The sequence below is a fragment of the Prionailurus bengalensis genome, chromosome B2 (assembly GCF_016509475.1).
Source record: "Prionailurus bengalensis isolate Pbe53 chromosome B2, Fcat_Pben_1.1_paternal_pri, whole genome shotgun sequence".
In the NCBI taxonomy this organism is placed as follows: Eukaryota; Metazoa; Chordata; class Mammalia; order Carnivora; family Felidae; genus Prionailurus; species Prionailurus bengalensis.
In genome coordinates, this window is record NC_057349.1 from 131,542,719 (window position 1) to 131,682,323 (window position 139,605).

General features: G+C 37.6%; 1 protein-coding gene across 3 annotated transcripts; it reads right to left on the reverse strand.

Moving 5' to 3' along the window:
* Positions 1-27,300: 27,300 nt before the first annotated feature.
* SHPRH (SNF2 histone linker PHD RING helicase) lies at positions 27,301-121,536 on the reverse strand. Of its 3 annotated transcripts, XM_043592544.1 has the most exons (31): positions 121,326-121,536; positions 114,305-114,975; positions 111,444-111,573; positions 109,093-109,311; positions 106,522-106,600; positions 105,692-105,842; positions 104,056-104,164; positions 103,167-103,423; positions 100,434-101,093; positions 96,650-96,901; positions 95,746-95,824; positions 92,033-92,196; positions 91,667-91,923; positions 90,410-90,531; positions 78,024-78,112; positions 75,858-75,950; positions 73,418-73,525; positions 71,966-72,108; positions 68,324-68,497; positions 67,787-67,849; positions 66,589-66,814; positions 64,671-64,814; positions 62,985-63,086; positions 55,502-55,573; positions 52,267-52,455; positions 36,050-36,142; positions 35,164-35,250; positions 34,234-34,412; positions 29,864-29,944; positions 28,541-28,668; positions 27,301-27,562 (listed from the first exon to the last, which is right to left on the reverse strand). In XM_043592544.1, exons 2-30 carry the CDS (start codon positions 114,941-114,943, stop codon positions 28,572-28,574), a joined length of 5,058 nt encoding a protein of 1,685 aa, XP_043448479.1. In that variant the 5' UTR covers positions 114,944-114,975; positions 121,326-121,536; the 3' UTR covers positions 27,301-27,562; positions 28,541-28,571. The 3 variants fall into 3 exon arrangements, with proteins under 3 accessions (XP_043448479.1, XP_043448478.1, XP_043448480.1); XM_043592543.1 differs by having other exon boundaries at positions 27,301-28,668; XM_043592545.1 differs by lacking the exon at positions 121,326-121,536 and adding an exon at positions 121,116-121,262 and having other exon boundaries at positions 27,301-28,668.
* Between the last annotated feature and the right edge of the window lie 18,069 nt (positions 121,537-139,605).

Sequence of the window (139,605 nt, forward strand, 5' to 3'; positions counted from 1 at the left end):
GGGCTCGAACTCACAGACTGTGAGATCATGACCTGAGCTGAAGTCGGACGCTTAACCGACTGAGCCACCCAGGTGCCCCATGGAAAGCATATATTCTAAGAGACAGTCTAAAGACTCAAAACACTAGTGCTGGATGATAGTGTGTGACCTGGCCTATCTCCAACCATCACAGAGACCTGTGGTGCTGTGTCAGTTTCCATCTCCTGGTCCTTCGTGAGGGGCTGACAGAAATGGACTTACTTGTGTTGGCCCTGACTTTGCTCTCCTCATTTGCCTGTATTTCTACACAGTTCATAGCATAACAACAAGCAAATCTGATACTAACCAAGGTACTTGTGATTATCATGGACCATGTGTTCTTGGTAGCATGAGAAATATAATGTGAGCACCTTCAGAAGCATGAAAAGCAACACAGAACTTTTGCTTAGGTGGTTTTTGTGTGTGTATGTACTTGTAGAATATCTGACATCACCAAAGTACAGGTCCAACCATTTTTGAAGAAAAGAATCCCAACTTTGAGTTCAGCAAAAGACTAACAATCTGACCTCATCTAATTAGCCTGTCATATTAAATACGATTTTCTTTTGATGGTTAATTATTGCATTTTCTTAATTGATCTATGTATAAGTTAGAAAGTATTACACTGTTCAAATGATATATATACGACTTTTTTTGTTTAATATGGTGTGTTGTATCATTTATAGATTTGGGGCACGGGCCTTGGTTAGGGACTCTGATAGAATTGTGTCTATGGGAAAATCAGAATAAATTTTCAACATTTCAAAGTAATATGTTTTTTTTCTGGAATATTCTTTGCTATGAGTGTAGAGTCTACTTATATTTTAAAGTGCATATCATTATTATGTTCAGAATAACAGATCCGTCTAGTCAAATCAGTGACTGGAAATAGTTAACACCAATCGAGAAACAAAATTATCCCCGTTACAAAAGGCAACGTTGGAGGAGTGCCATTGGTTTCACTAAATGAAAGGCATTTGCAATACAAAAGAAGAAACAAAGAAACTAATGGTCAACCATGGTAAAGGTCACAGACTAGGAAGCAGCAGGATTCTAGCCAAAATGAGAATATGATAATGTACATTTACAGAATTTGCTTCCAACTGATGCTTCTGCTTCCAAACCAGTACAAAACGTGGAAGTTTTGGTGACGATGGCCAAGCAGCTTTTCTAGCTGTGAATACCATGCTGGGAGAGAACAGCAGCAGGTATTGGAATGACCAGAGAGGGAGAAACTGGTTTTGAATCTTAAGTTGAATTCTCTGTTCTTTCCCAGGGGCAGAAACAAGTATACTTTGCAGTCATGTTAATGGTCTCGAAGGTAGATTTTTGTGTAATGATTGTTAATCTTTAACATTTAGACTTTTTATAACTGAAATTTATATTGTATATTAATGTCACCCCCTGACTATTAACATTATTTCTGGAACAGGTATTTGTTGTTGATGAATGAAAAGTGCACTTGAGGACAGGTATCTGTATTCCTGGCACATAGCACAGACCTTACCAGTCACATAGAGGGCGTGGAACAATTCCTTTTGTGTTTCAGGGCTCAAACTCTTTGTTTGGAATGCATGAGGCATGGCATTTCTGTCTGAAACAGTATTTTAATGCCCGAGTAAGAGTAATGAAGAAGCAAAGAACATTTTGCCTTTAGTTTCCTGTTCTTTTCCCCATCAAACCATTTCTGTGAATGTCTTGGGAAACCCCCTCTTTTATGCAACAAAAGTGTAGGATTATTCTTTTTTTTCTGGAGGATAATCCAAGGCAGAAAACATGTTTTATTAATCTCTGCATTCCCAGTGTCTGTCACATAGTAAGTGTTCAGTTAATTTTGGTTGGATGAATGAATAAGTGAATAAGCCCTAGCTCCGTGTCGTGTTAAATCTCACTAAACTGGCCTTTGGCCCTTTGTTGCGTGACAAGTATGTGCCTGACTCTGTATTAGCGCCAAGGATACAGAGGTGCATACAGCAGGCACACCCCGCCTGAAGTAGGCAGATGTGTGTATGTATACAGTCAAGGCACCATAACTAAAGTGTGAAAGATCTATGGAAGCCCAGGGAAAGGGGGGAGGTTTTCTCAGATGAAGTGCTACTTGTGTTGGGACTTGAAAATAAGGGGGAAAAGGCAGTTTTGATTAAAGTTAACCAGGAATTCTTCAGAATATGTTCAACATCACCAAGACTAGCCATAAAAAGCGGACATAGGTAAGACCAAGCTCCCAAAGAAATGCACAGGTAAATGCAAATATATTGCAACGTATCTCCCCAGGTTAGGTCATATAACTCCTTTCCTAAGAAATTAATAGTTTAAGAAACAAAATATTTTGGGGCGCCTGGGTGGCTCAGTCGGTTGAGCTTCCGACTTCGTCTCAGGTCCATGATCTCACGGTTCGTGAGTGCGAGCCCCCCACATCGGGCTCTGTGCTGACAGCTCGGGGCCTGGAGCCTGCTTTGGATTCTGTGTCTCCCTCTCTCTATGCTCTTCCCCTGCTCACATCCTGTCTCTCTGTCAAGAATAAATAACGAAAAAAAAATTTAAAAAGAAAAGAAACAAAATATTTTGAGGATGAAGCGGACAGTAGCCGGCTGTTGTTTCGCAACAGCTCCCGTTGTTAATAACACAAGGAAGAGGAAGGAGAGCGTTGTGGGTAAAGAAACGGTAAATGCAAAGGCACTCAGATGTTGAGGGGACGGGAGTTTAGTGTGGCTAGAAGTTTGTTGGAAAAAGTGGCTATTTTAGTCTGCTTCAGCTACCTTGACAAAGTACCATAGACTGGAGGTTTAAATAATTTAAATAACAGAAATTTATTTCTCACAGTTCTGGAGGCTGGGACGTCCAAGATCAAGATGCCGCTGGTTCATTTTCTGGTGGAAGGCTCTGTTTCTCGCTTATAGACAGCAGCCTTGTCACTGTCCTCACATGGCCTTTCCTAGGTGCATGCTTAGGGCTGCAGGGAGAGCAAGGTCTCTGGTGTCTTGTCTTATAAGGGTATTGATCCTATCACGAGGGCCCCAACATCATGACCTCATGTAATTCTAATTACGTCTCAAAGGCTCCATCTCCGAATACCATTACTCTAGGGAATAGGGCCCATGTATGACTCTGGGGGGGGACACAATTCAGTTCATAGAAGTGGCTGAGATGGTGCTGGGCATGCAAAGCTGGGCCAGCTAAGAGAGTACAAACTGTGTCTTGTTCCAGAGTTTGGGCCATTTCCAATGTCAACAAGGAGCCAGTAACAGCTTTGAAGAAGGAAAGGGACATGATCTAAGTATTTTTCGAAAGGGAGTATCTTCTGATTACTGCATCTTGCTGCCTTCCCTGACTCCTTAAATGGGTGGTTGTCAGGAAAAAGGACCTTTACTCAGTAGGATACGAGGCATGGAAGAATTACAATTATTCACGATGTATCATGGGGAAATTATTGCTAAAGAGGTTGTGCTAATATCTTTTGTGATAATCTTTTTTACTCATGTAATTTGAATTGTAAGAATATCTGGCAGTGATTCCACGAACCTTCAGAGCATTTCTTCATATTAAGTGGGTTATTTTCTCATCGTGTTGACAGATTAGATCACCTCTTCTCTCCTCGTTGTGTGACTCTAATTTCAGACAAATTCCCTGGGGCTACCAGTGATAGTCTCATCTCCTTGTTTTATTATTCTCTTCATTTTTCACCTTTCCTTGCTTTGGACTTGAACTTGGGGGTCGTTACATTATTCCCTTCAGGATATTTATTACTGAATAACCCCTACTGTGTTGCTCATCTTTAAGCTGGAAAAGATCCTTGAAAAAAATAATTTAAAAATATTTTAAGTGAAAACAACAATAACAGGAAGAGTAAAACCAAAACAGAACAAATGACAATGCCTCTTGTAAAGAAGCAGTGTTTTGCTATCTCGTGTTAAGGTGTGTTTTTGTTTTTGTTTTTGTTTTTTTCCTAAGTCATTTAGCTTATGAATAAGATTTTAAAAGGTTTTGAGCATAAAGGCAAGAAAAAAAAAGGTGTAGCATTCTTTCCAAGTTAAAAGCCCAAAGGGACCACAAGGTTTGTGGTGTCCTAGATTTCTGGGTCAGTCTACACTGAAATGATTATTTGTTTCTTTTTGAGTTGCCACATTTTTTAGGTCATTGGTGGTAGGCAAAATTGTTAATGCTACTAGCTTTTTTTTTTTTTTTTTTTTTTTTTTTTAGCTCAGTAAGTCTAAAGCCTGAAATAAAATTTAAAATACAAACACATAATTTGAGACTGTGGCACTTTTCTACTTATTTCTAGTATGAAACGTTCGGAACCATAAGCTGTCACATTTTCATACCCTGTCTGGTAGAGTTTTATTATTCTCGGCTGAAGATTTTCTTCCCTACAGTTATGACCAAGTCAGGTCCCTGACTTAAGCCTCTGTTTGAGTTCACATATTGGCACTTTTGACCACTCTGAGACAGTTCCCACCTGGATTTGGAAGCGAGCAGTTACTTTTCATTCCAATTCAGGCTGCTACTTCAACTGCACTGAGAAATAGAATGCACTTGAGCACATTACAACGTTGGCCCCGGTTCAGGAGTCGTGCCCGAAAATGAAAAGACATCTGGGTGGTCCCCCCAGAGCTGGGTTCATCTGCATCTTGGTCTATTGGCTGCTTCAGTGAGCGTCTGGAGTCAAAGCAGGGCTGACTGTGGACAGCAGGAAGCTCTTTCCCAGTTTACCTTTGATTCTCTCATTTGCAAATTTTGGAGGTATCTTTCTTTCACCTAATGGAGGAGACAATTCAGAAGCTGGGACCATTCAATGGGGTGGAGCAAACTCTACATTTGGTTCTAGAGATCCACATCCAGGTCCTAACTGGGAAACCCTATGTATTGTCTATACCTCCTTCCTCATGTCACCTGATTTTGAGTCTATGGGAATTATTTTATTACTCTGTACATGGTAAGTCACAGGCATGTAAATTCCATCCGGTCTGGTATGAGTTTTATTGACCTCTGTCTCCCTCTGCCTCCAGTGGAGTGGACAGCGGTTTTGCTTCCATTCACAATTCACTTCAAGCTTCCTTTATTCCATACAAATATGTGCTTCTTGACTTCTTTTTGAACCGGCTATAGCATATGCCTGATTTTCTCATCCGATGGAGTTTAACAAAATCTTTCATACATGTCCATTTTTAAAATCCGTATTAAAGTCAGGATTTTTCTTTTTTCTTTTTTTCTTTTTTTTTAAATTAACACTCAAGCTCCTTCTAACACTCAAGCTCCTTATGTGGAGAAGGAGCATAGTAATACCTTCTTCACTTTCTTCCCTGAATTTTAGGGATTCAGTGAATTATAATAACCTGGGTTGAAATGATACCTAAGAGCTGAACATGTATCTTATCTCCTTTTGCGTTCCTAGTATCTGGGAAAGAGAATCGGTACCAAAGTGCTCTTTATTGTAAAATACTAGACTAATCAGAGGCATTGTTGCTATTAATAATCAGACATTATTGACAGTCAGGAGCCAGCAACCTCTGACCTCATTTTGAAAGTGGCCAGAGGGTTTATCTCAGGTGACACTCAAAGAGTCAAAGGTACAGAGCTCACGTGCTGGGCAAATGGGGACATAGTGGTTTCCGATTCCAGGGAAGAGGTGTTAAAGGCGACTCTAAGAGTCAGCTCTTCCTTTCTGGGCCTTTTGCCACTAGGGGTTCAGAGGTCAGAAGTGCTTTCTCCGCAGAAACACCAGCTGGTCTAACACACGATTACTTGCCACTGCTCCTGGCCTTTGCCTGAGCTGGCTGAAGGGGGGACAGACAGGAGGCGGATGGAGAGCAGGGTTTCCCAAATACAAAATCTCACAGTGAATGTAAAGATTTGTCCAAAAGCTTAAACATTGGCAACACATATTGGCTAGCTGTGTGTCCTACTTTTTACATTCAAATTACTTATTTCAGTTCCAAAATACAAAATCTAAAACTTTAGAATAGGATGCTAAACTCAAAATGGAGGTCAGTATAGAAATATTCTGTGCTGTTTATTTTTTTCTTTCTTTAATGTTTATTTTTGGAAGACAGAGAGAGAGGCAGAGTAAGAGAGAGAGAAAGAGAGAGAGAGAGACAGAGCAAGAGGGAGACATAGAATCCGAAGCAGGCTCCAGGCTCTGAGTTGTCAGTACAGAACCCAATGTGGGGCTCGATCATGACCTGAGCCGAAGTCGGACGCTTAACTGACTGAGGTACCCTGTGCTGGTTATTAACATTCTTTTTTTTTTTTTTTAATGTTATTATTTATTTTTGAGAGAGAGAGAGAGAACACGCTAGAAGGGGAGGGGCAGAGAGAGAAGGAGAGAGAATCTGTGCTGTCAGCACAGAGCCTGACGTGGCCTTGAACCCACAAACCATGAGATCACGACCTCAGCTGAGATCAAGAGTTGGGTACTTCACCAACTGAACCCCCCAGGCGCCCCAACAGTCTCCGCATTCTTAGCTTCGGTGTTCCACTCTTTCTCCCTGATCTCAAAAACTAAACATCTTGTTCATTAAACATACTAACTCGATGTGTTGCAGGAAGGCAACTTGGGTTCACCCAAAGAGACTCTGAAGGCTTCCCTCTTCCGCACACAGTAGTAGGCTGCAGGAAGCCTCCCAAGATGGCAGGTCCTAACCCTGGGATTTGTAACTGTTACCTTATAGAGGAATAGGTCTTTATAAAAGTGGTTGAGTGAAAGACCATGAGAAAGGGAGATTGTCTGGATTAAGCTGGTGGACCCTGGATACAATCACAAATATCATTATGGAAGAGAGGCAGAGGGAGAAAAGGAAAGGATGTCAGGACCACGGAGGCAGAGATTGGAGTGATGCTACCATAAACCAAGGAATGCCTACAGCCCCTACAGACGGAAGGGACAGGAAGGGATTTTCCCCTAGAGCTTCCAGAGGGAGGGATAGCCCCGCCAACATCTTGATTTTACCCCAGTGAAACTGATTTCAAACTTCTATCTTCCAGCCTGGGAGAAAACCAGTTTCTATGGTTTTAAGCCACTGAGTTTGTGGTAATTTGTTACAGGAGTCCCAGGAAACTGTACTTGCACAGACACTGTCTTGTAGAACCTAAAAGACAAAACTAAACAAAAAGCAAGAAAACTTTGCCAAGTGTACCTGTTTGCTCAGGCTGCCATAACAAAATACCACAGACTGGGTGACTGAAACAGCACACATTTATTTTTCCCACAGTATTGTAGGCTAGGAGCTCAAGATTGAGACGTCAGCAGGATTGTCTCTCTCCCCCTCCCCCGCTTGCTCTCTCTCTCTCTCTCAGAATAAATAAAAATATATATTTTTTAAAAGAGCAATAATAAACTATTGAGGGTAGAATTAACTTTTGTTAAACATTATTTCTTATTAGAAAGTTTTGATAAGGTCACCAGTTTTCAGTCAGGCTGACATAAGGTTACCAAAGTTAAGTCAGGACACAAAAGGACAGTCAGTGGAAATGAGAGAACCCCCTAGAGTACATTATGAAATTAAAGCAGAATGACATATATGAACTTCCAGTATTTGTACTTTCAGAATATAAAGAGTCAATAGGAAGTTAAGAATCAAAGAGAGATAATGTAGTTGCCTTAGAAGAGTCTTGTTTTTTGTACCTTGCCCCTCTGGTTTCTTGTTCAATAAGTTCAATCTGAAACTGAAGAGAGAAGCACAGCCTAGGCAGTCAGGATTGTTACAATATAAAAAAAAAAAAAGTTTAGGGGCACCTGGGTGGCTCTGTTGGTTGAGCTCCTGATTCTTGGTTTTGGCTCAGGTCGTGATTTCATGGTTTGGTGAGTTTGAGCCCCGAATAGGGCTCTGCACTGACAGCACAGAGCCTGTTTGGGATTCTCTGTCTCCCTCTCTCTCCGCCCTCCCCTTCTTCTATCATCTCTGTCTCTCTCAAAATAAAAATAAATAAATAAACTTTTAACAACCATTTAAAAAATCTACTATAAAACAATCTTATAGCTGATTTATTTTTAAATTTATTTACTTATTTTGAGAGAGACAGAGACAACACGAGTGGGGGAGGGGCAGAGAGGGAGAGGGAGGGAGAATCTCCGTCCAGGTGCCGGCCAATGCAGGGCTTGAACCCAAGAAGCAGCAAGATCATGACCGGAGTTGAAACCAAGAGTTGGATGCGTAACCCACTGAGCCACCCATGCGCCCCCTAGCTGATTTCTTGAAATATCATTTTTGGGACAAACCTCTATGATGAATTAGACTTACTTTTAGGAGAAAGTTAGAAATCTTACATAAGAGTTTATTTTTATTCTTCTTAAATATAATGCTTCTCATACATATTTCATAGTCCTTCATAGTAAAAAGTTTGATCAAATTCTAAAATGGTTTTTTTTTCTTTTTCAAACTTTTATTTAAATTCTTGGGGCGCCTGGGTGGCGCAGTCGATTAAGCGTCCGACTTCAGCCAGGTCACGATCTCGCGGTCCGGGAGTTCGAGCCCCGCGTCGGGCTCTGGGCTGACGGCTCAGAGCCTGGAGCCTGTTTCCGATTCTGTGTCTCCCTCTCTCTCTGCCCCTCCCCCATTCATGCTCTGTCTCTCTCTGTCCCAAAAATAAATAAACGTTGAAAAAAAATTTTTTTTAATTCTAGTTAGCTAACATACAGTGCAATATTGGTTTCAGGAGTAGAATTCAGTGAGTCATCACTTACATACAACACCCAGTGCTCATCATAAGTGCCCTCCTTAATACCCATCACCCATCTAGCCCTCCTAAAATTTTTATTTTTATTTATTTTGAGACAGAGAGAGAGAGAGAGAAAGAGAGGGGCGGGGGGGGGGGGGGGGAGATATTGGGAATCCCAAGCAGGCTCCACACTCTCAGTACAGAGCCTTGTGCGTGGCTCAAACACATGAATGGTGAGATCATGACCTGGGCTGAAATCAAGAGTCAGATGCATAACCAATTGAGCCACCAGGCACCCCTTTCTTAAAATGATTTTTAATGGGGGAGGGGATTTCCAAACATAACATCATTCATTGCACACATATTTTTTAAAGACTTTTAAAGACTATATGCCAGATATTATTCTAAATATTGGGAATAAAGAACAAAAACCCTGCAGAAAAATCCTGAATGAAGCCTACATTTTAGGGGATAAGGCAGATGGTAAACAATTACACGTCAAAAATTAAATCCAAAGTGCATACCAGTCATACCTTAAAGTGCCTGCACCCACGGTTAACAGAAGACCACAACCTCATGAGAGTAGTTTCCAAATTCCTGGTCTGCACAAATCATGAGAGACATAAATAATTATTGTTTTTTAAAGTCATTAAATCTTGAAGTGATTTGTTATTCAGCACTAGATAACCAATATGTTGTTTATAACTTGAATATGTTCTTACTACCTATATTGCAATAGCTTTGTGTTTTCAACCGGTCACATGATTGTTTTATGTTAAATGTTATGGATCTTTTCCTCCAACAAACAGTGTTTCAAAAGCAATTGTTGGCATATGGTGCCATTCTAAGACCAGTGTGATATTTCCAAAGAGCTACAGAGGCGATTATATGATCAGTCTCTTTCAACAGAATGTAAACTCCTAGCCAAAGAACTGAATTTTCTATGTTGCCTAATTATTTGAAAAGAGGGCTTATAGGTAATTATAATACCTGAAAGGTGCTTGTTACAGTAGATACTCAAAAAGAAGATAAACCTATTCCTCTCGATTTCATTTTCTATAGGTTAGTTCTAACTTCCAAACAATAAGACTAATGATTACTTTAATAGATTTACGTATAGACAATAAATTATCTGCTTTCCAAGCCATTAACTGCTTTGAAAGGAGTTATAAAAGATGCCTGGTGTGTATAATTGGTTGACTAGAGATTGCTTTGTTTCCACCTATTAAAATAGTAGCCTCAGGGTGCCTGGGTGGCTCAGTTGGTTGAGTGACCAAACCGACTTAGGCTCAGGTCATGATCTCACTGTGAGTTTGAGCCCCGCCTCGGGCTCTGTGCTGACAGTTCAGATCCTGGAGCCTGCTTCCGATTCTGTGTCTTCCTCTCTCTGCCCCTCCCTCACTCATGCTCTGTCTCTCCCTCTCAAAGGATGAATAAACATTAAAAAAAAAATAAAATAAAATAAGTGGTAGCCTCTACCACCTGAGGAGAGAATGGAGCACAGTGCCCTTTCAGTCCAGAATATCTATCCAAGGAGGCACGTCCACATTTAGGTATTTGAAATAAACCCACATTAGTAAGGCCGAGAATTCTCTGTAAAAACAACAACAACAACAACAACAACAACAACAGCCTCTTGGTATTTCCACATAATTCAAATCTTTGGAACAAATGCTGATCTCACTGATACCTGCGTAAGATTCAGTGTTGCAGATCGAAGCAGGACCCGCTGTAGTGCGCGCTATTTACGTGCTAATCTTAAAAGAAATGTTTATACAAAATTATTAGGGCACAGCTTTTTTCTTAACTTTCCACCAGGTCTAGAGATTCAATGTCATCCATCTCTTTCCTGGGCTGTGAAGGAATTTATGGGAGGGCTCTGTGATATGAGGAAACTAACACACTTTCATACTCAGTGTTTCTCCGGGGATGCCCCCACTTTGATTGCAAATGTATTTGCCCCGAAGGTTTATGACAGTTGTCTTACTCTTCTTTTTATGCCCTGTTTAAAGTTGGTTCTTTGGATCCATTAAGTTGTGCTTATTTCATTTGGTGGAGATCAAAGAGCAATGATCCTTTTAAGTGGGTGGTCGACAAATGCAGCTTGTCTATTTCAATATCATATAACATCATGGAGTACTAGAACATTGACACTTCACATTTCTGATCAACCAATGCTTCTCACAGTTAAAAAGGAGATACACCATTAGGGAGTGTCTTAGGGTTCTCATAGTGTGGTCTCTGGACCAGCATGATCAGCATCATCTGGGAACTTGTTAGAAATAGTCCCCACCCAGACCGCCTGCATGAGAAACTCTGAGGGCAGGACCCAGCAATCTGTGTTTAAACAAGCTCTCCAAAGGATTCTGAAGCAGGTTATCTTGATGTAGTTTGGGGAACCAGTGACACAGTACATTCCTGTCCAAAGGATAAGAGTCATCGGAATATGAAACTTCCACTGAGCCAGATGTAAATATGGGTTAAAAAAAAAAAAAAAAAGATATGCCTGACATTCACACTCTTCTTGATTACCTTCTTGATTTCCTTTTAGAGTCAGAATCTGTGATAAAATTAAGTTGATTTATAGCTGAAACAAATTTAAATAAAGAACTTGAAATGAGAAGATTGTCTGGTAGGGGGAGTATTTTTAGAGAACTTCTTTAACAGGGATCTGGGAAAGATGTACTACAGAAAGTCTTCCAGAATCTCCAGATTTTGCCACTGGGAGAAACTGAGAGACCATAGCACCTGCCTTTGAGAACAGATGTCAGTTAAGGGACATAACCAAACATCTGAAGGTTAAAAAATCCTGGAATTAAATTAGTAAATAGTTAAGTGCTGCAGTAAGGCCCATAATAAGTATTTATTGAATTGTGCTAAGTTGTTTACTATGTAAAAAGTCGGTGCCTTTGCCTAGAGGATTAAAAATAATGATCTCTTGGGAGAAGCTATGTAGCTAAAGAGTTTTAACATATAGTACCATATAAAATGTTAAAGGTAAAACCAAAGTACATGTAAAAACACAAAGGGTAGCTATAATCTTTGCCTGGGTTGGGGAAGGAGTGGTTTGGGGAGGGGTATAAAAAATGGGAAGGCATTTGAGCTGGGCTCTGAAATATGTAGGAATATCTATCATCTATCTATCTATCTATCTATCTATCTATCTATCATCCATCTATTATCTATATGTTTAGTTTATTTTTAATATTTAAAAAGTGTATTTATTTATCTTGAGAGAGAGGGGCGGGTAGGGGCAGAGAGAGAGGTAGAGAGAATCCCATGCAGGCTCCATGCTGTCAGTAGAGAGCTCAACTCCGGGCTCAATCTCATGAACTGTGAGATCATGACCTGAGCTGAAATCAAGAGTCGGATGTTTAACTGACTGAGCCACCCAGGTGCCCCATCTATATTTCTATTTCTACATATATTTAATATTTTTATTTATTTTCTAATATGCTTTATTTTTAGTTCAATTTAGGACACAGCACAATTGAGTGGAAGGTCCAGAGATTTCCCATATACACCCTGCCCCCACACATGTATAGCCTTCCCCATATCCACACCCGCCATTAGAGTGATACACTTGTTACAACCCATGAACCTGCACTGACACATCATTGTCATCCAGAGTCCATCCTTTACGTGGTACTACACATTCTGTGGGTTTGGACAAACTTGTAATGATATGGATCCACCATTGTGGCATCATAGAGAATAGTTTCACTGCCATAAAATTCCCCTGTGCTCCATTGAGTCATCCCTTCTTCCCCCGATCCTGGTAACCACTGATCTTCTTGCTGTCTCTATAATTTTACCTTTTTCAAAATACCATATATTGGAGTCATACAGTCTGCAGCGTTTCAGACTCATTTCTTCCACTTACTAAGTTTGAAAAGTTCTATATAGCTCATTCGTTTTAGCCTGGAAGAGTACTTTCCTGTCTGGATATACCCCAGTTTTATTTACCCATTCACATGCTGAAGAACATCTTTGGTTGCTTCCAAGTTCTGCCAGTTATGAATAAAGCTGCTATAAATATCATATGAGGGTTTTTGTGGGGACATAAGCTTTGACCTCCTTCAGGTAAATGCCATCAGAGCATGACCGCTAGATGAGATGATAAGAGCATGTTTAGTTTTGTAAGAAATCGACAAACTCTTCCAAAGTGGATGTGCTAATCTGCATTCCCTCCAGCAATGAATCAGAGTTCCTTTTCCTCCACATCCTCAACAGTATTTCATGTCAGTGTTCTGGATTTTGGCCATTCTAATGGTCATACCTGATAGGTATGTAGTGGGCATCTCGTTGTGGTTTTTCATTTGCATTTCCCTGATGACACAGGTTGTGGAGCATCTTTTCATATGCTTATTTACCATCTGGAGATCTTCAGTGAGGTGTCTCTTAAGGTCTTTGGCCTATTTTTTTAACTAGTTGTTTAGTTACTGTTGAGTTTTACGAGTTCTTTGCATATTTTGGATATCAGATGTTTCTTTTACAAATATTTCCACCTGGTCTGTGGCTTGTCTTTTCATTCTCTGGACAGTGTCTTTCACCAGGCAAAAATTTTTAATTTTAATGAAGTACATCTATTCTTGCTTTTGTGGATTGTGCCTTTGGTGTGTGTCAAAAAACTCATCAACACGTGTACCCAAGTTCATCTGTATTTCTCCTATGTTATATTCTGGGAGTTGTAGAATTCTGAGTTTTACATTTATGCCTGATCCATTTTGAGCAACTTTTTGTTAAGTATATGAGATCTAGGACCAGATTCTTTCCTTTTCTTTTCTTTTTTTTCTTTTTTTTTTTTTTTTTTTGCATGGGGATGTCCAATTGTTCCAACACTACTTGTGGGATTTCCGACTATCAGAGTATGGAAAATAAAGGTTTCATTTAGGCATAATTCTCATCTCATCCCAATTGTCTCTAGTGATTGAAATTCATTATGTTGTTGACAGCAGCTGAGCTAACCCCTCTCTATTTTACACATGAGGAAGCTGTTTTGTTCAAAGAGACCTTGCTTGTTAGTGATAATGTCAGATCAAGTCAAGAGCTCAAATAGCTTTACTCCAAACTGATGTGCTGCTGGATATACTCGAAGGCAAGTTAGAAACAAGGGTTTGGGGCTAGAAGGAGAGTTAAAGAGTGGAAATAAAAATTAGGGCATCACTGATAAATGTTTTGGCTGAAGCTGAAGCTGAAGCCATGATTATAAGGCAAAACCTTGATTAGCAGGAACTAGTCCAAAAAACTAGAATCTATAATACTAAAATGTATCCCATATTCTACTTATGGGATAAGTTTTTTTTTTTTAAACCCACCCATTTCTGTCGGAAGCCTTTAGAAGAGTACTAACTCCATCTATAATATGGTAAGATGAGACCTTATTTATTCATTTTTTCAACAAGTCTCTATTGAGCTCCTGCTGTTTACCAGGTGCTGGGCTATAGCAATGAACAAAATAAAATTTCAGCTCTTAGGGAGTTTATTTTCTATTGAGGAAGACAGAAGAAATATATAAAATGAATATGTCAGATGGTGATAAGAGCTTGGGGAAAACAAATAAGGGGATAGAATGACAGTGGTGGACAGGAAGGGGGGAAATATGTGCAAAATGCTCAAGGCCTCACTGACGAGCTGGCACTGGAAGCAGAGGCTGAAAAGAAGTGAGGCAGTGGGCCATAGGAACATCTGGAGCAAGATTCTTATAGGCAGATGGAACAGCCATTGCAAAGGTCCTGAGGGAGCAGCCTTGACATGTTCTAAATACAAGAAGCTTCCTGAGGATGGAATGGAGGGATAGGGGGTGGTGGTGTGAGGGATGAAGACAGAGGTCACAGAGGCTCAGATGAGCAGGGGCCTCCAGCCTTTATGAAGATTTAGGTTTCTCTCTGAGTGAGTTGAAAAACCATGGGAAGATTTTAAACAGAGCTGGGACATTATCTGCCATATGTCTTAAAAAGATTGCACTGGTGGCTGTGTTGGGAAAAGACTCTAGGAGGCCCTCACAATAACCCAGTTAAGATGATCATGGCATGGATGAAGTGGTAGCAATGGAAGTGATGGAAGTGGTTGGAGTCCAGGTGCATTTTGAGGGTGAACTGATGAATTAGAGGTGAGGGGTGAGGATGACTGCAAGGTCTTTGGCCTGAGCAAGGGAAAGATGGAGTGCCATTAGTTGAGATACAGAAAACAGCCAGTAGGTTTATTCCTACACTATTAGTTAACAAAACTCCCAATTAAGAAGTATATTTTAGGGGCATCTGGGTGGCTCAGTTGGTTAGCATCTGACTCTTGATTTTGGCTCAGGTCATGATCTTGTGGTTTGTGAGCTCGAGTCCCACACTGGTCTCTGTGCTGACAGTGTGGAGCCTGCTTGGGGTCCTCTCTCTCCCTCTCTCTCTCTTTCTGTCTCTTGCCTGCTCGCACGTGCGTGCTCTCTCTTTCTCAAAATAAATAAACATTAAAAATTTTTTAAAAAAGAAGTGTATTCTGTTTTTTTGAAAGTTCTGGGAGAGGACTTTATTGCTTGTGATGTTAACATTCCTTCAGTGGGCATCTGTAACCAACACCATGGACGTGAATTCTGGGGTGCATTCTTGGTAACGCCTCCCATCCTATTAGGAGATGCTAGTACATCCATACTTGCCTGCAGTGTGATTACAAAGGGTGGGTAGGATCTTAGCTTTAGTGTCTCAGTGACATTTGTTGAAGGAGGAAGGAGGGAAGGAAGGAGAGGGAGAGGTGGGGAGGGAGAAAGGAAGGGAGGGAAGGGGAAAGGAGGGGAAGTTAGGAACCATTTCACCCCATCTTCTAAAAGACTATCAGTTCTGTTTATGGTCCTCTTGAAGCAGGTGAAGGCTTTTCAGTGGGAAAATTTATGTCACAAAATGGTATTATATTAATGTTATGACATAGCAAAATGTGTGAGCAGATATCCATCCATACCATAGTTTCAGAATGCAGTAAGTTCGCCTTTAAAACCCTTGAAGAACCATGTATCATGACTTGAATGACAATATCCTTCATTGTTAGGTGATTTAATTGATAGGCTAAAAGGACAATGAAAGTGAGTTCTGCCATGCTGAGTTGGTGTCCTTAGTGATAAAGATTTCCAGTATATTTGCAAACCCTGTCAATAGATAGCAAATCTTTTACTGTGTGGTAAAACTGATTAAAAAATTACATTTGTTTTTTTTTTTTAAATGTTTCCATTTATAAGTATCCAAGGACAGTCTTTTACTACAAGACAAATGTTCCTTCTGTGGCTCCAAGCTGGCATTTCAGCATTGGATTCAAATTTTAGATCAAAATATGATAATCTTCCAAATAAAATTGGCAAAGAATATGGTCACCTAAATTTAGTACGATCAACGGAACTGCTTTTTATACAATATTCTGGATATTTCAAATCAGCAGAGCTTATAGAAGTGAAGTAGAAGTCAAACATGAATTTTTTCTTTTGGTACATGATCTGTGTCATTACCATGAAAACTCACTAAGTCTTCCCTGACTTCTTGCAGTGGTTCTCAGTTTTGCCCCTTAAGAAATATTTGGTAATGTCTGGAACCATTTTGGGGTGTCATACGTTGGGGGGCGGGGTGGGATGTGCTACTGGCATCTAGTGGGCAGAGGTGAGGGATACTATTGAAGATCTTATAATGCACAAGACAGCCCCCACAAGAGTTATCTGGCCCCAAATGTCAGTAGTGCTAACGTTAAGAATCCCTGATTTTATGCCATTGTTCACAGTTCATTCTATAGCTCATATCACAATCGTATTCCTTTATCAGAGCCTCATAGTTTAACTGTTCAAGTCAATATTGGAGTGTGAATGGTAGATTTGTGCTATGATGTATTCCTGGAAAGAGACAAACAGTCCAATAATGTTACCAAAAATCAGGTAATCCCAGTTGTAAGGCACCCAGTTACCTGATTATTGGGTAGTCATTACTTGAGTTGAAAGGCCACATGATTCTTTAATTAAAAACTGGCAAGTGTTCCAGATTAAGGCTTTTCATAAGCGTATCCTAAAGGTTAACAAATGTTTGAAAGGTAATAGTCATGTGTTTCATGTCTAAGAACTTAATCAATACGTTGTTTAGTCATTACATTTCCATGGCTATTTCTCCAGATGCGTGGCAACTATAGCCAGTAATTCCAGGTGTTACAACATTTAAAATATTTATTCATTTTTGGAAGAGCACAAGTGGGGGAGGGGCACAGAGAAGAGGACCGAGGATCCAAAGTGAGCTCTGCACTGACAGTCTGACAGCAGTGAGTATGATGTAGGGCCTGAACTCACAAACCGCAAGATATGACCTGAGCCTAAGTCAGACGCTCAACTGACTGATCTACCAGGTGCCCCTTAAACTGTGGCTTCCAGGTGTCAGTGAGATTCACAGGCCCACAGCACAATATTCTCTAGAATGTGTGCCTTATAATTTGAAGACCTTCTTTCTCCTTTTAATCTAGAATAGTCTCTGCCAAAGATTTGCATCCCACATGACTTAAAAAATGCTTTGTACTGTTTTAAAATATTTTTATGGAGATAGAATTCACATACCACAAAAGCTATAATTTAAAGGGGAGACTGGTAAAGTCAGTTAAGGGTCTGACTATTAACTTCGGTTCAGGTCATGATCTCATGGTTGTTGGGCTCTGCACTGACAGCATGGAGCCTGCTTGGGATTCTCTTTCTCTCCCTCTCTCTCTGCCCCTTCCACGCTCGTGCCTTCTCTTTCAAAATAAATAAATAAGTAAACTTGAAAAAATAAAGTATACAATTGGGTGTTTTTTAGTGTATTCACAGAGTTGTGCAACCATTACTATGACCTAAGTTTAGTACATCTTCATCATCCTATAAAGAAACCTCATACCCATTAACAGTCACTCCGTGTACCTCAGCTCCTCTGGGGTTGAGCACAAATGCACTTTTTGAGTCCACAGATTGGACTACTCTTGATATTTCCTGTAAATAGAAGTATACCCTATTATATTACTGGGTCTTTCCCTTAGCACAGTGTTGCCAAGATTCACCCTTTTGTAGTGTGTATCTTTTTATACCTACATAATATTCCACTGTAAGTACATCCTACATTTTGTTTGTCCATTTACCAATTGATGGACATTTGCCTACTGTAAATAATGCTGGTAACAACAAATTTTTGGGTGAAGCTATACTCTACAATGACTAGTGTCCTTAGAAGAGAGACATCAGGGGTGCAGGCACTCAGAAGAGAAACCGTGTAGACAGAAGCCAGCTGTCTACAAGCCAAAGGGAGGCCTCAGAAGAAACCAGACCTACCAACATCTTGGTCTTTCAAATTCCAGCCTGTAGAACTGTGAGAAATAAATTTCTCATGTGTAAGACAGTCAGTCTGGGGTATTTTGTTATGGCAGCCATAACAAACTAACACCTATGAGGGAACTGCTGGGTCATATGGTAACTCTGTGTTTAACAAGTTGTAAAACTGCCAGACTGTTCATATGCAAGTCTTTGTATGGATATATATATATATATATATATATATATGTTTCTTTTTAGTAGATACATGGGAGTGGTATAGCTGGTAAGTGCATATTTAAATTTTTATTTTTTAATGTTTTAAAAATTTATTTTGAGAGACAGTGCAAGGTGGGGAAGAGGGACAGAAGGGGAGAGAGAGAGAGAGAGAGAGACAGAGAGAGAGAGAGAGACAGAGAGAGAGAGAGAATCCTAAGTAGGCTCCATACTCAGCACGGAGCTCGATGTCGGGCTCAGCCCCACAACCCTGGGATCATGACCTGAGCCAAAACTGAGAATCAGATGCTCAACCCGTTCAGCCACCCAGGTGCCCCACATGCTTAACTTTTTAAATAAACAAAGAATTTTCTAAAGTGGCTTTACCATTTTTCATTCCTACCAGCAATGTAGGAAGGTTCTGGTTACACACACACACACACACACACACGTATATATATATATATGTTATGTGTATCACATTTTATTTCCGTGTCTTGCAGTAGCAGTGGAGGGCTAAGATGTATTATTGAGATTTTCTTTGGTTTACCAATTGGTTTTGAATCAAGTTGCACTTTTGCTAATTACTTTAGTACCAATACATTTTTATTTATTTATTTATTTATTTATATTTTTTTCAACGTTTATTTATTTTGGGGACAGAGAGAGACAGAGCATGAACGGGGGAGGGGCAGAGAGAGAGGGAGACACAGAATCGGAAACAGGCTCCAGGCTCTGAGCCATCAGCCCAGAGCCCGACGCGGGGCTCGAACTCCCGGACCGCGAGATCGTGACCTGGCTGAAGTCGGATGCTTAACCGACTGCGCCACCCAGGCGCCCCTAGTCCCAATACATTTTTAAAGAAAACTGTTGACAACTTGCTATTCTCCTAAGAATTGTATCATTTTTCTTTCTTTTTTTTTTTTTTAAGTTTGTGTTCAAGTTAGTTAACATAAAGTGTAGTCTTGGCTTTAGGAGAAGTCAGTGGTACATCTCTTACATACAACACCCAGTGCTCATTCCAGCAGGTGCCCTCCTCAATGTCCATCACCCAATCACCCATTTTCCCCTCCCCTTTGCCCACGCCCCCCCCTCCCCCGCCATCAACCCTGTTTGTTCTCTGTATTTAAGAATCTCTTATGGCTTGTCTCCCTATCTGTTTTTATCTTACTTTTCCTTCCCTTCCTCTATGTTCATCTGTTGAGTTTCTCAAATTCCACATATGAGTGAAATCATATGATATGCCTTTCTCTGACTTATTTCACTTAGCATAATACCCTCCAGTTCCATCCATGTTCTTGCAAATGGCAAAATTTCATTCTTTTTCATTGCTGAGTAGTATTCTGTTGTCCATTCATCAGTTGATGAACATTTGGGCTCTTTCCATAATTTAGCTATTGTTGATAGTGCTGCTATAAACATTGGGGTGCATGTGCCCCTATGAATCAGCAGTTTTGTATCCTTCGGATAAATTCCTAGTAGTGCTATTGCTGGGTCATAGGATAGTTCTATTTTTAATGTTTTGAGGAACCTCCATCCTGTTTTCCAGAGTGGCTGCACCAGTTTTGCATTCCGACCAGCGGTGCAAAAGATTTCCCCTTTCTCCACCTCCTCACCAAATTTGTCATTTTTTTTATTACAGTCATCCTAGTAAGTGTGAAATGCTCTATCTGTGTGTGCATGTTTTTTTTTTTAAAATAGACTTTATTGTTTTGAGCCATTCACAGCAAAATTGAGCAGAAAATACAGAATTCCCATATTGCTCCTGCCTGCCCCCAACCTCCCTGCTGTCAACATCCTACGCCAGAGTGGTAAATTTGTTACAATAGATAAACATACACTGTTTTACTATTGTTACAGTCAATATGCCTATATAGACACATTATTTCTCAAAGTCCATAGTTTACATTAAATTAATCTTTTTTTTTTTCTAAGCCACAAGATTTATTACTTACAAATCCCAGAAATGAGAGTGAGTGTGCAATAAGCTGGGAGAAGGGCAGTCCTCTGTGCCAGCTGATGAATAAGCAGGAGATAGAGTTGGGTAGAAGCACTTACTACCTTTCAAGTTGTTGGGGCCGAGGTCATAACTTTTCATGGGCTTAACTCTAAGTGGTTATTTTGTGATTTTATTTTATTTGAGCATAGTTGACACATGATGTTACATTAGTTTCACGTGTACAACTTAGTGATTTGTCAAGTTTATAAATTATGCTATGTTCACAAGTGTAAACATCTCTCCCATTACATCGCTAATATATCACTGAGTGTCTTCTTTATGTCGTACCTTTTATTCTCACGACTCATTCATTCATTAACTGGAAGCCTGTATCTCTCACATCCCTTCGCCAAATGTTGCTCAATATCCATACTCTCTCCCCTCTGGCAACCATCAGTTTGTTCTCTGCATTTATAGGGCTGATCTTGATTTTTTTTTTTTAACTATTTTATTTTTTTATTTAAAAAAAAAAATTTTTTTTTTCAACGTTTATTTATTTTTGGGACAGAGAGAGACAGAGCATGAACGGGGGAGGGGCAGAGAGAGAGGGAGACACAGAATCGGAAACAGGCTCCAGGCTCCGAGCCATCAGCCCAGAGCCTGACGCGGGGCTCGAACTCACAGACCGCGAGATTGTGACCTGGCTGAAGTCGGACGCCTAACCGACTGCGCCACCCAGGCACCCCTATTTTATTTTTTTAAAAAGGGTTTCTCTCTCTCTTTTTTTTAAGTTTATTTTTATTTACTTCGACAGAGACCTAGACAGCAAGCTGGGGAGGGGCAGAGAGAGGGAGACAGAATCCCAAGCAGGTTCTGTGCATCACTGAAGAGCCCAACGCGGGGGCTCCAACTCATGAACCCATGAGATCACACCCTAAGCCGAAATCAAGAGTTGGACGCTTAACCCACTGAACCTCTCAGGAGCTCCGCATTTCTCCTTTATAAATAATCCTTCCGCTCAATATAAGTTCCAATACCTTCTTTCCACAGCTTCATGGATCTCATTGCCTGCTCCCGGAATGCGTGCCTGCCACACTGGATGCCGTCGTGGACACCAGTGATACTCATCTTAAAGGCTCCCCCCCCCCCCCCCCCCCCCCCCCCGCAAACTTTATATAAACATTCAGGTCATGTCTAAACATTTTTGGGTATATTTTCTAAGACATATTACAATGTTATTTAAAAGTGGCACCCGAGGGTGATGTGTGAAGGTTCGGTCAGAGAAAACAAAACCAGTGGGAGAGACATTAAGGACCTGTTGCAGGGCATCAGCTTGTGGTTGCGGAGGCTGGTTTGGCAAGTCCAAAGTCTGTAGTGCAGGCAGGAACTCCCAGCCATGAATGGAAGCTGCTCTCCACAGATGGAATTTGGGGGCGGGGTGGGGGGAGTTGCATTTATTTTTATTAAAAAAATTTTTTTTTTACTGTTTATTTTTGACAGAGACAGAGTGAGCGTGGGGGAGGGGCAGCGAGAGCAAGAGGGAGACACAGAATTCGAAGCAGGAAGCAGGATCCAGGCTCTGAGCCATCAGCACAGAGCCGATGCGGGGCTCGAACCCACAAACCGTGTGAGCCGATGTTGGATGCTTAACGGTCTGAGCCACTCAGGCGCCCCTGGAAGTTTCACTTCTTCTCTAAAGGCTCCCTCCTTTTTTGTTAAAATTAAAAAAAAAAAAAAATATATATATATATATATATATATATATATATTGAGTTGGACGTTTAACCGACTGAGCCACCCAGGTGCCCCAGTCAATATATATATATATATATTTTTTTTTTTTTTAACGTTTTATTTCTTTTTGAGACAGAGAGACAGAGCATGAATGGGGCAAGGGCAGAGAGAGAGGGAGACACAGAATCGGAAGCAGGCTCCAGGCTCTGAGCCATCGCCCAGAGCCCCACGCGGGCTCGAACTCACGGACCTTGAGATCGTGACCTGAGCCGAAGTCGGACGCTTAACCGACTGAGCCACCCAGGCGCCCCGATGTTAAAATTTTTAAAAATGTTTTTATTTTTGAGAAGAGAGAGACAGGGCATGAGCGGGGGAGGGGTAGACAAGACAGAGAATCCAAAGCAGGCTCCAGGCTCTGAGCCGTCAGCACAGAGCCCGAGGAGAGGAGGGGCTCGAAGGCACAAGCCGTGAGATCAGGACCTGAGCTGAAGTTGGACACCCAAAGGACTGAGCCACCCAGGCGCCCCCTCTAAAGGCCCTTTTACTGATGGAATCAAGCCCATCCAAGTCATCCAGAATAATCTCCCTTTAGGTTGGCGAATTATAGACTTTAATCATTTCTACAAAATACTTCTGTAGCCACACAGAGATCTGTATTTGATTGAATAACAGACGATGACCTAGCAGAGGTGACTCATAAAGCTCAACATCACAGGTGAGAATTACCTCTGTGATCACAGAGTATCACTGTTTATTTCATATTCATATGGAGACAGCATTTGGCTTAAAAGTCAGCGGCTGAATGCAAATCAACCATTTTTTTTTTTTTAAACAGTGCATGATGCAAAATTAAATGGAAGACCTTGTTATACAAGGCCCACCAAACTTGCAAACACTGCTGCTGCTGCGGCTGTGGGGGTAGGTCTCTTTACCAGGCACTTTGACTATGCTCCATGAAAAGGTACATAGAGCAAACTCACTCCAAGCATGGCTAGAAAAATTTGGCCCATTCCCTGCCTTGTTCTTAACAAGACATTGAAGACATTTTATTTTTTTTAAGTTTATTTATTTTGAGAGAGAGAGAGAGAGAGAAAAGCACGTGCAAGCGGAGGAGGGGTAGAGAGAGAGGAAGACAGAGGATCCGAAGTAGGCTCTGTGCTGACTTGAGAGAGCCGGATGTGGGGCTCGAACCCCCTCATCGTGAGATCATGACCTGAGCCGAAGTCGGATGCTTAACCGACTGAGCCACCCAGGCGCCCCGAAGATACTTTAAAAATAGGCTACTGTAGTTCTCAAACTTTTTGGTCTCAGGACCTTCATATGCATCAAAATTACCGAGGACTTTAGTTAGGGCTTTTGTTTCTATGGGTTGTGTCCTTAGTTTGGGCTGCTATAGGCGCACTGAACTCTCTCCAGGGAGCTGCAGACTGTGTACCATTCAGGGAGGGGCATTTGCCCTAGGAAGCTCATCTGAGGAGCTTCTCCCACTCCGGAAGTGCATGGACTCCAGCTTAGGAGTGTTTGGGCAGGGGTCTGATCAGTACCCTTTTATGTAGCAGTGGATAAACGGCTTTTCTGATACTAAGACATAAGAACAAAACAGGAAGAAAGGTAGGAACCGTGGAAGGAAGGAAGGAGAGAATTAAAAAGTGGTTTACTTAGTAAAGATCTTCATCTTATTGCTTGAAAGACCAAAACCATTTAAGAGGGAAACTTGCTAATCTTTTGCTGTATGCATAAAGATTGTAAGTAAAAGAATCATCCCTTTAAAAGAACTTATTGCATAAGTTAGATGTCTGCAATAGGAAGACAGAAGTGCTATGTATTTATTTGTATTCTATCACGCCTGTAAGCAATTATGTGGGAGCGGGGTGGAAACGGTCACCTGCAGAATAAAAGAAGTAACCTGTTATCAGAGACTTAAAAAGTGAGAAGCATTGAGGAGTTTTAAATAAGTACAGCATTCCACAATGATGCTTAACAGTTTATACTAATTGCTGATAAACTTCTGATACAATAAAGTGAGATCAGGCATTGAAGTACATTCTCTTCTTAAACATAGGTTTGCATTTACCAAAGATATCATTTTGTGACAGCCAAAGGAAAACCTTTTCAACACAGTCAACAGGGAACAATGCTCTCATCTTAATCAATGGACATTTTTTTTAAGTTTATTTATTTTGAGAGAGAGAGAGAGAGAGAGAGAGAAAGAGGCAGGCAGAGGGGTAGAGAGAGAGGGAGAGAGAAACCCAAGCAGGCCCCATGCTCAGTGCAGAGCCTGATATTGGGGCTTGATCCCATGAACTGTGAGACCGCATCCTGAGCCAAGATTGAGTTGGACGTTTAACCGACTGAGCCACCCAGGTGCCCCAGTCAATGGAAATTTTTAAATTTTTTTTTTCAACGTTTATTTATTTTTGGGACAGAGAGAGAGACAGAGCATGAATGGGGGAGGGGCAGAGAGAGAGGGAGACACAGAATCGGAAACAGGCTCCAGGCTCTGAGCCATCAGCCCAGAGCCTGACGCGGGGCTCCAACTCATGGACCGCGAGATCGTGACCTGGCTGAAGTCGGACGCTTAACCGACTGCGCCACCCAGGCGCCCCGAATGGAAATTTTTAAGAAGAGTCTGAAAAGGTAGCTGGCTGTAGCACTCATTTGATTATAGGAAGCTGGGAAACAGAAGGGGCATAAGGTGCCTTTGTAGTTCTGAGTACAGAATTAGGGCGGTGGTAAATATAAACTAAATGGTCTTGAAGGAAGATAAACATGGGTAATCTCAGTAGACATACTCTAAATAAATTATTAATAAAGCGACGGGGAACTAGATTTCTAAGGAAATTTGGGCACAAATGTTTTCTCCAGAAGGCACCAGAGGGGTTGTCAGTGATCAGTTTTGTACTGGCATACGAATCACAGATCTGAAAAGACTTCACACGTACAAAATTGGTCCTTGGACAAAACTGTTCCTTGACCAGGCTCTATTTGGGGTGTGGAGCATAAGTAAGAACACGTTTCCGGGCTTTGGAGAAACAGCTAACGGGCGTTGGAGAAAGACTAAGAAAATACTGAAGGGACGGGTTGAGAGGAAGAAAGAAAAGGTTACTGAACAACTTAATAACAATAGACACCTGTACAAAAGATCACCATACAGATAATGGAGGCTAAATTTTATTTCCAGCTTGGCAGAAAAAGAACCTGCATACACAGGTGGCAGCACAAAGGATTCAGTTTCAATTTAAAGAAGTCGGTTTTGAGTCACTGATACTAAATAATGGGAAAGGGTCCGCAGGATGGTGTGGGACCTTCAAAGACAAGATATGTGTGTCCCTGAAAGGCTGGGTGAAGGGAAGACTTAAGTTCCCGTATTTTCTGTATGTGATACTGCGTGTTCTCTAACTCAGACGCAACACCGCACACCTATCATGAGATCCGGAGTTCCCCTGGGGTTATCAATTATCCTCACAGCCCTCCTCTAACGAAAGGCTTGTGACTGGTTCATATTCAACCCTTAATGTGATAGCACTCTTGTGGGCTTCACGATGGAACAGAGGTACATGGAGATTCTCATAAATTTTATAAAATATAGTTAATTGATCCCACTTTGAAGAAATTTTATGAAAGATTAGATTTTCTTTATCAGAATAGATAGGTTCAAGATGCATTTCTTGCACTGCACTGTTTTAATGACATTTCATTTTTATATTGGTATGCCAGTTAAAAATTATGAATTGACATATTACTGGGGGATTTTGTTTAAATTCTAGAAAAATTGAAAGACACTTTTTTTTTATAAAGTAGGCTCCACACCTAATATGGGGCTCAAACTCAAGACCCTAAGATCAAGAGTTGCATGCTCTACTGACTGAACCAGCCAGATGCCCCTGAAAGACACTTTTTATTCAGTTTATTTAAGCCTGAGATCATTCAGCATAGGTGATTTTTGCATTTCACAAAGGTTATTCTGTAGTTTAATGAACATTAAGATCAAGCACACTAAATCTTTAATATACTAAATCTAATAGATGAGAGAAGATTTAAAAGACAATATGTTCCTTTGTCCACTTGAAAGGGTTGCTTAAGTTGATGACTAATTAATCTTGCATTGTTAAATTCCATTCCTAAATATTTTGATGAGTACTGTTAGTTTGATAACTATTTGTAAAGTATTTGTGGTTACGTGTTGAATTCTCATGTCAATAGTTTTTAGTCTGTTATTATTAATATGACATGAAAAGGATGAATTCCTAAAAAACCAAATGCAAGAATCATTTTGCTAAAATCACGTGCAAAGAGAAAAGCTGAAGCTGCAATAAACATAGCAAAGCTATCTGGGTTTGAACAAAAGATTATGGAATTAGGCACATGTATTTTACACTGTATGTAACTCTATCTTTTCAGTCCTAACAAGCTCACTTGGATTCATTCTTCCTCAGATCCAAATACGCTTAAGCTCTTTAAGGATTGGTACTATCTCATTTTTTCTTGCTGGTTCATTAGTACAGCACCCACTAAAGAACAACTATTGTGAGCACAGTGATAGTTTAGAAAACAAAATGAAAGAGGATGGAAGCAAAAAAGCCCTTTGCTTGCAGCCAAGAAGACGTGGGGATTAAATATGTATTTCTTTTGAACAACTGTCTAGAAGAATTTCCACAACTGTTTTGAAGAAATAAATGTCTATAAAATATGGAATTCTATAGTATAAACAATTTTGACATCTTTTGTTGAGAGACCAAAACAAAAAACATAGTGTATGTTCTGCAGCTCGGAAATTAATAAATCCCCAAGTTTCAATTTCCACTAAAATATTTATTTAATTAATGATATCTTACAGAAATAAATAAGAACGGTTTTTTTCTAATACAGATAGGTATATTTATATATATATTTTTTTTCTTTTTTTACAAAATTGAAGCATATCAAATTGTTTTCCCTAAAACTTTAGCTCAAAAAGGAATACTAGGAAACAAACAGAAATACTGAAACATGCTCATCATTAAATTACAACCATGGACCTTCTGAATCTCAGTATGACACAGGATTTACAGAAAGACCATGAGATGTGGAGTAGGGGACCTGGGTTCCACTGCTTCCTTGCTACGTGTCACAAGCATGGCTCTCTGTATTTCTGAACCTTGGTTCTCCAACTTCAAAACAGGAATGATAATAGTTATATCAACTTCACAGGATTATTGGGCAAATTAAAGCTGAATGTGAATGTATAGGAAAGCTCTTTGTAATATGTAAAGAGCTACAAAAATAATAGTTTTGTTTAATTTCATATAAAAGAATTGATGCATATCTTCCTTCAACTGAGGAATAAGCACCAAAAACATGTGTGTGTTTTCTTCAGTTGAATTATGTCACCCTATAAACCTAGAATAAGAAAATGCACCTTAACTAAGCACCAAAGCTTCTTGGACAAATATGATATAAGGGATATTTCTATTACAGTTTTCTGGGCAGCTGAGTAGGAGCTAATGAGTCCTGAGGGTCATTTAAAACTCTGAAGGCTCAAAGAAAACAAAACAAGAACCTCTGTGTTACATCAAATGGCTAGGATAAAACAAGCTACTCCTTCTTTAGTGACTTCAAAGTCCATTAATTCTTCACAGAAGAAGAAACACTCAGTTGTTATCAGTTGCAATTATTTGCTTATGTAAATATGACATTCTCTTGTTCCAAAGATCAAATACTAGTCCTTGAGAGAAGTCCTAGTGAAATAAAATAACAAATTATCACAAAGTTAGATACCAGTGGTTAAAAGTCTAGTTTCCCAAGAACACGGGAAAGGAAAAGAACCCAAAACATCAGTATAATAATGATAAAAAACAAAACAAAAAAACTAAAAAACCCCCACAAAACCCTGCCATAATTTCCATGTTATAATGATTAAGAACTAAAATTATAAAACTTGCAATATTTACAGACACATCGATCTTAAAACAAGTAAAAACTTAACGATAAGAAAAATTAAAAGTAGAGAAAGCAGTTTAGATCATTTTACGGTAAATATGAATATACTTAAAATGCTAAAGTTCACTGCTTACGCTGACACTACCTAACACATCATAGAAATAAGAAGTGTTCAATGTTTCAATTTTTAGTAGCAACACACAGAGAAAGAAATTACTTGCCTAATATTAACTTATTGTTAGGAGTTGTATTACTGTAAAGTTACTATGCATGGAGTTACAGTCTAAAACTACTCAAATAACTAGGAGTTAATATAATTTACCATGTACTTTAAATACTACTAGCAACATATTGGTGAATCATGTGCTAAAGATACCGAAGGCCCTTCCAAAACTGAGATCTATGTGGGTCAGATATACTAGGTCATATAAAACCAGATCACTTTACTTTTCTCCCTTCCTCCAACTCTTTTTAAGACTGATCAAAAAAAAAAAAAAAAAAAAAAAAAGTACACGTTACCTCTCTTAATTCCCTCGCCTTATCAGATATAGATATTCTTTGGGGCAAAAAATAAATGTTTTATTAGGAGTGTAAAATTAAAAATCTTTATAGATCTTTTGGAAACAAGATATTGGAAAGGACTCAGTAACTACTAGGACACTGTACAACTAAAAAAAAGAAAGAAATTCATTCAATGAAGAACAGTGTATTTACTGACATCTACTGGAGTTTTTACTTATAACTTTGCTCTATAAGCTATGAAAAAATTTAAATACATTAAAGTCTGTGGATTGAATCAAGTGTACTTCATTCAAGTTCTTCAGTTTCTTTGGTAAACAGGTCTGCCAGATCAGCCAAGGTTAAGACAGAGGCCTCTGGATGCTTCACCGATGAGTTCGTGTGACTGCAGGATTTTCCAAGTGAGTAGAGTCAGAAAGAAACCAAGGAATAAATGATTATATTTGTCTTATATTTTGCTCTAGTCCTGTAATAATCTAAGACATTATGAGATAAGAATATAATATTCTTATAATGTAAAACCGTATTTGTTGATAAGTGTTTGTAAGTGAGCCAGAAACTCTGAGTAGAAAGTTGGTGACAGGATCATTATTACTTCTTGTCAAAATTAGGGAAGACTTCCATACAGTATTTTCAGGCTTTGTTATAAAATGTCTTTTCTCTCCATGATTAATAAAACAAAGAAATAAAACCTATGCCAACAGCTACGAAGGCTCTCACCTTACAATTTACCTTCTTACTATCAAAAGTTAGTGTATTTCAAGACAATTTCAACAGCTCTTCTAACTGGTATGTCATTTAAGTGGCTTAACTATAATCACTGAATTCTGTTCCACATGGAAACATGAACAAAAAGCCTTCATGTCTGATGCAAACAGCTTTCAAGGCAGACTCTTCCCTTCCCATTAAACCACAGATGGAAGGAAACTTCTGGTTTCAAATGGTTTCTTTGCTATGCACACTACCTCTGTAGAGACATCCCTTCTAGGGCAATTATTCTTTTGTATCTTCCAACCATTACCTATTTCATAAGGATGTAGTAAGCCATTGGTTTATATTTTCAAAATGACTTTATAGGAAATTATAGAATCAATATTAGAAAGTTTTATAATTCTAAAGTTAAGTTTTTAAAATTAAGGCTACTCTGGTCTCTCTGCTTCTGTTGTGCCTTTGGAACTAATCTCACAATTCCCAGCTGAGTTTTAAGTCCAGATCTTCCTCTGTGTATGTAACTAAGGTGTGTGATGTATAAAGAAACACTGTAAGTTTCCTTTCACAGATACCAGACTAAGGCTGTCAGGTGGGGCATAAAGATAGATTTCTTTAAAAAGTAATCCAATACGGCAAAGAAAAGTAGGACGTTTAAATATTTTTACACATTACAATCCCTATTAACAAATTAAATCAAATATAGGATGCCAGAGCATTACGGGGTAAAATGTCCCATCTTGCTTTTAAAAGTATTTGCACTTAATATTTTTTGGTTGACTAAGTGGTCATCTAAGTGAAGAAGTCCCAAACACTCACACGATGTCATGTAAACAGGAAACGCTCAGGGGCTTGGATAAAGCGTTACCTACCTCTTCTCAGCAGTTTTCAGCATGGCTTGCATTCTTTCTTCTATTGTTGCCTTAATTAAGAATCTGTGTACAATAGTAGGTCTAGAAGGTACATAACAATGATACATTCAAAAACATCTTAAAACTAATTAGGACAAACAAGATTTCACATATTATATGCTACATTCATCAGTCACTTAGTGCCACCTGGTAGGTACTCATCAGTGTGCTGGGGGGGGGGGCGGTCAGCAGTGAATAAAACAAACTAGCCTTAATGAACTGACATTTGAACAAGGGGAGACACACAATAAACACATAAATCAGATCGTACAGATAATGACACAAGGCAGCTGAGACATATGAGTTAAAACGTGACCGATGGGAAGGAGGCCACTCAGCAAAGGAGAAGCAGGAAGAGCATCCAAACAGAAGAAACAATAAGTAAATGCAAGCTCTTGAAACACGCTTGAAACAAGCCTAAAATGTCTGAAGGGCACAAGGAAGGCTGGCGTGGCGGAAGGGTACTGTAATGGAGGGGTAGAGAGTGGAAGTGAGATTGCAGAGGTAGGCAGGGACCAGGTCGTGTAGGGTCTGGAGGGACATGGCAGGAATCCGGATTTTTATTGTGGTTATGGGGGGAAGCCATCCATGGGTTTTAGGCGTGATTTCATTTGTACTCGCTTATACTTTAGACATCTCTTTGGCTCCTGCATGGGGGATGAACTATTAGGTAGCAAAAGTTAAGGAGTTCTGTCAGAGTCCAGGTAAGGGGTGGGCTGTACTCTGGTTGGATCAGTGGCAACAGTACGTAGCAGAAGATTTGGAATGTCTGGCAAGATAGAGCTGGCAGGTAGAACTGGCAAGACTTCAGTGATGGTGTGGACGTGTGGACAAAGAGACAAATCTGGAAGAGTCCTAGACCTCTGGTCTGAGAAACTACGCATGAGAGAGGCAGACTATAAGATGGGGAGGGCTTGGGGTGGGTGGGAGCGCAGCCTATGGGAAACCGGAGTTTTCCATAAGCTAGGTATCCAAGGGGAGGTGGAGTCCAGATATGTGTGAAGTGGCAGAACTGGGTGTGCGGGTCTGAGACGGGAGCTGAAGGGGCATGTCTGGACCAGGGACATGCGTCTGAGAGTCATCAGCGCGTAAGTGCTACTTAGAGCTCTACGACTGGATGAACTCATTTAGGAAGCATAGATGAGAAAAAAAGAGCCCTCAGGGACCACTGGCAAGAAGTAGGTCATTAATAGCATTTTGAAACCTTATTTTGGTGGCACGGTGAGGACCAAAACCCCACCAGAAAGGCCGAGAGCGGAGGGGTAAGGAAGTGGATGGAGGTGGAATACAGGGGTGTGTTTCTACAGATGGGTGATACTAAGACATATTTATGTGGTCATGTGTTACAAGAGGAATGCCCTTGAGAGAGTAGGAGAACGGATGGCACCCATGACAAGTGGAAAGGCTGGCTTTTGAAAGAAAAGGGACACTCCCCCGGCTGTGACAGAAGGGAGGGAACATACTGTGCCTTCCTGCTTTTTGCTACTGAGGAAACATCCCAATGCCCACCTACGACCAATGCCTGCACTTGAGTGTTGTTTTACACTCTCTCCTCTCTTGCTTTACTAGTTGTTCCGTCTTTAATGAACCATTCCTTTATTTCTCCCATATGAAAGGAAAAACAACAACGAAAAACCCCTCTTGATCTCATACTCTTCCCTTTCTCTGCTCTTTGCGGCAAAACTGCTCAAAATACGAGTCCTACCAGGGTGCCTGGGTGGCTCAGTGGGTTAAGCTTCCAACTTCAGCTCAGGTCATGATCTCGCGGTTTGTGAGTTCGAGCCCCGAGTCGGGCTCTGTACTGACAGCTCAGAGCTGGAGCCTGCTTCAGATTCTGTGTCTCTCTCTCTCTGTCCCTCCCATGCTCACGCTCTGTCTCTCTCTGTCTCTCTAATAAATAAACGTTGCTGCAAGTCCTACCAGCAATGCAAAGGCAGCTGTGTGCTGTGCTTACAGGCACGGACTGGGGAGGCAGAGCAGCTGTTTGAAACCCGCCACCACTTTTGCTAGCTATGTGACCTTGGACAAGTGACTTAACCCCTCTGTGTTAGATAAGTGTTTGTTCATAAATAAATAAAACCCTATTCTCTCTTACCCTCGAATCAGACCATCTCCTCCCCTACCGGCTCTCTGACTTCATCTCCTACTTCTCTCCGCTTTGCTTATTCTACTTTAGCAACCCTGGCTCCTTGCTATTCCTCAAATGTACCCAGCACACCTCTGACTTAGGGTCTTTGCACTGAGTGTGCTTTCTACGTGAATATTACTCTCCATGACACCTGCATGACTTTCACATCTCTTTCAACTCTTTGTTCAGATGTTAACTTCTCCATAAAAATATTGCATGCCATCCTGCCCAGCCAATGCCCTCTTAATCCTCCTTACCCTGCTCTATTTTTCCAGCTCCTAACTTAGTAGATGTTTTACTTCTGCTTATTGTTTACCATCTCTCTACCGGCTGTCTTATAACTAGAATTTAAGTTCCACAAGGGCATCTCAAATACTTAGAACAGTGCCTGGCACACAGAAGGTGCTCAATGACAATTTGCTGAAGGAGGTATGTGGGTACCGATGCAGGCAGACTGCTCAGGTTGGTGATGGAAAGATGAGATGCTTCAAATCTGAGGTATCTGTTTTGCACATGTGAGGCAAGACTGCCATCAGTGGGGAGCAGGAAGATACAGAAGACTTTTACGACCATCTCTTCAGAAAGTGGAAAAATCTATTTACTAGGGAAGCATAGTAAGATGAGTCAAGTAGTGTTGAACGGTCTTTTTGGACTGTGGTCTTACATATGAGCTGCGTCTAGTCTATGCCTTGGAAAACACTGAAAAGATGAGAGGTCAATGTTTAAAAGTGTAAGAAAAAACAAACCAAAAAAACAACATAGTAAGACATAACTGCATTTTAAATGATACTCAACAGGGCTTAGAACAAGCATGCATTTATCAGTTATGTTACCTTGCCATATTTTACTAAGGGTTAATTTGATGAACATGTCTCTTGCCTGCTAAAAGTTAAAAGCCCTCATTTGCTCTCTTGGCTATTGCTTACAAGGCTCTTCAGCGTTTTGAGTAGGGCACATAAGATCAGATCCCCTGCCATTCCTCTCCGCAGGCTCTATACCCCAGCAATCCCAAACTCCTTCCAGTTCCTAGGAATATCATGGCGTTTATCTGCTCTGTGTTCCTGCACATGCAACTCTCTTTGGTTGTGAGATCACCCTTTTCTAGCCCAACGTTGAAATAATTATTTCTTCAAGACTCAACCCAATGAAACCTTCTGTGACTTTCGAGGCACAACCGATCAGCCCCTTTTGTTACACGGTACTTCTAATGTATTTTTGCACATTCTACTGCAGTATGTCAAATCTTCTGTTTCTGGTACTACACAGTGATTTCCTTGGGGGAGTAGGTTATGTCTTACTCAGTTTGAGTCTTCAGTATCTAGAATAATGCATGACATATAGTTGCTGCTCAAACAACATTTATTTAATGAGTACTCAGTATGGATTTTTTCTAAACATTCAAGGCATCTAATATCTAGGAGGTAATACATCTAAGAGGTCTTATGAAGGATAGTTTTCTATTCTAATATTTGAATAAAAGTAGTAGATATTACATAGTATTCACTATTAGGTTTGCTTTGGGTCTAAACTAAATCTAATTATTTCTCAGAGTGGACCTATGGGACTGTCTTTCCCTAAGGGGAAGAATTAAAAAAAAAAAAAAAATTTTTTTTAACATTTATTCATTTTTGAGAGAGAGAGAGACAGAGCATGAACGGGGGAAGGTCAGAGAGAGAGGGAGACACAGAATCTGAAACAGACTCCAGGATCTGAACTGTCAGCACAGAGCCCGACGTGGGGCTCGAACTCACAGACCACGAGATCATGACCTGAGCTGAAGTCGGACGCCCAACTGACTGAGCCACCCAGGCGCCCCCTTAAGGGGAAGAATTTAAAAGGGGTCATGAATGAGATCTGCCTTTTTTAAATACAGGCTACTTTAGACAATCAAAAATCAATTCTTCTCAAAGTCACAACGGATATCTTCAACTCTGCAGCTGTCTTAAATATTTTAAGAAACTGTTTTGGTAAAGTGATCAGGGTAGAGTTTGAAGACAAAAACTGGGAGAATTTGGGATTTGCTCGAGTAGGGAGGGCTGGAAATCGCAAAACGTCTGTTGGTCATATAATGATACTTGGAAAATTTAATACATAAGGAAATAATTAATGAATAGGTTTAATGAACATAAATGAAGAGCTTAAACACTGATTTGTATCTTAAAAACTTGAAGCAAAAGTAAGCGATGTTAATTTTAGTCCTTACTTGGTCTGTCCAATTCGGTGCACCCTCCCAATGGCCTGAAGCTCGTGGGCAGGGTTCAAAATGGGCTCCACCAAGAGAACATGAGTTGCTTCAATGATAGTTAATCCGTTAGAACCTGTGTGCAGGGGCAGCAGCAAAATATTGATTTGGGGATCATGTTTAAATGCTGAGAGGTTCTCCTAAAAAAAGAAAGGTACATTTAAATTTTAGCTGCATCAGTTAAAAATAAGAGTGGTATATTATAGCTCATATTAAAGAAGACTAGTGGTATCCAGGTCATTGTGAAATGTCATAATTAAGACAAGTAAATGTAAAATTATTAATTTTAGAAAATGTAAACTTGTTGTTTGACTTCATGAGGAAAAGTATCACATAAGCCCTCTTGTTCACTGCGATACGGTGGAGGCAAAAGATACATGTATGTGATGGATACAGATTAAACTACATGAGCTTCCAGGAAAGAGAGAGAGGAGGAGTGTGTTAAGAGTGAGGATGAGGTCAGAGGTATGAAATCTGCTACATTTTCACTTGGTCTTTTTGTTTTTTGACTCTCAGGGTGTGTGCCTGTCATGCTGAGTGTCATGTGAGGACTTGGGCCATATAGTTTTGCCTGATGCAGTGTCTTGAGAACTTAATCCTGGCAAGATGGCCCTGTCTGTTCAAAAGGTGAATCCCAGGCTGTCTCCTCTATTAAAGCCAACACCCTCAAGTCAGAAGATCTTAAAAAAGAAAAAAATGATCTTGCTATAGGTATAACTGAACAGATAAAAAAATTATAGTTTCTCCACCTTGCTTTTGAATGTTAATTTTATAATCAATAACTCAAACCCTTACACAAGACAATAAATGGAAGTAACCTAGTTAGCAGCAGTTTAAATTTGCAACTAAATCCCCACCTCCCCAAACGCAAGTAAAATCTTCTTGACATACCTGAAATGTCTTAACACGGCTGATCTGAGCAAATTCCATGTTGTTGTCAGTGAGGGCTTTTGAAATAATATCTAATACGTCTTGCCACTAGAACACATAAAACAATAAGAAAACAAATATTTACACATAGCTTTCACATAAAAAGGAGTTGAAAAGGGACTAAATGAAAATAACTTTTGTACCTCAGAATTCAGAAAAAAAAATCTTCAAATGTAGTACCATCAATATTATTTAGTTCTATAGTTTTTTTTTTTTTTTTTTTTGAGATCAAATGCTGGTTAAAGACAGGGTAAAAAACATGACTGCCTTTGGGAAATGAAGTTAAGATAAAGAGAAATAATATCAAATAAATAATGGAGTGCTTAACGGATATAGTTGCTTACCTTTTAGAAATGAAAACTAGAATTTTTACTCATATTTTTTTTAATGAGCAGCAGGCAAAAATTTAATTATTAGAATATAAGAACAGAAAGGAAGAATAGTATGAACGCTCTTTTTACAGAGAGGGGACATTCAAAAGTGAACGCCCCTTTACTCAATATTTTATTCAGCAGATTTTTTCTTAAACAACCAATTTCATTTGTGAAATGAGACTTTCCAGGTTATAGGTTCTAATTTTTAACATATTAATACCAGAAAATCCTCATAAACCACAAACAGGACATGTAGCTGTAGAAATTGCCTTGTGAAGCATCACCAAATTCCTCTAAAAATAATTCTATCCTATGGACATAGGAAAATAAAACATGAACATGGAAAATCTAACAGTAATTCTAAATCTCTACTATATGAGGGTAAACATTAAACATGCATTCTCAGATATAAGCTGATTAGAGCCAGAAAGCCAGTGTGAGCCAAGACCAAGGAAGAACATGGTTGACTGTACCGTTGAGAAGACCAGTGCTTTAGCGCCCGGGTCTCTGAGCTGGATTCTCATCAGAGTTCTGACCACAGCTTCCACTTTGGTAGAATGGCTGCCCTTTGAACACAAAGAAGAAAACACGTCACTGCCAAATTAAATCTAGTTTATAATGGAAAGGAAAACCAATATAAGACACTTTTATTACCAAAACTACAGGTGCATCAAAACAAACTATCAGGTACATATGTGTCTACTCTTCTTTATTCTATATTTGCTGGAAGTTTTCTTTAGCCTCAAATTGTAGAAGTTATAGAATTTACACCCAGAGAAAACTGGAATATGAAACACACCAGGAAGTTACAAGTGATATGATCCTGAAGAGAAGATTCTTAGGTTAAAGTGGTTAGGTTTTGTAGTTGCAAGATTTTGTTATTTTAGATAAGCAGAATTGACATAGAAAACACTCTATATTTATATGGATATAAAGTATATATATAAATATACATATACATATATTTTATATAAATATACATATTTATATATATTTTTATATAAATATGTATATTTATACAGATATTATAGCATTAGAAATGTTAAGAATACAATGAATCAAATTCCAATGCAAGCAAACTGCCTTGCAAGGGAATTACAAAGGACAGGGACAGAGGTACAAATGACAGCCACCTGGACAGCAGCAGATTTCTACAAAGCTAGATAAACACTCAACGAGTGGTTTTTGCATCTTCTGGAGCCATTTCCATCATAAAAGTAGAAAAATGCAAAAATAAAAATGGGGAAATAACAAAATGAGGAAATGAGCCAGTGTTTTTATGGCCTTCATAGAGAAACTTCCTCCTGGAATGTTCTGGGAGATGGCATGACATGAAGAAATTAAGGGCACAGGATTCTGAACGTGATAAATCTAAATTCAACAGCCAGTTCTGCATCTCGCTAGTTATACAGACTACCCTTTCTGAGCCATAGTTTCATCATCTGTCAAGCAGGAATAATTTTACCTACTTCCAAAGATTGCTGTGATGGTTACATGAGAAAATACATGTATAACATTGAACTCAAACCTGGCAAAGAGCACTCAATACCTTATTATCTTTCTAAGACATTACATATGAGCACTATAATGACATAGATAATCCCACAAGGGCGCAGAGCTAACCAAAAAGAGTAAACCGACTCTACTCACCGCTTTTACACAGAGACACTCAAAGGTAAAATATATGAACAGATCAAGAAAGAAAGGCATAGCATTTTTAAGTCAGCAAGACAGAATTATAGAAGTTTTAAAATTCTAGTATTAAAATCCCAAGTCTACATATGCAGATTTTCAATTATACTTAAAAGTTTGCAGATTGTCAATTATACTCGAAGGGTTAAAAAATAGAAGGGATCTGTTTCAGTCTAAAAACTGTCTTAAACAAGAGCAAAATTATCTCAAATATGAGAAAACAGGAAATCAGCATAAAGCGAGTGTTTAACGAGCTTAGACAGAAAAATCCATATCCTTGCAAGGTCTCGTGTTCAAAAATATTTTCAAGTGAAATATCATGATAACTATAAAACCTTCCATCTATTAAGCTGCTTTTTATGAAAAGTTCAAAAGAAAACAAAATAATCTTCTATAAGCAACATTCTAAACCGGAGTGCTAACTCTCTGAAGGAAAAGACCAGAACATTTCGCTTTGATCAAAGTTTGGCCAGTTCGGTGGTAGCTCTCAATGAGCCCTTGCAAATGTCACAGCTTGGAACCATTTGGTCCTAGTCCAGTTACTTCCACTATTAAAGAAGAATAATAAGGAAGTCTAAGAAATTCAAAACTCTGCTTGGCAAAAAGCTACATGGGAAGTGAGACTACCTTAATACCCTTTCCTTCCAGATGGATAGAAAATGGCTACTGAGAATGAGAACAATAGAGGAAGAAGTGGGTGGCCCACATATATTGGCAGGTTTTGGTTTGAGCATGCAGGTCCTGCATAATGAAAAAAACCCAAATCCAATAAATGCAAAATCCTTACGTGAGGCCAATATGTTAAGGTAGTTTCTGTCAAGATGAAAGATTCATGTTTTAGACTACTTGAAGACATTTATCATAAATGGTCATTGAAAATGTTGCCTCAAGTCACAAGAGGATATGTTGAGTTTATTTCAATAACAATTCCTAATTTGTTGCTAAATGAAAAGAAAATACTATGAACAATGAAGGATTACTGAGCTAAAAAGTTAACAGAGAAACGCAATAAACTGTAGGAGAAAAACTGAATAGAAGTCAGATAAGGATCTGGTTTCTATCTTACCTACTAGATTTATCACAGGCACATTTTAGATAATTTAGACTTAGGCATTTTAGAAGCCTACATAAAAATGCATACATACTCCAAAATATTTGTAAATGTTTTATAAAATGGCATTTTCACTTAACATTGTATCTTAGCAATCTATTCACGTAGGACCTTTATATTTACCTGACCTCAATGGCTGCACAATATTTAGGGTATAACAATTTATTAAACATTTGCTTATCAGTATACATTTAGGCTTCTTGTTCAGTACACATTAGGCTTCACATTTAATGCATTCTTTCTGACTATTATAAACAGTACTTTAATGATCCTTGTGCTTACAGCTTTGGGTACATGTGCGAGTACTTTGTTGGATAGGCACTTCAAAGTAGAATTAATTGTTGGTCAGAGGCTCAAAGAACTTTAATTAGATATTTGGATTTCGGTAGATTTTGGTATATCAAATTGCCCTCTAAAAATGCTGGAAGTTTTAACAACCAACAGTTAAAAATACTTCCTTCTTTGCATGCTTGTTAAAATTTAATTTTTTGCCAGTCTGATAGGTGAGATGAGGGGTCAAATTTTTATTTAGTCTACATTTCCCAAGGGTGAATTTGAATATCATTAATTGGCTATTTAGAACTCCTCTTCTGTGAACTGTACTCATATCCTTTGCCAATTAAAAAAAAACTAAGTTTTCATTTCTTACTGATTTGTACCTCTCATATATTGTACATGCTAAATTTATGTTGTAAATGTTTTCCAACCTCTTTGTATGTAGTTCACAGTTGTGTTAAATGCACTAATGTCAGCAAAAGTGCTATATTAATACACATTAGTTACAGTAACTCACAAATGTTTGATGAATGACCACTGGATTTAAAAACGAGGTGTTCTAAACTGAGGGTTGATGGGGGGTGGGAGGGAGGAGAGGGTGGGTGATGGGTATTGAGGAGGGCACCTTTTGGGATGAGCACTGGGTGTTGTATGGAAACCAATTTGTCAATAAATTACAGAAAAAAAAAAAAATAAAAAAAAAAAAATAAAAACGAGGTGTTCTTTGATTTATTCTTTTATTAGATTCTTCTATGCTTGACATTTACTTAGTCTTTCATAAGGGAAAGATGAGAGATTTTATTTGGAGAAGAGCAGCTTTTTCCTCAATTAATTGCCCTGCCATGGTTCTTTTTTTATTCTTTATTTTAAGTAGGCTCCATGCACAATGTGGGGCTTGAACTAATGACCCTGAGATTATGAGTCACATGCTTACCAGCCAGGTGCCATTGTCATGGTTCTATATGACTTCATATGATATTATATCATATCTCAGAGTATAGGACACTTGTCAGTATCAGTCAATATACTGTTTGAAGACAAGGACCAAATGGCATTTACTTTTATATCACCTAGAGCCTGCATCATCCTTTGTAAACAGTATACATTCAGTCAGCTTATTTAATGCACACACACACACACACACACACACACACAAATTACATATAGGCTTCTCAATCCCAAATATGCTGAGTAAAAAAATGAATAAATAAAATAAAATTAAAAGGGGGTTAGAATACAATTTAAAACTCCCAATGTAGTTTTTATTGGTTCAGAATGATCAACAATAGGCAAACCAAATCTTGTGATTAATCTCTGGCTTTCCCACCTACACTAGCTAGAGACTCAGACAAGAGCAGTCAAGAAAGACAGGGGGGATTTGATCTAGCACAAAGCAGGCTCTAGGTGGATTCTGTATTAGATACTAGGTAATGAAATCACTGGAACTGGTCTTAAAAGAAGCCTGCAACTGGAGGGTGGTACCATTTCATTATATAGGTTGATAAACACTAAAAAAAAAATTTTTTTTTTAACCGAACTATCAGGAGCTACAGGAGAGGTTAATAAAGTTGGTGACCCCAGTAGGCTTTTATTTTCAATCTTTAGAATCTCAGATTCCCACTACATTATGCCCTGATTCATGAACTTTTCTTCTCTTTCCTGCTTGTGCTTTTTACTTCCAAATGAAAAAGCAAGAGTCCCAAAATAATACTGAAAAGACCATGGTTGTTCTTAGAGCAAAGTCAATGGAAGTGAACAAAGAGGGCAGACTTTCTTCTGCATTTTCCTCATAACTCAAGTCCCTCCAACATTTAAAGTCAGTTCATATTGATTATTCAAATCATTCATTTATTTATTCAACAAAAATTCCAAGAACTATATTAGGCACTGGATATACAAATATCAAAAGATACACTCTGTTACTCTCCCAAATATACAGTCTAATGCAAGTTACAGAATACAGAGGAAAACAAAAAAAGATGGTTTATACTGCTGGTTTGGCCTGGGTGCAATTTAAGTGGATGTTTTATTATACTGTCTTAATGAGTACTACACATATTCTACTACTTATTTATTTGTTTGTTTATTTATTTAAAATGATTATTTTTGAGAGAGAGGGACAGACAGAGAATGAGTGGGGAAGGGGCAGAGAGAGAGGGAGACAGAATCCAAAGCAGGCTCCAGGCTCTGAGCTATCAGCACAGAGACTGATGCAGAGCTCAAACCCATGACTGGATCATGACCTGAGACAAAGTCGGATGCTTACCCGACTGAGCCACCCAGTCGACCCTCTACTACTCTTTTTAATGTTTCTGTCTCAAATGCATAAACGAACTTTGGCTCAAATCTGTCAGTTTCTGAGAAGACTATTCAATGTTGCCACAGCTACAGAAAAGAAATCTGTTTAAAAAGGGTAAAAACAAAAAGAAGGGGATGGGTTATATGATAGGCAAGCCTGGAGGGGATCACAGAAGAGGCACAAAAGAGATAAGGATGAGGCGATGTGGACACCAATCTATCCTTACGCAAGGTGTTAACAAAGTATGAATATTCTCAAGCCAGGTAAAATGGCAGCCTCAATCTAACTTGGCTTATTACTTTTTTTTTTTTTTAGCTATATCAGTAAATATACAGATGCAAAGATAGGTTGGAATATGTATTCTTGAGGAGGGTACATGGAGAGAGAAATCCCGCAAGACTACTAGATCACTTAATATATTAGGTTGATAAAGTTGCATTTAATTATAAGCACCTTTGTCCTCTTCTGAAATTTTTCTCCCTTTTCTCATTACCATTCTTTCTTGATAGTCTCTTCGGTTTTTCCAGATACATATCCACCAAACCTGACTTTGTGATCAATGCTTGGCTTTGATCAAGTTTCTGAAACATTAGTGATGAAGGCCCAGCTTTGGAGTAAAGATACATTGTCTGTCCCCTGCCTTCCCTTGACCTTATCTTCGTGGTTGCTCTCCCTAAGGCACTAGTTCTAAGATCAACTGGAGAGCCAGGATGGGAGACATACAAAGTACCACCAGTCAGATCAAGTCAGTACCTTTCCTGGTGTTCCACTCATGAGATAAGCAGCCAAGAGTATTATAACAGTTAATGAAGAAAAAGGATGGAATTTTTCTTCTTTACAGCAAAAGAATCACAAAATGTTCTTTATGAAAATCTTTGCTCCCTTGCTTGTAATTTAACCAACAAAATCAAATAAGGTCTCTAAACTACATATACAGGAGGACTTTCACTTTCTGGAAAATAAACTGCAAAGTTAAAGTTCTAGACTTTGGGTAGGATGTCAAGGCAATGAAAACATAGCAGATACCCATTTGCACCAAAGGCCAACAAAGCCTATTTCTTATGAAGTCTGGCTTAGAAGTTGTCTAGTAGCATAACTAAAGATCAGAAATGTCATGTACCTCTTATCTACTCTAAGTAGGTGCAACTAGCTTATTTTCATCACAGAGTTAAAATTCAATGGAGTAAGAACCTATAGTCTTAGGTTCCTGTTTTAAAATTCTGGGAACCTAAAGTTTGAATTAAAATTTGTTACATGTGTTAAAAGGATGGAAAACTCACTTTTGTTTCTTTATCATATATTCACTAGATTGAAAGAATTCTTTTTTTTTTTTCTTTTTGATGTTGATTTTTTTTTTTTTTCAACATTTATTTATTTTTGGGACAGGGAGAGACAGAGCATGAACGGGGAGGGGCAGAGAGAGAGGGAGACACAGAATCGGAAACAGGCTCCAGGCTCTGAGCCATCAGCCCAGAGCCTGATGCGGGGCTCGAACTCACGGACCGCGAGATCGTGACCTGGCTGAAGTCGGACGCTTAACCGACTGCGCCACCCAGGCGCCCCTTGATGTTGATTTTTGAGAGACAGTGTGAGGAGAGGGGCAGGGAGACAGGGAGACACAGAATCCGGCTCCGAGGTATCAGCAAAGCCTGAGGCGTGGCTTGAACTTGCGAACTGTGAGATCATGACCTGAGCTGAACTTGGACACTTAATCGACTGAGCCACCCAGGTGCCCTGAAAGAATTCTAATAATAAAGTAACCAAGGAGTATCTGACTTAGACTTTGATCAACCCTTCCCCTCAAGAATGTGATTAAATATCTCACCAAGTCATTCTTAGAGTGAAATACTGCTTTTCATTGTCTGAAGTCTTATTACTGGGGAAAGAGGCGGGAACAGGTAAAATTCTTGAGTATGGCGTAGAACATATGCAGTGGTTGGCTTTAGTCTATTCCCTTCACATCCATTTCCTGTTGCTGAGAATCCTTATTTAGGGAAGGTAGGAAAGGAAGGAGAACAGACAGGAGATCTCCCTAGTACAGCAGCAATGTGCTACTTGCACTTGGTTTAATATAAATAAAACTAGTGTTCTATGACTGGAGAGTTATTATTGCTTTGTATTATATTCCTTTGTCATCAGTCTTGCCTTTCTCCCTTGAGCCCCTCTATATTCTATTTACGTAATCTCTCCACATTCATCTCCCACTTTTTCTCTGCAATATCTATGGATTCTCATGGTCATAGTTTGCTCCATAGTAGAATTAAGGGCTAAAGTGGCTGCTGGGTCCTGAAGAACATCAGAAAAAAGTCGAACAGTGGAGATGATGAATGCACTCAGTCTTATTTCTCATCAAACATTAGAGAGAATATTCATGTTTAGAGACTACTTTATGTCAACACACAGGGCATATCTTTAGAGATTTTACATGTATTATATGTATTCCATATATGTGAAATACATACACACTAGTTTATGTGAAACATTTGCAATCATGTCTTACATCAAAGGGTGATGTCAGTCACTTATCACTCTATAGTGAAGTCAAATTGAAGTCATTTTTTGAAATTTGCCATTTACACACTCATCCTGCTAAAATTTCTTGAAGCAGTATAGCACAGTGAAAAAAAGAATATTACAACGATTACATGGATATTGGTGCCAGATGAAGTTGACACAGAAATTAAGGAAGATTTCTAGAAAAAAGTTCGAAGTTTCATTAGACTGGGGTGCTTGGAAGGTTTTTCTTTGAAAAGCAAATTTTAAATCTACAGGATTAGAATTATATTCCTTTCCACATGTCTTCAATCACTCTACCTGGTTCCACAGTGAAAATATTGTTCACTATTTACTGACTTTCTTTGATATGGAAGACATATCTACAATTAGGTAATAAAAGGTGCATGATACTGTAACAGAAATTAGGATGTGGAAAAGAGAAGAAACATTGAAAGAGGAAGAGATGCGCTAATTTCCGCATATTGTAAAGTGAGGAGAGAGCATATACTGTCTATGGTCTCCGGCTAGTATTTTAAGTAAGAAAATCTATGTGTGTTACCAGAAGTCATATAGGTGACCTTTACAAGGAACAACAGAAACTGATCACTGTGGTGAGACAAAGAAGGGAGAAGGGAGGACAGCATTGCTTTTCACCGTGTGCCATTCCACTTGATTCTGAATAGATTTTTCTTTCTTTCCTACCCTTATTTCTTACAGATGGACAAGAGATTTAGGGGGCTGGAGGAAGACCTGTAATTCTGGGACCTTTTTAACTTGTTCGCTCCACAGTATGATCAGCACTGTGCTTATCCAAGCGAACGGGCTCTCTGAACGTGAGTACTCTAGTGCAGCGTGCTACTGCACCTGCAGGCCTCTTCCTGCCCGAGGGCCAAATGGATGCCTAGCCTGTGCTGTCTGCCACAGATGAGGGGTTTCAGCTTTGGGAGAGGTGAGACAATCACGTCCAAACAGAGCACAGATTTATTTTCATCTTTCAGTTATTAGATGGGATTGATTTTTGCAATCTTTAAAACATTCTACATGCAAGAGTCAATCTTAAGATTAGAGATTTTTTGAAGATTTCATCTGACTGAAAAACACCACTTTAAAGAAGACAAATTTACACTACTTAGCCAACCCCCACCATCCACGAAAAAGAACTATGTTCTCTAATCAGTAATATGACCAACTAGGATTACAACATGGTTAGGGTGACAAATAATACATTTTTTTTCTTTAGGTTTCCATGGTGGGCTTGTAACTTGCAAATAACCTGAATATTCAGTACAAAGAAACTCATTTCTGTCTTGGTATTGCCTGACATTGAGTACTTTTATTCTGGACGTTTCTTTTTAAAAGAGAACTAATTCTTTGAATGCACCTGTGCTGTCCATAGTAGTTTCTGCTGAGTAAGATCAGTTAACATTGTTTTATTTCTGTCTGCACCTGTTCACCATGCTAAAAACCCATGTTGGTAGTGGCAGATATAATTTAGTGCAGTTACACACAGCTTGGTCTGATTGGTCTCATGAAGTAGGAGTGTTTCTCAAGCACATGTCTGGGGCAAATGTTGGGTTCTTCAAGCATTCACATATTACAATAAAGTTCAATGGAAACACCACCTATGCTGTGGGAAAGCTTACAAGTGCACTAGGCCACCAAAATATCATTCTGTCCCTTTAACTACTTTGCATAAGGATTTCAAAGACATAGGTTAGCAACTGCAAAAAAGTTAAAAATTTGGGTGCTCCTGGGTGGCTTAGTCGGTTAAGCATCCGACTTTGGCTCAGGTCATGATCTCACAGTACATGAGTTTGAGCCCCGCATTGGGTTCTCTGTAGTCAGCACAGAGACCGCTTCAGATCCTCCTCTGTCCTCCTCTCTTTCTGCCCCTCCCCTGCTCATGCTTGCTCACTCACTCTCTCTCTCAAAAAAACCGTTTTTTTTAAAAAGTTACGAATTTTGTTATATCCAAAGGCTTTTAGGGATATTATATGTAAATACTATTCAACCATTTATGTCCATCTGTCTGTCCATCCATCAGTCTATCCATCCCACTATCCACCTACATACTCAGTACCTGTTAACATACCAGGCATTGTTCTAGATGCTGGGGATACAGTAGTGAATAAACCAAAAGTCCCTACCTCATGAACAGTGTCCTTTCCACATTTTAATGACGTGTATACCCCGCAAAGTGTTGTTTTTCAGAACAGTAATTTCATAAAGATAATTTATAATTTGTATTTTAGAAGTCTCTATTATGTGCTTGATGTTTGTAAGCTATTGCTAACTTTAACACAAGACTCACTAACAGTTCAGAATTACAAATGCTAACTTGGCCAGTGAATATAAATTGCTTTTTATGACCAAATTATACTTACTCATGACATTTTCTAACAAAAATAAATGAATGTCTTCTAAAATTATCAGTTAATGTTCATATAAAAGTATCTTATATAAAAGTATTTAGCTAAGTATACTGAAATATAATTGCTTGTGGATTATATTCACCAAATTATTTTAGGATCAGCCAGAATTCTGGAATCAGTTTTTTCCCATCCAGATGTTTAATTATATTAAGAAAGTGTAAGATAGACTTCACAACTCATCCTTGAATAAACTGAACAAAAACTCAAAAAAAAAAAAAAAAAGAAAAGAAAAGAAAAGAGGGGTGCCTGCGTGGCTCAGTCAGCTGGTTAAGTGTCTGATACTTGATTTCAGATCAGGTCATGATCTTACAGTCATGGGATCAAGCCCCGTGTCAGGTGTCAGGCTGTGTTGGGTATGGAGCCTGCTTAAGATTCTCTCTGTCTCTATCTGCTCCTTCCCTGCTCACGCAGGCTCTCTCTCCCTCTCAAAAAAGAAAAAAGAAAAGAAGAGAGAAGAAAAGAAACAATAGAATTCTACACATACAGTTTCACACATGATATCGCTAAAATACTCTGGGAGTCTGAATGTAGAAATATAGTTATTTTTGTTTTCTCTACAAAGAAGCTGTGTAAAGACATCTCTATTATCAATAAATTTACTTGTTAAGGATGCAGATTTCTGGACCAGATTCCAGATCTAATGAGTTAAAATTTAAATGGGAATGGGGCGGGATAAATATGTCTTTTTTTTTTTTTTTTTTTTTTTTTTTTTTAAGAAGGAGGCCAATTATTAGACACTCAAACGTTTGAGAATCTGAAACGGTTGTGCACCTGTGCGGGACGGTGGGAAGGCTGCCGTTTCGCTGTGGCTAATACCCATGTAGTGTATTTTCTCCTGGGTAGAAACTTCGCATGACATAAAAACCTTGCCCATCATAGGGACAGGGTTTCCACTGACAAAAATGCTTTGTATGAAACCTCTCCAAACTTAGAACACAGGGAACATGCCACGTGGGGCATATGTTCTGCCAGGAAGCCTACTTCACCATCCAAAATGCCTGGCAGTTGTCAGAACTTGCAAGGGGAATTTTGTTTACTTTGTGAAATGCCCAGTAGGTTCCAAGGGTCATTTAGGAATACTGTCACAAAGCCGTTAGGGTAGATACAGTCTTTAACTTAAGTGCATCCACTAAAGGGAACACCAATTCAGTTTGTTTCTATGGTCCATCAAAAGGATTCCTCATATTGTGAAATACCAATAGAAAACAGGTCATGTTATTTAATACTATTTTTGTTTGTCAAATTATCTCTTATCTAAGACCAGCTACATGATTAAGCACTATGTATGATATACTGTCTACTGAGAGTCTTGACATGAATACTTAAGAGTGAAGTAAACATTTCAGGTAATACAAAAACTTCAATGAAATAAAAAATTTACTTCTCAGTCTTCTGTAATAAAGGCCAGAGATTTGATAATCCACAATAAAATAAAAAATCCCTAGGTTTAGCAATAGTTTGATGTAATACTTAACAAAATTTCAAAATAATGCCGTAATTATTTACATAGAGTCATCTTTATTTTATATATGAATACTCCCTCAACTTCACAACTGATGATGTGACTATTCAGTAGGATAGTTTCAGATGCAGGGAGTCTGAAAAAACAATAGGCAGATGCTTCAAAGAGAAGGTGGCAGACAGTAGGGCAGAAATGTGACAACAGCCAGAAAAGGGGGCGGGCAGCAGAAGGCAGAAGTGGCAGACACAAATGGTGACAGAAAAGGCGGTGAGAAGCAAAAGTAAATGTGGCAAGAAGCAAAACCTGCAAGCCTATCGGGTCCAATATTCATTCAGTCACTGTGTTTAATAAAAAGGGAATACAAGTATTGACGCATCTGTGACAAAAGAAAAGTTACCTTTAGTAAATTCTGTAATCTGACAACTTTTTATGAGATGCATCAATTAATTCGTATGTTCATCAGTACCGAGGTAAGACAGGAAGAAGTCAGAGCATAATAAACAGCATTTGTATGCCAATATTCCCGTCCCAACAGGACAGCAAATGTAACTGCCTTGATCTCTCTCCTGTGTATCTAGGAAAGGTGCCATAAAACAAACAGGTGTTTGGGTTTGATGGGCTCAATGACTCAGTTTCATAGAGGCCGTGCTGTTTACTGGTAGCTAGAGCAATCACTTCCTAAACTTCACGGCATGAAGCCTGACACAGCACTTCTTTCTCACACTCATTCCTTATACTGTGATGAACGCTTTTATCTAATAAGGGTCAGCAGCCCTTCTTAGCCACGAATGCCATCTGTGGCCTTGGGATGTCTAAGGCCAAAGAAAGAATTAGAAGAGAAACAAGGGCTAAGAAAGACTTTTTTAAGGGAAGGAGAAGGAAACTGCAGAATTGGGAAGAAAGGGAAAGAGGGAACATGGGAAGAAAGCACTTTTTAAAGAAAAAAAATTTTTTAAAAAATCTTTATTTTTGAGAGAGAGAGAGCGAGCAGGGGAGGAACAGAGAGAGGGAGACACAGAATCCGAGGCAGGCTCCAGGCTCTGAGCTGTCAGCACAGAGCCTGATGTGGGGCTCGAACCCACAAACCGCGAGATCATGACCTGAGCTGAAGTCGGACGCTTAACCGACTGAGCCACCCAGGTGCCCCAGAAAGCACTTCTTTGGGTGGGGAGGAAGATCAGGTCTAACCATCAAATGCCTCAGGGCTGGTCAGCAGATTGCACCACAGACCACCTTAGTCTTCCTTCACTCAGTAACCCTTTGGCATGTGGCTTAAAAATACACATTTATCCAGGGGATTCACCAGGATCAGGGCTACATGACCCCTGTAAGTCATGATCCTCTCATCACTCAGTCGGCCCCATTCTGTGACTCCCCTACTGCTCTGCAGTTCCCTCCCACTCCCCGCCCTGCCTTTTCTCTTTCTACTCCCGAACGCTGGTGGTTCCCCAGGAATGAGGGCTTTATGGCCAACAAACTCTTCTACGCTTTCAACCTTTTGTGGAAATGCTGCTCTCCACTTCCTTGCTTTAACTAGAACACGGCTGTCCTTGGAGCACACCATTATCTCAGCAGGCCTCTCGATGGAGACATCCACTCTAATATTCCTTACACTACAAGCTCTGGTATCCTCTGGTCCCTGATGCAGGTTTCAGATCATTCTCTCTCACTTTTGTAAAAATTTCCATTCTTTTGGGCCTCATGAAGCCCAGTTATCCCCTAATTCTACCCTTTGCTGCCATCATTTACTGAACACTATCTCTCATTCACGAAAGGATTCGGCGGCCTATCTCAAAATCGTTAACTCTATACCTCAGCTCTAGATAGGGTACACTGTCCACGTGGACAACCCTTCAACATTCAAGTTACCTCTTAATTTCTAGCACCTTTTCTCCTCCACCTCACTTGGGTCACCTACTTCTGCAGCCACATCTGGAATACTGAATACCTGTCCTTTCTGAAATGACTAAAATATCCCATCCTCTGACAAGTGCCCTTACAGCTTATTTGCTCAGTAGCCCAACCTCTCTGTTATTTGATTTCAGTGGGATTTCCACTTTCTCTTTATGTCAACATTGTCTTTTCAAGAAACTTACACTGCAGATTATCCCTTCTCTCTCTTATATCTTCAAACTATCCTTCTTTGCCAGAGATTAAACATACTCCAGAACATTTATCTTAAAAAAACCCCCAAAAACCCTAAAACAAAACAACCCCCCTTTCTGCACTTTGTATCTCCTGCTGGTTATAATTCTCTCTTTTCTACCTCATAGCTAAATTTATTATAAAATATATGGGCATTTTCTCTATTACTCATTTTTTGTTCACTCCTCATTCCCTCCTAAACTGTTTTCTGCCTCTACGTTTCCAGGGAAAGAGCTCCTTCTGAGGTTGTCAATGCCCTTCATTAGCCAAAATGGTCCCCAGTGGCTGAGCCCCCTTCAACATCACTGATACAGCTGATAGCTGCCTCCTCACTGAAGCAGTCCTCCTGTGGCCTCTGTGGACAGCATACGCTCCTCAGCTACCCATGGCCCCAGCTGTTCCTTCCTGGTCTCCTTTTCTGCTCCTCCCCTTTTACTCAACTTTCAAACAGCCCTGGAGTCCTACAGGACCTGGTCTGAAGCTAACTTCTGTGTCTCTTCTCGGGTAATCTCATCCACTTCCACAGCCTCCAACATCACTTATGCCAGTGGCTGTGCTGCACAGCTGTACTTGAGTATCTTAGGCATTTCAAACACAGCATATTTAAATATACCTTCTTCCAAATACCATCTACTGGCAACTGTACTACTTATTATCCACCTGATTTTTGACTTCAGAAACCAGGGGGTCACCTACAAAGTCTGCCTCATCAACTCCTCCAGCATTCTACCTTACCATTCACCTTACTTTAAATATCTCATGACTAGATCTGCTTCCTTCTGTCTCCACGACCAGAAACCTAATCAAAGCCACCACGGCTACTGCCGCAGCCTCCTGAACCGGTCTCTCCAAAGTTTTTTCATTCTTTTTTATTCCTGCTAATCTAATTTCCACACTACAAGGAAAGGCATCTTTTAAAGATTCAAATCTAATCATGATACTTCTCTGCTTATAACATGTAATGCCTTTCTGTTCATATGAAAAGAAAATTCTCAAATCTTCAGATGGCCCCTCAGCCTCTGGCCCCTTTTTGGTTTCCAGACGCATTTCATTCAATTGTCCCTTGTGCCTTCTTCACTGCAGCCACTGACTTCCACCAAGTTCCTTCTTGTCTCAGACATTCTATGTATTCTATGTATAGAATTCTGTGTATAGACGTTCTATGTATTGTTTTTTGCTGGTTTCTTTCTGGCTGCAGCCTCCTCCCCACTAATTCACTTCTCTCCTCACCCCAGCTGGGTTCATTCATTCATTCTTTGGACATCTATTTAACTGTCATTCCCTCAGAGGAGCCAGGTTTGATTTTCTTTTGTAGGGCTGATCATGATTCTAATATATTAATTATCTGTGTACTGTTTGTGCTTCCTGCTCCAACTCAAATTCCTTCCCCAACATCGCCAAACTGTAAAATCCACGGGGGCAGCAATCATGTCCGTTTTATTCAGAAATGTACTTTGTATCAGTGAGGCTCAGTACACTGCCTGGCACACACAATGTATCCAATAAACACGTATGGTATGAATGAATGAATCAATGAAGGAATGAAAGGAAGTTCATTTCAACGTCGGGATTCTGCTTATCTCAACACACTAGAGAGCAACGTGACTGACATTTTCAGGTTTTACTCAAATAATAGTAGGAATAAACAGCAATTACATATTCTTCAATTCAACCACACTTTTTTCACGTGGCGGAATCCTACCACCTGCCTAACTCCTCATAGTTTCAACCTGTAGTTAATTTTCTTCAAAAAATACAATCCTTAAAAATAAGGATTTTCAACTCTCAACTACTCCTTCAGGCCCCTATTCCCTGCTACAATCATATATTGATTTGTTCTTTGTCTAAGTTTGGTTAGGGAGGAAAAAAAAAGCATGTTTAAGGAAGACAAAGAACAAAGAATTCTAGTAAAGGTTTGTTACCAAATAGATGCCCCTTAGACAGAAAATCCAAGTACAGATCCTATTTGGATTTCAAATTCTAGTCACTTTCTTAAAATTTTAGATGAAGCATGGGAGAAATTAGGAAAATAAAGCCAAGTTTTGGCTATATCATGAAATACCAATCCATGTCATTTGAAAGTATACTATCTCCCTTTTGGGTTACCTGAGTGGCTCAGTCGGTTAAACATCTGACTCCTGATTTTGGCTCAAGTCACGACTGAGTCCCCAAGAGGCTTCCATGATCAAGGGTCGTGGGATCAAGCCTGGCATTGGGCTCTGCGCTGAGCAAGGAGCCTGTTTGGGATTCTCTCTCTCCCCTCCGCCCACCCCTGCCCCCCAATAAGTAAATAAACATGAAAAAGAAAAAAAAAAGTATACTATCTCCTTCTTGTGACAGTCTTAATTTTAGCAACCACTGTATTTTTTCTTCCAATTATGTTGGGCTCACCCCTTTTCCCTGCTATCTAGGGTAAATGAAAGTATGAGGAAGAAGCTTTCTTTAAGTAAATCTCTAATTTAATCAGAGCTATATTTGTAGTAGACAGAAATATTATTGAAGATGATGGAGAACTGAAATTCTAAAATGTTACTTGCTTGCCACAGTGGACCCGACGATGGCTAGCCATGTTTGAAAAAGTGTTCTTGTGTTTCTCCCACACAGAAAGGAAAGATGGTAAAGCTGAGGCTTTTGGGCAGTGTTCCTACGGACAGGAACAGTGGTTTCCACATAGTCACTCTGCCAGCCTTGTTCTGATTTTGATGCTCTCACTGCTAGTTACGGATTCCTATTACATTGCTCTGACTATGCTTCTACACGTTCTTAACCTACTGTACCTTCACAGGGATGTCCTCTTCCTGGCTGGCTTTCTCTGAGGTGAAGACGTACGAGATTTCTTTGTGAGATGTGGTCTGGCGGCAGATGGCACACTTAATGGAGCTTCTGTGAGACCCTACGCTGTACTGTTCAATAATAATTGAAATGCATTCATTACAGAAGCAGTGTCCACAGGTCAGTACTGCCCACTGGAAAAGAAAACACACAGAACATACCTCAGTGAGATGCTATCAAAGATGTCTTCCAATGTATAAACATATTAAAAGGAGAAGGGAGTCATTTCACTTCCTAAATGTTTTAGGACATTAATATTCTTTAAGTCATAAATGCTAAGTTGTACTTTAAAATTAACTATTTTTTAGTCCAACAAGAGTAAGCTTCCATAGTCTTTAGTTCCACTCACACTAACTGTGAGCATAACAGCCAGTCAACCATTATTTTCTAAGTTGGTGTTCTCATTTCGGTATTTAGGAAGAATGCAAATTACTCTTAAAAAATTTTTTTTAAATGTTTGTTTATTTTTGAGAGAAACAGTGCGGGAGAGGGGCAGAGAGAGACAGAGGGAGACACAGAACTGGAAGCAGGCTCTAGGCTCTGAGCTGTTAGCACAGAGCCCCATGTGGGGCTTGAACTCACGAGCTGTGAGATTATGACCTGAGCCAAAGTTGGACGCTTAACCATCTGAGCCACCCAGGCGCCTCTGCAAATTACTCTTTTAGCACTGTAACAGCAGATATGATGGAAGGACTGAGAACAACATTAATTTGGGGATAATATCATCATCAGTATATTCTATATAACTCATTAAATGGATTTACAACTTCACATGTTACAGTAATCATTATATTGATAATGAGATGGGCTAGTATCTCACATTTATTTTAAAAGCGGTTCTGGGGGGCACCTGGGTGGCTCAGTTGGTTGAGCATCCGACTTTGGCTCAGGTCATGATCTCGCAGCTCGTGAGTTCAAGTCCCACATGGGGCCCTCTGCTGTCAGTAAAGAGCCTACGTCAGATCCTCTGTCCCTTTCTCTCTCTCTCTGCCCCTCCCCACTTGCACTTTCTCAAAAATAAAGAAAACATTTAAAAAATAAAATAAAAGTGGTTCTGGATACATTAAAAAAACGTAATAAATAAATAAAAAGACGTTTTTGATACCCCTTTGCCCTATTTCAAGAAAAGTACAGTAATTCTGACTCTTGGAATATACCATGGAGACACCATGAGGGATGCAGAAGTCTGTTGGCTTTAGGTGAGATGTCAGTTCTGAAAGCTGTACATCTTATGCAAGTTATTTAACTTTCTCCCCTGGTGAACAACAACAACAACTGAGCAGTGTTATGAGTGACTAGGTCCCTAAGCACTAAGCTGTATTTTTCTAGGATTTGGACACATATGGATGTGCATGGAAAGAAGGTGCATGGGTGGGTCCACCTGAGGAATTTTGCAGGACAGACTAAGAAGCCCCTTAGGAAAGAATTCACAGTCAGGGAAGAGAAAAATGAGGCATATCAACTTGTTTTTAAAATAGTTTTTGCCAAGGGGGAGGGGCTGTTTGGGGCTTTACTGGCTGATGCTGTTCATGCCGTTGTTCAGCTGCACACGTGCTCTCAGGGACTCGTGTCATTCGTCAGGAGTTGAAGCTGCAGTAAAATTAAAGAGCTGTTTCATGCGCATTTCTGTAGACACAGCAGCACTCTGCTGTACCTGTGTGCCTCCACTGCCAGTGGGGGTGAAGGGCACTTCCTCCAATAAGAGAGCTTTTGTGGCTCATGACAGCTTCGCATGAACAGCTGAACAAGACAAGTTCACCTATATGTGCAAATCAGGAGACACCAGAGACACCTGGCACTGGGGCCTCAGGGGTGACTGGAAGTTGACTGAACCAGCCCAAACCCAAGACCAGACAATTGGCAATGGCTCCAGGGATTATCTCTGGATAACCAAAGATTATCTGGATAGCCAGTTATCTCTGACCGATTCTCTAAATCAGGAGGGGAACAGGAGAACCAGGAAGCTAATCTAGATTTCCTACAGATTGTGGCTAGGAACAGAGTCAAAAAAGTAAAGTTTTGTTACTCTTATTATAATCCAGAATGTTCTCCTAAGTGTAGGAAATACAGCTTATACTACAATATGGGCTGTACTAAAATTAATGAAATAATGTATATGAAAGAACTTTAAAAACTGGAAATGTTTAAGACATAAATTAAACAAAATTTCTGATTCATCCAGTTGCATGAATCTCATCAAAACTAAAAGTAAAAAAGATACTACTTACATCATGATTCTTTCCATTTTTATCACTTTTATCACATTTTCACCAGTGACTTTTCTCAGAAATCACCAGGGTCTGTACATTTCTAGTCTCAGTTTCCGAAGTAGCATCTATCTATTTAAGATTTATTATCAATAAAATGTCCTTTAAAAAAATCTCACTTTCTGCATAACTTGTGTAAACTGAAAGGTACTTTTTTTCCTGATTATTGCTGGACAGAATGTGGAGCTCATATATTTAGCTTTCTACTCTCAGTTCATAGAAAAACAGCCAAAAATACTTTTACTCATTTCAAATTTTGAGGAGCAATTAAAATTAATATTGCATACATTGATTTATCATACAAAGTAGAAATTTATACTTTCAAAAATCACAGTTGGTAGGATAAAAGAATCTGAGGAAAGCTAATACGGTGCCATTAAGTTTATAGACATTTGTACACCAACATTCAAAAAGAAATATTCTTAACTGACATAATGGGCTTGTAAAAATCACATCTAAATTCCCCCAGGAGAGATATTATTTCTACTTTAAAGCCTGGTATTACTAGATATTAATAATCCCAAGTAAATGCCATGTTACTATACCCTTGTAATACCTTACGTAAATCTATATATGCTATATTTCTGTACGATTACCAAATAAACATGTTAAACTGACAAAGTCAAATTACTTAGACTTGATCTTGTGACTGGAAACAATAAGCAAAACTATGCACCTTTAATGAAAAACATGGGGTTATTCTAGAAACATGTTTTTACCTATCACTTAAGGAGGAACACTGCTCAAGCATATGCAGCACTAAAGCATATCACCTAACCTTTGGCCCTGTCTTAAGATGGAGGGAATTTTTGCCTTGAATGTAAAACTGTTATGAGAAAAAAAGATTGTAGGTAAATGCCTTTGAAAGTGTAAAGTGTTTTATAAATGCATATGATATTTATTATTATTTCACCTGTTTTCCCAGCTGCCGAGCACAGATTGGACAAGGTTCTGGATTAATGCCTCCTGATGTTTTATCTTGAGACTGTTCAAAAAAATAAAAACTAGGTTAGTTGCATTTTAAAACCTGATATGCATTTTATAACTCATTTATAAAAGCAGATGCTGGCAATTTCTATTTAAACAATCTAGTAATTAAGGTGATTTAATAATATATTATTATAGGTGCCTGGGTGGCTCAGTGCACTGGTGCAGTGGGTAGCACTGACTTCAGCACAGGTCATGATCTCAGGGTTCCTGAGTTCAAACCCCGTGTCAGGCTCTGTGCTGACAGCTTAGAGCCTGGAGACTGCTTCAGATTCTGTCTCTCTCTCTCCCTCTCTGCTCCTCCCTAGCTCACACTCTCTCTCTCAAAAATAAATAGACATTAAAAAAAAATTACTTAATACTAATATTCCCAGGTTTTACAAATAACATTCAAGGAACAACAACAACAACAAAAAGGAAATAAATTGCATTAAAGTTTGTTAAAAGTTATCATATTACTATATATGTGACTATTATAGCAGGCAAAATGAAAAGCACAATGTGATATAAAAGGTAAATTCTCAAAATTTTATTTTCAAGCTAAATTTTGTTATAAATAAATATGTATTATTTTAAAAAATGTAATTTGGAATTCTGAAATAAAGGCTCCTTAAAAACTGGAAAGATAGTATTTATTCTGTACATCCACTGGGTTTGTGATCATAGACTTGGGAAGAGGCAGCATTTATTTACAGGTCTCCTTAGGTTTCTTTTCAGTATCTTTTGTAATCTCATTAGGGCAAAGCAAAATATCTTTGATTTGAGACTTATTTCACCTGGAAATTATACTGAAGTATAATAGTTCTCTTCAAAATCTCTTTATAACTATTTCAAAAATTTTTGAGCTTCAAAAGGGTCACCAAATTGTCAGGTTTTAATGCTGAGGAAACCATAAAAGAAAGTAAATGACTCACAGATCACTGAAGTTGTAAGTCTGTGGTTTCACTGACCAAATAAACATTTAAAAAAAAATTATTTTTGATTATCCTTTGACTTTTGCAAGTAGTTAAAAAAAAAAAGGTAAATTGTGCATAGATTCAGCAACTGAATGTGTTCAAAACAATTCCTTTAACTAAAATATAAGTATTTTTTTAAAAAGCTGAATTATTCTTTTTTTCTATTTGTTGATTTTGGTTTCAGATAACATATAACAAACCACCTAAAATCTGAGTGGCTAAAACAAACATGAACTTCTCATGATTCCATAGGTCACCTGTGTGCTCTGGGACTGGATGGTGCACTATGGCGCCATGTTGATGTCTAGAAGCCAGAAGACTAGCTAGTCTGGAGAGAGGGCTGAGCTGAGGTTTCTGCTCCTCAAGAAAGATAACTTGTGCTGCTTCACATAGATTCAGAGTTCCAAAGAGCAACAAGGTTGGGAAAACTCTAATGTGCACATACTTTGCAAATCTCTATGCTTGTGTCACATGGCCAAAAGTCAGTGCGGGAGTTTATCCACAGGCATGCATATAATAAAGGGCATTATGTAGCATTCTGTAAATAATTTATCATAATTTACAACATCTCTTCTCTTTAGATTTGAAGTACGATTACTATTTTTCCATAAAGGGCCTGGTTGGTTCAGCTGGTTGAGCGTCTGACTCTTGATTTTGGCTTAGGTCATGATCCCAGGGTCGTGGGATTGAGCCCTGCATCACTCTCTGCACTGAGCGTGGAGCCTGCTTAAGATTCTCTCTTTCTCTCTGCCCCTCTCCCCCTCTTATGCATGATCCTTCTCCCTCTAAAAAAAGAAAAAGGGCCTGGGTGTAAATACTGTAGGCTTTGTGGCCATGTGGTTTCTGTTGCAACTACTCAACTCTGCTATTGTAGCATGAAAGCAGCCATAAACAATATGTAAAGGAATGAGTGTGGCTGGGTTCCAACAAAACTTTATTTACAAAATAGGTAGTGAGCTGGATTTGTCCCACGTATGGTACTTTGCAGATCCTGACTTAAAGTTATAAATTTCCTCTAAGCACACCTTAGCTGCACATTGTCATATAATTTTTAAAAAAAAAAAATTTTTAAAAAAAAATTTTTTTTTTTCAACGTTTATTTATTTTTGGGACAGAAAGAGACAGAGCATGAACGGGGGAGGGTCAGAGAGAGGGAGACACAGAATCAGAAACAGGCTCCAGGCTCTGAGCCATCAGCCCAGAGCCTGACGCGGGGCTTGAACTCACAGACCGCGAGATCATGACCTGGCTGAAGTTGGACGCTTAACCGACTGCGCCACCCAGGCGCCCCAAAAAATTTTTTTTTTAACGTTCATTTATTTTTGGGACAGAGAGACAGAGCATGAACGGGGGAGGGGCAGAGAGAGAGAGGGAGACACAGAATCGGAAACAGGCTCCAGGCTCTGAGCCATCAGCCCAGAGCCTGACACGGGGCTCGAACTCACGGACCGTGAGATCGTGACCTGAGCTGAAGTCGGACGCCCAACCTACTGAGCCACCCAGGCGCCCCCATAATTTTTAATTTTTATTTTTGTTCAGAATGTTTTCTAATTTCCATTGTGACTTATTTAACTCACGGGTTATTTAGGAGTGTGTCGTTAATCTCTGAATATTTGGTTCTTTACCTGGTTATCTTTCCATATTGATTTCTAGTTTAATTCCTCTTTAGTTAGAAAACATAATCTTGTATAATCTTAATCCTTTAAGAATCTTAAGAGTTGTTCTTTGAATCAGCAGAAGGTCTATTCTGGTGAGTGTTCCATGTACTCCTAAGAAAAGTGTATTTTGTATTTGCTGGGTATTACTGGTCTGTGTCATTTAGGTCATGGTTGTTCAGTGTTCAAATGTTAGATATCCTTACTGACTTTTTTGTCCATTTTTCTAACATATGGAAGAATCTTGTAATAGTTTAGCTCTGCTTACCTTCTTCCTCTGTGTTACAGTTATAGCTTTCAGAGTTCTGTATATGATGTATATCCTATACAACAGTACTATTGCTTTGCAGAGTCAATATTCTTTTTTATTTACCTACATATTTATGCTTTCTCTTAACCTGTGTTCCTTCCTGTAGTTCCCTTCAAACTGGGATAATTTCCCTTCAGTCCAAAGAACTCCCTTTAATATTGGTTGTGGTGTGAGTCTACTGGGAAGGAATTCTTTCAGTCTTTATCTAGAAACATCTTTATTTTACTTTTTGTTTACTTAACATAATTTTTTTTTTTTTACATTTATTTATCTTTGAGAGACAGAGCACAAGTGGGGTAAGGTCAGAGAAAGACGAAGACACAGAATCTGAAGCAGGTTCCAGGCTCCGAGCTGTCAGCACAGAGCCTGACATGGGGCTCAAACTCACAAACGGTGAGATCATGACCTGAGCCGAAGTCGGATGCTTAACCCAATGAGCTACCCAGGCACCCCTTTGTTTCACTTTTTAAAACAGTATTTTAAAGATGTTCTTCCACTGTTATCTGTTTACACAGCAAAGCTATGGAAACGTGGTAACAGTGGAATGACATCTTTAAAATGCTAAAAGAAAACAGTTTCCCTGTGTAGTCAACAAGGAGAAGGTATACAGTCACCATTTTTATGGTGCTACTTTGAAAGTATTATTCTTTTTTTCTCCCAGTTCTAGTTGCTTAGTTTGTTTTTTTTTTTTTTCATTATTTTTGGTTTCTAGCAGATTGATTAGGATACTCGTAGGTGTTTAAAAAAATTATTTATTCTGTTTGGGGTTTTCTGAGCTTCTTGAATCTGTAAGATATTATCACATTACCTTTCAGTTTTGGAAAATTCTTAGCCATTATTTCTTCACGTTGCTCTAGTACCATTTCATCTCTTTCTCTCCTGGAGCTTCAATTACATGTATGCCAATCATATGACTTGTGTCCCACATCTTTCACTTTATGCTGCTCTTTTATTTATATGCTTCTTCAAACTGGGTATTACTGGTTGAACAATACTTGATTTCACTACTTCTGTCATTTTGTGTCTGGTCACCATCCAACGAGTTTTTAATTTCAGGTACTGGATTTTGCCATTCCAAAATGTCCATTTGATTCTACTGTATATATTCCAGTTCATTTTATCTATGTTGTCTAGCTTTTCCTCTCTTTAATGTATTAATCATAATTACTTTAAAGTCCTTTCCTGCTATGTCCACAATCTGGATTATTTATAGATCTGCTCTGACTGTCCACTTATTACCTTTTAATTACTGGTCACATTCTCCTGCCTTGCACATTTCTTGGAAATTCTTATTGTGTGCTACATTTCCTAGTTTGTTTATATACAACAAACTGAGATACAACAAACTGACAAAATTAGATGTTATTTTCCTTCACAGGGATTACCCCTCCCCCAGTAGGCAGTTAGGTTAAGGGGTGAGTGGCTACTCAATCCAATAAAAAACTTAGCTGGTTTTGGGGATCTGTTTTAAGTTTAGTTAAAAACGCAGGCCACTATGGTTTCAAATGTCTCAGTGGTTAAGACCTGTTATGTTCATTGTTGGCTCCTTGCTCTCTTGGGGACGAACTGTTTCCTGAGTGCTGTGAAACTAAGATTTCACTGTGCATTTCTACTTCAGGCCTAACTGTCAAGTGTCACTTAGCAAACGAGTAAAGTTTGTTGTGCATCTGAGGCTCCTCTAGGTTCAAAATATAATACTAACTCACCTGGCCATCAAAAGTACTACTGATTTCTCTTTCTCCTGTTTGAGTCCCTCTGCAATACTGACCTTAATCTCAGTCTGTACCCAGGTATGGCAAATGTTTTCAGGCAAGACAATGGCCAGCAATCTCAGCTAACCTAGAAAGAGCTCTTCCTTTCCTAGAACGTCATTTCACTCAACCTTTTTGCTTCTATAGGTCTCTACTGTCTTTAAAAACAAAATGTTACTAAGGTAATGGCAAGACATCACTGCTATTCCCATATAGAAGTAGCAGTCCTCAAATAAATAGAGTACTAAAGATATCATGTGGTTGCTTAGTATTCAGAAAATTTCTTCTGAACAACTTATTTTTTTAACTGAGATAATTGACACATATTAATTTCAGGTGTACAACACAGTGACTCAATATTTATGTACTGGAGACCTTCGTTATGCTTTGAAATCTTATTGGAAATTTACCAGTTTTCTCTTACTTGATACTGAGAACTGCTGATCATCAGTGTAACACGTTCATCTTTAAATTTCTTCAGAGCTCTTAAATGTATACCGCTCTGCTTTAAGTGATTAATTTATATTTTATTTCCCAAGTTTAGTTGACTTGCTAACTAACATCTTATTAAATCACTATTTGATCAGTGCTTATGATCTGTCTACATCAAATCACATTAAGTTCCTTGAGGCCAAGGACCAACTCTGTCTATCTCAAACTCCTACTATAATGCATATACGTTAAATGGTGCTCAGTAAGTCCCTGCTGACTGCCAGAAAATTTTGAAAATTTGTTTAGTTTACTATTTTTATTTACTTTAACTAAACACAGTCACATAAAATTGGGATTATACTCCATTTATAGTTTTATTTTTTGTTTAATTTTGTTATTTTTTTCTCTCAACTTTCTTATTTTAAGAGAGAGAGCGAGTGTAATGTTGTAATAAATATCCTCATAACTAATTTACCCCCCAAATTTCTGTTTCAGGAAAAGTTCTAAGAATTACTGAGTCAAAAGATATGAATTATCTAAAATTGTTAATATATGTCCGAGTATTTTCGGGAAAGGGCTATATAAATTTATATTCCCATTGGTAATACACAAAATATCCATTCACTGCCCTTTCACCACTGTGGAGTGTTAAAGATTTTTTTTTGGTTTATTTATTTTTGAGAGAGACCAAGAAAGAGCATGAGTGGGGGACAGGCAGAGAGAAAGGGAGACAGAGAATCTCAAGCAGGCTGTGTGCTGGCAGCACAGAGCTCGATGTAGGGCTTGAACTCATGAGTCATGACACTTGAACTCATGAGTCAATGACACTTACCCAACTGAGCCATTCAGGCGCCCCTGTGGAATGTTATTTTAAAAATCTTTCCCTATTTGGTGGCAGGAAATGGTATGAGCTTAATTTGATTTTCCTTCACTTACAGATTAAATGTTTTTTTCTTATATTATTAGCTGAATTGGGTTTTCTAGGCAGATTATATATTCTTACTTAGAACTTTAATTAAAAAAAACCCATTCAACAAATCGATATCCTGATTTATATCCTATAACTAACAATTACCTATTTCTTTGTTTTGACTTTCACATGTAAAGTGTAGAAATCTAACATTAAAAAAACTCACATTTAGGAATAAGAAGAAATTTTTTCCAAATGTTATTTCTCTAGTGCTAGCATTTTGCATGAGACTGACTTTTAAGTTTTCTCCCATCTTTTTTCTCCTGCCAGGATAACAGCAGTCATCATAGTAATATTAGTAATAATATAATAATATTAATAGCAAAGACCTAGTAAGTGCTTAATAAATTAGGAACTGCTCTAGCACTCTTCCTATATTAATTTACACAGTCCTCAAGAAAGTCCTGCAAGATAATGTTATTATTCTCATTTTACGATGGGGCAAAGTGAGGTAAATAACTTAAAGACCTGCATGTAGAAAATAGTGGTGTCAAGAACCAAACCTGAACTGTCTGGATCCCAAGACTATCTTCTTAGCCACCGTGCTGTTTTACTTATAATGAATGTTCAACTTTTCATTTTATCACCACTGGGATTTACAGATCCACTTAAATGTATTTTGTATCAGTTTTCAGGACCAACTCTAGTCTACTGCTTTCCTTCACTTGTCCTATCCAAAAATCTATTGTATCTCTTTCTGGAAGGTACTGTCAAAAGCTATTTATTCTCACAATCAAATGGAATTACATTCATCAATGTCCAACACAGTATGTTGCTCACAACTCAGAAAATGTGTTTTGAATTACATTAAATAATTCATTGTTATATTTTCTGATTTAGTAGCCTTCCAAACATTTTATAATTCCAAATAACAAATTAAAAATCTATTTATGTATTAAGGAATGCGTGTGTGTATATATATCTATATACAGACATATATATACATCTATATATAGACGTATATATATAGATATATATAGAGAGAGAGAAAAAGAGGAGAGGGAGAGAGATTATACAATGTAATCTTTGCCTAGAGGTATGTTGTAATACTTCCACTATTCAAGGTTTTGAACTACAATCTGTTTACATTCTTCTATACTCTATAGTACACATCCTTTGTAGAATCTGTATAACACAATATCATCTGTTGTGATCTGTGTAGCTAGTGTAGATATAACTTGTGTTCTGACTGATACAATTAACACACACACAAAAGACTGATTAAAAACAAAACGCTGTACCATTAATTGTGGGACTAATAGATTAAAAGGAAAGAGTCACTAAGGTTTACAGGTATACAGCATGGGAAAAAGTAGCATCTTTTAAACACAATACCTTCTCCAAGTTAGTTAGGTAAAGAAGCTGCCCAAGTTTCTTCTGAAGTTGTGATGTAGCAACAGCTTTATCATTTAGTAGTTTTATACGATTTTGTTCTACCTAAAAAAAACAAAACAAAACAACTTCTTTACTGTCTCTTAGAAAGATTTTATTCTATTAAACATGCACAATTCTTCCTCAATAATTTAAGGGTGTCCTATTTAAGCAAATCCATTGACATATGAAAACTCAAATTTGCAAAAACGGATACTAGATATTTCAAAAGGGCATCTCTCTCTCTCTATATGTTGCTCTACAGAAGACAAACTTCAATAAATACGAAGTTTCCCCATAAACTTGAAGTTGGATAAAAATCAACCCAAATTCTATTTATGTACCATTTTTCAGTAATACCCATGAGATAAAGAAAAACTAAGTGATTTGCTGCTTTGGTCAGAGCAATTTTATGAAACCCAGGCAGCCTCTCCCTGCACACACACACACTCATATCCCCACCGCCACCCCGTCCTTCTTTTGCCCCGTAGAAAATAGCAGACAGAAGATTATAAAAATAAGAGGAATTTGGTTACACAGGAAAAAATTACAATTCATGGTTTAAAGGCTGACACAGAAAAAAATGAGTATTTCTAAGTTTAACTAAGGTATAGTCTCCAAGCTTTAGAAAGCAAAAAGATTTAAAAGATAAAACACATACAAGGAATAAAATTATAAAGGAAATAATATTTTAAATATGGGAGAGAAAATGTTGGAAGAGTCATTTTTTATTCCTAGGATATAAAGAGAGATTTATTAGAAGATAAGTTATTACTATCTGTTCATCATTAACAAAGGAAAATTGCAAAAAGAGGTTTTTTTTAAATGTTCATTTATTTTTGGGGCGCCTGGGTGGCGCAGTCGGTTAAGCGTCCGACTTCAGCCAGGTCACAATCTCGCGGTCCGTGAGTTCGAGCCCCAAGTCGGGCTCTGGGCTGATGGCTCAGAGCCTGGAGCCTGTTTCCGATTCTGTGTCTCCCTCTCTCTCTCTGCCCCTCCCCCGTTCATGCTCTGTCTCTCTCTGTCCCAAAAATAAATAAACGTTGAAAAAAAAAAAAAAAGTTCATTTATTTTTGAGAAAGCGCATATGCATGTGTGCACGCCTGCACACATGTGAGCAGGGAAGGGGAAGAGAGACAGGCAGACCGAAGATCTGAAGCGGGTTCTGTGCTAACAGCAGAAAGTCTGATGGTGGGCTTGAACTCACGAACCATGATATCAAGACTTAAGCTGAAGCTGCACGCTTAACTGACTGAACCACCCAGGGGCCCCGCAAAAGAAAAGTTTTTGATTGTTCTTACAGAAGCTTTTTCTGTTTCTGAAAAAACTGAGGCAAGGACACAGGTCTAAAAACTGACTGAGACCACCTTAAGATTCTGACATACAGAAGGTGCTCAAAAAAACACAAATATGCAATCTGGAGAGAAACAAACCAAAATAGTAAATTCTACGCATATGTTAGATAGGATATTTCTCTCCTTGTCTTTTTTAACCTACAAAACCAATCACTTTTATATGGTTTAAACTAAGAGCAGAGATTAAACGCATTCTTAAAGAAGAGATCACTGCCTTGACTCTCTCTTCTATGGGCCTTGGATTTTTGTGACACTTATTGGCTGTGCTCTTTTCTGTGATTTACTTGCAAATTACCTCATGTGGTTCAATGATATGAAGAACAGGTGGGTTGGGCTTTGGCTCCCTAGGATGACGCACTCTCAGTCGTTCTGTAGCCATTGCAAGTTCATCAATAGCAGATACACGATTCCTTAGAGCCATCCAATATTCATGAAGCAACTGAAAGAAAACACCAAGACAGTGGTATTTAATGCACATAATTAAGATTGGTTAAAACCACCGAAAAGTGCCATGATCAAAAGTCTTCAGTGAAGTCTAAGACATACACATTTTTTCGTTAAGTTGTGTCTAAGACACAAGCAATTTTGGGGCCATTTTTTAAGATGAGGACATATGACGGAATAACCTCCATAGGCCACAGAATAATACGGTGTCTTTAGAATCTTAGAAACAGAACACCCAAAGATATCTTGGTGGCACCATAGATCTTCGTAGGTCATTGTTAGCCTGGTGGAATCTTTATTTTTTTAAGAAATATTTTTATTATAAACTATTTCACATTTTCAAAATCATATATATATATGTATATACATACATATATGTGTGTATATATGTGTGTGTGTATGTGTGTGTGTGTATATATATATATATATATATATATATATGAGCTAATGAGACTACTAAAATACACAACTGAGTACTCAACATCTGATTTAAGAAAGAGCAATACCAATGCCTTGGCGAGCCTTCCCTCACATATTCTTCCCTCATCCCTACAGTGGATTAACCACTGTTCTGAACTGGACTCCCTCTTCTGTACTTTTCACTGGAGCTATACTAATCTACGCATTCTTAATAATTTGGTTATACATTTTTCTCAAATTTATGGAAATGTATCAGTGTAAAATCTTTGATATGCTTTCTTCACTAACATTATGCTTTGAGGTAGACCCCAACCGACGTGTATAACAGTAGCTTATTAATTTGCATTGCTGTACGAGAGTTCAGTCTGCAGTGTTACAGAGAAAAAATTCACAAAGATCTGAGAAAACAGACATAGGAGGTCATCAAAACAAGCGCAGAGGAAAAATGCAGGGGCAATTGGATACTGTACAGAGTACTGTCTTCTTTCGATCACTTGCTATAATTAACTATGTTAATGTGCTTTTGCATTTAGAATAGTAATGTGAGAAGAAACAATTTACTATGAATCAATGATTTCAACTATAAAGGTATTATCCCCCAATTTACCAAACATATGAAATGATATTACAGACCACATATTTTCTCTTTCTGGATAGAAATTATTATCTTGCTTTAAAAGTCAAGATCTTCAGATTTTTAAAGAAATATATAAAAGGAATTATAATATTATAAATAAAACTGTTCTTTCATTTCCTCACAGATTTCACCTTCAAAGCAGGATAATGGATAACAAATCCAAATATAAAGAATAATTCAAAATCAATGAATTTTGGAATCTCATTTCAAGCAAAGTTGTAATATGACAAAATTATCAAAATATAAACATAAAGGGTCACTTTCTACTTTATCAACTGCAATGGTTTCCAGTGGTGTAGGGTGAGAAATATTTACTGTGTTCTTCAATCTTCGAAATTATTGGTGTTTGGTTATTACTTACAGAGCAAAAGCAAAACAAAACAGCAAAAACAAACAAAACTCTACTTTCACAGAATTGCAGTGTAAGATCAAGCTAAGAAGAATGAAACACTTTCACAGCTAAATTACAAGGCTTCATATCAATTTCATTTTAATAATGACTTTCTTTTAGTAATTTAATATATAGAAGTTCCTTATTTGTTCAGTACTATTGTATTTATTATTCTTCATAACAACCATTACATTTTAGGGAAAGAGAAATTATGATACCTCAAGTCTCTGAAGCAGATTTTTAAAAAATGAAGAGAGAAAAATAGTAATAATATAAAGAAGAAAAATTCTTAATATTGGAAAAAATATTAAAATACTATACCTTATATTCCTTTTTCCATGCTTCAAAAAGATCCATTGAAGTACTTCCTTCATCAATGAATTCAACATCAAATCTATGTGATTTTGCAAATGATAGCAATGCTTTCATAGATCGCTCTGTCTCACTTACTGCCCACAAACCCCGGCTGGTGGTGGGTATTCGATCATCCACCAGTCCTTCTTCATCTTCTATCATCTCCTCAAATATTGCAGTCTGGCCTTTCACTCTGAAAACAAACGAGAACAAAACAACAGTAACTACTGTCAGTGGGTAACGAGCATGGTAAAAGTCCTACTGGCAGAGCCAATCGAGTAGCAAGGTCAATAACGTTTCATCAATAACTTTCAATATCATGTCTACAAGATCATGCCTTCAAGTCTTTGGGAAACTGCAGCAAATCTGAAAACGCTGGAGGCATAATAATAAATTTGTCCAGTGTCTTGACCAGCAGTCTGACATCATAAAAAATGGCTATAAAGTTCAGGCTAAAAACTAGCTATGAGAATTACCATAATATAAAACACAAACTACCACCACCACCAACCATGGAAAAACAAACACAACAAAATGATAAGATGATCTCAGAGTACACTGTTGATCTGTTTATTTAAGGTGACCAGAACTTAGCTTTTTCTCAATTTCTGTTTGTAAAATAGGAATAATTTTGCTATACCATAGCTATTATGATTCACTGGGTACCTTAATCCTTGACACGGGATGAAAACTTCAAATTTGTGTTGGAGAAAGTGTATTGAAAACTAACCTTTTATAGAACTCTTACCATGTACTATGCTAAGCAATTATGTGCATTTTTAAATTTAATATTCATAAACAACTCAATGAGGTAAGTGTTGTTTTTATTATCATTTCATGAATGAGGATACTGAGGCTTAGAGAGGTAATCCGCCCACAATAGTGGGGAGGGATCTGAGTTACAATGTGTTGGACTTGAGAATCTGTCACTCCTCTAAACTGTCCCTCCATCACACATTATTAGATGACATGAGTATTTGGAAATAACTTTTATGTAAGTAAAACCGAGCATGTTAAATGATCACATGCCAAAGTTTACTGAATTGATGTAATTAAAGAAAAAAAAAAAACACAGGAAGGTTCCATGAGGAAAACACAGTCTTATAAATCGAAACACCAAGTCTTATAATGGTTTCACGTTCCTGATGGTAATCAGAGAACTCACGTGTGGGAAAACAGCTTTGATTCGTACTCTGTGAACAATTCATCCGCCTTACAAAAGACACAACTGAAAAAGAAAAAAAATGATCAGAGAAATAACTTGCAAACATAACAACAAGGTAATTTCTAAAAGAGGCTTATTAGAATTTTATATTTCACTTTTTCTTTACAACAAATAGGCCATTTAAGAAAAAAAATTACAGAAGCGCCTGGGTGCCTCAGTCGGTTAAGAGTCGACTTAGCCCAGGTCATGATCTCACAGTCATGCTTCAGATTCTGTGTCTCCCTCTCTCTCTGCCCGGGCCCCCCTCCCCCCACCCCGTCTCTCTCTCAAAAATAAACGTTAAAAAATATTACACAGTTTTCAGTATGTGGTTCTTGAGAATTTTTTAAAAAGTACATTAATAATACATCTCTTTCCACTTTTGTCTGAATTTAAATGAAGAAACTTTTATTAGATGAGCCACTGTTCCTTCTCTCAGAAGAACGCTAGCATAATGGAGTGATGCCATTTCACTGCATGACGTCTCCTGTCACCTACCAGTTGAGAGGAAGTCTGGTTGGTCGGAGGTGGCAGATTGTTGCTGATTCAATAACATTACGAGATGGAGGTCCCTCCAGGTTTTTTACAGCCTCTCTTACTAGCTTCTGGAATTTATTCAGCTCTTCCATTTGTGTTGTAAGTAAGAACTGAAGACCTCTGCAGTCATGGAACCTGATTCACATCACCAGCATCACCACACAAGGCAAACAAAAGAACTGTGGGTCAATTTCCTCAAATTCACAAAATGATCGTCAAAGTGTCAAAGAAATTGTGCAACGTTCTACGTAGCCTACCTCGAGTGAATTTACTTTAGTAGTATGTTCAATCTACTAGGAGACAAGGTATAACAACATTGGGTTATTTACTGTAAAAGATACCAAAATTCCGACAGTCCCTGTCCTCAGGACCTAAAACAGAGTCTGCAAAATCTGTCTCTGCCTCAGGTGTCTTTGAAAGACCAAGATTGCCACATTTTTTCTTTTTTAATGCTGTTTACTACAAATGTCCCTCCTGAAATTCTTGTTTTATACGGAGAAGGAATTATAGGATGAAAAATAAAAAGAAAAATTGAAAAGAAGAAAAACAGCCAAGAGTTCTATTCCTTGCTACAAAGAGTTTACAAATACGTACACACATATATATGTGATATGTGTATATATGTATGTTATCACATATATTTACATTATTTACATATATATACATTTTATTAAGCATTCACTATATGATGTCAGGCACTTTGCCAAGCTCTTTCCCTATATAATCTCCACAGATACTATTGTGCTCATGTTATGGATGAAGCCTAATGAATCAAAATAATTTAATTAAAGTTAAAAGTTATCATGTAGCAGTTAGGAGTTACACCCAAACACAATGCTCTTAACTGTTTTTGATAAACTGAGTAAAATGTGCTAAGGAAAGAAATGTATGGGTGTGTATGAATGGGTTTACGAAACAAGAAAGCAAGCCTAGAATAATAAATCAGAAAATGAAAATACAAATTGGATTTGTTGGCTTAAGAGTATATCCTTCTCCTTCCTAAAATGCCATAGACACTTTTCTCCAAATTGTTCAAAAGAGTCCACTCTCCTTTCTGAAGGCTTCCTCAGTATTTTACAACACTAATCGATATTTCTTTCTGTCCATGAAGTTTATTGAGAATATCATTCATTTTAGTCCTTTGTCATCTTCAAGTTTTTACACATACTCATATTTCTCAACGTTTATTTATTTTTGGGACAGAGAGAGACAGAGCATGAATGGGGGAGGGGCAGAGAGAGAGGGAGACACAGACTCGGAAACAGGCTCCAGGCTCTGAGCCATCAGCCCAGAGCCTGATGCGGGGCTCGAACTCACGGACCACGAGATCGTGACCTGGCTGAAGTCGGACGCTTAACCGACTGCGCCACCCAGGCGCCCCTCATATTTCTCAAATTGTTCACGGGTTGGTCTTCTCATTAAGCTAATATTTAGAAGATAAGAATTAGATCGTATCTTTAAAAAATATGTAATACTGAGGCGCCTGGGTGGCTCAGTTGGTTAAGAGTCAGACTTCGGCTCAGGTCATGAACTCACAGTTTGTGAGTTTGAGCCCCGCATCAAGCTCTGCATTGACAACTCAGAGCCTGGAGCCTGCTTTGGATGCTGTGTCTCCCTCTCTCTCTGTCCCTCCCCTACTCACACTCTGTCTCACAAAAATGAATGTTAAAAACAAAATTAAAAAAAAAATTGTAAAAAATATGTAATAGATACAGAACAGGTGCTCAATAATTTCTAAAAGAATTTGCACAGGGATACAAGAACACAATTAGGTTAGGTATCAGTATTATTCACAAATTATGCAACTAGGGACTAAAAAATGATCACAGATCAGCATTTAACAGTGTTAGCTATATTCTCTCTTGTAAATACTTTAAGTTAAAAAGAACACATAACAATAACATTATACTAAATGGTATGCACTATTCTAAGTACGCAAGCACCTTGCAGATATTAATTTACTAATCCTCACGACAATGCTGTGTGGTTTTATAGATGAGGAAAATAAGGCACAAAGAGCTTCAATAACTTTCCCAAGGTCACAGAGCTAGTACGTGGGGGAGTTGGGATATGAACACAGGCACCCTGACTCAAGAATCCACCTGTGCTCTTAATCACTAAAATTTTCCTTTCCTAAGAAGTGTTAAGAAGCAAACATGAATAATTCGACTCTGAGACTCTGATCTCACTGAAAAACACAGCAGCAGTGCTGTGAATGAATAATCTTTGAATGTATATTTAATATAGAAAACATTAACTCACCTAGAGGTAATGTAAGCTATACATTTAAAAATTTTTAAATTTTATTTCCAGTATAGTTAGCATACAGCATAAGTTACACATTTGGAAGTGTTTTCTTACTTTCTATTGACGTCTAATGTTTCTGAGAAAAATGTGTAATAAATGGTATGTTTTACATTACCTATAGGTCCCATTATAGCCCTGGGACCTACTTTTAACAGGACTACGTTCACATATACAGGAATTTGCAACATTTAAATAGTTTCTATGTGATTTAAGAAAAAAACCTTCAAAATAATTTTAATATTTTCTTATCAGCTAATTCCACAACGCTGGCAGAACACATTAGTATATAGCTCTAAAACTGGATAAAATGAATCACGACTTAAATGACAACTTATCCTGGAATGGTGACTCTTGGGTTTCAGAGAGAAAAACGAAGTGCAGTGAAGAGTATAATGTCCTGCATATATCTCAGAAATGAAGCCGTCAAGTTCTGTATGGTGAAAAAGAGGATGACTGTACCTCTGAATTAGTAATGGAACATGGAAAATGTAGTAGGCATTTGGAAGGGCTTTTAAAAGAGTAAAAGAAAACACTTTAAAACGTTTTAAAGATATTCTTATGCTGAAAACGAACACTAATCCCAAGGCTGACCTTATACTGGGATATGATCTGAGAAGCAATAAAAGATCCTCTCTCTGTCCCCTCCCTAGAATCAACAGTCCTGCCACAACATCTCAATTCCTCACATTAGACCGACATTCCTTTGGGTTAAACCATTGAATTATTTTTGAGAAAAAAAATAACTTTGGTCTTTGGAAAGAATTATTCACCATTTCTACATCAAGAGCAATAATGCAACTTACCTACAAAGACTCTGAAGAATGGTGAGCGTTGATGAGAAGAGAGAAAGATGGGGGAGACCGCAGGAAACTCTAGAACACAAAACCTGGGCCCCTGTGGTGCTATGATGGTTATTAGTCCGTGGGGCTGAGCTACACAGTGGAAGCATGAATGCCTTACCTCAATTCTCCAAAACAAAGTCTATTTCAAGACTTTGCTTAGAGTTGGCTTTGGGTGTGTCCAATGAAGATACAAAGAATATACTTTAAGTATATTAAAAGAAAAAAAGCATTAAAAAGGGAATATTTTAAGATGAGTCAGATATAGAAAACAGGTTTCCTTTTTCAGACTTATACCTAATGTTTTAGTTTGAAATCTACTCTTAACAATATGTAAAATCCAGATGTTTGTAACCACAGTATGTTCTGATATTTAATTGCACCTCTTAATATCAAATGATCTGAATATTTGGGGTCACTACTCATAAAGTTATTCTATTCTGTACTATTTCCTTACTTCTCTGACATAGAAAGCTTCCCAGTTTGTTGCTTGTAGTGGCTGGTTATTTCATTTCGCACTCGCTGAACAAGTTCCTCGTCAATAGAGAATTCTATTGCTCTGTGGATCACATTCAGCCACCAAGGAGAATTTGAATAAATCTGTAAAAAAGACAACAGCTGATCAGTTCATGTTTTTTCAGTACTATGTTTTTGGTTTAAAAAAAATTTTTTTTAACATTTATTTTGGAAAGACAGACAGAGCACTAGTGGGGGAGGGGCAGAGAGCGAGAGCGAGAGTGAGAGAGACACAGAATCTGAAGCAGGCTCCAGGCTCTGAGCTGTTAGCAAAGAGCCTGATGTGGGGCTTGCACCCACAAGCCATGAGATCATGACCTGAACCCAAGTCGGACGCTTAACTGACTGAGCCACCCAGGCATCCCATTACTCACTATGTTTCTGTCACTGGGAAAGGTGCTGTGAAAAAAATCAAAGGAAACAACAGCATGCTACTTTCCAAGGAATTATAAGGAAATATATATAGACTGTATACTCTATATATAATGGGTGTGTACTACCTTTGCATACATAAAGAGAATACCCACCTGTCTCCTGACTACTGTGGATAAATGAGAATTTACTGTATATATACTTGTGTAACAAAGTTGTGCTAACAAAGTACACTATCAAAATGAAAACTCAGTATTCACTGTATATATTTGAAAAGGTGGCAGGTCTCTTTCTCAGCATAATAAAGACATCCTGCTAATCCTCAACCAACTGAACTAGATTCTACTCCGTAATACTCTGATAACTGGCAAAATTATATGCCTGAATACTAAATAATTAATGCACTAGGAAGAATAAAATGGGGAGTAACTGGTTACAATAAAAAAGACTGTGTGTTCTGTGTAGCCTCCTCTTCAGGCTTGCTACTGATTTCATAAAAAAAAAATTTAGAAATGACAAATGGCACGTGTTCCATAAGAAAAATACCCATGTTTCTAATGTTCTGACATCTTAAAAGAAAAGATTTTGTAAATATACACACTAAGATCAGAAGGAGGTGAGGCAAGTCTTTACTTTCTCGAAAAGACAACTTGTTATCTCACCAGATAAGAGAAAACCCATCAGAACTTAAAAAAAAAAATGAAAGAGAACAACTTCCAAATGGATGATTTGTCTTCGCATCTGCTCCCATCCAAGTACTAACCAGGCCCGACCCTGCTTAGCTTCCGAGATCAGACGAGATCGGGCGCGTTCAGGGTGGTATGGCCGTGGACTCTACGCATCTGCTCAATCAACAAACACTGCTAACAGCAAATATATGTTTATTATGGGATAGGCATCATCCTAGGTGCTAAGAATTCCAAGATGAGTAAGAAAGTTCAAGTTCTTCTCCAAAGCAAGACACAACCCGAAATGCTCCCGGAGACAAGCACAGGTAAGGGGAGTCCTTCTGGGGATGCACCTTTCTCTGCAGCTCCCGCACCGTCTGCTGCACCGGCTGCACAGCTTGCTGTGCTTCTGCAACTTCTGTGTTACACTTGCTCATGTAATGCTCTCGCAGCTGTTTGGCCTGTGTTGAAACAGGAAACAAATATAAACTTTCATTCCAGGCCTAGAAAAGAATTCAGTACAACGCTGCAAGAACAATGTGGTTATTTTATATATGTAAAGTTACTTAACACAGTTTAAGCACAAAACTTCCAAGTATGCTGTCAAGGACATAAAAACCATGCTAGTAATTCCTAGGATATATATGAAAGAGATCACATCTACCGGTAAGTCACAAAATTTAAGAAATCCCAAGGTCTGCTTCCCAAATTTCTATCTAAGTTTTTAACCAGAAAAAAAAAGCAAGGGGGGGGGGGGAATGGGAAGAACAGTAGTAGTTCAAAATGAGACAAAACAACATTTTAGAATTTGTCTGACTTACTTATTTCAATTTCTTGGAATTACTTCAGCTTAGAAATAACACTTGAGAATATACAGTAACATAGGCGTTGTGGACTAAACTGTGTTCCCTCAAAAACCATACGGTGAAGCCTTAACCCCCAAATTGAAGATAGGGCCCTTTAAGGAGGTAAATTAGTAAATGTAGTTAAATGAGATCATAAAGGTAGAGTCCTAATCCAATATGACTAGTGTCCTTAAGAAAAAAAAAAAAAAAAAAAAAGGAGAGACATCAAGGATGCAAGCACACACAGGATATGTCATGTGAGGACACAAATGAAGGCAGCCATCTGCAAGCTGAGGAGAGGGGCCTCAGGAGAAACCACTGCTGCTGACACTTTGGTCTTGGACTCACAGACTCCACAAGTGTGAGAAATAAATTCTTCTTGTTTAAGCCACCTAGCCTGTGGTATTTTGTTAAGGCAGCCCTAGCTGACTAATACAAAAGGATTTAAAAATTCTTCCCCTTTCAACTTTCCCAGGTAAGAAGGATCACATTACTTGCAAGCAAAGGAAATAATGAAAAATTTTGTCCTTATTAATTCCCACTAGGAAACTTATACAGTTCTCTACTCTCTTCCATTTAACTGAAATATTTAACTGGTTCTTGAAACTACTTTATGAATAAAGAGAGGGGATCAAAGGTGATATGGGATAGTAGGAGGAAAACCAGAAAGACTACTGAACAGGAAATCCTAACGTTTCCACTTAGAAGTGGGTTGAGCCATGTGAAGTTGTCAACACTAGACCCTTGGACTTACAAAGATGGCAATTTCATGAAATTCAACTGAACAGATACATGTCTTTGGATTAGCCACTTCCCTGGGCTTCTGTTATTTCATTTGCAAGAGCTGGAGGTTGAAGTAGATAATTTCTTGGATCTGTGGTTTCACATTCTATAGGAGTCAGGCAAAACTGATACTATGGTCTCCTTGGAAATATATCTATACAGTGCGATACATTTTTCTTCCTCCTTCTCTCATGATGCATTTTTCTTGTTCCTGTCACAACCTTCCAATTAATTTCTGTTAAAATTCCTTGGCTATAATTATTTGATCATCACAGCTATCTACCAACAGACTCGACGGCCTCTCAGAGCTTCCTGTCGCTGAAGGCATTTAAGCAAAGAATTCCTGATGTATGTAAGGTGAGACGCCTGCACAGGGAAGAAGATTTCACTCCCAAATCTCCAACACTTAGATTGCCATCTAACATCAAGAAAGGCCTGTACACACTTCTACAATCTCACTTTGTATTTTAATTCAAATAAAAAAGGTCCCACTTACAGGTTCAATTCATTTCAAAAGTATCTACTACTCTTTTGATTTTAGCTTTGCTATCTCTGACTTCTAAAAAGGTAAAAATCCATGGGGCCACTAGCATATCAGGCTCATTAACAATTTACAGTGAAATAATTTGTACCATTCTTTCCAGTGCAGCAAGACTCACTACAGAAGTAACTTCTTTGAGAGGACACAAGAAACACCACCGAAATATTGAATTTATTTACGCCTAGGTAATACACACAAAGGTGGAGGAAGTGCAAAGCTTTTTATTTTTACTAAACCACATCTTTTGCAGATCTGTCACGAGATCAACAAGGTCTTCCTTCCTTTCCTTCCTTCCCTTTTTCTTTCCATGTGCTGCTGGCTACCAACAACCATATCTACAAAAGCAGTTACCATATAACTGCAAGTGGATTACAAGAGAAACAACATAATATGGAGTGTTGCAACTGTCTACCGTCCAAAATCTCTATGCAATTCTCTACCAACCGAGGCAAACTTTGGAACATAAAAGCAGAAGAAAAAAAATATCATTACTTTTATTTAGATGTGGTATGCCCTAGGAAATGTTAATGAGATGGATTATTAACATTACATGAGATGGATAAATGTTGAGATGGATAAAGTCTGAAAAAAATTCTTTTATAGACTGAATAAAAAATTAATTACCTCTTCTTCAAGTCTGCTATCTCGTAAGGTAGGAGGTATTCCTGGGTGCTTGGCTACCAACAATTCCATCAAGTTATGGGTGGCATGAAGTCTCTACAAACACACAAAAGGCAGTAATTTTGAGAGCCAATGCAGTGGACTCTAAAGGGCGAATCCACTATTCATACAGCATATAGATTACTAACACATTAAGATCAGATCACTGAAAACTTTTCCTCTAACACAATTTGAGCACCAACTTCCTCAGAGAAAACCAAAATCAGTTTCATAGTAAAGGTCTTAATTCATAATGGCATAAATTTTCTTCATTTAAAAATATGCAGTCTTATGAAATATATCTATGCATTTAGCAGGATGTCTGATACAGGTACATGTCTTCTATTATACGTGCATATGTCTACATATGGAACTACGTATGATTATGCCAAGTCAGTCCAGTAAAGTAGAAAGGCTGACTGCGCAGACTTGACTCCTCTTCTGGGAAATGAGTCTGCATGAACCTACCAATTATATTATGATATTATCATAATGAAATCCATAGGAAAACACAGCTGTGACCTAGATCTGTTGAACTGAAGGGCTGGAAAGGGGAGAAGCTGGAGGTAAAGACTATTGGAAGAAGGAGAAAACTGTATCTTTTATCTCTGTATTTAGTATAAACCAGGCTTCTCACTATGATACTGAGTTTGCAGCTGGTTAAAGGCTCCCCCTGGAGTCAAGCAAGGGCTGTGAGAAGAAATAAAGTGAAAGTAATTTCTATCTGTTAACTTGACTCTTTACTTGGGAAGGCAGCTAAGGGCTAAAGAATTATCAGAAAGAGTCCTGGTAACATCTGACTTGGTGCCAGTGATTCGAGACTATAAAGGTTTATTTTGTCTAGCTACAGATTACAGGCCATGGTAGAGATCTTTGTAGAGTTCATCTCTGAAGAGTCACTTCAAATGTCTTAGGTCTTTTCAGCATGGCCACATGAATAATACAATCAGCAACACTATCCGATTTAGTAGCGACAACAAACCTGTAAATAACATTATGGAAACAAAGTGGTAGCAACTCAGCTCCTCTTCTCTGTGTGTGTCTGTGTAAGAGGACTTCTACTGCTTCCTGAACAAGGTGGAGGAGTGGACTGGGAAGAATACCTCTTTCCACCCCCTTCCACATTTTATCCCAAGGGAGCAGAGTGGCTAATCTGACTGAATAGAGCAAAACATTCAGTGGGCCACGGTTTACCAGTAGATGGGATTATTAAGACCAAAAGGAAGAAACAGGCTGATTGATTACTCTTCACTCTTGAACCATCAGGCACACTGGACTTAACTGTCTTCTTGCCCACTTTTCTACTTTTATTTCCTTTATTCAGGAGCATGTTATCTTTGTACTTCTTCCTTCTTCCACGAGGCAAACACGTTTGCTTTTGACCCAAGGTCTGAATTCTATAATCCTTATCCACACAGAAGGCTTGTGTTTAATTTTCTCCTCTGTCCCCCCAAACTCTTCCTAATACTCACTGAGGCACAGGTGAACATGTGGGTCCCAAGGTCTAGATTCTGAATGATAAAGAAGTCCCATTAGGGGCTCAAATCTAAACTTACTAAGACTAATAAAAGTAGTCCTTATTTACCATTTAGCTAGAGAGCCTTGTCTATATGACCCACTGGACAGAACTAAGAAAGGGAAGAGATTCAAAATTTAAATAAATGTTGAAATTCAAATATTCAACTCTTCCTAAAAAACCTCCAAAAATTAAATCAGATCAGTGGGAAGGTTTTATTACTAAGTTCCACTGCTTAGTTTACAGCATTTTTCTTCTTTCAGTCAAAACTATGCCACTGTGTTAACATTTATATGCAAAAGTGATAAACCTCACCCCGTTCTTTTAAGCACAAATACTTTAACCTGTTTTTCTAACGTAGGTTAGATTTATCTAGTCAGCCTTGTGCCAATAATGGCCTGAACGTACGGAATAGTAGTGATTTTCAAACTTTCATCTATCTACAAATCACCTTGAGTGCTTATTGCTGAAAGCACTGAATCCAAAACTTCATCCTCAGAGATTATGGCTCAGTCCATCCATTTTGTTACCCTTTATCTTCTTAAATGTTCCGAAAAATTATTTTGTAAAAAACAAATGGATGATATACTTGAAATTGTTTAGTTTTTACTCACTTGGAGTGAATCGGTTTTGAGTTTTCCTTTGTGTTCCTCAGATGAACGCAACACTTCTCTGTACAGTTCTGCTGCCACAGCATACTCACCTGATGAATTAAGGTGATTTAAAGCACAAGAAAGTCATCTATTTCGCTCCCAATGTGATCTGGTTATCTAGTATCTGATAAGATCTACTATAGAAATGTAACAATGATTAAAACTCACTACTTTTTAAAGAAAAGAAACTTCACTTAATATGAACGTCCCAATAAAAAAGCTGACGATAGCTGCTCTTGTTCACTCCATTGCAGAGAACACCAATCAGATATATTTATGTTTTAAAATTATACTGAAAAACAAACTAAATTAACTTTCAATTTAGACAAATGATTTTCCTCTTACTAAAGTTAAAGGGTGCCAATTAGTAGTCATTTTGATGTTTGAAATTAAGGATAAATTTATAAATATTCAAAACACCATGATCAACCTACACATAATTCTCAGATAAATCATATATTCTTCTTAATAGGTATTGTTCTTCTTGGTGGCCAAATGATTTGCAATGAAAAACCACATTTCCAAAACTTAGGGATTCTTTCCATTTCTGGTCACATGAATCTCAATCAGTCTGAAATTAATGATTTTTTAAATTATTATTCATAACTAGCAACTCACTCAAATAAAGCAACTTAAAAGTATCAAGTAAAGTACAGGCCCATGGGTCATATCTAACCCTCTGCATTTTTGTAGGGTATCGGAACTCAGTCATGCTCATTTGTTTATGTACAGTCCGTAGCAGCATTAGCAGCGTTTGCATTACAACAGTAGAGCTGAGAGGTTGCAACAGACCTTCTGGCTCAAAGCCTAAAAGATTTTTTTTTTATTAAATTTTTTTTAATGTTTATTTATTTTTCAGAGACAGAGAGGGACAGAGAATGAGCATGGGAGGGACACAGAGAGAGGGGGACACAGAATCCAAAGCAGGCTCCAGGCTCTAAACTGTCAGCACAGAGCCTGATGTGGGGCTTGAACCCAAGAACCGTGAGATCATGACTTGGGCCGAAGTCCGACGCTCAACTGACTGAGCCACCCAGGCGTCCCTAGCCTAAAATATTTATTATCTGGTTCTTTCAGTAAAAATTTTCTGATGCTTCAAAAAAAGGAGACAGGAAACATTTTAAATGGCTTGAATAATAGAACTTATCCTATTTGCTGCCTGAGGAAAACCTCAAAACTGATTATTGAGAAATGTAATTAAAATAAAAATCTAACAGGAAAATCACAAGATACAAAAAAAAAAGAAGAGGATTTTGCTTTTGTTTGCTGAGAAAACTTTTTTCATAATCATCACATACATTGTTTTCTTTTCACTTCAAACTAGTTTTATTAATATCATGGATTTAGGACTTTGGTCACAGCCACAGTAAGATATTTTTATATACATATATAAATTATTATATATAAATACTATATTTATATATTTCATATTATATTTATATTATATATATATAAATTATGTTGGTTCTCTTTTAGTTAAATCTGATTATATACATAAATATATATACTTATTATGATAAAATATTCCTAACATAAAACTTACCATATCAACCATTTTTAAGTATGCAGTTTAGTGGCATTAGGTACATTCACATTGTTGTGCAAGACATTTGCTTTTATACCATTGCTTTATATTTAGTTCTACAAGCTACCAAATACAAAGTTTTCTAAAGCATACATTTCATAGTATTTTACAGTCAATTTCTATTGACTTTTATAAAGGAGAATATTATTTTTGCAAAATTACTATCACATCATAATGTAGGAGTAACACTCAATTATCTTCACACAAGAAGCTCTCTCTTTTTAGTTTTGAAGATTCTTGTGAAGCTTTTCAAAAGACTGCAAAAGATTCTATTAGCATTTACACTATTATTTATAAAGAATAATTCACTTAACAATTCTTTCTTAATTACTATACTTTTTAAAGGTGGCTAGCCTATAATACAAGCAGTTGAATTTTAACTATTCGCTATAATACTTTTTAAAACGTTCATTAAAAAAATATATGCTTTCGGGCTCCTGAGTGTCTCAGTCAATAAGTGTCTGCTCTTGGTTTCAGCTCGGGTCATGATCTCATGGTTCATGAGTTCAAGCCCCACAATGGGCTCTGTGCTGGCAGTGCGGAGCCTGGTTGGAATTCTCTCTCTCCCTCTCTCTCTGCCTCTCTCCTGCTCTGTCTCAAAAAAAAAAAAAAAAAAAAAAAATGCTTTCTAGGAAAGACCCAAAAATATGCACGTTCAAGAAGTTATACAAGTTTAAACCAAATTTAGAAATACCCATTCTTTGCCACTTGATGGCACTAACCTTTCTAAGTAAACTAAATAGTACTGAATTTGATACTTGCCAAGCTAATTTTCTCCAAAAAATATGTCCGGAAAACATACTGTACAAAGTTGGAATAACACGTTTTTAATAGCATGATCAGTGAGGGCCTTAGAATATGCCCTGTATATCATACATATTTGTATATAATATAAGCAAATCCCTCAAATTTGCAGTTAATTTCAGATTTCTTTTAGAAGTCAGATCTCCACTGTCTGATTTCTATATTGGAAAATATTAAATCTCTAAGTCAAATATGTAATGTTACCTCCAAAAATGGTTAATATACTACTATTAAGCCACGGAAACTACAAGTAGTAAATGTAATTACTAATTACAATTAAATTAAGAATGGACATAACCTTTATTAATGCACTTTCTGATAGGAATTTCTCTTAATCAACCAAGTTTTCATGCACAGAAAGACAAAGAACTCTAATGGGAATGCAGTCGAAGCTTTTGGAAAAGAGCAGTAAGACACCTCCCGTTAGGCCTCAGCTTGGTATTTTGCCTCACAGCCCACTGCACACTGAGCCTTCCAGAGTGCTACATATAAGTGCTTAGAAACAATCAGATGAATCATTCCTTTTACAATCCTTTACCACACATAACTTCATAGCAGGGAAAAGAAGGTAATAAATCTGAAAAGGAAACTAGAAAAGAGGCCAAGGGAAGAAATCCATTCACTCTCTGAGCTTGAGTCATAAAAAAATAGAACAAAATGATGATTGCAGTTTTAGAACCAAGATGGGAAAACGAAATTTATTTTTATTATTGTGATAATCTGCAAGTAATATATTAGTGACTTTAGAAATCTTTTTTTTTTTTTTTCAACGTTTATTTATTTTTTTTGGGACAGAGAGAGACAGAGCATGAACGGGGGAGGGGCAGAGAGAGAGGGAGACACAGAATTGGAAACAGGCTCCAGGCTCTGAGCCATCAGCCCAGAGCCTGACGCGGGGCTCCAACTCACGGACCGCGAGGTCGTGACCTGGCTGAAGTCGGACGCTTAACCGACTGCGCCACCCAGGGGCCCCTAGTGACTTTAGAAATCTTTGATGAAGAGCTTCAACTTACTGTAGATAGCATAATATTGAGGTTTAAAATGTCCATTTGATAAACAAGCAGACATAGTATAATAAAAAATTAATTTTTAGTCAAAAGATTCAGGGCAAATTCACTGTCGTTTATTACCCATAATCTTGAGAAACCACCTAAGCCTTCTGAATACCAGTTTTCTTATGTGAAATGGGAATAATACTTTAATCATTGGGCAATAATGAGGATAAAACAATATATACTTAAAGGTGTTAGGTATAATACAAAATGCTTATAGATAATGATCATTTCTCAGATATGATGCTAGATTTTAAAGACTTGAAAATATTTTAAATAGTACATTGATTACTCACATATCTCTAAGAAGAGGCCTATGTATTTATCTGTGACACTCAAGTATTCTGTAGATTTTAGTCACAATTATCCCACTCAAATAATTTGGGACTGTGACAGAATATTATTAGGTAGGACACATAATTTCCCAATTTTTGCCTAATTACTTCTAAGCTGAAATAAAGGAAAGTTAAATTTTTTGAAAAATTTTTTTTCTATTAAAAAGTTGTATGGTGACAGATGGTAGCTACACTTGTGATGGTCACAGCATAACATATAGAGCCGTCCTATTACTATGTTATACACCTGAAACTAATGTAACATTGTGTTTCAACTATGGTTCAATTAAAAAAAACAAAATAAAACAAAAACGCTGCCTGATACTCTTTCACTACGCATTTTAAAGGACTGATCGTTTAAGATTTTAGATCGATTCCAGAAAACTATAATCACAGGCACACTTAGTAATTGAGAGGGCAATGACAATGATGGTGATGATTAATAATTTGAGAAAATCCAGATTTGCAAACACTGCTAGCTAAATTAAGTATTTCTCAGGCAATGTCCTTGAGAGAAGATTTGTACATAAAGTTGCATGTACTATATTTGTACAACTTACAAGAAATATGTAATAATGTCTTTTTCCTGTTATTAGTTATTGATAATAAAAATCTGCATATGAACATGTTGAGAAGCGGTAAGAATCTGAGGTTACTTCGTATTACCATGGTTACTAACACCACTCTTCATTTATGTTTCTATCGAGTTTCCAATGTACATCAACACTTCACATTAAGAACAATAATACTTCAAGGGGGGCTAAGTGAGTGGTACTATCTGTATTTTATTGATAAGGAAACGGAGATCCATAAACTTTGCACAATATACCTAAGTTCAGAGTGCAAAAACTATAGCAAGTAAGAAGGCCCATCTTTTTCACAGTTCTTGTCTAGAGCTACTTCTACTCATCTTCTGTGAGTCTTCTGAACTCTACGCAAGTATTCAGGACAAGAGACACTTTCTAGTGCTGGTTCTGTTATGCTGAAAACTAATAACCAAAGACAGACCACTCAGTTCAAAGAGGCTTAGAACATTTCCTTGTATTAGACAGAAACAAATTTCTCTGGGCAACTAATTTCTTTAAGGTCTTACTAGGTAAACAAGAAAAATGGTAAATTCTCTCCATGACTGTGTACCCAAAGAGACTAACTGATTAGGAATCTTTGTGGGAAGGTCAAAAGAATTGGAATTTATTCCAATATGCCTTTTTAGTTCTAACAGTGAAGAGCTATATACATGACTTTTGTGAGGAAGGTAGAAATAAAGAAGCATTTACATTATCTTGCATTATAAAAGTGCTTAAAACTGTACCTGACCATTATGAAATACTTGTATGATTTTAAGAACTATATTCTACTTAGTTTTGGAGAGAATAAAATCAAATGATCTAAACCAAAGCTATAAGAGAGGTTTTAAAGGTAGTTTTGTAAAAAGGCACATTTACATCAGTAATTTTCTCATTACTTACAAGAAAGCTCTTAAACGTCATGGTATAAAAGCTATAAAACTATGCAATCTTATATTACAAATACAGTAACAGATTAATAACAATAGACTCTGTTGAACAGAATATTCAGTGATTCACTACAGGTGCAAAAAAATAACACTTTAGTTTAGATAGCCAGAAAAATTACCATAAAAATTTAGAATAAATTTCTCAAAGAATGAATGCTTCCAACACAAAGATAGAGGCACTGTGCTTAGTGTAAGTTTAGTATAAAAGCTGAGGTCATGGAAATGAGGCTAGTGAGTAACTGAAATAGAACGCTGATTTTACAATTTTATATTCTCAAGAGCACTGTATGAATGAGAATTCCACTTGTTTCTACATCCTTGCCAACATGTGATCTGTTTAAGCCATCTTAATAAAGGCATATAGGGGTGTTCTTGTGGTTTGAATGTGCATGTACCTAATGACTAATGATGATGAATATCTATACCTTTTCCTATGTTTTATTTGGCATCTCTATATATTCACTGAAGTCTCTGTTCAAACATTTTGTCTATTTTCATTGGGCTGCTTTCTGTTATTGGTTTTTAAGAGTTCTTTTCATATTCAGAATAGAAGTCCTTTCTCAGATATGTGATTTGCAAATATTTTCTCTATTCAATGCCTTATCTTTTCTTTCTTTTTCTTTCCTTTCTTTCTTTCTTTTTTTAAATCTTTACTTATTTTGATTTATTTTTGAGAGAGAGACAGCAAGCACGGGGAAGGGGCAAAGAGAGGGGCAGGGACAGATGATCCGAAGCAGATTCTATGCTGACAGCAAAGAGCCCAACGTGGGGCTCTAAATCAGGAACTGAATCATGAGATCATGACATGAGCCAAAGTCGGTTGCTTAACCAACTGGGCTACCCAGGAGCCCCTATCTTTTTATTTTCTTAAGAATGCCTTTTGTGGGGTGCCTGGGTGGTTCTGTCCATTAAGTGTCCAACTTTGGCTAAGGTCATGATCTCATGGTTCGTGAGTTCGAGCCCCGTGTCGGGCTCTGTGCTGACAGTCAGAGCCTGCAACCTACTTCAGATTCTGTCTCTGGCTCTGTCTCTAAAATAAACATTAAAAAATATTTTTATAAAAAAAAAAAGAATGCTTTTTGAGGAGTTGAGTTTATTAATTTTGATGAAGATAAATATATCAATGTTTTCTTTTATGGATTGTGCTTTTGGTGTCATCCCTCAATCTTTACCTAATCCCAAGTCATAATTTTTTTATCCTTTGTGTTTTTCTCTAAGTTTTATAGTTTGAATTTTTAATTTGTTTCATATCTTCTGTATTATGAACTGTTTATACAATGCAACGTTAAAGTTTTATTTTTTGAGTATGGATATCTAATTGTTCCAGCACCATTTACTGAAAATATTTTTTCTCCACTGAAATACCTTTGCATCTCTGTGGAAAAATCAAATGAACATAAATAAGTGGGACTATTTCTGGACTCTATTCTGGTCCATTGGTCTACTTGCCTATCTTCATGCCTATGTCACACTGTCTTGATTACTGTAGTTTTAAAAAATGTCTTGACTCAGGTAGTATAAATCTTCAAACTTTTTTCTTTTCTAAAGTTGTTCTGGCTAGGTGAATTTCAGAATCATCCTGTCACCTGCTATAAAAGAGCCTGTTAAAATTTTGACTGGAAAATTCTGAATGCATTAACTATGTATCAATTCAGGATGAATTAGTCTTAACAATGAAGAGTTTTCTGAGCCACAAACACGGTATAATTAGGTGTTCTTTAATTTCTCTCAGCAATGTTTGTAATTTTCAGTGTTTTCGTGACTTTTGTAAACATCTTACACATCTCTTTTCAAGCTGATGCTTAAGTACCTCATATTTTTTTGATACTACTATGAACAGTATCATCGTAATTTCTAATTATTCATTCCTAGCATATAGGAATAAAATCAGTTTTTATATACTAATCTTGTATAATGCAACTTTGCAGAACTCACTTATTAGTTCTAGTAATTTTCCTACATGGATAATCATATTAGCAAATAAAGACAGTTTGATTTACTCTTCCTATTCAAACTGGTAACTTTTATTTCTTTTGTCTTGCAGCACTGGAGAGAATTCAGGTAATGTGTTGAACAGAAATGGTGATGCGACATTCTTGACTTGTTCATGATCTTAGAAAACATTCAGTTTTCAACCTTTAAGTATAACATTAGCTATAGATTTTTCAGAGATGCCTTTTAACAAAGTGAGAAAGTTAGCTTTGATTTCTAGGTTGCAGAAAGTTTTTTTCAGGAATGGATGTTGGATTTTATCAAATTCTTTTCCTACATTTATTGAGAGGCTCACAAAGTTTTTCCTTCTCAGTTAATTTCATGAATCATGTTAATTTTTTTAAATTTTATTTTTAATTTTTAAAATTTTACATCCAATTAATTAGCATATAGTGGAACAATGATTTCAGGAGATTCCTTAATGCCCCTTACCCATTGAGCCCATCCCCCTCCCACAATCCCTCCAGTAACTCTGTTTGTTCTCCATGTTTATGAGTCTCTTCTGTTTTGTCCCCTCCCTGTTTTAATTTTTGTCTCCCTTCCCTTATGTTCATGTGTTTTGTCTTTTGAAGTCCTCATATGAGTAAAGTCATATGATTTTTGTCTTTCTCTGACTAATTTCACTTAGCATAATACCCTCCAGTTCTATCCACGTAGTTGCAAATGGCAAGATTTCATTCCTTTTGATTGCTGAGTAATACTCCATTGTATAGATATACCACATCTTCTTTATCCATTCATCCATGGATGGACATTTGGGCTCCTTCCATACTTTGGCTATTATTGATAGTGCTGCAATAAACATGGGGGTGCATGTGTCCCTATGAAACAGCACACCTGTACCCCATGGATAAATGCCTAGTAGTGCAATTGCTGGGTCATAGGGTAGTTCTATTTTTAGATTTTTGAGGAACCTCCATACCATTTTCCAGAGTGGCTGCACCAGGTTGCATTGCCACCAACAATGCAAAAGAGATCCTCTTTCTCCACATCCTCGCCAACATCTGTTGCTGCCTGAGTTGTTAATGTTAGCCATTCTGACAGGTATAAGGTGGTATCTCATTGTGGATTTGATTTGTATTTCCCTGATGATGAGTGGTGTTGAGCATTTTTTCATGTGTCAGTTGGCCATCTGGATGTCTTCCTTGGAGAAGTGTCTATTCATGTCTTTTGCCCATTTGTTCACTGGATTATTTGTTTTTTGGGTATTGAGTTTGATAAGTTCTTTATAGATTTTAGATACTAACCCTTTATCTGATAGGTCATTTGCAAATATCTTCTCCCATTCTGTCGGTTGCCTTTTAGTTTTGCTAATTGTTTCCTTTGCTGTGCAGAAGCTTATTTTGATGAGGTCCCAGTAGTTCATTTTTGCTTTTGTTTCCCTTGCTTACGGAGACGTGTTGAGTAAGAAGTTGCTGTGGCCAAGATCAAAGAGGTTTTTGCCTGCTTTCTCAAGGATTTTGATGGCTTTCTGTCTTACACTGAGGTCTTTCATCCATTTTGAGGTTTTTTTTTTGTGTGTCTGGTGTAAGAAAGTGGTCCAGGTTCATTCTTCTGTATGTCGCTGTCCAGTTTTCCCAGCACCACTTGCTGAAGAGACTGTCTTTATTCCATTGGATATTCTTTCTTGCTTTGTCAAAGATTAGTTGGCCATACGTTTGTGGGTCCATTTCTAGGTTCTCTATTCTGTTCCATTGATCTGAGCGTCTGTTCTTGTGCCAGTATCATACTGTCTTGATGATTACAGCTTTGTAGTATAGCCTGAAGTCTGGGATTGTGATGCCTCCTGCTTTGGTTTTCTTTTTCAAGATTGCTTTGGCTATTTGGGGTCTTTTCTGGTTCCATACAAATTTTAGGATTATTTGTTCTAGCTCTGTGAAGAATGCTGGTGTTACTTTGATAGGGAACGGTAATTAATTTTTAAATAGTAAACCAGTCTTGCATTCCCAGAATAAATTCTACTTTGTCATAAAGTATTATTTTTTTTAATATATTGTTAGATTCACTTTGTTAAACATTTTTAAAGAATTTTCTATCTATGTTCTTGAGTGACACTGGTCTCTAGTTTTGTAATCAGGATACTGGTGCCTCAAAGTAAGTTGAAAATTATTTTTTCCTTTTTAATATTATAGAAGAGCTTACATGGATTTGATATTATTTCTTCCTTAAATGTTTGGTAGAATTCACCAAGGAAGTCACCTGGGCTTCTAGTCATCTAGAATTCACTTTGTGGTTAAGTTTTTTAACAGTAAAATTAATTTCTTGAATAGATACAGGGCTATGCAGGTTATCTAGGTTATCTATTTCTTATTGAGTTGGTTTTGGGAATTTGTGTCTTCTAAAGCACTTGTTCATATATGTAAGTTGTCAAATTTCTGGCATAAAGTTGTACATAAGATTCCTTCACAATTTTTTAAAGATCTGTAGACTCTCTAGTGATGTTACCTCTCTCATTCCCGATTCCTACTGACAGTAATCTGTGTCTTTTCTTTTTTCCTAAATAGTTTGACTAGAGGATTATAACTTCCCACTGATCTCAAATAATCAGCTTTTGATTTCATGGTCTCTTTTTACTGGTTTTGTTTTCTTTTTAATTGATTCCTGCATTGATCTTTATTATTTTCTGTCTTTTCCTGACTTGGTATTTCATTTGCTTTTCTTTTTTTAGTTTCTTAATTAGGTATCAGCTGAGATCAATGACATACAACTTTTTTCCTAAGTTAGTGTTCAGTCCTATAAATTTCTCTTTAATCACTGATCAAGATTCCACAGCTCTTGATGTTTTCATTTTAATTCACTTGAAAATATTTGCCAGTTTCCCTTTTGATTTATTCTTTAACCCAAGGGTTACTCAGAATTATTTTAATTAGTTTCAAATTATTTGGGGACTTTCCAGTTATCTTTGATACCTAATTTAATTCCATTATGGTCAGAGAATGTACTTTTTAAGACTTGAATCCTTTTAATTTTTTTTCATGTTTATTTATTTTGAAAGGGAGTGAGAGAGAGAGTGAGCAGGGGAGGGGCAGAGAGAGAGAGAAGAGTGGAGAGAGGAGAGAGTTAGAGAGTGAGAGTGAGAGTGAGAGAAAGAGAAAGAGAAAGAGTCCCAAGAGGGCTCAATGCAGGGCTCAAACTCATGAGCCGTGAGATCATGACCTGAGGCAAAAATCAAGAGATGGATGCTTAACTGACTAAATCACTCAGGCGCCTCAAGACTTGAATGCTTTTAAATTGACTGAATTGTTTTATAGCCCAGAACATGCTCTGTCTTGGTAAACATACCATGTGCACTTGAAAAGAATGTGTATTCTTTGGTGGGGTAAAGTGTTCTATAACTGTTGACTATGTCAATTAGTTGCTACTGTTGAGTTTTCCATGCTTCTTATTTTCTGTCTTCTTGTTCTATCAATAATTGGAGGAAGGATGTTGAAATCTCGGACTATAGTAATGAATTTGTCTATTTCCAATTATAGTTGTATCAGTTTGTGTTTTATTTATTTTTAAGCCTTGCTTTTTGTTTTCTTAAATAAATTTTTTTTAAGTTTATTCATTTTTGAGAGAGAGAGAGAGAGAGAGAGAGAGAGAGAGAGAGACAGAGACAGAGCATGAGCAGGGGAGGGGCAGAGAGACAGAGAGGGAGACACAGAATCCGAAGCAGGCTCCAGGCTCTGAGCTGTCAGACAGAGCCCGAAGCGGAGCCTGAACTCATGAACCGTGAGATCATGACCTGAGCCGAAGTCAGATGTTCAATACACTGAGCAACTACCCAGGAGCCCCTAAGCCTTGCTTTTAAGTGCATAAACATTTAGGTTTATTTTCCAGTGATAAAATAACACTATATCCTTGGTAATACTCTTTGCCTGGCAGTAATATAATCACTCCAGCTTTTTTTGATTAGTATTAATATAGCACATCATTTTTCATCCTGTTACATTTGTATCTTTAAATAAAAAGAGGGTTTCATGTAGATAGTGTATTATTAGATACTGTTTTTCTAAAATATCCATCTTGAAAATCTCTAATTGAGGCATTTAGACCATTGCATTTAATGTAACCACTGATATGCTGCTTCTGGCCATTACAAAATGAGAGAATGAATTTACCCTCCTTTCTGAAACGTGCAAAATATATGAAATAATAGACTATAAGACACCGGATGTTAGGCAATAAAAAACAGTATCCCTCAGAGATGGGAAATACCAATTAAATATCTTTCCATGAAATAAAAGATTCTTGGGGCGCCTGGGTGGCTCAGTCAGTTGAGTGACCAACTTCGGCTCAGGTCATGATCTCGTGGTCCGTGAGTTCGAGCCCCGCGTCGGGCTCTGTGCTGACAGCTCAGAGCCTGGAGCCTGTTTCAGATTGTGTCTCCCTCTCTCTGACCCTCCCCCGTTCATGCTCTGTCTCTGTCTCAAAAAAATAAATAAACGTTAAAAAAAAATTAAAAAAAAAAAGAAATAAAAGATTCTCTATTAATGTGTTTAAATTTTGTGTATAATGTATAACACCATAACTATATCCATACACATTGTGTGTGTGTATTTGTCTATCTCTCCTTGCTAAGAATTTAAGGTCCAAAAGATCAAAGACTTACTTTGGTTTACTCTATTATCTTTAGTACTGAGATCATACCTGGTGCAGAGCAGACATGCTAATATTTGATGAAAGAATGAATTTACAAATAATTTTATTTTGTCAATTGATGACTAGCATTCCCTTGAATGTCAGAATTTAACCATTCTTCTATTTCTAGGTATTTTACTCATTTTCAGTTGTTCACTACTATAGACTAAGGTGAATAATTTATTGCCAAATCTTTGTTTACATCCTTTCCCCAACAACAACAAACTTCTACAAGTGGAAATGTATGGTGAAAGCATATGCAAACTTTGAAGGTGTTTCAAATGTTCTGCACAAGTGCTCTCCATTAGGTCGAGCCTACCTAAACTAAGATCAGTAGTGTATAAGAATGTCTTCCTTGGGGGATTTTAATTTCTACTCTACCTAATCTGCCTCATTAAGTATTTAGAAGAATCAGAGATAACAAAACAATCACCTTCTACCTTTAATGATGTGGATGCCTGCTAAGCCATTGAGAGCGCAAACTAGTTGCCGATGTGCTTCTTCACACTCTGTTCCACATTTCTTCTGTAGAGATGTTAGCAGCTCTTCCATTGTCATGGTGCTAAAAGAAACGGTAAATTGTTCCTGAAGAGAAAATCCTAAGTGCCAATATTACATCACATAAGATCAAGAGTATCAGCCTCTCACAGAGTCTTTGTATATCTTCGGGATCTTTCTTTCCACTTCCATTTTACCACTGTCACTTTCAACTCAATTGCCTCTTACTATTCTGGCAAGCATTCCATTACCTGATCCCATCCTCCTTTACTTTTTCCCAGTTAGGTCAATGGAGAAGGGAAGTAGAAAAATCTTCCCAAAATATGAAGTACCAACACGATATGTTTGAAACAGTATGGGTGTTAGAAGATAAGATTAAGTCTGAATCTCTAGCATTGTAATTTAATGAAACTCCATAAGCCTGAATTTTTTTTTATCTGTAAAAAAAATGAGGATTCTTCAAGGATCAGATCAAATGCCATTTCTGCCAAAAGTCTGTCTAACGTTAACCATTTATATAGAAATTATTTCCATATTCTAACTGTCTACAGGCATGTATAAGTACCTCTTATGAAGTAGGTTTGCCTTATTTTATAGGAATCACTAATCTTTATCATTTCCCTTATTTGTCTATAAACTGCTTAAAGGCAAAGACAAAAATATAATTCCTCTTTCTCTATATTTTTAATAACACCTTATCTTTTTAACACCAGGTGCTAAAATAAAACAAAACAAAACAAAACATGCCAGTTGCTGAGTCACAGACTGATGAACAAACAATTTCTGGGATAATAGTGGACTAGATACTGTGGACACAAATTACAAAGAAAATATAGTAATCTAATTCAGTTAAGTCCCTGATGTAGGAACAAAAAATTAGAATAAGAACAAAAGCCTTTCATATCTGAAGTGCAGCAAAAAATACACAAAACAAAACAAAAAAACAGAATAAAACAATAAAACCCCCAAATAGTCCTAACTTTAAAAGAAATGTTTAAAACCATGAAAATAATTTTGAGAATGTGGCTCTCTTTCATAAATGGGGTTCACGCCAAAGAAAAACCGCACTGCTAAAAATAACTGACAACAGCTCATTTATAAGACCCTGAATGAAACTGGGGGCTAGAAAGCTAATAGCTTAAACACTGTCTATCACTAATATAGTGTCAATTGCAGTGTAAGGAAATTGAAAACAAAACCTTTTCTGGAGTGGCAAAAACTCCCCACGAACGGCCTGTGGGTGGCAGCAGGCCTGCCTGAGCCTCAGCAGTGGATACAGAATGGAGGTGACCGTCCTTCGGTCCAGGCTGCTGAGCTTCAGGGCCCAGTCAGAAATCTTCCTGAGCTTTACTACTGCATCCTGGCAGCACACTTCATGCTGGCGGTGATAGAAATGTCTTTCCACTGGAGAAAAGTGAAGCCAGTGGACTTCTTCTGTCTGAGGGGGTATCTGGATCTGTAGGGAGAAGAAAAAAAGGATTTCACCTGAAAATTTAACTTTCCATCCCAGTCTTGCTTCCCTTTTCTTGGAATGTCCTTAATCAGTAAAAACTTATGCTACTGACTTGGTCAATCACATCTTTCTTTGCAGACCTCCATAGTATCTTGGCAATAAAGCTGTAGAGGAGCTGAGGATTCTTCCTGCAGTAAGGGCGATAGAGAAGTCGAACCCACCAGTGTTTGACACAGTAAGGTTCAATACCAAGAAAGACCACCAACCCAAAAAGATCTGAGAAGAAAAAAAAAAAACAACAACACATTGAGAATAACTGTTTCTATATTTCTACATTACTATTTTGAATAACCACTTTCATAGATATTACACAGCACATAATACTTTCCATGAATTAAAATGCAGATTGTATAGACTCTTGAATCTGAAAGTTAATTCCACTTTGACTTACGTTTGTTGATATTGCACTAGGTTTTGTGCTAGGAGCTAAAATGTGTAACTATTCTACAAACCTCGTATTTAATTCAAAAGTCTGAAATTTCCATCAGAAATAAAACTAGAAAATGACTTACTTGTGTGCACCTGATCAAGAGATACATAAGAAGAATCAGGCACTCTCATGAGACTACTGAATTTAAGGCTTGCTGGATTAGGAAAGAAGTCTGAATGACATAGGTGATATGAAGAATATTCACTGATCCAATATTCATTACATTTTTTGGTCTAGTAATTCTACTTTTGGGAAATAAGACTAAAACCATAATAAAAAACCAGAGACAAGATTAATCCACACAGTGACATTCATGCCAACAACATATAGAATAAAAATGACTCAAATAAAGAAATGATTAAATAAATCATATAGTACTCTCCATAAGACAAAACCTTTCTTTTCCTTTATTTTTTTCAAATTTTTATTTAAATTCTAGTTAGCAAAAAATACTCATCTTAGGAGTAGAATTTAGTGATTCACTTACATATAACACCTGGTGTTCATTACAACAAGGGCCCTCCTTAATGTGCATCACTCATCTAGCCCATCTCCTCACCCACCTCCCTCCCTCCCTCGACCCTCAGTTTGTTCTCTATAGTTATGGTTTGCTTCAGCCCTTCCTTAGTTTCCCTCCTTCCCCTATGTTCATCTGTTTTGTTTCTCAAATTCCACATATGAGGGAAATCGTATGGTATTTAAGATAAAACTGATCTTCTAATCCAATAGGCCTTGTGTTTGTTAGATTTACTTCGTTGTACTTGTATGTTTTATGATTGGGGAATCAATATTATAGTCCATGTTTTGCTCACTTAACATTATACCTTACAGTGTTTGCATTTATGATGGATTTTTAAAACATGAAAAATTCTTAGAATATAATGTTAAGTGAAAAAAAAGGTATAAAATTATGCATGCAGTATGAGGACAAACATGCAAACATTTATATAAAAAAGATTGGAATAGTGGTTATGTCTTTAAATGAAGATTATGGATCAGTGTAATTTTTTAAATATTTTTCTGCATTAAACATGTTCACACTGGGCTATATTCTCTTTAGAAACCATGAAATTTTTTTTTTTTTTCCAAAAACGTGATGCCCCTACCCACATTTATTCTGAAGATGCCTAACAAATATTTAGGTTGAATTAAGTTACTTTGACACTTTCTGAGAGTCCATTAACATCTAAAAAGAAATACTGCCTACATGCAGATATCAATGGAGTTGTACTTCTGTTTAAATCAATCCAATTGCCTATGTGCTATCTCTTCTTTGAGGTCCCAAAAGTGCCTCAAGCTCAACTTGCCAAAATCAAATTCATACTCTTTTTGCCCAAACATGCTTCTCCTCTAGTGTTATTCACCAGGAAATACAGTCACTGTACATGGAGTTATGCTACTTCAAAGTCCTGGCATCTCCCCATCACTGAATAAGCCTTATTAATTTTTTTCTTATCCACTTTTTTGCATTTCTTCAGGACAATCCTAGTTAAAACTCAGGGTGTCAGTATCAACTTGCCTAGATTACTTATTGTAGCCAACTGAGATCCTAGTATCCACTCTGTCCCACTTCTAAACCATTCTCTACACTGCAAATAGATTGAGTTTTTGAAATCCAAATCTAACCACGAGATGATACCCAACCACTTTGTTTAAATCTTTCCAATAGCTCCTACTATTCTTAAGAAAATAAACAAATAAAATTATTCATCATGGCCTACAGAGTCCTCCATGGTCTGATCTATATCCACCTATTCAATCTACTGGGTTTTCCAGTTTTCCAGCTCTCTGTATTCTAGCCACACTAATATCCTTCCATGCTCCTCCTGCCAGATCATCTTTGTATTTTCTGTTTCCTTTACGATAGAGAATTCTTCCCTATTTACTTAACTCATATTAATATTTCAGATCCTGGCTCAGCTGTCCCTTCCTTCGACATCCCTATTATGTGATGTCACAGAATGAGACATCTTTTCTGAAGCCTATTATAGTTTGAATTTTACATTTCTCTTATACATTAAAGTTACCTTGACTACAGTCTTAACATTTGTCTTAAGTACTTAATAAATACATCTCCCCTTCTAAGCTGTAAGCTCAAGAAGGTCAGGAACCGAATCTTTTTTTTTTTTATTATACTTCACAAAGAATAAATGAACCAATAAGTGTACTACAAAGTACTTAAGTAATTTAGAGTCAACACTTTCGAAGAAGCTAAAATGAATACACAAATATATAAATGGGAAATAAGAACAACAAAAGCAGCAGTGGAAGCAGCTACCACTCACTGAATATTTAATACCTGCCAGGTACCATGCTAAATGCTTTGCATACTTTATTATAACTAATCTTAAAACATCTTACTTCGCAAATAAGGAAAATAAAAATTTGAATGTTTATGTCATTTCTTTATGGACGTACAACTGAAAAGTCAGTATGTCACCATGGTTCGTATATCCTGAAAACCAGTGCTTTGTATACTATACAAAGAAGTATATTACATAGACATGGAGTGGGGAGGATGGGAGGAGAGGGAGTCGTTCTTGCTACCTGGCTTTATTTCAGCCTGCCTGTAGAAACATACTAAAGGCCTCACAAATTATGGAATGAAAACATCCTAGCCTCATGTCCTTGCTCAGTGTGTAGTCAAGCTGGGATTCACAAGATCTCTGGTTGTTGCTAATTAATAAATCATCAAATCTGGTTTATCTCTATCAGTCTAGCACAGTGGTTCTCAATGGAGGTGGAGGTGGAGTGGTATGATTTTGTCCCCCAGGGGACAATAGGCAATGTCTAAAACACATTTGTGGGTGTCACAATTGCAGAAGTGCTACTGCCATCTAGTGGGAGAAGCTAAATATCCCAAGATGCATAGGACAGCTCCCAACAAAAAAGAACTATCCAGGCCCAAATGTCAATGGGGCCAAGGTTGAGTAATCCTGCTCTAACACCAAAAGAAAACCAATGAGACTTTCATTTTCAACTACAACATCGTGACTATGCATCTTTTCCTTCTCCTCTCTCTCTCTTGCCACCTTCTTTCTGTTTTCTACCTACCACTTTGGAGCTCTGAGTTCAGTTTAGACCTGCATCTACACTGCTCAGGAGGGCACAATGACCATTCACCTTAGGACAATGGGACTACTCACCATCTATCCATTCTCATAAAAACAAAAACCATCTGATTCCATTTAAAAAGATGAATGCTTAAAACTACTAGGAGTGAAATATATGTACAATCACTTACGTAAGGATTTCAACAAAGGCTGAAAATAACTGTTCCTAAAAACAAGCAAGCTTTTCAAATATATGCAAAATGTGAAGAAACCATACATTACCCTCCAATCCTCTCTGTACTGGAGTGCCACTGATACACCAGCGATTAATCCCACTCAAGCGCTGAGCCATTTCTGCAGCCTAATGAGAGAGAAATATGCAATAAAAAGAGAAGGAAAAAAAGGCAGGGGAAATTAGGAATGTTTATTCCTGAGAATAGCCCATGAAAAGCTATACTTCAGGTCAGGCACACTCTCTCTTATTCACAGTTATCACACTCAAAGTTGAAGGTCATATTCAATGGGCCATCTTCTAGTACAGTGGTTCTCATTAGCAGAAGGCTGCCATGAGCCCTCCCCAAAAGAGGAAGAGTAGTTCAAGTATGTATAGAATGAAAAGGCTCCCTGAATGACTGAGACATCCCCAATGCCACCCATCCTTAAGATGTGAACCAATGTACTAACAGGTAAGATTCATAAATTGAGTGCAGATTACAAACTGGCCAAAGAAAATGGAATAAAGACATATGAACAAAGGCTAAATCAAACTCTATCTTCTAAAGTAGTATTTTCTGTTATGACATGATCTCTCTGATAAAAAGGTCAACTTTGGCCCAAAGTTATCAGAGCCTACACAATGAACTTTCCACTTAGCAGAGATGCTAGCAGAAGTCCCTAAACAGAGTTTACTTTGATCTGCATCACACATAAATTGCCATCTTATTCAAATACATATGGGCATTGCATATAAAGCAGTAATTCCTACAGTACCAAAATAACTCCTGAGGCTTATGTAGTTCAGAGCACAAGAGAAAAGCAAATTACTATGTTTAACAACAAACTTTTGGCCAATGTCAACACTGTAGGTTAATTACACTTAGATTATTAATATTTTTATGGACAACTTCCTCAATCTCTTTCCTTTTTTTACTCCCCAGCCGTCAGAAGATTCTGCAGAAACTCTCACTTTTACAGCAGGACATTCAACCATCTGGGCTTCATCAAGGCAGATCCTCCACCACTCCACAGCTACTAGGGGGCTGGGAATGGCCATATAGCGCTTCTGGTTCCGTAAACGACGCCCATCCTCACTGTTGCTATGTGGGATATCTACATAGTTAAGTTCTGAACGAAGGACATCATAGGTAATGATAACTATATCCTGTTCAGCCAAAAAGTGAGGCTGTAAAAAACCATCTTTCTTCACTCCTTGATATACCTAGGAAACAATCACAGATACAGTTACTGCAGAAAGGCTCATTAAAGATAATGGAAATATTCATTCTTACACCCTTACTGAGTTCTTTCCATTGTTTAGTTTAGTACAAAACATGCTATGAGATACACTCCATGTGTATCTAGACTCACGTGTCTAGATACATGTCTAGAGAAAGCCACGTTAGGGTAGAAGACCGGTACCATAAGCATCATGAAGGGAAATGTAAGAGAAGTGAAAGTGATAGCACAGTGGAAAGACGAATGCTATGGCTGAGAAGGTAAATTCAGAGGAGTTAAAATTTGAGCTGGCTTTTAAAGAACATTTAGGAGTTCTCACAGGTGGAGAAAGGGGAAAAGGACTTAAGGGTACGTAGGTAGGTAGGTAGGTAGGTAGGTAGGTAGGTACAAAAGCACAGAGGTATGAAGAAGTAGAACAAGAAGAGCTATAATTTCCTGAATGCCTTTTATATTTCAGACACTATGCTGCACTTTATCTCCTATCTTCAGCAACAATCTCATTAGTGGTTATTTTTATTCCTATCCCACACATAAGAAACATGAAGTGACTTGCTCAGAACTTGCAGAGCCTGAGCAAGCTCAGGCTCCTCAATGGCCAAGAGGAGGTTTCACTTATTACTGTTCTCTCTCCCTATGGTAGTAGATGAAATATTGAACACCTTAAATAACATTTGTATGGAAAGAAGGAAGGAAAAACAAAGGGAGTGAAGAATACTAACATTACTCAACAAAATGGATTTAGAGGGAACATACCTCAACATAGTAAAGGGCATATATGACAAACCCACAGCTAACATCGTACTCAACAGTGAAAAACTGAAAGCTTTCCCTCTCGGGTCAAGAACAAGATAAGGATGTCTACTCTCACCACTTTTATGCAACATAGTTGAACAGTCCTAGCTGCAACAATCAGATAAGAAAAAGAAATAAAAGGTACCCAAATTGGCAAGAAAAACCTGTCACTATTACCAGATGACATAATAGTATATAAAGAAAACCCTAAATATTCTACCTAAAAACTATCAGAACCGGTAGTGAATTAAGTAAAGTTGTAGGACATAACATTAATGTACAGAAATCTGTTATACTTCTATACACTAATAAAAAAGAGAAATTAGGAAAATCATCCCATTTACAGTTATACCAAAAAGAATAAAATACCTAGGAATAAATTTAACCAAGGAGGTGAAAGACCTATACTCTGAAAACTGTAAGAAATTGGTGACAGAAATTGAAGATGACAAATAGAAAGATAAATCATGCTCATGAACTGGAGAAATTAATATTGCTAAAATGTCCATAGAACCCAAAGTAATCTACAGATTCAATGCAATCCCTATCAATACCATTAGCATTTTTTCATAGAACGAGAACATATATTCCTAAAATTGGTATGGAACCACTGAAGACCTTGAATAGCCAAAGCCATCTTAAGAAGAACAGAACTGGAAACATCACAATCCCAGATATCAAGATACACTACAAAGCCTGTACTAATCAAGTATATGGCACTAGCACAAAAATAGATACACAGATCTATGGAACAGGATAGAGTCGAGAAATAAACCGATGCTTATATAGTTAATTAATCTACGACAAAGAAGGCAAGAATGTACAATGGAGAAAAGATAACAAATGGTGCTGGGAAAACTGGACAACTATATGCCAAAGAATAAAAGTGAGCCACTTTCTTACACCATACAAAAATTAACTCAAAATGGACTAAAAGTCTAAATGTGAGATCTGAAGCCATAAAATTCCTAAAAGAAAACATAGGCAGTCAACTTTCAGATGCTGGCCTTAGCCAAATATTTACAGATATGTCTCCTTGGGCAAAGGAAACAAAAACAGAAGTAAACTGCTAGGACCAGTGAAAATAAAAAGATTTTGCATAGCAAAGAACACCATCAAAATTAAAAGGCAATCTAGTAGATGGGAAAAGATATTTGCAAGTGATCTATCCATTTAGGGGATATTAGCCAATATTCAAAATATATAAAGAACTTACAGAGCTCAACACCAAAAAAAAAAAAAAAAATCAATTAAAAAATGCGGATTTTTTTAAGAAGACAAACCGATGGCCAACAGACACATAAACAAATGCTCACCAGCACTAATGACAAATGCAAATCAAACCACAGTGATATATCACCTCACACCAGTTAGCATGGCTAGTATCAAAAAGACAAAAACAAGTGTTGGTGAGGATGTGGAAAAAAGGAAACTCTTATGCACCGTTTGTGGTAATGTAAACTGATGCAACCACTGTGGAGAACAGTATGGAAGTTCCCAAAAACATTAAAAATAGAAATACTATATGATCCAATAATTCCACTACTGAGTATTTACCCAAAGAAAATGGAAATGCTAACTCAAAAATATAGTCACCCATTTTTACTGCTGCATTATTTACAACAGCCAAGTTATGGAAGCAACCTGTGTCCACTGAGAGATGATGGATAAAAAAAATGTGGTATATATAAACAGTGGAATATTAGTTACAAAAAAGAATGAGATCTTGTCATTTGTGACAACATGGATGAACCTAGAGGCATTATGCTAAATGAAAGATGTCAGACAGAGAAAGATAAATCCCATATGATTCCACTTATATGTGGAACCCTAAAAAAACCAACCAACCAACCAAACATAAAACATAAAACAGTATCATAAATACAGAGAACAAATAGTGGTTGCCAGAGGGGAGGGAATTGAGGGGGTGGGTGCGTGAAATAGGTGAAGGGGATTAAGAAATACAGACTTCTAGTTATAAGATAAATAAGTCACAAGGATGAAAAGTACAGCATAGGTAGTCAATAATACTGTCCTAACATTGCATGATAACAGATGGTAACTACACTTGTCTTGGTGAGCATAGCATGATGTACAGAATTGTCGATTCATTGTTATACACCTGAAATTAAGATAACATTGTATGCCAACTATACTTCAGTTAAAAACAAAATACTAACATTAGTAAGTTACAATGAACTATGTGCCAGCACTTTATCAATTCATTTAACCTTCACAGTAAGTCTATGAAGGGGTATTAATTTTAGAACTTAGCACAGTTCCTGGCACGTTACAGGTGCTCAATAAATATTTGCTGAATGAGTAAATTCTTATTTTACAGATAATGTAACTGAGGCCTCAAAGGATGACTCTGGATCTAAGAGGTAGAGATGAGACAGGCAGCTACTATTACACAATGCTGCCTTTCTGTCTGAGAGTGTAAATGTGTATATGAAGTCTTTTTCATTTACATGATGGATTTTTTCAAAAGCTTCCACATCTTTTAACTCAAAGCACTTTAACTTCTAAACTTCTGATGTCAGAAAAGAATACAGAGTCTACTGTTTCATTTCCCATTCTCAATTTCCTCTTCAAATTCTGATTTCATAACTATCTTATTAATTTTTGGAATAAACAACAAAGTGATAAAGGTTGTAAAAATTACCAGAGGGAAGCAAAAATTGGGATTTTCCTATTCATTTAAAGAGTCCAAACTGCCTTACCAAGACTCGAAGAGATGATGACCTCACATGCCTGTTGATTTCATCCACCCACTGATGACAAATGGAACTGGGCGAGATGATCAGAGTTGCTCGTGTTGATACTGGCTCCATTGCAACAAGGCAATGGGGGCAGTAAAAAGGCTTAATCTTCAGATTCTTCTCTTCATAATTCACACATTTTGCATGTTGCCATAGGTGGCATTTCAGGCACTGAACACGAGGTTTACGGTCTACCTGATCAAGCTCACCACATATGCACTCAAAGCGATAATCTGAGGAATTACAGGGACTCCTGATATTAGATTGTGGCACATCACCGTCGGTAGGGTTTAAAGATTCAGCTTGGTCCTTTGCTCCACGTTCTTCCTTGATTTCAAAGATACATGTACTTTTAGATGTGGTAACATCAGTAATTCCAGAGTCACTGGTAGCTGGACAGTGATCTTGTGAACTGAGATTGATATTAGGCTGACCTTTTCCCTTTTTTGTGGATAGAACAGGCTTTTTCTTGAATTTACTACGATTTTTCCGAGGCTTATAGTAATAATAATAAGGATCATCATCATCATCAGATGTGTTTGATGGCAAGTATTCAGAATCTGTGTCTTTGTTCCCTGATTTTCTGGATTCTTTCTGAATTTTCCTTGGACTCCCTATTGCCTATGAAAAATATTATTTAATTAATTTATATCAATATAATTACAATACTGAAATTAAATCCCCAACCTTATTTATAGCTTTCCATAAAAATCCAATAGCCACTCTTGCTACCATTTTCCCACTAGAAGAATCACTCCTGATCACTGGCTTTCAATCTGCCCTCTGTAAGAAGCCTCTCTGTAGTCTACAGTTCTAAAAAGGAAGGCTCTACTATTGTACAAGTAAAAGCTGAAGAGAATAAAAATTAGATAGGAAGCTACTAATATTTTGACATTAACCTCTTATAATTCATATTTTGTCTAAATCAATAAAAGACTAATAGTTTATAATACATAAATATACAAACTCGGGCAATTAACATATCAAGTACGAAAATACAGCATTTAAAGAAAGTGAAAATCTACTAGTTACTGCAATTAGCAAATAAACTCCTTCTTTCTTTCTGCTTTCTACCTGTACCCCTCCTGAAATTATTTACTGGATAACAATTCTGTGCCAGGCATAGTGTTAGATGCTGGCAATACAAATATGGGGAATATTTAGTTCCTGGTCTCCACGAGGTCTATTGGAAAAGAAAGAACAATAAAAAGTGAAACAATGGTACAAGAATGCCTAAGAGGAGAACAAAACAGACAGGGGCTGGGATGGGGAGGTAGGTGCCAGCATGAGCTTCCTAGAAGTGATGTCAGACCTGAGGTTGAACAGATGAGCTGGGACACTTGCCATGAATGGCACTAATTGAAGATTTTCCTTTTTTGGTGACAGAAGGATTATTAGAAGCATAGAAGTTCATTGCAGCTTTCTACCCTGGCTGGGGAAAAATGTTGGGAGACTCCCTACTCCAGAAAATGAACTTTTTTATCTGTCATTTCCTTCACAGTAGATAAGCTAGTAGCTCCACACTTTGATTTACTGTCATTAGTCTTTACTGGATTAATTGATTGATTTTAAAGTCTATTTATTTTAAGTAATCTCTATACCCAACCTGGGGCTCAAACTCACAACCCCGAGATCAAGAATCTCATCTGACTAAGCCAGTCAGGTGCCCCATTTACCTGATTTATGTTTGCATAGCTATGTAATTATTTTTTTAAAGCAAGTTTGAAATTAATAGCCCCCAAAAGCAGTTTTATAACAAAATGTAAAAATTTTATAAGATGACATGGGAAAAATGAGAACTTACATAAAAGATTGAAAATGTATATAAAAAGCTAAGCAAATGTAAGGTATTTCATTAGTATTTTTAAACTACAGAACAGGTTTTTAACTGCTGACAACATTAGGATAAGGAGAGTTGTTTTATTTTTTTTCTCTCTCCTTTCTTAACGTTTATTTTTTTGAGAGAGAGCAAGAGTGCTGGCGCACAAATGGAAGAAGGAAGAGAGAAAGGTGAGAGAGAATCCCAAGTAGGCTTCTGCACAGAGCCCAATGCAGAGCTGGATCTTTGAGCATGAACTTTGAGATCAAGACCTGAGCCAAAATCAAGAGTAAGGCGGTCAACTGAATAGCCACCCAGGCACCCCTACTTTTTTCTCTTTTTTAAAAAAAGATTTTTTTTGTGTGTTATTTTAAACTCTTTAATATGCTTAACCCACCGGGGGGTGCCTGGGTGGCTGTTGGTAAAGCGTCCGACTTTGCCTCAGGTCATGATCTCACAATTTGTGAGTTTGATCCCCACATCAGGGTCTGTGCTAACAGCTCAGAGACTGGAGCCTGCTTCAGATTCTGTGTCTCCCTCTCTCTCTGTCCCTCCCATGCTCATGCTCTGTCTCTCTTTCCCAATAATAATAAATAAACGTTAAAAAATTAATATGCTTAACCCACCAAAATAATTCATTCAAATATTTATTGAGTACTTGCTATGTGCCAAGCACTCTTCTCTGGGACTAGTAAAATACAGTTTCTACTCTGATGAAACTTCTACTCAGGAGGTAGAAAAGAGATGATACAGGCATATGTGATTTTCCCAGTTTGGTTTTTATCTTCAGTCTCTAAAAGCCTTAGTGTCAAGTGGGATCTGTCCACTCCCTCTATAAGGCATCACACAGAGCAACTTAATAAATGTTCTGTTACCTGCTTTTTTGTTTTATCATATGTATCTTCTTCCTTGTAATTCTTCCCCAATGTAAAAGTCCCAGAAAAACCATGCCCTTTGATCTGTTTCACAAGACCTTCAAAAATTAAACATTTCAGCATCCGTTTCAGAAGACTCCTGTTCCGCTGAACATCGTATCTATATATAGAACTGACATACTTATAGATGGAAAGGATGGAAACTCCTTTTTTTCCATTCATTTCTTTCACAGCTGTCAGGATCATCACACGTGTAGCTATATGCAAAAGGATATGCTAACTTAGAATAATTGAAATTAGAAAAAAAACAGAAACATATTAATAATATGCACTGAGAACTAAGACAAAAAAAAAGATTTTTATTGAAGATATGTTGTCTGTATATCATTTTGAAGAATATGTAATAAAAATTATCTCAATGTATTAATAATATACTATGATGGAAATAACCTAAAGAAGAATTGCTCATTAATTTGTTAATCTACCAAAGCAACTATCATTTAAAATTATATTCGGGGAAAAAAAAAAACTTATCACAATTGTCCATGTATATGCTACCATCAGTAAAGGAAACATTTGTTGGTTAGCAGAATTTGAAGTGGCTATGCTGGAGAATGAATAAAGCCTGGTGTAAACTGTAAGCTCAAGAAATTTAAATGCAACAGACTGAACAAGATCTATACCAAGAAAGAATGAATCAATCAAATGAAAGAATAAATCTTTACTTTTGTTAAGGTAATATGACTTGTAATTGATCCCATTTATACAAAGTATAAACCATAAAAACAATTATTCATAACAACTACAAGATCTCTCCCTATAAGAAATGCAAGAACTATGACAAAGATGACTGTACAAAGGTATTTTCTTTCAGAGATTTCATACTTACGGGGACACTGAACTTTTTCTTTTGGTTCAAATTCCGTATTTGGGGTTTCTGTGTTTTTTACTTTTCCTCCAGACTGATGTGATGGAATGAAATAATTCACCACTTTTCCCTGATATAAACAACATTCAACAGTCACCCAGTGCTTTGCTTTCAGTAATTGGAGCTGCTTGTTAAAATTAACCCTTCTATTAGGAGATGCAAAAGAGTTGTAAAAAAATGATGAAAGAAAGAGCTAAATATGCTGTTCATATATACAAACCTTATGTTTTATTTCAGGGCTACCGCTAGCTATCACTTGAAAACTGTGCATATTATCTTAAATTACCTAAATGTTAAGTGTGAAACTTCTGAAATTAACTTAAAAAAAATTTTTTTTTTAATCTTTATTTATTTTTGAGAGGGAGAGAGAGACAGAGTGTGAGTGGGCAGAGAGACAGGGAGGCACAGAATCTGAAGCAAGCTCCAGGCTCAAAGCTGTCAGCACAGAGCCTGACGGAGGGCTCAAACCCACAAACCGTGAGATCATGACCCAAGCCGAAGTCAGACACTTAACAAACTGAGCCACCCAGGTGCCCCTTCTGAAATTAACTTTTCAAAGGCTTGTTTAAATATGGAATTAACATAGAAGTTACCGAGAGTTAAATCATACAGTTAATATAGAAGTTACTGTAACACTGGGGCACCTGAGTGGCTCAGTTGGTTGAGTGTCCAACTCAGGTCATGAGCTTGCAGTTCATGAGTTCGAGCCCCCCATCACCTGCTGCTGTCAGCATAGACACTGCTTTGGATCCTTTGTTCCCCTCTCTCTGCCCCTGCCTTGCCTGCACTGTTTCTCTCTCAAAAATAAATAAACATTAAAACAAAAAAAAGTTACTGTAAAACTATATATTCCAACTCATTTGTTTTTTAACAACGAAATAGATATTTTCTATTCCCTACTCAAATCTACGAGGTTAACTTTGCAAACTTGACCCTATCAGAAGATCACACTATCCCTAAAGTTGTGGGCACAGTGAGCCCTACATGTAATGATATTCTTACCTAGTGTGTTGATTTTAGGTTTTATTACCGGAAATTATAAACTATGAGCTGCACGTGCTTCAGTGGGGCTCTTTCTTTTTTTCCTCCATAAACTCTAAAATTTGTATTTCTAAACACAATTATCTATTTTAGAACAAGGACTCAGAGTTTGATTCATCTAGCAATCTAATTACAAAGCTATTTAGCCTTTAACAAAGTTTGAAGTATTAGATTCTATGACTTAAATATCTGAGATTTGTACAATTAAAAAAAGTTACTTTCAAAAATATTTACTGGTAATATGGAGGCTTGTAGTAGTGACAAAACATTTGAGGGAGTAACAGTACTTTCCTATGAGTTTCTCTGCCAACGAGAAGGAATCTTGGTGACAGCGTATCCCCTTTCCTAGTTGGCCAACATCACTTAACAAAAACCCTGCCAGGTCACAAACATCCTATTCTCTGTGCCCACTTGAGGTTAACTAATAACTAGTACAATTAATTAGCCTCAGAGGAGACTAAAAGTGTTGGCTTAAGTGCCAAGCAAATGTTCAATATATGATGCTTTTTGAGAACATATGTCCCCTGCTTTCTTGGCCCTATGGTACTACTCCTACCTCAGGAAGAGTGAGAGCATCTTGTTTGACATCTTGTCGGGTATGTGTCAGAATCAGAGCCAAAACCTCCACTGTCTTTCCAAGACCCATCTCATCTGCTAAGATTCCGCCAAGCAACTGTGGCCCAGCATTTGGGTAATCACGGATGATGCTGAAGGAGAAAACAAGAAAAACATATCACAGGAAGGCAAGTAAAAATTATACTATTCCTAAAGAAAACTGGAAGAAATCCATAAAAGTCAAAGTTTTTTTAAACTACATTTTAGTGTGAAACAATCTGAAATGCTAGGTCACTGAATAAAGAACCATGATAATCAAAAAACTGCCTGAGCTGACAAGTGAGTCTGCAGAAACAGGAGTGGTACTGGTAAATAACATCGTTCTTTTCTCTTCTTTAAATAAAAGGAGGTGTGTCTGCCTTCTTTCTGTGTCTGTGAAGAAAAAAACGAGGAAAATAACTACTGATTCACCTATGATGTTGCTATGTTTAATGATTCCTATGACTTTAATAATAGAAATTAACAAATCTAATGAAAATATGAGAACTGGTCCATAGAAAGATGACATTTTTATTTAAAATTATAATCTCTTTAAATATGAGTAACTAAGCTTCTTAAATCCATTATTTTCCATTCATTATAGAAAATGACAAGTACTATTAATTTCATATTTATCTTACCTATAAAAATGATAAAAATATAAAGTCTAGTAAGACTTCGACTTAGTATTCCTTCCTAAGGTACTGCCAAGGCTAAAGACATATGCGACCAATGTCATACAGGTTTTTGTAACATTTACTTTTAATACCTAGCACATAAAGTTTGCCTTACCAGCCTGTGTACGGATTGTAGTAGAGTTTCAAACCCTCAGATGTGACAATCTCTCGCCATAAGAAATGCAGGGTATTCTCTAAAGAAAAATATAACCATAAGAACAAGTTTTTGTTTGTTTTCCTTTCTGCCAGAAAATCACGTTAAAATAAAAATAAGTTAATAGTCAAAATACTCCGGGAAGCCACATACACATGGAAAAAGGCTAGGATCTCATTCTTTTTTTCAGATACTATTCTTGTAATTATTCTTCCTTTGCTTTGGGCACCAATATTTTCCACATAAGTGTTATGCAGAAAAACGAAGTACAGCATATCACAGAGAATTAACAGGAAAAGAAAATGAATACAGAAAAACAACTCCTACCCAACGAAGGAAAATAGCTTATCCTCTATAATTCCTTCAAAAAGTTGCCGAAAATCTTTAAATAACTCAACAGACATATGCTTGTGGGCTAATACATTAACTCAAATCAGACCTAACCTTTTAGAGGGGTCTGATAGCAGGAGGAAAATCTTATTTAACTGAAGAAAAAATATCTTAAACACTGAAGTATTGAGTGTATTTCAACCCGAGTCTTCCATATTTCTTTCCCTTAATATTTTAAGTTGTTTAAACCAACTGCCAAATTAGGAAGAATGTCTGTATCTACCAGTGAAATGGCAAGTGATTTTGCTGCCTGCTTTAGGGATTAACAGGTGAAGTAGGAATATAGATACACAGGGTTTATAAGATGAAAAAAATTAAAAGATTAAAAAGCTTCAATTTATGGGAACCACAGGGAACATAACTACTAAATGGCACATGGGATTTAATCAACAAAATCCATTCTGTGGATAAAAAAGAATGAAATACTGCTATATGCGGCATGGATGAATCTCAAAAAACATTATGTTCAAAGAGGCCAACTTCTCCCCCGCCTCAAGTGTCCGCGTTTTGCCATTCTATTAATTGTTTCAAAAACAGGCAAAACTAACTTATGGTGGCAGTAGTTGCCTCCTGAAGGGGCTGAAGTAGGAGAATTGACTGGGCCATGAGGGAACTTTCTGAGGTGAGGGAAATATTTCATGTTAGCACTGTATCATAGATATAAAAAGACAAAATCAATTTTAACAATTTTATTTAGCTTAACATAAACAAAACCTTATCATTTCCATATGTAATCAATATAAAATTATGAATGAGATATTTGGCCTCTTTTTTTGTACTGTTTGAAATCTGGTATATATTTTAAACTTACAACACATAATCTGGGCAGTCATTTGAAGTCTCAAGAGGCACGTGTGGCTAGTACCTTCTGAGAAAATCTAGTTCTATGTCTTAATTGGGTCATTGGTAACACAGATGCATAGATTTAGCCTAATATATCAAATTGTGCCCTTAAGAGCTGTGCATTTTACCCTAAGTAAGTTATACCTTAATAAAATTATGTAAAGAAAAGTTACTGCATTTTGGAGAAAAAATAATCCAGTCTGTAGGAAACTACAGAGCTAACAATTTCCTCAATGAATAAATTATAAGAAAAAAAATACAGAATGTGAAGAGATAAAATCTATGGATTAAAGAAACTTAAGTGACAACAATTCCAATGTATGAATGCTATTTGGTTTCAAATCTGAATCAACTGCAAGACAGAAAGAGAAACAGAGAGAGAGAAAGGGAGAAAAAAAGAAGGAAGAGAGGAGAGAGATTTGGCAGTATTAAAGAATTACTGGGTTTAAAAATCCATCATAACATATATGTTTTATATCTGTTTAAAGCAATCCTTTCTTTCATTGAAATAAACTGTGACATTACCAGATTAAATTATATGATATGTGAAATTATTACTTCAATATAATTTAGAGTACGGATGAGAAGTAGGAAGAAATAATGTTGGTTATAAATGAATATTTTCTAAAATTAAAAATTAAAAAGTGACGTTTGCTGGATTAAAAAAGTATAAACTGGAATCTATGGGAGAAACAAGTAAGAGCTATACCTCATTAAAATAAATCTATACGGAATGGAAGAGAAATGGTCAACACTTCACTTCCTAGAATCATGCAAAAATCTCATCTTCTGCCCGTTCCTTTAAAGATAGTGATAAAAAGGCATAAATGACTCCGATAAACTTACTTTCACATAGATAACATCTTATTTTATTATTTATTTTGTGGAGTGAAGAAAATAAACGCAAACCTAGGAGAATTAGTCACACACCAGTCTCCCACTTCTGTAAATTTGCTTTCTGTTGCTAATATTCATCATTAAATTGTGAAGCCTCTCGCAGATGATTAGCAAGATTCCCATTTGATCATGTTCCAAACGCAATTCTTAGTTAGAAAGGCATGTAAAAAATGTATTGGTTTTAAAAAATTCCAATCAAGGCAGTCTTTATTTGGCAGGAAAAATTAGTTTAAACGCTTATAGTTGAGGGAACTTACAGATGAATTTCTCTGCCTTTCAATTTTAAAGAATTTCTTAGACTACCATTTTGTTCACAGGAAAATTCATTCAATTATAATTAATTCCTAATTATCTTTCATGAAATCCCTCAGATCAATTTGTCTTTGAGCATCTTATACTTGCCACTAGCAGGAGTGCTTCTGAAATGCTCTTGTTGTAGCATCCAATTGACAGCCTCTCTTTGGTATGGTCTCAGCACAGGAATCAATGCAGGATGCTGGACATCCACTTGGATGGACTGTGTTTCTTGCTGATGTGTCTGCTTCACAAACTGATAGAGCTCATCGATGTCCTGTCCCTCTGGCTCACTCTCTGAATCTTCTTCATCCTCTTCCAACACATCTGTACATCCAACAACAAATGTACTCAAAACAACCCACTTTTTATAACTATAAGCAATTCTTATTCTAAGAACATACTATGCATTTTCCAAACTCTGGGGTCCTGTTCAGTGTGTTTTGGGACTAGAAGGCCCTATCGTTAATTCTTCACTGATCGAAAACCTACCCATCTATCCTTCAAGATAGTTCAATTTTTTCCATGGCATTTTCTTTTGTTGTCCCTGGTTAGAATTAATGTTTTCCCCTGTGTTCATGTAATACCCTTCTATTTGGATATAGCAATATATTGCAATCTGTCTGGTAGTGCAATCATTTATGTGTATTCTTTCCTTGTGCACTGAACTGTAATGCAAAGGCTGTCTTTTGTTTTTATATCTCCTCAGAGTAGCTAGCATACGCTTTGCTCAGTGCAGATATTTAATAAACATTTGAATGTGAATATCTTTTACAGTTTATAAAAGGATAATCTATTTCACTTTTACATCTTGACATAAAAAAACTCCATATGCAGACATAATTTTTCTGTCTAGTAAGACAAGGGTTCCCATTTTATTTCTTATTCTAAAAAAGGACAGGCATTTGGTAGCAGCAGGAGCCAACTAAGAGAGAAGGGCGTAAGCCATTAATACAAATTTGTAATGACATCAGATTCATTTGTTGGGCACAACTGCCCTGTGAGACTTTTGTGCCTACTAGAACATGAAAAAAAGAACCCTCAAAATCTTGAATAAATGTACAAACCCATTTTAGCTTATGATTTATTTCTGAACTCTTTCAAAAAGACCTATACACTTTTAAAGAACATACCTCATATGCCCTAGAATGAAGATTGTACCACAAAATACTTAATTTACTTTTTTCAATAAAAAATATTCCATGTGAGATTTACTCTTACTATTCTTGTGTAATCTAGTATTGATAACTAAATTGGAAGTTTTCCTTTGAAATCCTTTGATGTTTTCCTTTGAACAGTTCAACTTGTAGTATTTTTAAAAAAGCAGAATAATTCTTACCATACCCTTAAAAATTCTAGATGTACTTAAAAGCATCCCTTCCAATCATGAAACCAGAGACTGTCCTCCTTTTAAAGTCTTCAACATGCAAAATGATTTACTTTTATTAGTAATTTATTATTTTTTTAATTACGTGGGCTTCACCCCCAACACTGGGCTTGAATTCATGACCCTGAGATCAAGAGTTGCAGGCTCTATTGACTGAGCCAGCCAGGCGCCCCTACTTTCATTAGTATTATGAAGCTTTGCAAAGAATGTACTACAGAAACAACTCAACAGTCAAGCTTAGAAAGGGATTTCCCAAATATTCCAGTATGTTCTACAATTTGCATCTGAAATAATGCTGACCCACCATGAGCAGGGCTTGGAGAATTTGAGCCGTTTTTCCAGTAGTGTTGATGGGCTGCACCAAGCCATCCACACTCTCCCCTTGGGAACCAATGGCAGACAACTCTGAAGCTGCAGTCCTGACCAAGGATGCAACATCTTGGCAAGAAACAGTAGCAAAGTTAACTGGTCTTTATGGGAAGCAGGCTCTTGAGATTATTTGTCAGACTGCAAAGGAGAGGTGGAATAAGGCCAGCCAAGAATCTCTGGCCATAACAAAATAAAAGCACAAGAATAATGCAAAAATTCCAATCAGCTCAGATCCCTTTGGACTCTATGGACTCTGCAAACATTTCTTGAGAACCTAGTCTGGGCTAAGCACGGTATTTAGCAAATAAAGACACAAATTGGGGGGGCATTTCAGATACGTGTAATTTTGTCACACAGTGATTTTACAGAGGCTGTTTAATTTTATGATGGTTTTATAGTTGTTCTGATTATTATGTATAGGACTTGGGAAAAACCCACAACTCTCAAGTAATGTCAAGTTTTTTAAGTTTATTTATTTTGAGAGAGCGAGAAAGAGAGCACGTGTGCACATGCACAAGCATGGGAAGGGTAGAGAGAGAGAGGGAGAGGGAATCCCAAGCAGGCTCTGCATTGTCAGCGCAGAGCCCTATGGTGGGGCTTGATCTTGAGAACCATGAGATCATGACCTGAGCCAAAATCCAGAGTTGAACACTCAACTGACTGAGCTCCAGGTGTCCTAAGTAATAGCAACTTTTAAGTTTACCTGGAATAATAAAATTGTACAACTTTTCCATCACTCTTTTCATAAGCTGATTAAACTTCTTCATTCTTGAATTTGCATCACTCAAAAAGTCTAGTTTTGCTAGGCCACCTTCCAAAAGATAAATTCCAACCTACAAAGGATTAATCAACACAAAAATAGTGTTAATTGTACTATTACATTCTTCATGAGGACATTAAAAAAAGTTTTTTAATACTGTTTTTAAAGGTATTCACAGTATATGCCCCACAATTGTTAAATATATACCCACCAAATCTCCGTCACAAATTTTTACTTTCAATAACAAATTCATTGTACAAATGCAGTGCCTACTATGTATAAGGCACCATTCAAGTTGCTAGAAAAAAATACTTTCCAACCTGGAACCAAACCTGAGATAAGGTGATAAGAACACCAATTCCACCTACCAAGCGAAAGATTTCCAAATTTGATGAGTATCAGAATAATCAGTTACATTGGTTAAAAATGCAGATTGCCCCAGAAGATTCTGATGCACATGCCAGGATTCTTAAGCACAGTTTGGTGTGGGAATTGCCATTACTAGATCAAACACTACAATGTATAGGAAAACAGATCTTGATTGATGTAAGATAGCTTAATTCTGGTAAAAACAATGCAGCATGAAGTTCCATAGTCAAAAGACTTGAAGTTGAATACTAGCACTGGTATTTAGGAGCTAAAAAAACCCAGGCAAAGTAATCGATTTATTTTGACCCAAGCACTGTCATTTGCAAAATGGAGAGAAGACTATTATGAGATAGCCTAGGTAATACAGTTTTAAACTTCCTAATGGTATATACTCACTAAATGCATTTTCTTTCTTTTCCCTAAATTATCCTGGACCTGATTCCATAATCATGCAGAGTCTCATATTCTTTTACTAAAGAACAAGAATCCAAACCAGCATTATATGGGAATAAGTAACAAAGAATGTATTTTTGTATATATTTGTACTCTGCCTTGTATACACCTAAAGTTAGCTTACTATAGCAGCAAGAAATGTTTAAATATTTATACAAATTGGGATAAGAAGACAGAAGAGATCAAGCCTATGGGGAACATAGACAGAACACAGATAAACAAGCCATGAATTCTTACATACTTCCTATCACCGAGCCACAATTTGGGCTTTCATGATCAACCAGGAGAGGGAATACGTGGTTGCAAAGTTTCATTGTCCAGGGAAGAATTAATTACAATCTAATGCTTCCAACTTTTTTCCTTTCCTTTTGTCAATTCTGAAACTACAGACAGGGCTACAATACAATTTTTTTTTTTCAACGTTTTATTTAATTTTTGGGACAGAGAGAGACAGAGCATGAACGGGGGAGGGGCAGAGAGAGAGGGAGACACAGAATCGGAAACAGGCTCCAGGCTCCGAGCCATCAGCCCAGAGCCTGATGCGGGGCTCGAACTCACGAACCGCGAGATCGTGACCTGGCTGAAGTCGGACGCTTAACCGACTGCGCCACCCAGGCGCCCCCAATACAATTGTTTTTTAATGTGAGAAAGACACAAAAGACACAGTTTTCAATCGAACAAAGGTGAATTTAATAATTTTAATCTTTATGTTCATTTATTTTTGAGAGAGAGAGAGAGCAAGCTCATGCAAGTGGGGGAGGAGCACAGAGAGAGAGGGAGACACAGAATCTGAAGCAGGCTATAGGTTCTGAGTTGTCAACGCAGAGCCTTACACAGGGCTTGAACACGTGAACCATCAGATCATGATCTGAGCTGAAGTCGGACACTTAACTGACTAAGCCACCCAGGTGTCCCTGAACTTAACATTTTAGAATTTCTTATCCTTTCAAGTTTTGGCATGAAGGCATATTAACCTGCTTCACAGTTTATAAAGTACGTCTACTTACATTGTCTCACCGGATTGCAAACACAATTGTATGAGGTAAAAGGAATGATTATTATTTACATTTTATACAGAAAGATGCTGAAATTAAATGATTCACGTAAAGTTACTTGGCTAGTAAACAGAAGAGCCTGAAATGAATTACAAATTTACTCATTCATTTGCTGAAAATCTGTTCAGTATGGGGCATTTTACTAGGCTGTGAAGATAAAATGACTTCATAGTCTACTGAAGGAGAAAAATTTTAAATCTAAGTACACTACAAGTGGCCAAGGCAAAAATAAACATCTGTACAGTGTTGTGGAGGAAGGGCATGTAATACCATCCATGAAGTTTAAGAAAAGATCTCACTCGAGAAGTAAACTCTGAGCCGAATATTAAAGACTGTCCAGGAGTTATTAGGGAACAGGAAGGGAACAACCCAGGCCGAGGGAAGTGTGAAAGCAAAAGCACAGATGCAGAAATAGAGCCAGAAAATGTGCAGGACACAAATCAATTTGGAATTTCTGGAACAAAATAAAAACGAGAGTGATAAAGGATAAGGCTGGAGAGTACACAAGGGTCTATCAAAGAAAGGAGTTACACACAAGATTACACTTAATTCTGTAGGCAGTAAAGAACAGAATTTCATTTCATTCATATTATACCATCCCAGAGACAAAGCAGATGGAGGTGAAAAGGCCAGCAGGGCAATCAAGAACGGCTACAGGAAGAGGGAGAGATGAGGAAGACCAAAAGAAGACACTGAGAGTAGAGCTGGAAGGGAGGAATCCGGGATGTCTTGAAGAAGGACAGCCTGGAAACGATCAGCTAGAAGTATATATTTCTTATAGCTACTGAAAGCCCAAAATAAAGTACACTTTGAAACTTAATGATGAAAGGCTTATTGCTGGCTTTTTACACCTTCCTTCTACGTTAACTTCAAAATGGGACTGCCCAATGCAGAAGAACCTTAAAAGATACCACAGAAATTGAGTACCTTAATAATGCGATTCCCTTCTGGTTTTTGGTAAAGTTTTATTCTTCTCTTCTTTTGTAGCCACCCCAAATCTTCAAGCATTTCACCACTGAAAGATGATTCCACTCGAATACCCTTATCACAAATACTGACTGGCTCGTTGAGTCCTTTTTCTTGTTTCTCTGCATCTTCGCTTTCTGAATTAACATAGATCAGGAACTGACCGCTTGACTCTGAACTCATCAGTGTAAAACTCCTTTCTGAAAAATCTTCAGTTAAACTCTGTTCGGGAAGGAGCTGAAGAGTGAATTCTCCTAGAAATGCCCTCCAAGAATTATCAAAGTGATAGGGAGAAATCACAATATTCAGCTTTACAGACAGAGGAGAAAGAATGCCACCGGTCTCTTCTTTATCAACCGATTTTGCGATGCTCACTGCTTCCAAACACCTCTTCTTATCTCTGTGAGCCACTTCTTCTTGTAGGCTATCACCGAGGATGATGCAGTCAGCAGAAGAGAAATCTGAACCCGAGCAGGGGTGCTCCTCATCAGTTAGAATGAGAGGCTCATTCCTTCTGTCTTCATGCATATTCCAGCGAAGCTGCTGTTGCTTTGCTTCATCAACTCTCACTGGGGGAGCACGTTTCCGTCGGCTGCTCATTTTCAAGTTTTCTTGGTTGGCAACTGTGAACTCTAGAAGACAAAGGCAACAAGTAAGCATTCCAACAGAGGATTTTAGTAATAAAGTGCTCCCAGATGAAGAATTCACCACAAACTAACAGCCCACATACACAATATGAACTCTTCGGAGAGATAAAGCAATGGATAATTTTTTTTTAAATAAGTCAAATACAGGTAAGGACCACACTGACCATAATCTCACGCATCATAGAAATTCTAATGGTCATAACAGTACTTTAATGGATACATTTAATAAAGTTAACATGCTGCATAAAATAAAATACATTTAATGAGCAGTAAGACAGTAAGGTAAATCTCTCAAATATCCTGGAAATGCATAGTTGAAGAGTTTTAGTAACATCTGAACTCATAATCATCACAACAAAAGTTCATTTTTGTTTTATAATTCCAAGGAGTTTATAGAATTTTTAAAAATTCCGAAAAAATATTTTCTCTTTTAAAAGAGGAAGATGAAAATCCAGAATGTATTTCTTTTTGTGGATCAGCAGATAAAAAGGTAACAGGAATAGCTGGGAAGGAATAAGGTGGTGATGGCAACCAGGGTAAATGGAGCAGAGACAATAAAGGAAGAAGAGAAAAAAAAAATGTAGGAAGAAAAAGAAAAAGAAAGCTTTGTCATCTGAGAGGAGGAACTGGTCTGACAGCAGCCTGTATTATGTAGGCCCAAACTAAACTTTTCCCAAAATAATAGCCAATTCCTTCCTATATGAAACACAAACCAACTCACAGAGATTAAATCATAAAGTTGTAATGATGGCTGATGCCTATTCCACCTATTCCAACAATGTAGTTGGGGAAAAAAAAAAAAGGATGTATAAACAATTAAAATTTGGCTTCAGGATAGTTTCAGAAATATTTTCAATTTGGAATGTTTATGGACTGGAAGACTCAAGATGTCAATTCCTAGATACTGATCCACAAAGTAATCCCATTCAAAATCCCAATAGGCTTTTTATTTTTTTATTTTTTAATTTTTGCAGAAACTGACAAGTGATTCCAAAATTTATATTAAAATGCCCAAGATTTAGAAAAGTCAAAATAATTTTGAAAAAGAATAAAGTTGAAAGACTTACACTGACTCCAGGACTTACAATGATGGTAATCAAAACAGTGTGGTAACGGTACACAGACATGGTAATCAAAACAGTATGGTAATAGTATATGATAGATATATAGAGCAATGTAACAAAATAAAGTGTTCTGGAATAGACCTGAAACACATATGGTCAATGATTTTTGAAAGAAACTCAAAGGCAGTCAACAGGCAAAAAGTATCCTTTTCAATAAACAGCCATATGCAAAAAAAAAAAAAAATGAACCTGGATCTTTACCTTATACCACATGTAAAAATTAACTTGAAATACATCAAAAACTGAACTACAAAAGCTAAAACTATAAAACTTCTAGAAGAAAACAGGGGAAAATCTAAGTGACATTAGATTAGGCAAAAAAAATTAATTTAAATGGGTTACAAAAAGCAGAGAATATAAAAAAATTGATAAAGTAAGCTTCAACAAAATTATATACTTTGGCACTTCAAAAGATACTGTTATAAAAATGAGAGGGGAGCCAGACAGGGCACAGTATTTGTAAAACACTATCTGATGAAGGATTTGTATGTGGAATATAAAAAGAACTTTTACAAATCAGCAATAAGACAACCTTATGAAAAAATGACACACACTTCACCAAAGATGATCTACAAGTGGCAAATAAGTACATGAAAACATCTTCACCATCATGTCATTAAGCCAATGCAAATTCAACCTACAAACCACAATAGGAAACTATGTATCCACTAGAATGGTTAAAATTTAAAAGACAGGATGTACAGCAGCCAGAACTGAACTCTCAAACATTCTAAAAGGACAAATTTGTCAATTTCTTATAAAATTAAACACAAACGTTCTGTTCTGCGCAGTCTAGTAATCCTGCCCCTCGATATCTACCAAAGAGAATTAAAAACACAGATTCACAAAAGAGATTTAAATTTGAATGTTAATAGCAGTCAATTATTAGCAGTCAATATTGGAAACAACACAATTGTCCATTACGTGGTAAATGGATAAACCGGTGGAATACTACTCTGTGATCAACTACTGATAAAACATAGATGAATTTTTAAAGCATCATGCTAAGCAAAGGAAGTCAGATGTGTAAGACCATATACTGTAGGATTCTATTTACATGAAATTCTAGAAAAGGCAAACACCTACTGATAGAAAGCAGGTTAGTGGTTACTAGAGGCTAGGAAGTGCCTCAGATCTCTGGTCCCCATCCTGCCACATTAAAGTTGGATTACTATAATATATAATTTATACTTCTGAGAGCTATTTATTTTGAGAGAGAGAGAAAGAGAGAGAGAGAAAGAGAAAGAGAGAGAATCCCAAGCAGGCTCTACCTTACCAGTGCAGAGACAAACTCAGATAAAACCATGAGATCATGACCTGAGCCAAAATCAAGAGTCAGAAGTTTAATCAATTAAGCCACCCAGTAACCCCTTAATAAATCTGATTTTAAAAGCACAAAAAGTAAATACAGGAAAGATTTAAAATTATGAGATTATTAAGAACAGCTTTATTCTAATAAACTTGAAAAATCTACATAAAGTGAGCAATTTACTAACAAAATATAAATGAATAAAATTTATTTTCTTAGTAGCCACGCTGCATGTGGCTTTTTAACTTTAAATAAAGTTAAGTAATACCATAAACTCAGCTGCTCAGTCTCACCAACCACACTTTAAGTGCTCAATAGCCATATGTGACTAGCGGCTACTACACTGGACAGGGCAAATATAAAACCTTCACAAAACTGCAAAAAGGCTATCAAGTATTGTTGGTCGAAGTCAATCATGAGAATTCCATTTCCTTAGCTAGTGACTGCTTTATGAATGTGCAGGTAATAGACTAAAAATCAATCTCTTACTATGGTTAACTATAAGCATCATATCTCCTCTATTATCTTGGAAGAACAATACAGGAAGCCCCTAATAACCTATGTGTGTATCTTTGCCCAATTCTCATCAGAACACAGGCTAGAATACTGGAATTTGGTTATTCTGGAACTTTGAAAAGTTCTGCTCATCAGCTTATTAGTTAACGATGACCACAAATATGCTGTATAACACACCATCTCAAAGCTCAATGCTTCGAGAGAGCAATCACTTATTCTCTTAGATTTGCAGGTTAGCTGAGGGTTGGCTGACCTAGGCTAGGTTTCTGGAGGAGCAGTTCAGCTCGGCTTGAATCCTCCTAGGACCAGCAAAGCAACCCACAAATGTGCATAAGGCCATGGGTGAGGTGTAACAGTGTAAATCCAAACACACAAGTACTCTTCAAAGTGTGGTCATAGCAAAAGCACAAGGTTCCACGAGCTAAAGCAAGGCACACGAATGGGCCCAAAGTCAAGAGGTGGGGAAACATACCATACTTCTTTACTGGGTAGAACTGCTCATGACAGAGTGTGGATACGAGGTAGGGGTTACACAATCTATGACACCAACTCTAATATTAATAACATGGTAATTATGGAATTGTTAACCCTGAAAGCCCCAAAACAAATGGCTATAGAGTCTCACATCTGTAAAACAATGTGGCTTACAGGAGAAAAGAGTCTAATTCTAGCTTTGGCATCGAGTGACTGTGTGGCAGAGGAATAGTTATCTAACCACTCTGTGCCAGTTTTCTCATTTCTAAAATGGGGATGATAGGACTGTGCTTAGAAATAATATTGGGGTGCCTGGATGGCTTAGTCGGTTAAGTGTCCCACTCTTGATTTTGGCTCAGGTTCCGATCTTGTGGTTTGTGAATTTGAGCCCTACACTGGGCTCGGCACTGGCAGTGCGAAGCCTGCTTGCGATTCTCTCTCAAAATAAATAAATAAATGTAAAAAAAATACTGTAAATGCAACAGTATAGTTAACGGAAATCTGGCATATATTCAGTGAACGGTAGCTGCTATTATCATCACCCTCAGAACTGTAAGCTATATATTACAATAATCCAACTTTAATGTGGCAGGGACCATAGATCTGTGTGTCTCAAACTTTACACGTTAGAATCATTTGGGGAACTTAAAAAAAATACTGATGCCCATGTATACCCCAGCCCGTTAAATCAGAACCCAGCACACATTCATGATTTAAAAAAAAAAAAAAAAAAAAAAATTGTTTTGGTCGACTCTTTTTCTAAGGGATTTCTATCCAGGGATAATTTCTTGAACCAAAGAAGATATTATTTGATGAAACTACTTACAACCATAATGTTAACTGGAAGCCAAGAAGTCAAGTACTGGTAAAATTCTATAAATCTCTAATCATATTCCAAATACTTCTGGTTTTCTTCATACCACACGAATCCCATTTTTGGTCATTGTATTTCTTATCGCTTCCCCTTAAATATCAGTGTTTGGGTAAAACATTATATACAGTTTTTTAAATACGGACCACGCTTTATACAATAGTCCTGCATATAAATGTAAAAAGCCTGTTGCTTGAAATGCCCTTTTACGCTTTTCTGTCTGTTGCTGTCCCAATCTTCCCCAGAAAACTTTCCATGAGTGGGCATGCTGAGTTAAGGGCCTCTCCTCCTTGATCCCAACTGCTACAGTGCTCTAGCTTGAAGGACTTGAAAGCTGGGCAGAAACAGTATCCTATTTCCCATTGTACACCCAATGCCAGGTCAGTGCCAGAATGGAAATGATATTCCAAAACAAGGTGAAACAAGTTATCTTGAACTCCCTGAATACCGAATATCCTCCCTCTTTTTTAAGTGCCATGTTTCTTTTTGGACAAGAGTCTCTTAACCACATTCTAGAAGATTATAGGTAATGTGAAACTATTCTTTACTATTTCTGGCCCTGAATGAGACAGAGAAAACTGACTGACCCATATCTTCGACAGAAAACAAAGACAGCTGTTAGAAAAATAAGCATAAAATGTTAAGTTACTATGACATTGTAACAAACGATTACCAATTAAACTTAAATTCAGATTTTTTTCCTCTCCGAATTATTATCTCTCTATTAAAAGACACCTACAAATCCTAAATTATGACAAATCCGTGGTAGACCCAGGTTTAGGCTATTAGGAGCAAAAAGTATACATCTGTCACCCTGCTGCCCAAGGTAAGCCTTACGTAAGCAAAGCCCAATCATTGCTGATTAGTGGAAAGCTCTTAATGATCTAGCATTACCACGATCCTTCTGTAGTTATAACTCCAACAAGATGAGAGTATTTTAATCTACCGAACCCCAAAATATATGTCACATAAACTTAAAAAATGCCCCGGTAAGAAGCTTTTTCACCAGCACATTCTGTTCCCACAAATCTTTGTAGGCTGAACTCTTAATAAAAGATTTGTTTTAATAATTCTACAAGTGCAGTTCTTTTAGGCTTGGGCAAAAAGAGGACATATACACAATAGCATCTTTAAAAAGTAAACTATTTTATTCTCCACTGTTAGCTTATTGGTTAACTCGACCTGGGAAGCTCTAGAAAGAGCAGGTTATCCAGTACAGGCACACTTATCTCGCTAATGCTCAATAGTACTCAGCTTCCAGCATGGTTTCTGATCATAAACCAACATCTAGGATTTCTAACTCCTGGCTAATGTCCAATCACTTAGAAAAAAGTCACGAGATTAATGCCATTATTTTAAAACACTGTATATCTGACAATGACAGTCAATCATCAGATAACAAATCTCTGTTCATAAACCTAGCAGCGACCACGGAGCCAAAATGTACAACGTACAAGGGTGGTCGTGAGTGCGAATGTAATTAATCTGACTCTAAAGGTAGCTGAGAACTTTCAGACTAACTTAGAAGCCTCGCCTCCCGTTTACCACATTACAACCCCGCGCACCTAGAAGCTAGGTAGTCAGCTGCCCAGTTGCAGCCTCCAGGGGAGTTTGTGTTAGGAATGGCGATACCTACTCCGTTTTCCTCCAAAACTCAAAAGCGGTTCAAGGAATCAAAGCTGGGCTGTCAGCGCCAGATCGCTCCCAGCAGGCCCGGCAAACAAGCTACCGCGAGGCCGAGGAGCGCGACAGCCCCTCGGGCGCTCGATCTAAAAACACCGCTGGCCCCAGCCCCCGGGGAGAAGCACAGCCTCCTTTCCCACGGCCCTACCTTCTCCCGGGGGGGCCGCGGCGGTCCAGAGGCCCCCAAGTCTGGGATGGGAAAGGGTCGGGGAGACTCGCGCTGCGGTTCTCTCTCAGCCCTTTAGCTTCCTAGACTCCAGACAACCACTTCGTCTCTCCCAGGGACCTCCGTCTTCGTTTGGAGACGTCTTCCGTCCCCAACCTCTGACCCCTGACCCCCCACCACCCAAGAGCCTACCTGGTTCTCCAAGCCTCTTGAGACTCTCTGCACCAAGGCTCGGGGCTCCACTAAAGCCCCCCACAAGTCCCGGGCAAGCATTCACCACCCACCGAACACCCGTCTGAGATGGGCACGCGCGCTTTACGCTGGTTTGTGTTGGGGTTCCCGGGGGGCCCAGAAACCAGAGCGCCCAGCTACCGGGTGCGCGCTGGAGCGTAGGGTCAAGGTGAACGCGCACGTCGGAGCGCCCCGCCCCTTTTCTCCAGCAATAGCTTCATACGTCGCTTCTGCGCAAGTCCACACGGTTAAAGTCTCGCAGAGGATACGTTGGGATCTCGCGATATCTTTGCCCCAAGCTATTAGGAGTACAGGATTGGCTGGAACCTCTAAGGAGGAGGCGAGGCTCTAAGCAGATATTAGATGTGGGCGGGGCTCCCCGCTGAAGGGGCGGTACTCCGCTTGAAGCTAGTGATGGGAGTGATTGGTGGATTTAATAAAAAGGCAGAAGAGAGTTCTGCAAATGCACCTTTGCTATTGCTTCTAGAAAGCAGCTGCTATCTAGGTATGGATGAACCTTATCTCTGTCAGAAAAGTTATTTTAAAAGGCTTCTCAGGAAAAGTGAGTAAATAGTTTAAGAGGAGAGAAAAACTACATGTATTGTACTGAAGCAGGCCTTCCAATATCTTAGGTTTTTTTTTTCTTTTTTTTTTTCTTTTTCTCTCCGAGAGGTAGCCTCTTTCTCATGAGTGAAGGCGTACGTTTAGTTAACTTTGGAATAACTCTGAGAGGCTTCAGGGCCAAGAGCTTGTAACATGACCGTCAGGAAACATCAGGCACTCAATGACTAGTGAGTACCTAATGAGGATTCAGCATAATGCTCAAAAAGGGCAGTCTCGGCCTGTGTGGTCAGAAGCACAGAAGTAAGTGCTTGTCTAAGAAAACATCTGTTGTGGTTGCAGACAGTTCAGAGTGGTCGTATCCTACACAATACAGAACTTCATCACAGACTTCTAAGCCTGAAAGAAGCCATTTACATAAAGTAAACCCGGTAAAATTAGGTAGAAATCAGTTACCTTCTCCCAGGCTTCATGAGGCAAGTTGAAAAAGGAGTACAAATGCTGGAGCGTTTGTACTGGCAAGCAGACTTCTTTGGAGAACCGATCATTTTACTAAATACAAAAAGATGGGCCCTTTCTTTTGGACGTGCAAGCTGAAACTCACGTTTAAATGTATATTGAGCTGTAAAAGGTCATCTTTGGTATTTTTATGTCACTTCTTACCATTGGAGCAGAGAATTAAGCTCATACTTTGGCTAAGTCCAACTGGTGCCAGGCAGAAACATGTGAAAATAAACACAGCACCATTTCATCTTTGTTCACCTTAATTGGGGTAATGAATCTCTACAGACATAATTATTGTTAGCCTGTACAAATATTAAACTACAGAGATTCAGTTGTAAGTGTGCAGAAATGCAATTTTAACTATAGAGATGGAATCTATGCACTATCAGTAGTTACAGTTAAACAAAATTCTTCCTATTGAATATTCCAATGGTATATTCAATCCTATATTTGCAGAGTGTCCTGTATATTCTTTGAAAAATGTTCTCTATGGAGTAATGTGTTGCAATATCAGAATCACCAGAGCTAATTTTAGAAAACATGGTTCATTTTTGCATTTAGGTATCTGGAAGTTCCCAGCTGTGAAACACCTTTTTGCCCCTTACAAAACTGAGTTCATCCACCTTTTAGATACTAATGATCTAATGCCACTTCACAAGTATAACCCAGATAGAAACCAATAAATGAACTACCCAGTGTTTGTAGAGTTCAACTACTTCTTCTTAAAACTATAAATGTGATGGCAGTCAGACCATTTGCTTTCCGTGTGGTCTCACTAGACCAAAGCTATACATCAAGTTCCTTTCGGGGACAGTAGCTTTATTATAGCCATATCCTTAATTAAAGTCATCTTTTTGGAAATTGATGTTTTTTTTTAAAAAAATGTTTATTTTTGAGAGGGAAAGCACAAGTGGGGGAGGTACAGAGAGAGAGGGAGACAGAGGATCCAAAGCTGGCTCTGTGCTGATAGGAGAGAGCCCCAAGTAGGGCTCCAACTTACAAAGGTGAGATCATGACCTGAGCCAAAGTTGGATGCTCAACCAACTGAGCCACCCAGATGCCCCTCCCCCTTTTTAAAAAAATAAAATGCTAATTTATTTTTGGAGAGCGAGCGAGCATTTATTTATTTTTGAGAGGGAAAGCACAAGCAGGGGAGATGCAGAGAGAGAGAGAGAGAGAGAGAGAGAGAGAGAGGATCTGAAGCAGGCTCTGTGCTGACAGCTGAGAGCTTTATGCAGGGCTGGAACTCCAATCTTGAGATCATGACCTGAACTGAATTTGGATGCTTAACTGACTGGGCCACCCAGGAGCCCCTGAATAAGTTGCTCTTAAGGAGGAAGACTGGTGGAGAGAGAATAGATGAGTTAAAACAAATTTACCTCCCTTTCTGGGTAGAAACAAGGTAACTGATGATTTATGAGTAGAACTTTCTATTTTGCAAAGCTCTTTCATGTTCGTTTTTCTATGAAATACTTAAAATTTCATGAATTTTGAAATATTTAAAATTAATTTAAAATTTAAAATATTTAAAATTCTCATTTTACAGAAGAGGAATCTGAGAGTCAGAGAAATTTGGTGATTTGCCACTGTTTAGCTCTGAGAGACAAGAGGATATAGAGCTCCCTTGACTATTCTGTGTAGGCCGTTGCCTCTTATTACTAAGTCATGTATTTGGCTATCAGATAAAAATAAGCAATTATCACCAGACTTCCTGGGTTGGCCTGCAAAAAATGAAGGCAAAAAGTTTGTAATCATTTGCTGACACAGGGCTATGTATATCAACAATAAGGATCATTCGGGTCCAGGACTGTTTCTCCTTAATAGATCACTAATAAAATTCTTGAGAACTTTATTCCTTATTCTACTTACCGTTGCCTGCTCTCTGGAAGTGAAGATAACGGCCACTCAGTATGACTGAGGCTTGCCAAAGATGACTCTTTTTTGCCATTTCCTCCACTACCAGCCTGTCTTCAGACTACTTTTTCTCCTCCTGACCAAATGAAAGTATTAGGGTCAAAGTAACTATTCCAGAGTGAATTGCAAGGGCCGAAGGCCATTGTTAAAAATGTGTGTAGTTTTAACAGAGAGTGAAAGAAACACAGTCTTGCAAAATTGGCTCTGGCAGGGGTGATCAGCTGTGACCAAGGGAGTGATGCCAGGTCAAACAAACAAAAACTGGTATCAGAGGGATTATGCATGCTTTGCTGTAGTGTGAACAGGATATGTTGAAGGGCAGGCGGTGTGTGACCTGAACACAAATCTTCATGTGTAGAACCTCACAGCTCTTCCTCGGGCTGGCTGTGGATAAGTCTAATTATTAACTTTCAATTTAATTTTCCCACGATGATTTGCAGGTTGGATTTATTTCAAACTGCAAAGTTTGTCCTGTCTCCCCTGCTGAAAACTCAACCTGAAAAATGAAAACTCAAGCTGTGTCCCTTCTGCCTCTCATAATTTGTAAAACAAAATTCGTAGACTGTACACAAAAAGCTGCACTGGACATGAACTTGTGACTTAAGGAGAAGGTAATTCATCATTTCTTTCTGTTTGTCTTTGTTGTCAATAAAGCAATGCTTATAAATTAAGTAAAAGCAAGGAGCAGTAAAAGCAAGGCTGAAGCGGAGTCTGTTGGGTAAGGAAAGATGTGAGATTATATTCAGTGTTTCTCAATGAGGATGACATAATCAGTACCATTGATCCCTTTCATGGCCCTTTCCACTCTCCATTCCCAACTGTTACTTTTGTTCTAATATTCTTTTCCAATTGATTTTTTTCAATACGGCCTTTAGGCATTAAGCAACAGGAATATTGTAGATGATTCTACTGATGCTTATGACAAGTAATATTTATTATGCAGTTTTGGAAAAATACAAATAAATGTCTTTTGAATATTTCAAGGGTTACTATTAGGTGTCATTGTAAAGTACAAAAATAGTTATGAGACACTTTCAGAATGAATCTAAAATCTCAACCTTGGTCATAGTAGCATAAAATGATACTTAACAGAGAATAGAGTCTTTCCAAAGCTTCCATCCACCAGAAGGGTAGCACCATGCTCAGACCTTACCACTGGTGTATTGTTTAGGTCAGTTCTTGAGGTAATGTCGAAAATAGATCTGAGTTTCACCTCCTTTAAACTCTGTTGAATTTTTTATGTATTCTTTGAGCCCTTAAAGAAATTTACATAATTAAAACCTTAAATACTACACGGTAATAGTATATAATGATCAATCATATCCACATGCTGTAACTGTTAGCTGTTTGCTCCTGTGTTGACTGTTTGCTCCTGAGAATTAATTTTTAAACAACAAACCAATCCATCCAACTATCTCACATAATTCTAGTGAAACTAATTAAATAAAGAGAGATATTTAGGAACCACTTGAGTAGATAAACTCCAACATATGACCTAATTGATTTCTGGATGATTAAAAAGCAAGCTCACATAAATCAAACCCTTACTTCCTTTAGCCATGATGTTATAAACTGGGAGTTGAACCCCAGAAACCCATTTTATACCTTAGAAATACCAAAGTCAGGGTGCCGGGGTGGCTAAGTTGGTTAAGCGTCCGACTTCTGCTCAGGTCACAGTCTCTGGGCTGGGAGTTTGAGCCCTGCGTCGGGCTCTGTGCTAACAGCTCAGAGCCTGGAGCCTGCTTCAGATTCTATGTTCCTCTCTCTGTCCCTTCCCCGCTCATACTCTGTCTCTGTCTCTGTCTCTCTCTCTCTCAAAAATAAATATTAAAAAAAAGAAAATTGAAAAAAACCAAAAAAGAAATACCAAAATTACTTTTATAAAAATTAAATCTCTATGAATCATAGACTTAAATGTAAAATACAAAAGTATAAAACCCCTAGAAGATAACAGGAGAAAACCTAGATAACGCTGGATATGATGATGACTTTTTAGATTCTACACCAAAGGCACGTACATGAAATAAATAGTTGATAAGCCAGACTTCATTAAAATTAAAACCTTCTGCTCTGCAAAATAACATATCTAGAGAATTAGAAGACAGGCCATAGCTTGGGAAAAATATTTGCAATAGACCCATCTGATAAAGTACTGTAACTACAACAATTAGTTAAAGGATGCACAAGATAAAAAGATATAAGATATGACATCAAAAATGTAAAACATGGGGGGGGCACAGAGTAAAACTAGAACTTTAGAATGTGATCAAACTTAAGTTGTTATCAACTTAAAATAGACTGTTATAGCTGTAAGTTGTTATATATAAGCCTCATGGGAACCACAGAACAAAAACCTATAGTAGGTACACAAGAAATAAGGAGATCACTAAAGAAAGTAATCAAATCACAAACGAAGAAAGCAACTAACAAAATGACAATAAGTACATAGCTGTCAATAATTTCTCTCTCTCTTTCTTTCTTTCTTTCTTTCTTTCTTTCTTTCTTTCTTTCTTTCTTTTAACATTTATTTATTTTTGAGAGACAGAGGCAGAGCATGAGCAGGGGAGGGGGAGAGCAAGAGGGAGACACAGAATCTGAAGCAGGCTCAGACTCTGAGTTGTTTGCTAGCACAGAGCCTGATGCGGGGCTTGAACTCATGAACTGTGAGACCATGACCTGAGCTGAAGTAAGATGCTCAACTGACTGAGCCACCCAGGCACCCCAATAATTAATTTAAATAAACTAAATTCTCCAATCAAGTCACATAGAGTGACTGAATGGATGAAAACATAAGGTTCATCTATATGCTGCCTACAAGAAAGATTCACTTCAGATGTAAGAACACACACAGACTGAAAGTGAAGGTATGGAAAAAGATCTTATTTGCGGATGGAAACCAAAAAGTTGGGTAGTTATATTTATATCAGACAAAATAGACTTAAAACAAAGACTGTAATAAGAGACAAGAAAGAGCATTCCATGATGACTAAAGAGGTCAATCCAACAAGAGGATATAACATTTATAAATATGCACCCAACATAGAAGCACCTAAATATGGAAAGCAAATATTAACAGACCTAAAGGGAGAAATGGCGGTAAAATATAGTAAGGAACTTTAATACCCCACTTACATCAATGAATAGATCATGTAGACAGAAAATCAATAAGAAAATACTGGCCTTAAATGACACCTTATACCAGATGAACTTAACAGATATATACAGAAACATTCCATCCAAAAGCAACAAAAGATACCTTCTTCTCAAATGCTCATGGAACATTCTCCAGGACAGATCATATATTATGCCACAAAAGAAATCTTAATAAATTTAAGAAGATTGAAATCATATCAAACATTTTTTAACCACGATAGTATAACAGAAGAAAACCAGAAAATTCACAAATATGTCACATGCTATTGACCACAAATGGTTTAAAGAAGAAATCGAAAGACAAATAAAAAAATATCTTGAGACATTGACAATGGAAATGCAACAAACCAAAATTTATGGGATGCATCAAGAGCAATTCTAAGAGAGAAGTTCATAGTAATAAGTACCTACATTAAGAAACAAGAAAATCCTCAAATAAACAACCTAATAATATATAACACTACTGCTAATAATATAATAAATATATAATATAATTTGATGTTCTCAATAGATGCAGAAAAAGCATTTCACAAAGTCAACATCCATTTATGATTAAACCTCTCAAGGAAATAAATACAGAAGAAATTTACTTCAACACAAAAAGGCCAGCTGAAAAAGCCAATAGTTAACACCATATTTAATAAAGCTTTCCCTTGAAAATCCAGCACAAGGCAAGAATGCCCACTCTCACCACTTCTATTTAATGTAGTATTGGAAATCCTAGCCAGAGCAATGAGACAAGAAAAGAGAAATAAAAGGCATCCAAACTGGAAAGGAATTAGTAAAATGATCTCTCTTTGCAGATGACATGATCCATATATGTAGAAAACCCTAAAGACTCAACAGCAAAAGACTATTAGAACTAGTAAATGAATTTAGTAAAGTGAAGGATACAAAATCAACATACAAAAAGCAATCACATTTCTGTACACAAAATAATAAGCCATCCAAAAAGGAAATGAAAGAATAAATTCCATTTGCAACAGCAAGACGAAGAATAAAATATTTAGGAATAAACTTAATCAAAGAGGTAAAGCCTTGTAAACTGAAAAGTATGAAACACTGATGAAGGAAATTAAGGAAGACACAAGTAAATTGAAAGACATTGTGGGTTCATGGATTGAACTTTGTTAAAATGTCCATTCTACCCAAAGCCATCGATAGATTCAATGTAATCCCTATAAAAATCCCAACAGCATTCTTTACAGAAATAGTAAAAACAATCCTAAAATTCATATGGGACCACAAAACACCCTGGATATCCAAAGCAATCTTGAACAAGAATAACAGAACTGGAGGCATTACATTTCCTGATTACAAAATATATTACAAAGTTATATTAAAACAGTATAGTACTGGCATAAAAAAGACATATAGACCAATGTAACAGAATAGACAGCCCAAAGTAAATCCATGAATTTATGGTCAACTGATCTTTGACAAAGGTGCTAAGAACGCATAATGATGAAAAGATAGTTTCTTCAATAAATGGTGTTGGGAAAACTGGGTGTTCACACGGAAAAGATCTAAACTGGACCCCTCTCTCACACCATGTAAAAAAATCAACTTTAGTGGATTAAAGAATTAAACATAGCACCTGAAACTGTAAGACTACTAGATAAAAACATAGGGAAAATTTTTGTTGGTATTGGTCTGGGCAATGACTTTTTTAAAAAAATATGGCACCAAAAGCACATGTAACAAAAATAAAATAGACAAATAAGATTGCATTAAACTAAGAAGTTTCTGCACAGCAAAGGAAATGATCGAGAGTGGAAAAGAAACCTGCAGAATAGGAGACAATATTTACATACCATCTATCTGATAAGAGATTAATATCCAAAATATATAAGGAGCTCAAACAACTCAACAGCAAAAGACCCAAATAACCCAATTTAAAATGGGCTAAGGACCTGAATAGGACCTTATTTCTCAAAAGGACATACAAATGTCCAACAGGTATATGAAAAGGTGCTCAACATCACAATTCATAAGATTAATGCAAATTGAACCCACAATAAAATATTATCTTACATTTGTTAGAATGGTTATTATCAAAAAGATAAAAGATAACAAGTGCTGGCAAGGATATGGAGAAAAAGGAACCCTGGTACACTGTTGATGGGAATGTAAATTAGTACAACCATTATGGAAAACAGTATGGTGGTTGCTCAAAAAATGTAAAACAGAACGACCATATGATCCAGCAATACTATTTCTGGGTATATATCCAAAAGAAATGTAACTAGTGTCTCCAAGAGACATCTGCATCCCTACATTCATTGCAGTTATGCACAATATTTGATGTACGAAAACAACCTAAGTGTGTATACACAGCTTTAAAATGGAAGATAATCTTGCCATTTGCAACAACATGGGTGAACCTGAAATATATTATGGTAAGTGAAATAAGCCAGACACAGACAAATACTGCATAATCTTACTTATACATAGAATCTAAAACATTTGAACTCTTAAAAGCAGAGAGTAGAAAGGTGTTTTCCAGGAACTGGGGGATGGGGAAAATGGGGAGATGTTCAAAGAGTTTACAGATTCAGTTATGCAGGATGAATAAGTTCTAGAGATCTAGTGCAGAGCATGGTCATTTTAATGAGTAATATATTGTATACTTGAAATTTGCTAAGAAAGTTGATCTTAAGTTGTTCTCACTGCCCCCAAATATAGTAACTATGTAACTATGTTAATTAAATTGATTGTAGTAATCATTTTACAATGTATATATATAGTAAATGATTAGGTTGTACACCTTAAATACATACGTTATATTTGTCAACACTTCAATAAAACTGAAGAAAAAGACTGATCATTGAGAAATTTTAACAATTTGAACTGTTCTTATAAAAAATGATTCATTTGTAATCAACTAGGTATTATATATTTCATTATATTTTGATCCTTTGAAAGATAATTTTATGTGTAGAAGAAATTTTTAGCCAAACAGTATGACAATAGCAATAATGCATTGCCTGCCCCTAATATTTCGAACAAGAAGCTGTTTTCTATGTTTTGTTTGACAAAGGGATGGGAAGTAGTGTTTTCCCTGTTTTTACAGAAACCAATGAAGGAGTCCTATTACTTTAATGTCTTTTTTCTCCTGTGCAGAATATTTCTTCAATTTCTTTCCAGATGAGTGTGATTTTAATTTTTCATGTTAAAATCAAACTGAAAAGCACAATTTTTTTTATCATTAAGGAGGGTAATTTATAATGGATGTGTTGGCAGAAGTGAGATATTTAATCAAGTATTTAAAATAAATTTAAATCATCAGTGCTTATTGCCCTGATTACAAAAGAGGCATCCTCTTATGTAAAATAGAAATTTATGGACGTGTGTTTTCAATCATTTTGAGTACAGATATGCATTTAGAAAACTCTTCAGCTTTATTGAAGTTCCTCTGCTCTAAAGGACCGGTTTTAGTTAATAGGTTTTTCATCGTCTTCATCCTTTTTATGGTGCACACTTACAGGAAATATAATGGAATATTTCTATAGTGACTACTGCCTGTACAGTCATTAGAAAATCCAAGATATGGAAATGAATGTTGGAAAAAAAACTATGTTTGAAGATGTAAATAAACCTTGCTTCTAGATTCTCTGTATTTATCTCTAATTAGATAAATAGATAATAGATAATAGATAAATAGAGATAATTAGATTCTCTGTATTTATCTCTAATTAGAGATAAATATAACAACATGGAAGCAACAAAAAGTGTTTTATTGCGTTATCTCTTTATGGGTTCTTTTGCTGTTTCAGAGTGTTTTTTAAAGGCATTAAAATCATTTGCGGCAGTTATCAAAAAGTCAGTCTCGACAGGTTTTCTAACAGTCTAAATTCCTTACAATTTAATAACTTGAGTGCCTTGCTATTGTGGGATCAAGTCATAGGAAAATTGTCCTCACCCACACTTTGAAGGAAAATGCTGTGGCTTTGTAGAGACCCTGTCTGAAAGTTATAGGAAGCTTTGCTACTTTGAATGAGGTTTCAAATAATCCACAGAACGGGGCGCCTGGGTGGCGCAGTCGGTTAAGCATCCGACTTCAGCCAGGTCACGATCTCGCGGTCCGTGGGTTCGAGCCCCGCGTCAGGCTCTGGGCTGATGGCTCAGAGCCTGGAGCCTGTTTCCGATTCTGTGTCTCCCTCTCTCTCTGCCCCTCCCCCGTTCATGCTCTGTCTCTCTCTGTCCCAAAAATAAATAAACGTTGAAATAAAAAAAAAAATAATCCACAGAAAAGGTCAGAACAGAGGCCAGTTTCTGTACAGAGTTGACTTCTCTCGCCTGCCACATTACTGCCAATATAATGTGAAGGAAAATTTATGAAGTCCATGAGGCAGATATATCCTGGGCAGACACAGTAGGAGCACTAGTAATGTGAGAATAACTTAAAGGGTATAGAAATCACCACCTCCCACCCCAACTCCTCCATGTCTAAAATATCTTCTCATATCTGTCTTGGTTCTTAAGAGTATATAATTCAGTATTTATTTCTTTGGATAAAGATGCTACGTATGCAGGAATCCTCGTTTTTTAAAAATTTTACATATGATAAATTTTGTTTAGTGAAAATTTTACAGAATTGTGTGTCAAAAGATTTTTAAACTGTTGGAAATATAAAAATGAATGACGTAGAATCCTTGCCAATATTCTCACTGTCTAGTAAGAAAGGACAGACATATGTTAAAAATAGTGTGATGAACTTTTGCATGTACTATGATAGAGTGTAGATTATTGTGAGGGCACAAGTGAATGAATGACAAACTTTACTTGTTGGGATGGTTAGAAATTGCTTCATAGAGGAAAGGATAATAGACTGTTGAAGAATTAATGGATATGTCCCAGGTAGACAAAGAGATAAAGTATCCTCAAGTCAAAAGAGCCCCTTAGGTATCAAGTCCTGGAAATGTAAAGCAGATTTGGTTATTTGAAGAAATTGCAGATTGTTGGCCATAGATGGGATGAAAAGAGAAAGTGAAGAAGTGATGAGGGAAGAACAAGAAGTGAAATAAAATGGGGGAGTAGCCAAGAGTTTGATTATCGGTAACATTTTGTACCTGGATAAGGCATTTGGAATTTATTACATTATCAACATGGGGGGCATATAATGATTGCAGTAAGGGAAATGATATGGTCAGGTTTGTGTACTGGGTAATTTTAGTCATGCTATTTAGAATGGAATGGATGGGAGACTTGAGGTAGAGAGACCATTAGAACACCACTGCAGCTGGTGAGTTCAGATATGGTAAGGCCTTTGACTAAGGCAATATCAGTAGGAATGGAGAGGAGGGGAGTATCTGTGAGTTGGGTAGTGTCTTTTATAAAGATAAGGAGTACATCAGCAGGTACAGTTTGAAGAGGAAGATGATTTCAGTTTCAGTTGTTGAGTTTCAGATGCCTGTGGATAGATATGCACATAGGGGGTACTTAATTTAGATGAGTTGAATGATTAAGTGAATGGCCACATGAGCATGGGGCTAGAGAAAAAGTCTGGCCTGGAGACAGAAATGAGCACATAGGTGGTAGATGAAATCAAGGGAAAGGATGGAATCCTCCAAGGTAGCTTGTAAAGGAGGAAGAGATAAGGATCAAGATTAGAACTCTGGGGAACTCCACTGTTTAAAGAGCAAGTGTAGGAGCAAGAGCTGCAAAGGAGACTGAGAATATGTGGGCTGAGTGGTAAGATGGGGAGCCCAGAAAGCTTAAAGTCACAGAAACCAAGGGAGGACAGAGTTTTATTGTTGGGGGAGGAGTTAGCAGCACTGAAATGCTGGAGAGAGATCAAATATGCCGAGAACTAAAAAGATCCCCTGGATCTTTTCAGGGATCTTTAGTGACTTTGCTTGAGGAATTTAAGTAGTGGTGAAAGGGGAACTTGCTCTCAGTGGGCTGAAGAGTTAATACAGTGATGAGAAATGATCATCCAGTGTAATTTATTTTTAGGAGTTGTTTGTAAGTGGAGAGATACACTAAGAGATGGAGGGATTTTTATTTCCTCTTATTGTTTATTTTTAATGGCTTTATTGAGGTATGACTGACATATATGCATTGTGTATATTCAAAGTGTACAACTTGTAATCATTTTTGTCTTGCATTTGGTGCCCATCCCTGCCTTCAGCACCACTGTCTTCCCAAATAGGGATCCATTCTGCACTACTCATTCTGTTCCTCTAACAAATCTACCCAGAACAAGCACTGAACTAGGAACAAGGAGACTTGGGTTCTAGTCTCATGTCTTGTCCCAACAAGTTTTATGAACCTATACAAGTCCCATAATTTGTTTTTCAGGTTACTTATTTTTAAACTATAACAGTTGAGAAGGCCCCTTCCAGTGTTTTTTTTCTCGTATTTCTTTGATAACTCTTGCATACAAAGCCATAAACATATTTGTTGATTGATAACTTAAATGGCATCTGTCTTTGTGGTCATTTGTGTTGTAATAGTATTCAAAACCTTTAAGAAGGGTTCTAACAGTGTAGATTCCAGATACAAACAATAGGTGGGGGATTTTGGAGGGCACTGTACCTTCCTGTCACTCTAGAAATTATTCCATGTTGTTACATTTTCCACGTGTAGAATTGACTCTTCCATATGTTGTTTGAGATGAGAAGCTAGATAAGAAACAAAAGTTGTTCCAAACCCTGGTAATGAGGCAACTTTTGAAGCCTGCTGGGAGTCACTATTGATAACAACTCCATCCTTTCAAGAATTGCTTGTCAAGCCAAAAATCTTAGACTCGTCCTTGATTCTTTTTTTTTTTTAATTCCACCCTCCATTCATTCCCTCAGAAAATCATATTGCCTCTACATACATTAAGAGGCTGATCATTTCTTGCCATCTCTATTGCTACCAGCCTGGCCTATTCAGCCACCACTGTATTTTGTCTGTATTATTGCAGTAGTCTCTTAGCTAGTCTCACTGCTTCCACTCTTGCCTCCCTACTCCTTCTCAAAGTAGCTACAGTAATCTTATTAAATCATAAGTCGGGTCATGCTACTTCTCTGCTCAAAACTGTTCAATGACTCCCCATTTCATGCAGAATTAAAACCAAATTCCTTATAAGGTCCTCTCAGGCTGTATATAAACGGGTTCTCTGTTTGTTCTCTGACCTCATCTGCTACTTATCTCTCCCTCATTCACTTTTTTTCCAGCCTTATGTCCTTATGTGTCTTCAGTCATACTGAGAACTCTCAAACCTTAGGGCCTTTGCTGGACGTTTCCTCTGCTTGTAATACTCCTATGTATCTTCAGGGCTCATCTCCTTGAAACCTTTGTTTAAATGTCATCTTTACAATGACGCCTGCCTATCCCATTTTTAAAAAAAAGTTTACTTATTTTTAAAAAAAAATTTTTTTTTCAACGTTTATTTATTTTTGGGACAGAGAGAGACAGAGCATGAACGGGGGAAGGGCAGAGAGAGAGGGAGACACAGAATCGGAAACAGGCTCCAGGCTCTGAGCCATCAGCCCAGAGCCCGATGCGGGGCTCGAACTCACGGACCGCAAGATCGTGACCTGACTGAAGTCGGACGCTTAACCGACTGCGCCACCCAGGCGCCCCAAAAGTTTACTTATTTTTGAGAGAGAGAGAGAGAGAGAGAGAGTGAGAGTGAATCCTAAGCAGTCTCCACCATCAGTGCAGAGCCTGATATGGGGCTCAATCTCATGAACTGTGAGATGGTGACCTGAGCTGAAATCAAGAGTCAGATGCTTTACCAACTGAGCTACCCAGGCACCCCTGACTATCCCATTTAAAATTAAATCTCACTCTTTATTTTCAGTTTACACTTCTGTTCCCTAATCTGCTGTTCTTATTTTCACCAGGGCACTTGTGATGTGTATAAGTTAGTTGCTTATTGTGTTTAATATTTATTTTGTTTCTTCCTGGTAAAAAAAATCAGATTTAAAAAATTATTTTATTTTATTTTTTTAAATTGAAGTGTAGTTGACACACAATGTTACATTACCTTCTGATGTACAACATAGTGATTCAACGGGTTGATATGTTATACTATGCTTACCACAGGTGTATACCATACAATGCTATTTCAATATCACTGACTATATTCCCTGTGTTGTACCTTTCACCCTTGTGATTTATTCATTCCATAACTGGAATCTTGTATTTCCCACTCCCTTTAACCCATTTGGACCATTCCCCCACCCCTCTGGCAGCCATCAGTTTGTTCTCTGTATTTATGGATATGTTTCTATTTTTCACTAGTTTCTTTATTCTTTTATTTTGTGTTTTAGACTCCACATGTAAGTGAAATCATATAGTACTTGTCTTTCTCTGTCTGACTTATTCAAGGTTCATCCATGTTGTTGCAAAATGGCAAGGTAAAATCAGAGATTTTTGTGTGTAGTTAGTTCACTGACGTATTCTAATTACTTAGAAAAGTGACTGGCACATAGTAGTCACTCAGTAAATACCGATTGTTGTTGAATTAAGAACAACAGTGGCTGCTATGGTCTGAATGTTTGTATGACCTCAAAATTCATGTTGAAACCTAACCCCCAAGGTGATGATATTAGGAAGTGGGGCCTTTGGGAGGTGATTAGGTCATGAGGGTGAAGACCTCACGGAGGGATAGATGGGGCTCCACTTAGATCTCTCACTGCTCCTGCCATGTGAGGATACAATCACAAGTCTGTGACCTGGGAGAGGGCCCTCACCTGGCTGTGCTGGCACCCTGATTTTGGAATTCCAGCCTACAGAACTAAGAGAAATAAAATTCTATGGTTCATAGGCTACCTAGTCTCTTGTAGTTTGTTACAGAAAGCCAACAGAATAAGACAATGGCTGCTTATATTTCCATAACAACTTAGAATTTTTAAAATACACTTACTTTGTTTTTAGGAGGTTCTAATAATATGGAAATGGCCCGGGAGCTCTTCCATAACCAGTGTCAAGAGATTCTCCAGGGACAGTAGAACCGTAAGGGACTGGGAGAGAAGGGACACATATTTGATGATCAGTGACCCTGCAAAATCCATTATACTCAGGTGCGTTTGTGCAAGTGACCAGTTGTATTAGTGATTTGTTGGTTGGGGGTATAGAAAATAGAAAGAATGATTTCAGAGATGAGATAAAGGAGGCATTGAAAAATGAGCATTGCCTTAAGTCACAATTTATGTCTGTTCCTTTTTTGATCATTATAATCAGAGAACATAGTGTTTGATTGGTTAGGCATCACTTAAGGAAGAGAAAAATTGGTTTACTTTTTAAGTCATGCCCAGATTTGTGTATATGAGGTTTATGCATTGAGTGTCCAATAGGGAAAATCCCATGCAAGCAATTTGAGAATGACAATGAATGGGAATAGATATACTGGAAGACTAGGGGCATTTTTTTGGAATGTGCACATTTATCCTGTGATGCACAGCCTAATGATTCCTTAGTGGTAATAGAAGAAAATACCAAACCAATTTTGTTTTTGAAATATTAGCAAATTTAGCATGAGATTAATAGCATCAAAAATATCTGTCTTATAAATCTGTGGAAACAAAGCTATTTGAACCTGTGTAAGCAAAGAAATATTTTATTTCTCCCTGAATAGATCAAATCTCCCACCATGCAATAACGGTTTACTTTTAGCTACAATAACTAGACTAGACTATGGAGCAACTGAAGGACATAGATAGCTCCCTTGGGCAGAAAGAGAAGAAAGCTGTGTTTTGTAAATTCAACTATGGTCATCTGTAACATTTAATCAGCTTAAGAAAATCAAATAAACCTCATTTGTATCTGAAATGTGTGTTGTAAATGGAAGATTAAATATAAAAGAATTAGATTTCAGGCTATAGGAATATGCTCCTCTGTCTCTAAAGTAAATCTGGATATAGAAGATGTATTGTTTGCCAGAAAGATATTAATTATATATTTAAATAATCACCGAGAACATGGAAAATAACATAAGCTGAAAATATATCATCACTATAACAAATTAACAACTCTATTGTTCTCTTCACATATATGATGGACTACATTTATTTTTAAAAAAAGCTTTTCCTTGCACAAGTATACATGGCATGAAACTTTCTTATAAGCTATTCTAAAAGACTTTGTTGTTAAGTTTACCTATTCAGCAAATAATAACAGCAATTAATGCCATGTAGCAGTTTCTCCCAAGTTTAACCATCTATATATATCTGCAAGGACAGATGTTCAAATTATAGGATTTTAAAAATGTGATATGTTTATCTAAAAGTTAGTCTAGCTCTGGGGTACCTGACTGGCTCAGGTGGTGGAATGTGTGACTCTTGATCTCAGGGTCAAGAGTTGAAGCCCCGTGTTGGGCATGGAGCCTACCTAAAAAAGATAAATGAATGAATGAATGAATGAGTGAATAAATGAATCTATAATGTTTATCTCTAATTTTTCTATTTGTAACACCCTTTAAATTTTGCTTCATTTTTTTTCATTGCATATCTAGCTCCAACCATAGGAACTAGATGTCTAATAAGTTGACAAGAAACTGTTTGTTTTTTTAAAAAATTTTTTAATGTTTATTTATTTTTGAGAGAGAGAGAGAGAGAGAGAGAGAGAGAGGAGGAGTGGGGGCAGAGAGAGAAGGAGACACACAATCTGAAGGAGGCTCCAGGCTCTGAACTGTCAGCACAGAACCTGATGCGGGGCTTGAACTCACAGACCGCGAGATCATGACCTGAGCCGAAGTCAGACGCTCAACTGACTGAGCCACCCTGGTGGCCCTGTTTAGTTTTTTTTTTTAAAGAAAAATAATACTTTATTCCCAATCTTTTGAAATCATAGCTATTAAAAATAATGAGACCAGTGAATAATTATTCTAGAAAGCAGTATTTAAAAGCCCCTCACACTGGTAGAGAGATTGTCGTCAAGACAGACTGTCCTAATATCTGGGAGGAAATTGTCCGGAGGTAAATATAATTTTTTTAATAAAAAATTCATGGCCATTAACAATTTGTACATTTTTAAAATATAAATTTTATCAGATATCAGGGGTTTGATATGCAATTAACAATTCCTGATGGATTGTAGCCTAGGTTAAATAATAAAGGCAAGAAATCTGGAAAAGATAATTACAGGTTGGCTATAGCAGCTACAACAGCCCAAGGGTAACCTTGCACTTTGTGAGCATCTCCATGCTTCCATTGGCCTTCCTTTCATGATCTCAAGATGGTTGCCACTGCTTTAGGAAGCAGGGCCACACAACCAGTATCCTGGGTAGAAAGGAAGGGGCTGGGATGCAAACTTCTTGTAAGGACTATCTTTTCATCTGGGAGCAACATTTTTTTTTTTTTTTGAGAGAGAGAGAGAGAGAGAGAGAGACAGAGAGAGAGACAGAGAGAGAGACAGAGCTGGGGAGGGCTAGAGAGAGAGAGGGGGAGAGAGAGAGAGAGAATACCAAGCAGGCGCCATGCTGTTAGCACATGGAGCCCAACCCTGGGCTCAATCCCATGAACTGTGAGATCATGACCTTAGTTGAAATAAAGAGTCAGATGCTTAACTGACTGAGCCACCCAGGCACCACTGGGAACAACATTTTATGTCAAAGCCTTCCAGAAGATTTTATCTTATGCTTCATTAAATATGACTGTTGTCATATGGCCACCTCTGTCTCCAAGGAATATAGGGAAGAGTACCTAATGAAGGAGAATGGAATAATGGGATTTCTGTGACAAGTTTATATTAATCATGAGACATTTTCTAAGGTTAGCAAAAAGGCCTATCATTCCTGAAATTAAGGAATCTTAACCAACTATCTGAATACAACTAAAATTCTGTTAGGGAAGACCTGAGATGATACTGAGAAACATTTTTTTCTGCTGTCCTGGAATTATGGCTAAGACCCAAAGCTGGCAGTAAAAACAAAAAGTATTCCACCTATTACAATCCATACTCATCAGCAGTTGGAGCTAGCTGTCGTTCTTTAGGGCTTGTTGATATGTGCCAGTTCTGAGAAGAGGCTCTGATGCCCCCACCTGTCCTATCACTCATAGTCATTATAAGGGAGTAGGTAGTGGGATTTGGAAAAATGCAGTGTTTGTGAAGAAAGGCTGTCCTGCATTCTCCTCAAGGCTAAGAAAAGGTGGGCGGGGGCGGGGGGAGAGAA

Bases quoted from the DNA above. Each gene is read 5' to 3' on its own strand.
- SHPRH (XM_043592544.1), bottom strand. From the start codon at position 114,943: ATGAGCAGCCGACGGAAACGTGCTCCCCCAGTGAGAGTTGATGAAGCA. The intron at 35,251-36,049 runs GTACAGTCAACC...TATGTGTTCTAG, and splicing joins AAGCACTGGTCTTCTCAACG to TGGCAAGACGTATTAGATAT. The intron at 28,669-29,863 runs GTAGGTAACGCT...AAAATCCTGCAG, and splicing joins CTGAAAACTGCTGAGAAGAG to TCACACGAACTCATCGGTGA.